This window comes from Microtus oregoni, unplaced genomic scaffold (genome assembly GCF_018167655.1).
Source record: "Microtus oregoni isolate MIOR12 unplaced genomic scaffold, Mior012 000014F_ref0000157, whole genome shotgun sequence".
NCBI classification, from domain to species: Eukaryota; Metazoa; Chordata; class Mammalia; order Rodentia; family Cricetidae; genus Microtus; species Microtus oregoni.
In genome coordinates this window covers 45,916,152-46,060,330 of record NW_024543073.1, presented here as the reverse complement: position 1 = coordinate 46,060,330, position 144,179 = coordinate 45,916,152, and the positions used below count along the sequence as shown (strand labels likewise).

At 45.0% G+C, this 144,179-nt stretch overlaps 1 protein-coding gene across 6 annotated transcripts; it reads left to right on the top strand.

Annotated features, from left to right (window-relative positions):
* The first annotated feature begins 52,653 nt into the window (after positions 1-52,653).
* Smad1 (SMAD family member 1) lies at positions 52,654-114,888 on the top strand. Of its 6 annotated transcripts, XM_041663541.1 has the most exons (8): positions 52,689-52,910; positions 73,007-73,083; positions 79,520-80,072; positions 95,409-95,666; positions 98,245-98,361; positions 101,731-101,952; positions 107,302-107,558; positions 113,524-114,888. In XM_041663541.1, the coding sequence occupies exons 3-8, from the start codon at positions 79,673-79,675 to the stop codon at positions 113,665-113,667; spliced, it is 1,398 nt and encodes a 465-aa protein (XP_041519475.1). In that variant the 5' UTR covers positions 52,689-52,910; positions 73,007-73,083; positions 79,520-79,672; the 3' UTR covers positions 113,668-114,888. The 6 variants fall into 6 exon arrangements, with proteins under 6 accessions (XP_041519477.1, XP_041519475.1, XP_041519474.1 ...); XM_041663543.1 differs by lacking the exons at positions 52,689-52,910; positions 73,007-73,083 and adding an exon at positions 52,654-52,674; XM_041663540.1 differs by lacking the exon at positions 73,007-73,083.
* The last annotated feature ends 29,291 nt before the right edge of the window (positions 114,889-144,179 follow it).

Sequence of the window (144,179 nt, the reverse complement as noted above, 5' to 3'; positions counted from 1 at the left end):
ATACAGGTAGACTTTTAAAATGACAGACAAATCAGCGGATGCGACCCTCTGTCCATCTGTAGTCACACAGTACATCCATTGAGAACACAGCACAGGCACCTTGATATTCAGTCCCTTTCTTGTGATGTAGAACTAAATGTATGAGTTATTCTTGTAATTACCTTTGAACTTATCAGCCCAGATTCTATAGTTGTATTACCGAGGATTGCTATTGAATGGTTGTGGGGAGCGACTGAAGTCCTGAGCAAATGTGCATTGTTAACGTGAACAGAGCCGTGCCGAGGACCCCACTCAGACTTCCGGGATGGCAAGGCTCAGGGGAATGGCAGGAACTTTGGCTGGTCCAAGAATGGATGTTAATGAACCATAGACCTGCAGAGAGCCGACCACAGCTTCCTCCTCCTGTGTGACTGCAGCTTGAGACTGCTCCCCCCAACAAAGACCACCTACTGAGACCAGCTAACCAACCTCCTCGCTTCTGCTGATGAGATAAATTTGCTGAGTTTCTCAACTGCTGCTGGCAGCCTCCATCTGAGCACATGGACCACCCAATCCCAGCTCTACATTACTTGTGGCTCTCATTTCTTCATTCCCCGTTGCCCCAGTCGGATCAAGTCCAAAGCTGGGCAGCAAAGAGTTATTTTCTCCTCCCCAGCAGACGGTTATATTAGTGAAAAGTGCATGGCAGCTAAACAAGCATAAACTTACAGAAAAGATTTCAAATTAGCATCGAAGACAAGTAGCCATAGGTAGCAGGGTTTTTCTTTTGAGTCAACCAGCTGCCAAATCATGACACCGAGGCTTCTTATTGGTTATGAATGCTCAGCCTTAGCTTAGGCTCCTTTCTGGCTAGGTTTTTTGTTTTTTTGTTTGTTTTCTTTAACTTAAACTAACCTGTTTCGCTTTGTCTACATTTTTGCCTCGGGCCTTTTTACCTTTTCTTTCTGTTTGTCCTACTCCATCTAGCTGGCTGGCCCCGGCAGTGTCCCTCTCTTTCTCCCTCGTTCTCTCCTTTCTTCTCTTCCCTCTGGACCCTAGATTTCTCCTCCTGTTTACTCTCTCTGCCCACCAGCCTCACCCACCTATCCTTCTGCCTAACTAACGGCCATTCGGCTCCTTATTAGACCAATCAGGTGCCTTGAGCAGGCAAGGTGAAACCAATGTAACACATCTTTGCATAATTAAACAAACACGGCAGAAACAAATGGAACACACCTCCACACAGTTAAAATAATATTCCACAACAGCCATATTTTAAGGTTGGTATCTTGAATGGACTCCCAAAACCCATAGGATTGTTCTCCAACTTCTGGTGCCACTGGGAAAGGAAGCAATCTTTAGGAGGGAGGGACTAGTGGAAGAAAGGTGTGTCGTTTGCCTCTGAGGACAGCACAGGGATCCTGGCCTCTTCCTTTCTTTGTCTTTGCTTCTAGCCATCTGAAAAGGAACAGCCCTCCCTGCATTCCCCCTCCACCCCGCCATGTTCTGCACAGCACGGCCCAAACGCAGTATAATCAACTGCCCACAGACTGAAACCACTATCTAAGATCATGAGCCAAACCAAGTCTTTCCTCTTAAGTTCCTTACATCAGGTTTAACAGTAGTTAATTAGTCCCCCAGTATTTTTAATATGCTAAAAACACTTTTTACCCTGGCGTTATTCTCTTATATCCAACTATTTGTGAAAGAAAGAAAATTAACTTTCACCTGTGCTGTGGCACTGGAGATGATAAAGAACATTCGAAACAAAGACAAACACAGTCTATCTCAAACCAGAGAAAACAAGGGGCACTTAGATGTCCAATTATGATTATTTCAGCCCGGTTTGGTGCCATAAATTGGATTTCTTCAGCCTTCGAAAATGGTGTCTTAAATACTTCAAGCCTGAATTTGGAGAATACACTCAGCAGTTAAGAGTACTTGCTGCTCTTGCAAAGGACCCTGATTTGGGTCCCTGTCCCCTCAAGGCCACTTACACCATTTTTAAGTCCAGTTCCAGGGAGCATAACACCTCTTTCGACCTCTGGTGCAGATACATACATGTAGGCAAAACACTTGTACAAGAAATCAGTCTTTAAAAAACTAAATAGTTTCAGCCTGACAAAGAAGGTGAGTGTTCTGGCTACTTTCATGTCAACACAGTCTATAGACATCCGAGAGGAGGAAACCTAAGTAGAGAAAATGCTTCCATAAGATCCGGTTGTAGTCAAACACATAGGGGATTGTCTTAATTAGTCATCATGGGAAGGGCCAAGCCATTGTGGGTGGGGCCATCCCTGGGCTGGTGGTCCTGGGTTCTATAAGAAAGTAGGCTGAGCAAGCCATGATGAGCAAGCCAGTAAGCAGCTCCCCTCCATGGCAGCATCAACTCCTGCCCTGTTTGAGTTCCTGTTCTGACTTCCTTGGATGATGAAGTGGGCATGTGAGCCAAATAAACCCTTTTCTCTAGTTGCTCTTGGTCCGGGTGGTGTTTCATCACTGCACTAGCAACCCTGACTAAGACAGTGAGTATCTCACACCTGGTGGTGCGTGGCACATTGGCATGACAAGGATAGTGCTCACTGATGGCCATGGGAACCGGGTCAAGTCACCTTTCTGGAATGAAGTCCCATTATCTGTAGAACGGAGGTGATGCTACCTTCCCTAGGGTGGGCTGCTCTGAGGTTGCAGTGAACTGATTCTAAGAGCTCCTGTCTCATGGCATTTCCTAGATGCCTTTGAGTAAATCATATCTGTTGATTTTCATGGCAACCTTGACTTCAAAGAAAGCAAGCCGAAAATATATCAAATAATGGAGCCATCATTTGAAATAAGCCTTTTGTTCAATCACTAACTTGAGCAAGATCTTACTGCTGGTGAATCAAACTTGTTATGCTGTACACACGGCTTATCTGGCCTTAATCCTTCCTGCATCTCAAGCAGCAATCCAGCAGTGGCATCCTTCAAGGTTCTCTGTGGGCAGTTTTGTCTGTGCCGATATTAGTTCACACTGCCTTGTGCCCTGAGACGTGCTCTTGACACAGCAGTGAGCAATTATAGCCTAAGTAATATGCAGACTTAATATTGTTTTTTTTTTTTAAAAAATAACTTTATCGTCAGGCATGGCGGTATACACCTATACACCTAGCACTTTGGATGCTAACACAGGAGAGTCATGAATTTGAAGCCAGTCTGAGCTGTGTATGAGACCCTGGGAGCAGAGGACCCGGCTGAGTGCAAGATCTTGCATGTGCGGGATCTTGGTTTTAGTCCCCAGGACTGTAAGAGAAACAAGCCACAGCTTTATGAAAATATAATTAACATACAATTACCCCACCTACTTAAAGTATAAAGTCTGATAAATTTAGACTTATTTCTATCTGTGGAGTCATTAGCACAATCAAGACAAGGCACACAGGGCTGTGAGAGGGCTCTGGGGAGTGTTTGGTGTGCAAATATGGCGACCTGACCACTGCCCAGTCAGGTCAGTCCCAGGGCTCTGTGGGCCATGGCAGGCAACCATCTTTTCATGTTTGCTTTTGATTTGTCATCTGTATACGTTTTTGGTCGTCTATCTCAAATTTGCTAAAATCTTCCTTCTCTTTTATTTGGTTGTGGTGGGGGGTTCCTACTTAATTTCGTAGCTTTCTACTCATCCTTTGTAAGTCCATCATCAGATGTCAGAGGCCTACAAAGATGTCTGTGACATATTCCCCAGGACCTGTGCCCATGTTCTCCGTCATGGCAAAGGGGGCTTTGTCTGTGCGCATGTCTGTATTTGGTCCTGGGAATGGAACTCAGAGTTTCACTGATGCTAAGCAAACTCACTATCGCGGAGCTATATCCTTCACACTCTGACAATTTTCAGTTTTAAAATCATGCTAAGATTTTGATTGGCATGGTTGGAGAAAGAGAGAGCTGGCATCTTTAAAATATTGAGTCTTTTGATTTCTGAACGCACCTTCTAGTCTGTAAGTGTTGTACGGTTTTATTTCTCAGCAGTTTTACAGCTTTTGACACAAGTTGTAGCCTTAGTTGTCCTGGAACCCACTGTGTAGACAATGCTGGCCTTGAGCTCCCAGAGATCCACAGCCTCTTCTGGGAATGCAGGCGCGTCCCCCACACATGGCACCTAACGTTCTATAGTGTACAGGACTTGGATGAGTTGTCCGAGATGTCACCCTATCATGAACAATTCTTTATAAATTTTAATATCTAACTGTTCCTTTCTAGTATGTGGAAAGAAAATAAGGTTATTTATATTGCTAGCACATCTTTCGAGCTTGCTAAATCACTTGTTAGTTCAATGTGAATATGTCTTCTTCAAATGAGGGACATCTCGGCTTCTTCCTTCATTGATTTATCAAATTGGTTTAATCACCCAATATAATGTTAATTGGTAAAAGCAGATATCCTTGACTTATTCATGATTTAAACGGGGAAAGTATTAAGAATTTTACCATTAAGAATTATAGTGGTTGTAGATTTCCTATAGACTCTCTTTATCAAACTGAGAAAATGTACTATCATTTTTGCTTGCTTAGGACTGTTTTGTAATCAGAAATTGATGTAGAATTCTTTTTTATTTATTTATTAAAAATTTCCACCTCCTCCCCTCCTCCCATTTCCCTCCCACTTCCCCCACTCACCCTCCCTGCCATGTAGAATTTTTAAAAATGTTTTTCTATGCAAAAAGAGATGAGTTTTGTTTGTTAATGCATTATGTTACACTGATTTTAAGATTCATTTTCTTTTATGTGCATGTGTGTGCATGCCTCTGTGTGTGTGTGTGTGCGCGCGCGCGTGCTACATGTGTGTTGGTATCTGTGGAGGCCCACAGAGGGCATTTGATCTCTGAGAACTGGAGTTTAAGGCCCTTGAAAGCCACCATGTGGGTGCTGGGAATTGAACCCTGTCCTTGAAGAGCAGCCAGTGCTCTTAACAGCTAAGCCATCTCTCCGATCCCTGACAATGGTGTCTGATATGTCCTTATATACTCAGCATTCATTAAAGGCTCTGGATGCAGCTCACAGTGGGTACTTAATTAACCTTTCAAATTAATCAGGAGCAAAACCACATGAAAAGGTGCCATGGAGACATAGCATTTGGGTGCTACATGGTAGAGCCCATGTGCATGTATGAGGGCGTGCAAGTGCGTGCGTGCATGCGTGTGTGTGTGCATGTGTGTGCGTGCATGTGTGTGTGCATGTGTGTGTGCATGTGTGTGCGTGCATGTGTGTGCGTGCTTGTGTGTGCATGTGTGTGCGTGCATGTGTGTGCGTGCATGTGTGTGTGCATGTGTGCGTGTGCATGTGTGTGCGTGCATGTGTGTGCATGTGTGCGTGCATGTGTGTGCATGTGTGTGCATGTGTGTGCATGTGTGTGCATGCATGTGTGTGTGCATGTGTGTGCATGTGTGTGCGTGCATGTGTGTGTGTGCATGTGTGCGTGCATGCGTGTGCGTGCATGTGTGTGTGCATTGTGTGTGTATGTGCGTGCGTGCATGTGTGCGTGCATGTGTGTGCGTGCATGTGTGCGTGCATGTGTGTGTGCATGTGTGTGTGCATGTGTTTGTGTGCATGTGTGCGTGCATGTGTGTGTGCATGTGTGTGCGTGCATGTGTGTGCGTGCATGTGTGTGTGCATGCGTGGTTGTTCATGTGTGCGTGCATGTGTGTGTGCATGTGTGTGCGTGCATGTGTGTATGCGCGCGCATGTGTGTGATGTGTGTATGCGCGCGCATGTGTGTGTGCATGTGTGTGTGCATGTGTGTGTTCGTGTGTGCGTGCATGTGTGTGTGCGTGTGTGTGTGCATGTGTGTGTGCAAGTGTGCATGCATGTGTGTGCATGTGTGTGGGTGCAAGTGTGTGCGTGCATGTGTGTGCGTGCATGTGTGTGTGTGCATGTGTGTGCGTGCATGTGTGTGTGCATGTGTGTGCTTGTGTGTGTGCATGTGTGTGTGCATGTGTGTGTGCATGTGTATGTGTGTGTGCATGTGTATGTGTGTGTGTGTGTGCATGTGTGGTCCAAGATTTCTCCATAGGCCAGGAGAGACTTTCCTAATCAACAGTACCTCACTTCTGCCTGGTAACTCCTGGATGCGGCTTTCACCCGAGGTCTAAGTGGAGACATTGTAGAGAAAAACTTTAATCAGCTCAGGTGAGAGCTAGGTCGGTAAGAGAGGGAACAGTGCATGCTATTTTCTTAGCAAAGGGTTTTTCTGTTAAGATGTGTCAAAATATGTATGTGTGTATGTATGTACGTATATGTATGTGGGTATTTTGCCTGCATATCAGTCTGTGCACCATGTGTGTGCCTGGTGTCTGTAGAGTCCAGAAAAGAACATTGGGTCCCCTGCAACTGGAGTTACAGACAGTTTTGAGCTTCCATGCAGGTGCTGGGAATCGAACCCAGATCCTCTGGGAAAGCAGTCAGATCTCTCCAGTCCTAAGATGTGTCAATTTTTTTTAATTTATTTATTTATTAAAGATTTCTGTCTCTTCCCCGCCACCGCCTCCCATTTCCCTACCTCTCCCCCAATCAAGTCCCCCTCCCTCCTCAATCTGAAGAGCGATCAGGGTTCCCTGCCCTGTGGGGAGTCCAAGGAACCCCCACCTCCATCCAGTTCTAGTAAGGTGAGCATCCAAACTGCCTAGGCTCCTACAAAGCCAGTACGTGCAGTAGGATCAGAAACCCCTTGCCATTGTTCTTGAGTTCTCAGTAGTCCTCATTGTCCGTTATGTTCAAAGAGTCCGGTTTTATCCCAGGCTTTTTCAGACCCAGGGCAGTTGGCCTTGGTGAGTTCCCAATAGAACATCCCCATTGTCTCAGTGTGTGGGTGCACCCCTTACGGTCCTGAGTTCCTTGCTCGTGCTCTCTCTCCTTCTGCTCCTGATTGGGACCTTGAGATTTCTGTCTGGTGCTCCAATGTGGGTCTCTATCTCTGTCTCCTTTCATCGCCTGATGAAGGTTAATATTCAGGAGGATGCCTATATGTTTTTCTTTGGGTTCTCCTTATTTAGCTTCTCTAGGATCACTAACTATAGGCTCAATGTCCTTTGTTTATGGCTAGAAACCAAATATGAGTGAGTACATCCCATGCTCCTCTTTTTGGGTCTGGCTTACCTCACTCAGGATAGTGTTTTCTATTTCCATCCATTTGCATGCAAAATTCAAGAAGTCATTGTTTTTTACTGCTGAGTAGTACTCTAATATGTATATATTCCATACTTTCTTCATCCATTCTTCTATTGAAGGGCATCTAGGTTGTTTCCAGGTTCTGGCTATTACAAACAATGCTGCTATGAACATTGTAGAGCATATATTTTTGTTGTATGATAAGGCCTCTCTTGGGTATATTCCCAAGAGTGGTATTGCTGGGTCCAGGGGTAAGTTGATCCCGAATTTCCTGATAAACCGCCACACTGCTTTCCAAAGTGGTTGCACAAGTTTGCATTCCCACCAGCAATGGATGAGTGTACCCCTTTCTCCACAACCTCTCCAGCAAAGGCTATCCTTGGTGTTTTTTATTTTAGCCATCCTGACAGGTGTAAGATGGTATCTTAAAGTTGTCTTGATTTGCATTTCCCTGATCACTACGGAAGTTGAGCATGACCTTAAGTGTCTTTTGGCCATTTGGACTTCTTCTGTTGAGAATTCTCTGTTCAGCTCCGTGCCCCATTTTATAATTGGGTTGATTAGCCTTGTACGGTCTAGTTTCTTGAGATCTTTATATATTTTGGAGATCAGACCTTTGTCAGTTGCGGGGTTGGTGAAGATCTTCTCCCAGTCAGTGGGTTGCCTTTGTGTCTTAGCGACAGTGTCCTTTGCTTTACAGAAGCTTCTCAGTCTCAGGAGGTCCCATTTATTCAATGAGGTCCTTAATGTCTGTGCTACTGGGGTTATACGTAGGAAGTGGTCTCCTGTGCCCATGTGTTGTAGAGTACTTCCCACTTTCTCTTCTATCAGGTTCAGTGTGTTCAGACTGATATTGAGGTCTTTAATCCATTTGGACTTGAGTTTTGTGCATGGTGATAGATATGGATCTATTTTCATCCTTCTACAGGTTGACATCCAGTTTTGCCAGCACAATTTGTTGAAGATGCTCTCTTTTTTCCATTGTATACTTTTAGCTCCTTTATCGAAAATCAGGTGTTCATAAGTTTGTGGGTTAATGTCAGGGTTGTCTATTTGATTCCATTGGTCGACTTCTCTGCTTTTATGCCAATTCCAAGCTGTTTTCAATACTGTAGCTCTGTAGTAGAGTTTGAAGTCAGGGATGGTAATGCCTCCAGAAGATCCTTTGTTGTATAAGATTGTTTTGGCTATCCTGGGTTTTTTGTTTTTCCATATAAAGTTGATTATTGTCTTCTCCAGATCTGAGAAGAATTTTGATGGGATTTTGATGGGGATTGCATTGAATCTATAGATTGCTTTTGGTAAAATTGCCATTTTTACTATGTTGATCATCCCAATCCAGGAGCAAGGGAGATCCTTCCATTTTCTGGTGTCCTCTTCAATTTCTTTCTTCAAAGACTTAAAGTTCTTGTCAAATAGATCTTTCACATCCTTGGTCAGAGTTACCCCAAGATATTTTATGCTATTTGTGGCAATCGTGAAAGGTGATGCTTCTCTAATTTCCCTCTCTGTTTCCTTATCCTTAGTGTATAGGAAGGCAACTGAGTTTTTGGAGTTGACTTGTATCCTGCCACAATACTAAAGGTGTTTATCAGCTGTAGAAGTTCTTTGGTAGAGTTTTTGGGGTCACTTATGTATACTATCAGATCATCTGCAAATAACGAGAGCTTAACTTCTTCTTTTCCGATACGAATCCCCTTGATCCCCTTATGTTGTCTTATTGATATTGCTAGAACTTCAAGCACTATATTGAAGAGGTATGGAGAGAGTGGACATCCTTGTCGTATTCCTGATTTTAGTGGGATGGCTTTGAGTTTTTCTCCTTTTAACTTAATGTTAGCTGTCGGCTTGCTGTATATAGCTTTTATTATGTTTAGGTATGACCCTTGTATCCCTAATCTCTCCAAGACTTTTATCATAAAGGGGTGTTGAATTTTGTCAAATGCTTTTTCAGCATCTGAAATGATCATATGGTTTTTTTCTTTCAGTTTATTTATATGATGGATTGCATTGATAGATTTTTGAATGTTGAACCAGCCCTGCATCTCTGGGATGAAGCCTACTTGATCATGATGGATAATTTTTCTAATGTGTTTTTGGATTCGGTTTGCCAGTATTTTATTGAGAATTTTTGCGTCAATATTCACACTGGACTGAGCTCCCAAGGTCCCAATGAGGAGCAGAAGGAGGGAGAACATGAGCAAAGAATTCGGGACCACGAGGCGTGCACCCACCCACTGAGACAGTGGAGCTGATCTACTGGGAGCTCACCAAGGCCAGCTGGACTGTGACCGAAAAAGCATGGGATAAAACCGGACTCTCTGAACATGGCGAACAATGAGGGCTAATGAGACGCCAAGGACAATGGCACGGGGTTTTGATCCTACTTAATGTGCTGGCTTTGTGGAAGCCTAGCCAGTTTGGATGTTCACCTTCCTAGATATGGACGGAGGGGGGAGGACCTAGGACTTACCACAGGGCAGGGAACCTGGACTGCTCTGTGGACTGGAGAGGGAGGGGGAGAGGGGTGGGGGGAGGGGTAGAAGGGTGGGAGGAGGGGGAGAAGGGTGGGAGGAGGGGGAGGGAAATGGGAGGCTGGGAGGAGGTGGAAACTTGTTTTTTGTTTATGTTTTTTTTCTTCTTTTCTTAATAAAAAAAATTATTAAAAAAAAATATTCATGAGTGAGATAGGCCTGTAATTCTCTTTCTTAGTTGGGTCTTTGTGTGGTTTTGGTATCAGGGTAACTGAAGCTTCATAAAAGGAATTAGGCAATGCCTCTTCTGTTTCTATATTGTGAAATACATTAAGGAGTATAGGTATTAGCTCTTCTTGGAAGTTCTGGTAGAATTCTGCATTGAAACCATCTGGTCCTGGGCTCTTTTTGGAAGGGAGATTTTTGATAACAGTTTCTAGTTCTTCGCGACTAACAGGTTTATTTAGATCGTTCACCTGGTCTTGGAGATGTGTCAATTTTTAAAAGTAAAAATGTTGCCAGATGGTGGTGGTACAAGCCTTGAATCCCAGCACTCAGGAGACAGATCTCCATGAGTCTGAGACCAGCCTGGTCTACAGAGCAAGTTGCAGGACAGCCAAGGCCACACAGAAAGAAACCCTGTCTCAAAAAAAAAAAAAAAACCAACCCCAAAGTAAAAATGTTACATAAATGGAAAAAAGAAAATAAATCTCTCTTAGCAATACAGTGTTGGTGCTTTTGAAACATCTCTGTTTAGGGGGGATTTCTCTAGGAAAGCAAGGAAAAGCCAGAGCTATCCCATGTCTGCATGACTTGTAGTCACCCTGAGCAAAGTTAGATGGCACAGAAAACAAGTGGCCCTATGATTTGCCCACAGACACAAAGCGTTGGCATTTTAGTTAAACAGTAGAAAATAAAGAAAGAGAACGGTTCACCTCTTGGCCTGTACCTATGAAGAAATACGGCCTCTCCTGAGAACCACAAACTGCTTGGCTCCCACCACCAGGCTTGCCTCACCTGTGTTAGGAAACACCTGTCTGCCTGCAGGGCAGTCTCTTTTTGAACACTTGATACAAACTAAAATTTGCCTCCAGGGACTCCAAAGGTTCTTCTGTGTCAAAAGCTAAGAGAGAGGCCAGAGCCTGTGATGAATGCCCAGTATTTAAAGGTGGATGAGGCATAATTGCTAAAGAGCTGCTGGGGAGGGGGTCGCTTTTCTCTGGGGTAGGCGACTGGCAGGGGAGGGGGTCGCTTTTCTCTGGGGTCGGCGACTGGCAGGTCCCCCAGGTCCCAGGGGACGGCCCCACGCTCGCACACATGCAGCTGGCACTAACTGGACTCAATGGGTCACTAAAAACGTAAGTTTAAGTTGGAGATGTGTTGGCGAGGAGCTGGAGGCGGGGACTGGAGAAAGGGAACAGGAAATGAATAAGATCAGGACGCATTGCATGCATGTGTGAAAATCTCAGAGAAATAAGTTCAACAAGCTGGTATGTGTCTCCCATCACCAAGAAAGTCACGGGATTGGTCACCGAGGCTTAAACGTAACAGCACAACTGTATCTGTACACAGAGCGCCCTAATGGAAGGGGACACCCACACTCCACACACAGAACGTCCCTAACAGGAAAGGGGACGCTCATGCTCTGCACACAGAGCGCCCCTAAAAGGGAAGGGAACTCCCAGACAAATCACTGGTCCTTTGCAAAGCTGCATTTCCTCTTGACTGACCAATTTTTAAAAGATGCCTTCTCTAGGCGAGGTAGTTAAATCCCCGGGTCAGACTAAAATTTTACTTTTACTTATGCCCAAGTAGAAGACCTGCATGCAGAATCTGAAGCTTGTTCTTGCCTCTGTCCTGCCATTTCTTGTGTTAGCCAATAGGATCTGGGGTGGGGGCAGACCCACAGAACGCTCCCGTGGAAGCGGGGTCCACTGGGGTCAAGCTGCCCCTGTGACTTTCTAACAAAACCTCTGACGTTTCTAGTTTCCACTGTTAGTGCCACACTCAGTATTTCAACACACACACACACACACACACACACACACACTCTCACACACGCGCGCGTGCAACGTCCCCACATATTATTAGCTAGATGGCAGAGGATCTGAGGGACTTGTCACAGGAAGCCCTGGGCAGCTGGAGACGTTTCTGCCAGTACCTGCAATTTCAGAGCTATGACTTATGGACAGAGACAAGAGGACAACAGTACCTTTGAGCAAAAACACAACCCTCCAGTGACCCCTCTGGCAGTACATCAGAGGTTCTGCAATCCACCTTCAGGCAACAACTTGAGGCCAGCCAGACATGACGGGAAGAGCCTGTGCCTGGCTCAGCTTCGAATACCTGCACTGCCGTGCACGGTCGCTGGCTTAACACATGCGCATCCAGCCCTAAACTGTGTCTGATTCACAGTCTGGCTGGACGGTCCCTGGGAACATGCTGGGGAGAGCCCACCTGTTGCAAAACTTTCTTTTGATCCAGGATTGTCTGTAGGGTGTTCCTGGGGGTGGTGCGAGCCTTTCACAAGCCTCGTTCTAAGTCAGCTGAGGTTTGTTCGGACAAATGCTGTGCTGTGCTGTCGCCATCCTCGAAGAAAACAGCTACACTGCTGCCTCTTCAGGGTCGTCACCAGCAACTGTTTGGACTTGGACAAGCACAGACTTGGGCCCTCTCTTGTCTGGCCTCACTCACCAAAATTTCACTGAATAAGTAACAATCTCAACAAATTAGAAAGATAATCTAGGTTCCTAGAAAAAAAAAATTATGTTAACCTGCCTGCCTGCCTCCCCTCCTTCCTTCCTTCTTTCTCTCTGAAGTACTTACTAGGGTAGGAAGCGGGGGTAAGCACAGACTCTCTTATTGATAGTGAATGCAGATCAAGGACTATTAGTCAGTAGATACAAGCAAAGGCTTAGAAACAAGGCCTAACTCAGTGGTAGGGTGTTTGCCTAGTCAAGGGCTCAGTCCCCAATCCTGCAGTCAAGAAACCAAGAAGGCAACGTAACTACACCCAAGGATCGGGGATCACTGTGGAAGAGGGAGCAGAAAGACTGTGAGAAAGAAAGGGCCCGGAAGATTCTGAGAGTATCTCTCAGAAATGCCAGAAACCATACCCGTGAAGTCTCGCCAACATAGGCACCAAAGCATAGCCTAAGCAGGACAGTACCAGTGCACATGGACATGATAGCCAAGCCCTCAGCCCTGCATAAAGAACTACAGGCAACCAAGAAGAGCTGAGAATGGGGGGAATAGCCTTCCCCAGCGAAGAGCACACCTATCAGATGTCCAGTCTCAATGTGAGTCCTGAAAGCATATATATGTAAGTAGAAGGACTAAGGGGGTGATACTTATATATTTAAGAATATATATACATACACACACATACTTTTAAAAAAGAGACCATAAATTTGAAAGAGAGCATGATGGTATGGAGATAATACATGGTAGAGCTTTGAGGGAAGAAAGGGAAAGGGGAAATGATATAATTTTATCATAATCTCAAAAAATAAAAGTTTTTTTTTTTTGGTTTTTGAGACAGGGTTTCTCTGTAGCTTTGGAGCCTGTCCTGGAACTCCCTTTGTAGACCAGGCTGGCCTCGAACTCACAGAGATCCGCCTGCCTCTGCCTCCCGAGTGCTGGGATTAAAGGCATGCGCCACCACCGCCCGGCCAAAATAAAAGTATTTTAAAAAGAAGGAAATGTGAAAAGAAACGGAGAAGAGAAGAAAAAGCTAGGTGAGCAGGGTGAGAGAATAGAGTGTGAGTGTGGACTTGCCTGAGGTACACTCCAGCCCAGCCACCACAAGATACTCACGCTGTACAAAGGCCAGTGCTTGGTCAGCGCCTGGTCAGTGCTTGGTCAGTGCCTGCTCCAGTGTCAACAGCAATGACAGTAACATGCTTCTGCCTTCTTTCCTCTGGCCTTCTAGGAACCTGTCTTTAACGGCCTGCTTTTAAGTCAGAAATGCTTAAGAAACATTGCTCTTAAGTCCAGATGAGCTACTACTCCCTGCACCAACTTCCTCTCAATCCACTTCAGAACAGTGACTGGGCTCTTGCTGGGTGGGAGCCTCTTGCAATAGGTCCAAATGGTGGTGGGAAGAGGGGGGCTAGAGAATGAACGTCTGGTCCCAGGCTTCACTGAGCTCAGACCAACATGCTGGGGGGGGGGGGGAGGGGAGTACTGAGCAGCAGGCAAGTAGAAAGAGGTTCATAGGAACAGCAGGGGTCTGGAGAAGGGAGATGGTGAGATACAGGAGAGCATGAGGGTGTGCAGTTTACTGTTCTGGGCGGGAATGGCAGGGTGAAGGGTTTCAGGGTGAAAGTGCTGAGATTCTAAAAGAGGGACAGCTGAGCCAAGTTTCAGAAGAAGAAATTGACATTTCAGGGCAGCAGAGATTAAGGTGGGGATTTGGCCTGAGAGTGTTTTGGACTGCCGTGAGAAATGTGGCAGAACAGTTAGGCTTTGGAAAAGATTCTGAAAGATTTTGAGGCCCAGATGAAAGGCTTCGACTTCGCCTAGAAGAACAGCACTCATCTTCCAATCTATCTTGTTTGCACCAAAATCCAACACGGCATCCGCTTCTCAGAGTTCCTGAAGCTCTAGATGAGAGCAACCCCAACACAAGGAAGTTGGGATGAAGACTGAGAAAAACTCTTCCTGCCCAATAGGTAAAGAAGACATCACAATGCCATCGTGATAGGGTTGGAGAGAGGATGGGTGTTCATCACACTTGCTGCTCTTCCTGAGGGCCCATTTGGTTCCCAGCACCCACATCAGATGACTCACAACTGTTGGGAATCTGATACCCCTCTGGACTCTACAAGTACCTGCGCAAATGTGACATAACACACACATATCCTACTAAAAACAGAATCCTTAAAAAAAAAAAAAAGACTTAGGTAATGTTCAACAAATGTGCTGGACAATGATTCCTTTAGGGAATCCCATGAAATACAGCATGGAATCAGGAGGCCTCCATCGCGAAGGAGAGGTGAGATTAGCCCCACGACACGGGCCATGTCATTGTGTGGAAGTACTAGGACACTGGAATAACTCTTTGTAAGAACATCAGTTCCAGTCATGAGGCATCCCTAGGGAGGAATTGGGGACTTCTTTCCAGATACAGAGAGCCCGCTCAGTCAGGGAGCTGTGGTATTCGCAGCAGGTGGCGCAAATGACCTGAGAGGTGAACCAGTGTTCTGATCTATCGCTATTCCCGTTGACAATGTGTCTCTCTCTTCTCTAGCTCTGGACTCCATAGACTCGGGGCCCACTCTCACCAGGGCACACAGCACAGTCACTTAGCGAATCCTAAGCTCTGACTGCTCCCATGGCTCTCCTGGTGACTTCTTGTGACTATGGACTGACAGCGGATATCAGTGTGAGGGCTAGGGTAATTGACCATGTGAGGGGGTAAAACCATGAGAGCCTAGCAGTTTGCTTCAAGCCTAGAAATGATATAATATTTTGTTTTGTTTGTAAACTCTTTCAATGAAATAGACAATAGTCATATCACACAATTTTTCTGGCTGAACATGATTTTGAGACTAACTCTACTTGAGGTCATTTAGGTTCGGGGGTGCAAAAAAAAACACATTCATGTGGATTGGATTGTGGGATATTATTAGTAGTTTAGAAATTAAATAAAATTAGACAACCACAGCACAGTCATAAGAACAACCTAAAGAAAAGCTAAAATTAACATAAAAACACAGAATTGATTATACTATCAAAGTTGTAGAATAAAACCCAGGTATGTTTCTGTACACTTGTAACCCCAGCACCCAGGAGATGAACACAGGAGGTCATTTTTGACTACATAGTCAGTTTGATCCTTGGCTATATGAAGCCCTGCTCAGAAAAACGAGACAGACACAATTTGGGGAATGAAGACAAAACGAGCATTTGGGGAATAGAACAGAAAAGGTACAGAGTGGAAACGGAACAGTGAATGTCCAGCTGATGTTTCAGGAGCACAGCGGTACAGAGTTGCAAGGAGAAAAGAACACAAGAGCAGAGGTCAAGCTAGACATCCCAAAAGGAAAGGGCCATAGAACCAACACTTCATCTGAATCTCGGAAAGTGGAGCTGGAAGGGGTGGTTTGGGAACAAGGTTGTTCTGGGAGGACGGAGTGACATAAACAGCATGATCGACAGGCTTGAAAACAGAAAGCATACATTTTTTAAATCCAAATTTAAAAAAATAACATATTATATGTAACTCAAAATTTATCTATCTATACGTGCACAGCCTTTACCAAATATTAGAAAATTAAAACTTGGAAATACCTCCTATGGGGCCATTCAGCTTTGGCACTGAACCAAAGAGAAAGGTACAAGAAGAGAGATCCTCAGAAGAAAAGGCGATCACATTTAGAAACATGACGTAAGTTTCCTAAATAAAATATTAGCAAACCAAATCTAATGTTTAAAAAATACATCATGACTAAGTCCTATGCATATCCCAAGAATGTGTGAATTATTATTAAAAAATACATAAATGTAAGTCACCCAAAACATATGAAGGAGGGGAACAATGTGGTCATTTCAACAGATGTATGATGTGGGAATGTCATATATCAATCTGTTGATTTCATTGGTGAAGTAATAAACAAACTGCTTGGGCTCATAGCTTAGAACATAGGTGGGTGGAGTAAACAGAACAGAATGCTGGGAGGAAGAGGAAATGAGGTAAGACGCCTCAGACAGAGACGCCATGCTCTCGGCTCCTGGGCAGACAGGCGATGAAGCTCCGACCCAGGATGGATGTAGGCTAGAATCTTCCCGGTAAGTGCACCTAGCTGTGCTACATAGAATATTAGACATGGGCTAGTCCAGGTGCGAGAGTTAGCCTAGAAGAGGCTAGATAGAAATGGGCCAAGCAGTGTTTAAATGAATACAGTTTGTGTGTTGTTATTTCGGGTAAAGCTAGCCGTGCGGGCGGCCGGGGTGCTGGGGACGCAGCCCTGCCGCTCCTAATTCTACAGATGTAGAATAAAAACTTACTAATAAGTTACTGAGGTCCTCAGGCTCGCACAACAAGCACCTTTCCCACTGAGTCATCTCACCAGGCTCCTTAAAATACCATTTAAATGAAGAAAATTGAAAATATTCCTTTTAAAATTAGGAACAATACAAAAATATCCCTTTCTAGTCAACATTCTATTAAACATTCAAATCCAGCACAATAAGCCAAGAGTAAATAGTAAAGAGGCAAGGGTTGAAAGGAACAATGTCATTTTTATAAATGACATACATACCAAAAAATTTTTAAATACTCAAATTATTGAAATTAATAGTTTGGCAAGGTGATAAAACACAAACTCTTACTTGTTTATATAGACCAACCACAAAGGGAAAATGACCACCCAATGTCCATTTATGGCTCTCTGGGCATGCAGGCCATATGACCAGACTTGGAAACGGTATGCTAACCCCTTGGCTTTGCCCTGTCTTCCCTTGGACCTTTTCCAGGTGCCTAACTCACTGCCACATCTTGAGACTTTCTTTGGGCAAGAGATCTGTTCACTTCATCTTTGTTCCCAATTCACCTGGCACCATACCCCACCTCAAGACTCCCCCACAGGGTCCTAGTAAGAGAACAATTCGCCTTGACTCAGAACCTTCAGGATTCCCTGAACACCAACCCCACTGCCCTGCCTTGGAACTCTGACCTTGTGGGTCAAGGACTCATAGCAAAATACACAATCAATGAACTAACTAAAGATGTCATGATTCTATCTCAAAAGCCACACACACACACACACACACACACACACACACACACACACAAATGAAAATGCTACATCTCCACCAAAATGGCTATTTCCATAGTAATGATCACTGATGGGAACAACTTGGGTGAAATTCAAGACACAGAATTCAAAAGAACAATTATAAAAGTAGTCAATAACTCAAAGAGAACATGAAAAAAACTTCTTTAAAAACACGAACAAAGAACTGGTTGAAGTCCAAGTAAACAAACACACAGCTGGATAAAATAAGAGAACTTCACTGAACATTTCAACTGAATGAAAAAATAGAGATACTGAAGGAAACTCAGACTAAAGGCAAGCTGTAAATAAAAAATTCATCAAGTCTAATAAAAATGTTCAGTGGAAGCCTCCCTAACAGGATGGATCACATAGAAAGCAGAGCATTAGGGCCTGCAGGTAAGGTAGAGAATTAGGTCACTCAATTGAAAAGTGATACATTTCTTAAAAACCTGCATATGGAATAAGCAAGAAATTTGGCACATTGGGAAAAGATCAAGTCTATGACTTATGAGCATAAAAGAAGGAGAAGGAGTCCAGATCAAAAGCATAGGAAATATTTCCAGTAAAATCATAGAAGAAACTTCCTAAGTCTAGAAAAAGATGCCCAGTCATATATAAGAAGCACACTGAACACCAAACAGACAGGTCTGGAAAGTAAGCGACCACATCATATTATAGTTAAGAGACTAAACATACAACATAAAGAAATGCTTTGACAACGCCAGCAGGGAAGACTCAAGTCCCATAAAAAGACAGCACCATCAGAACACGTCTGGTTTCTCAGGGAAAAGTTTAAGAACATGAAGAATCTGGAGCAACATGGTTCGAGTTCCGAAAGACCATAGATATGAGCCCCGATTACATCTCCCGGCAGAACTGTCCATCATAACTGAAGGACAAAGAAAAGTTTTCATGGGAGAAACAGGCTAAGAGAGCTGATGACTGACAAGCCGGCTCTGCCAAGAATCCTGGAAAGAACAGTTCACACTGAATAAAAGAATAAGCACTCTGAAGAGGCTGCAGAAAACAAACAAACTAACAAATAAATACAAAAAACAATAACTGATGGTAGAATAGCTGCCATACAAAGTAGGACTAAGAAAGCAAACACAACGAAACAACAATTAATAGACTCCTCTCAGTGAGAATGCTGACTATTCCTGGCCTCAATGTCCGAGTCAAAAGGCAAAACCTAGCTGATTGGATCAGAAAGCAGGATCTAGGGTTCGCAGGATGGCTCTGTAGTTAAGGCTAGTCCTCAAGCCTGAAGGAAGAGCTGACTCCCTACACACCCTACACATTCTTCCTTGACTTTCACAGATGAGCTGTGGCATGTGTGCACACACACATTCATATACACACATACATATGTATATGAACAAGTAAATAAATAAATGTCATTAATTTTTTTAAAAAGAAGCAGGCTCCATCTTTTTGTCATCTGCAGGAATCACACATCACTGTCAAAGATGCCCTCTGCCTTAGAACAAAAGGATGGAAAAAAGTATTCCAAATGGAGCCAGGAAACAAGCAGGCAGCATTATGATAACATCTGACAAATAGATAAAACTAATCAGAAGCAATTCAAAGGTCACTTTATTCCGATCAAGGGAACATTTCACCAAGAGAACATTACAATTCCAAACACATACTCACTAAACTCAAACGGTGACTTGAATATTCTACTTTTGTCCATGAATAGATCATCCAGAAAAAAATTAATAGAGAAAACATTGGAGCTAGATAAATGATAGACAATAGACCCAAAAGATACCTACAGAAATATTCTACCCAAACACTACAGAAGGTACATCTGAGAAACTCTTGGAAGTTTCTCTAAAGTGGACTACATATTGGGACACAAAGAAAGTTCCCCCAAATTAGAAAAAATGAAATGACTTCATGAATTCTATCTGATCACATTGTAACAAATCTTAAAATAAACAGAAAAAGAAACTCCATAAATACATAAATTTATGGAGACAAACATCATACTATTAACTGGAACATTGAAGAAATCGAGAAAGAAATTTTAAAGATGTACACAATATACAAACCTTTTAGATATAGTGAAAACAGTCTTAAAAAGGGGACTTGTACCTCTAAGTTTCTATATTTAAAAATATCAGGAAGAGCACAAGTAAAAACCTTAGTGATATACTTCAGGAGTGGAAAAACAAGAAGAATCCAAACCTAAAACAGTAAATGGAAACAAATAATAACAAGTGGAAATTAATAAAATAAAAGCAAATAAAATAATACAAAGAATTAATGAACTGAAGAATTAGCTCTTTGAAACTATTTACAAGACTATCAAACCCTTAATCAAATTAACCAGTGGATGTAAAGGAAGATTCAAGCAAATAAAATTAGAGATGAATAGGGAGACGTCACAACAGATACCAAGGGAATTCAGAAAGATCATAAGGACATGCTCTGAAAACCTATATTCCAATAAGCTGCTAAACCTGAAAGAAATAGATGAGTTTCTAGATACATCTGACTGACTCAGGAAAGTTAAATCAAGACGACTATCAACAATTTAAACAGACCTACAAGTGAGGGATTGAAGTGGTCATAAATAGAGTCTACTGGAGCTGGAGAGAGGGCTCAGTGATTTAGAGCACTCACTGCTCTTGCAGAGGGTCCGGGTTTGACCCAGCGCTCACACAGTGACTCACAACTGTCTGTTACTTCAGTTCCTAGGAATCCAACCCCCTTTTCTGGCCTCTGAGAGCACAAAGTTTACAAGTGATGCATACACAGGCATGCAGGCAATACATGCATACACATAAAATAAAGTTTCAAAATATTTTTTAAAAAAATCTACTAACTAAAAAAGCTCAGATACAGGTGGATTCACAGCAGAATTTTACCAGACCTTCAGAAAAAAGCTACAGCAGTGCTTCTAAGTGTTATACAAAAAGAAACACAGGGGCTGGAGAGATGACTCAGTGGTTAAGAGCACTTGTTGCTCTTCCAATGGTCCTGAGTTCAATTTCCAGCAATCACATGGTGGTTCACAACCATCTGTAATGAGATCTGGTCCCCTCATCTGGCCTGCAGGCATATATGCAGGCAGAACACTGTATACACAATAAATAAATAAATATTTTTTTTAAAAAAAAAAGAAACACAGGAGGCACTTCCGAACTCCTTTTGTGAAGCTATTGTTACTCCATCAGTAAACGCAGATAAAGACACAGCAAAACAAAAAAGAACTATAGACCGAAACCCCTCATAAACAAAAATGCAAAAATTCTCAACAAAATAATTGCAAGCTGAATATAGGAACACATTTTAAAAAATCATTGACCATAATCAAGTTAGCTTTTATTCCAGAGATACAGGAATAGTTCTGCCTAAAGTGGCTAAATATAACAAATAATATAGATGGAAATGATGACAAAAATCACATGACCATCTTAATAGATGCAAAATCAACCTTTGACAAAAATCCAACATCCTTTCATAATAAAAGCCCTAGAAAGATTAGTGTTGGAAGAAACATACTACAACACAATAAGGCTCCATACAAGCAACTCATGACAAACTGTCATGATAAATGGAGAAAAACTCAGTCATAACATTGTCCCCACTTCTTTTCCATATAAGACAAGAGAAGGAACTAACAGGGATACACATAGAAATATGTCAAACTAGCTTTGTTTGCCAATGATATGATCATAGGAAACCCTAAAGATTCCACCAGAAAACTCCTAGAACTTTTAGAAAACTGGCAAAATACAAAATTAACATAAAAATGTTGTTTTTCTGTTGGCTTAGTGGCAACACCTGAATCTACTAGGGGGTTTTGTTGTTGTTGTTGTTTGGTTTTTCGAGACAAGGTTTCTCTGTAGCTTTGGAGCCTGTCCTGGAACTAGCTCTTGTAGACCAGGCTGGCCTCGAACTCACTGAGATCTGCCTGCCTCTGCCTCCCGAGTGCTGGTATTAAAGGCGTGCACCACCACCACCTGCCTTACTGATGTTTTAACTACTGCTCTGCAGACAGATGTTGGGGTAAAAACCTGACAGCTCAGAAGGATCAAGAAGTAACCAGCTGAGCTTCCTTTGGCCGGAGACCCAGGTCTCTCCATTTGTTCCAAAACAAAAAGACCGAAAAATCTCCCACTCCTTCCTGTGCTTCTCGCTTTCCTTCTTCCAGTGTGCTTGGATTTGGTGTGTCTAATTCTTGTTGACTGGTTGCTGGCTTTGCCCCCGACCCAAGGCTGATTTTATTAACACAGTCTCCGGGTTTCACAGTGCAATCAAACATCCTGCAACAACAAAAAAACACAATGAGAAAGAAAATAGGAAACATCCCATTAACAATAGCATTAAAAAAATATATCTTGGAGTTAATCTAGCCAAGGAGGTGAAAGACCTCTATAAGGAAAACTTTAGAACTCTTAAGAAAGCAGTAGAAACAATCACACATATAGAAAAGCCTCCATGCTCATAGGCTGGTGGAATTAATATTGTAAAAATGACCATCCCCCAAAAGCAACCTACAGATTTAATATAGTCTAAATCAAAGTCCCTGTACCATCCTTCAAAGAAAAAAATCTTAAAATTCATATGGAAAGGTATTACTATACCTGGTCTCAAGTTATACTACAGAGCATAATATCAAAAACACCATAATAACTGACATAAAAACGGAAATGTAATGGACTGGAACAGAAAACCCAGATTTACATTCGTGCAATTACAGCTACATTTAACAAGAAAGTCAAAAATATACAGAGGACAAAAGACATCTTCGCCAAACAGTGTTGGGAAAACTGGATGTGAACATGTAGAAGAACAAAACTAGATCCTTATCTTCCAGCTTATCAAACAATCAGCTCCAAAGAACTCCACATAAACCTGAAACTCTACCACTAGAAGGGAAGTTAGAGAGTGTCCCAAGATATAGACATAGATAAGGACTTTCTAAATAAGACAGGTCACCCAGGAAGTAAGGCAAACAGTTGACAAATGGGACCTAATGGAACCGAAAAGCTGTACAGAGAGGAATCAGTCACTTAAGCAAAGAGACGGTCACAGAATGTGAGAAAATCTTTACCGGATATATATCCCACAGAGGGTGTATACCTAGAAAACACAAAACCTCAAACAACAACCTATCAAGAAAACAGTGCAGTCAAATAATGGGCTGTAGATCTGAACAGAGAATTCTCAAGCTGCTTTGTTAGTCTGTGTTCCTTGGGTACCACAGAACATCTGTTGACGAGCATGCACTGTAACAAGACCTTGGATTGAAAAGCATAACCTGTGTGTTGAAGGATATCACATATGATTATTTACTTTGATTGTTTCTTAATTTTACTGTATTATCTAATGAAAGCCTTAGAAAATAAAATCATAATGCTTGTTCTTTGTATTGATTTGGATAGAATAATATGAGAAGGCAACTTGATTAAATTTGATATTGAAAACTTTTTTTTAAATCAATTTATCACAACAGTTAAAATGTATTTAAGAATAAATCTTGCCGGGCGGTGGTGGCGCACGCCTTTAATCCCAGCACTCGGGAGGCAGAGGCAGGCGGATCTCTGTGAGTTCGAGACCAGCCTGGTCTACAAGAGCTAGTTCCAGGAGAGGCTCCAAAACCACAGAGAAACCCTGTCTCGAAAAACCAAAAAAAAAAAAAAAAAAAAAACAAACAAACAAAAAAAAACAAGAATAAATCTCACAAAGTGCAAGACTTTCATGGCTATCCTATAAAATTATATTCCAAAATGTTAAAGAAATTCTTGGTGTATTGAAACTGATCTTACATTCATGAAAAGGAAGTACAGTTTATCTTGATTGTCAACTGGATTAGATGAAAAAGGCCTGGGAGGTCAGGGCAGCATAGTATTGGGTGTGTCTGTGATGATGTGTTCAGGAATGGGGGGCTGCCCTGAATGTGGATGGCACTGCCCAGTAAGCGAGGAGGCCCGCTAGCACAGGGGTTCTTTCTCACCATGCTTGCTGACTGCCATGATGTGGACAGTGTTACATCGCTCTACTGCTTTGCCTCAAACAATAAAGCCAGAAATCCATAAGTAGCTCTCTGCAAACATGGTCTGAAATTAATCTTTCTTCCCTGAAACTCTTATTTCAGATGGGTTACAGAGACACAAAAAGTCTGGACAACACAAGACAAGACTGTTCTAAATATTTTAACACTCCCCAAATTGATTTACAGTTTCAACACAGCGTAATTAAAACCCCCATGATGCTTTTGGTGGTTCTTGACAACTGATTCTAATACCTGTTCAGAAGGATCAACAGTATGGTCTGTTCTCCTGTGTGGTGTGGTATAGTGAGTATGGTGTGTCTGTGTGTGTGTATTGTGTGTCTGTGTTGCATATGCATGTACAGGTATGCTGGGGAGGCATGAATGAGCACGTGTGTATGCACAGGAGTGGATAGCAGAGGTTGCCACTAAGTGTCTTCTTCTATTGTTGGCCATCATACATCGTGAGACAGGATCTCTCACTGAACCAAGAGATCACTGATTGGACCGGCTAAGTGAACCCTGGAGTCTACCTGTCTCTGCCTCCACAGTGCTGGGGTAGTAGACATGTATGGATGTACCTGGATTTTATATGGGTTCTGAGGATCTGATCTCAGATCCTAATGTTTGTGCAGCAAATACTTACCTACTGAGCTATCTTCCCATACCAAAAGTCACCAGTAGTCTTCATAAAGAACAAATCAGGTAAATTTCTCATTCTGATGTTAAAACCTTGACAGTTATGGCAATTAGGATAGTGTTGTTTTAGTGTAAGAGTCAACATGTTGATCAGCGGGTAGAATAGGCAGCTCAGAAACCAGAGAAGTGGGATATGGCAGAGGCTGTACTGCAGGTCTGTGAGAGAAAAATAAGACCATCAGTCCAGTTGGCCTAAGTGGCTGTGCCTGCCGTTAGTGCCAGCCTTCAGGAGCCAGAGGCAAGTGAAGCTCTATGAGCTGGAGGTTAGCCTGATCCCATAAAGTGAATTCTAGCCCAGCCAGAGCTATACATTCTGACCCTGTCTCAAAGCAAACCAAGACCAATTAGTATACTGGGTGTCTTCCAATAAGGTTGAAGTATTGCTGCATAAATATTCTAGAGCTGCAATAATACGGTATTATAAGTCAGATTTCTTAAATGTTATAAATTTATTTTCTCACAGTTCTGGAAGCTAGAAGTGCAAGATCCAGGTGCTGGCAGGGTCCATTTCCAGAGACCTGTCCATCTCAGCTTACAGACAGCCACTGCTTCCGGAGTCCTCACGGCACCTTCCTCTGCTCACACCCATTTGATGGTGTGTCACTTTCTTCTTAAAGACCTGCCCTGATGACCTCATTTCACCTTAGTTGCCTCCTTAGGCCCAGTCTCCAAATCCAGTCACACTGTGAGAGAAGATACAGTTCTGTTAATAACCCCTACTATGTGCAAATTGAAAGAAGAAATGCATTCTAGATCAACCAAGGACTCGGTGTTAAACACAACACTTTAATGATGTGAAATGTCCTTTCTGTATATGTGTAACGGCGTAAACGAATGCAGACAGATTGTAAATATATATATATATACATATATATGTATATATGTATATATATATATATATAGCTTTAATGTAGAAATAGACTTACAGAACCACCGTTCCTGCGGAGACCAGGAAAGTAGAAGCAGCAGCTAGGAGCAAGCTTGCCAAATTTATAGGCAAACCTTAGCCCGAGGCGAACACGCCCCCTAAGGGGCGGGACTTATCCCTACATCTCTCCTTTTTGTCTAAATAAGACAGAACTAAACCAAATACAACTATATACAATATAACAAATAATAAATATAACAAACAATATTGGGAACAAAACTTTTGCTAAACATTCTACCTCAAGGAGTCTAAATAATGTAGAGAGTAGCTACAATTATATAATCTTCAACTCCGTCAAAGATCTGAGAAGGGAATAAATATTACTTAACAAACGAGATATATCCAAAATGTGCAACAATTGACAGAGACAACTGACTACCTGGGCAATCACCCAAAGTCTCGTTTACAATGTTGAGTCAACCAACTTTGGCTAAGGCCTAACATGACTGACATACTATTATTAAAGGCAAGGAACTTTTCAAAACTATCTTACCCTGTCTTGGCAGGATATGACAGTCCTGTTTTATCCATTGAAGCACGCTCTGTATCTCTGTCAGTGGTTGAGGTATGGGCATTTCTTTGCCCAAAGGCCAGTTCTGCCAAAAAGAAAGGCTCCAGGTGGAGTGTCTTTGGTGCTCAACATTCTCTCGGGAATAGAGCGGTGTTGCCAGGAGCAATTGTGTCTCACTATCACGAAACTCTGAGTTAGATTAAAGGCCATTTTCTATAGCTCTTTGAAGAGGTTGAAGATTATCTATCTATACTGAGTATAATCTCTATATATCTAGAGAACCTGATTAGTCTAATTATAAATGACAAACTTAGATGACTATTTATCTATATAATTCTCAATATCTATCTAACTTAAAAACTAAGACAATAAACAACTGTGTAGCAAATGAGGATAATGACCTCCAAATATAAACACTGTACAAATATACATTGCAATATGGTAAATATATATCAATACACAAACATTATATAAGTATCTTAATCAGAGGTAGAAATGTACACTGCAATATGGTAAATATATACAATATATATATATATCAATACAATATATGTCAATACATAAAAAATGTTTTAAACAGAGATAGAAACATGCATGCATACAATAGTCAATATAATTTAACTTTGTATCAATATGCAAGAATCGATACCAATATATTTGTCTAAAAGCAGTAATTCACAATTATAAATCTATTATCCCATCATTCCCTTTTTTTTTTAAATGATCCCTGAGCTTATAAAATTCCTCCCCCAACCTCCCAACCCCTAAATGATGCCCCTAAACCCAGGGGCAAACTTTACTGGGAAAGGGGACGTCGTCCTCTAGAATTATTTCCAGCTGTCATGGGGGCGATGTTCTTTCTGGGGGATTCTGTGAAAGTAAAATGATGGTTAAATTTCAAGATCAATGTCTTTTAAAATTGCAAATAGTCTCTGAGTATTTTGTGGAGGTCTGGCCAGAATGTTGTACAAGATGTGCACCATTTCAGCTAACCAAGTTGGGATCATCTTGTGCAGCTGGTACCCAAAGCAGGTCTTGTAGTAGCGCTATCAGTATCATGACATCATATCAACCAGGTAGAGTTGTTGTTGTGGGGCCCCATCTTCTTCCTGGAAACTTCAAATGTCACTTCAGGAAAAACTCATTGTTCATTGTGAAAAACTTAAACATTAATCATACAGACATATAAATACATACATATATATATATATTCAATGAAAGGCATGACAGATATATTCAATGAAAAGTATGATAGATATGAAGAAAAGCAAAGATGTTTTCTAAACTTACATTTCTTTCTGTCCCATATCATGGCTCTTGACATGAGACAGAAACTCCAAAAACTCTGGGTTTTTCTCTTACTAACAGGCTTGGAATTGGAGAGAGACTGAGCCAGAGTCCAACTTCAAAATCAGCTCTACATATTTATAAAGAAATGTTTAATAAGACATATATATACATATATAAAATTAATACTTACAAAATGTGTCCATATATCAGTAATTAAATATTCAGGGTCCCTCAATTTCTTTGAAGATGAATATTTTCCTGTGGAGATAAGAAAAGAACCCTGCCTCCAACCTATCTGTATTTCTTACCATCAGTATGTTCGCCATCCTCATGAAAGAATTGTTATTTATGTTTTCCAAGTGGCTTCTCTTCTTCAAACCGAACCTTTATTAATTTTGACGGTATCCACAATTTTTCCACACCTGTGGAGATAAGAGCAAAACCCCTTCCCCAACGTAGCACATCTCCTGGCTTCCATTGTGAGGTCAGCACATCCTTGAAATAAACTGGTTGATTTAGTTCAGTAGACTTTTCCATTATCCAATGTCTTCTGCAGACGTTGTTCCCTTCTCATTTGCGTTGAGAAAATTCAAGGTTAACAAAGCATTATGTAACCTACTTCTGGGGGTGTTTTCTACCACTTTCTGTTTGTTCAACATATCCTTTATAGCTCGATTTGATCTTTCTATGACTGCTTGACCTGTAGGATTGTATGGTATACCTGTAACATGCTTGATATTGTAATAATCAAAAAACCATTTCATTTTCCTAGAGACATAAGCAGGACCATTATCCGTCTTTATTTGTGTAGGTATACCCATGATAGCCATGACTTCTAATAAATGAGTGATTACTGAATCAGCTTTTTCTGAACTTAAACCAGTTGCACACTGAAAGCCTGAATAAGTGTCAATGGTGTGATGAACATATTTTAATTTGCCAAATTCTGCAAAGTGGAACACATCCATCTGCCAGATTTCATTCCTTTCGGTGCCCTTTGGATTAGCCCCTGCAGGCAGTGGCGTTTGGTTATAGAAAGAGCAAAAAGGACATTTCTTTACAATCTCCTTAGCTTGTTGCCATGTAATTGAAAACTCTTTCTTCAAACTTTTGCTTTAACATGATGTTTTTTATGAAATTCAGAGGCTTGTAGCACATTATCAATCAATAATTGATCAATTTCTGCATTACCTTGTGCTAGAGGACATGGCAGACCCGTATCGGATCGAATGTGTCTTATGTACATAGGGCAAAGCCTGTTCCTGATCAAATCTTGAACCTGGAGAAACAATGAGGTTAGTTCAATATCATCAGGTATAAATTCAGCAGTTTCAATATGTAAAATAACTCTTTCTGTGTATTGTGAATCTGTAACTATATTAATAGGTTCTTTAAAATCCCTTAGCACCATAAGAATGGCATATAATTCCGCCTTCTGGACAGAATTATAAGGACTTTGTTCCACCTTACCCAAGTCTTCTGATTTGTAACCTGCCTTCCCTGATTTATTGGCATCAGTATAGAATGTACGGGCTCCAGTTATTGGAGCATCACGGACGATTCGAGGAAGAATCCAAGAAGTTCTCTTTATGAAGTTAAGCCTCTTGCTTTTTGGATAATTGTTATTAATGTCTCCCAAAAAATTACCACAAGCTCTTTGCCATGGTTCATTATCTTCCCATAATTTCTTTAGTTCATCAGTAGTGAAAGGTACTATAATTTCTGCTGGGTCTCTGCCTGCTAGTTGACGAAGTCTCAGCTTGCCTTTTATAATTAACTCAGACACTTTTTCCACATAAGTTTTCAGTTTCTTACTTGGTTTATGTGGTAAAAAGATCCATTCCAAAATAATATCATCTCTCTGCATTAAAATTCCCGTAGGAGAAATTTTTGATGGTAGTATAATGAGAATACAGTCGAGCTCTGGATTCACCCTGTCCACATGTGCCTGTTGTAAATTTTCCTCAATCATTGTCAGTTCCTTTTCTGCTTCAGCTGTTAATTCTCTGGGACTGTTTAAATCTTTATCACCATCCAAGGTTTTGTTCAAATGAATTATTAGATCAGGTGTTATTCCAATAGCTGGTCGTAGACTGGAAATGTCTCCTAACAGTCTTTGAAAGTCATTAAGAGTCCATAGGCGATCTCTCCTAATTTGTGCTTTTTGTGTCTTAATTTTTTGCAAACCTATTTTATAACCTAAATAATTAACAGAATCTCCCTTCTGAATCTTTTCAGGAGTGATTTGCAATCCCCAGTTAGGTAAAAGTATCTTTATTTCTTCAAACAGTCTGTTCAAGGTATCCATGTTTGAATCGGATAACAAAATGTCGTCCATGTAATGGTATACTATAGATTTGGGAAATTTCTTGCGTATTATTTGCAATGGTTGGTTCACAAAATATTGGCACAGAGAGGGGCTATTTAACATACCCTGGGGGAGGACGGCCCAATGATACCTCCTCAAAGGTTGAGAATTGTTATAAGTAGGCACTGTGAAGGCAAATTTTTCTCTATCTTCTTTTTGCAAAGGTATAGTGAAAAAACAATCAATAACAATCAATAACAAAACAATCAATAACCATGAGAGGCCATCCTTTTGGTAATAAAGAGGGCAAAGGAATTCCAGATTGCAGAGGGCCCATAGGTTGAATAACCTTGTTGATGGCCCTGAGATCTGTCACCATTCTCCATTTACCTGATTTTTTCTTAACCACAAATACAGGAGAATTCCAAGGGCTGGTAGATTCTTCTATATGTCCAGCATCTAATTGTTCTTGTACTAGCTGTTCTAAAGCCTGTAACTTTTCCTCAGCTAAAGGCCATTGCTTTGTCCATATTGGTTTCTCAGTCAACCATTTTAGAGGCAAGGCTGTTGGTATCTCTGAAGGGACCTCAATTGCTTGTTCTTGTACAGCCCGAATGGCCGGTTTTCTCCGTTTGTAATATATTTTAATATTATTCTCAGAAATATAGGCTCTAGAAGTAGCAGGAATGTTAATTTCGGTATTCCATTGTTGTAATAGGTCACGACCCCATAAATTCATTGAGATATTGGCTACATATGGCCTTAATTTTCCTATTTGTCCCTCTGGCCCTATACATTCAACCCATCTCATGCTCTGCCTTACTCGAGATAGGGTTCCAATTCCCAGGAGCTGAACATTTACATTCTGAAGAGGCCAATACGGATGCCAAGATTCTGGGGTAATGACACTTACATCAGCACCTGTGTCCAGCAGGCCAGTAATAAAAATGCCATTTACACACACTCTCAGTTTAGGTCTTTGATCATTTATAGAAGTTTGCCAAAACACATGTAACTTATCTTTCTGATCATTATTGCTTGTAACAGTAGGCATGGGGCTTCCTAATTGTCCTGACGAGGCACGTTCTCTGCAGAAACTGGAAATGACTGAACCATGTTTGCCATGGGGGCCTGTGAGCCCCCCCCCTTCACGTTTCCCGTCTGTATCAGGTTGCCTTGTCTATCTCTTGTAGACCTGCATTCATTCATCCAATGTCTGCCTTTACCACATCTTCTACATAAACCTGAAGGCTGAGTCCTCCTATTTCTGTTATTTCTAGAAGATGCATTATTATTATAATTTCTGAAAGATGCATTATTATTATTATTTCTGAAAATCCGTTGTCTACAATTCCTTTTCATATGACCCATTTTGCCACAATTAAAACATTTGGTATTTTGGTGTCTCCTTTTACCATTGGAAATTGCTTCTTCTACCCATGCTTCAGTGCCAAAATCAAATGTATCAACATTGAGTGTATGCAAGACCCATTCTTCCAAGGGTGCTGATCTGAGCTTTAAAGGGCCCAAAATCCTTTTGCATTCCACATTTGCATTTTCATAAGCCAAAGACTCAATCATTATACGTCTTGCTTCTGGGTCAGATATCCCTATTTGTACAGCCTTAGTTAATCTTTGTAAAAAGTCACTAAAGGGTTCTCTCTGACCCTGTTTAACTCTGACAAATGATTCCATTCTCTGTCCTGGGTCTTGTACCCTGTCCCAAGCCCTTAAGGCTGCTGTAGTACACATGGAGAGTGTGTTTTCATCCAAATTTCCTTGTTCCTGAGGGTCGGAAAAGAGCCCTTCACCTAGAATTTTATCTAGGGAAATGTCAATTCCCTTCGCTTTTTCCTGCTGTTCTAAGAGTCTAGCCTCTTGCCTGAATAAGCATTTCCATTTCAATTGCAGTCCACTCTCAAGTACCACAGAGCTCAGCGGGAGCCAGTCCGAGGGGGTTGCTCTGCTTGTCGTGGCCCAAGATCTTAGCATCTCTTTAACAAAGAGGCTTGCATCCCAAAAGTCATGACAGCCTGTTTTATTTCCTTGAGATCATTCATACAGACAGGCTCCCATGTATCCTCCTTGATGACCCTAGGGTTTCTGGAACCAATCACCTTCTCTGTTGTTATTACTGGAAAGGCAGGTAGAGCTGTAGGTAGAGCTTTGTAGAAATTGTCCCGGAGAGATTTACCCACAGATGTAGTTAAAATTTGCCTTTCTACCCTTTGCTCTTCTTCATCAGAATTTAGAAATTCCTCAATCTTTTCAATTCTATTCACCATTGCCTTATGCAATGTCTGAATCTCCTGTCCAGAATTATGTTCCAAAGCCTTCACTGAGGATTCTAAAGTATGAAGTTTGTCTGTTAGAGATAACATCTCATCTTTGGACATAATTTTTATGGCATAAACCATGCCTTCTTGTATTGACAATCTTTCTGTCAATCTGTCATAAGCTTTAGACAAAATCCAATTGTCACATTCAGCAGTTTTGATTCTCTCAGTTAATGTTTCATTTCCTACAGAAAGGGACTGAAGCTTACAATCCAAATCAGCTGTTCCCTCTTCCATAGTAATGAATTTCTCCTTAATATCAGTCACTAATATTTCAGTTCCTACAGAAAGGGACTGAAGCTTATGATCCAGATCAGCTGTTCCCTCTTCCATAGTAATGAATTTCTCCTTAACATCAGCCTGGAGAACTTCAAACTGATTCTCAATTGTTTTTAAGCGTTCAATCTCTGCCTTAAGAATCCTGGATTCGTCTTGTAAAGACTTTATCATATTTCTATTATCAAACCATTTAGTGCCAATGAAAACTCGAATCCCAGAAGGATCCATAGATGTGGGGTGATAGACACCTCTTGTAAAATCTCCCACATGGTACAATTAAAAAAAAACTGTTAAATTCTTGAATACTAACGTGTTCAGACATTTTATTTATTAAAGAAAAATTTTTTACCTGCAACGATTGGTTCCTGACAGTGGTGGTCTCTGTGTTTTTGGAGCCTGTCCTGGAACTAGCTCTTGTAGACCAGGCTGGCCTCGAACTCACAGAGATCCACCTGTCTCTGCCTCCCGAGTGCTGGGATTAAAGGTGTGCACCACCACCGCCTGGCTGCCCTGAACTCACAGAGATCGGCCTGCCTCTGCCTCCCAAGTGCTCGGATTAAAGGTGTGTGCCACCACCGCCCGGCCAAGTCACTTTGTATCAGACCAAATCTGCCGCTGTGGCGACTTTTGTTGCAAAACTGCAGGTACTTGAGTTTCTGCTAATTCAGACAGTGGGGGTCCGCTGCAAACTTAGCCAAGGCAGGCAGGGAGGAATTAATTGCTCTGGCAAGCAGGCAGGGCACAATGGGCCTGTGTGGTCGAGTGTGTCTCTGACTCGGCACTGGGGCCCGAGTCATGAACTAAAAAACAGCACCTGGGAGCGTGCTGTGTTAGTTAGCGGGCTACGTGCTTGAGTCGGGGGCAAAATAGCCCTACGTTGGGTGCCAAAATGTAATGGCGTAAACGTATGCAGACAGACTGTAAATATATATATATATATATATATATATATATATATATATATATAGCTTTAATATAGAAATAGACTTACAGAACCACCGTTCCTGCGGAGACCAGGAAAGCACAAGCAGTGGCTGGGAGCACGCGCCAAATTTATAGGCAAACCTTAGCCCGAGGCGAACACGCCCCCTAAGGGGCGGGACTTATCCCTACGTATATGTGTTGCTTTTATTGGCTAATGAATAAAACTGTTTTGGCCTATGGCAGGAAAAATATAACCAGGCTGGAAAAGATATAGATAGATAGATAGATAGATAGATAGATAGATAGATAGATAGATAGAAAGTAGGTGGAGTCAGAGAGATGCCATGTAGCTGCCAAAGGAGAAGGACACACCGGAACCTTACCAGTAGGCCACAGACTCATGGTGATACACAGAATAATAGAAATGGGTTAATTTAAGATGTAATAGTTAGTTAATAAGATGTCTTAGCTAATAGGCCAAAGAGTATGTAATTAATATTAAGCCTCAGAGTGGTTATTGTATAAGCAGCTGCAGGAGCTAGTGAGCGGGACCAGGTGGGTGGAGAGAAAGCAGTCCATGTTTATAGTAGAATATTTGTAGCTACACGTCAAGACGTCGAACATATGGTAACATGGGTCAGCAACCCCTGAGAGAGAAATTATCAAGGTAAGGCTCAGGAAGCCCCCAGTTTAGTGCTTGGAAAGTTGCCAGGTTGAGGTAGTTGAAGAGCAAATCATAGCCTGGTGCCTCCTGGAGTTGAAGAGACACAGATGGGTTTGTGGAGAGACCAAGGCAGCCGGAATCTGTAGGCTCAAGTGCCAGATGGATGTCACTCGGAGTTTGAGATATTCGCAGAGGGGATCCCAGGAGTTTTCAGTGAATTACTGATTTGTACGTGCTTATGCTGATGACCACAGAAAGGGCAACTGAAGGTCTGTGAAATGGTGAAAAGTTATGCTTCAGTAACACAGCCAAACTGGCCTAAAGTCTGCTTTGGTGTTCCCTAAGAAATCTTAACATTAAGTCCTGGAAATTGTCATTCTATCTCCTGGTGCTTAAATGAATCCTAGAACAATGTCTGAGAATATTCTAAGAAATACCCAGAGTGTAGCAGCAGTACATTTATAATGCTTGGTATGCCATCAACATTTCCCGAAGAAAATAGTTCAAAGATGAGGAGGAGGATTCGGGAGTGAGGATGTTAATGCAGCACACCAATATACTCCATATGTCCTAAACAGTAAAAAACAAAACAAAAAAAAAACATTTTTAGAATAGACATGAAACAGATTTTTTAAAGACCCAAACAGAGCAAAGATAAGAATTACAAGATTGAGATGAAAAATGCATTCATGAGATTGAAAGAAGAGTGGAAACTATAGAAAAAGACTAGTAAATTTGAAAACATAAGAGTTTATAAGAGTTTATTTATTCCAAATAAAACAGAAGTCAAGGAAAACAGTATGAGACTGAATAGGTAACAATGTACTGGAGTCTCTGGAAGAGGAGAAACAGGGAACACAGGAAAGTGCTGGAAATCGTGACTAGCTGGAAGCAACTCCAAGCAGGCAGAATACTGTTGCAAGTATCATAATACCTGATCTCAAGTTATGCTACAGAGCTATAGTGACAACACCTGCATAGCACTAGACTTCTCTCTTCCCCACTCCCCCCCCTCTCTCACACACAGAAAGAGAGAAAGAAACTAATACATAATTCACACAACTAGACTCTATTCAACAAAGTATCCCATCAAAACTGAGTATCTACTTACAAAAGAATTTGTAATCCTGCACAAAACCAATTCAGAGTGGACCAAAGACCTTGGATTAAAACAGAAACACGGAAATTGCTAGAGATGAGTATAGAACACACTCTTTCAGATAGATGAGCAGGAAAGACTTTTCTGAACAGGACTCCAGTGCCACAGGAAATACCTCAAAATTAGCAAATGGGACTCCATGATATTAAAAACTCTGTGCACAGCTAAAAGAGCTAAGAGTAAGGTGAACAGACACCCCACAGAATGGGGAAGAATCAGATAGGTGACTAATATTTGGAAAATTTATATAAAGAACTGAAAATTTAAACATTACTTTTCTACTAAAACTGACAATTAACAATGGGCTAATAAAATGAACAGTTTTCAAAAGAAGAAATACAAATGGCCAACAAGTGTTTTTGAAAGCATTCAACATCCCAAGTCATTAAGAAAATGCAGATTCGGAGACCTCAAACCGGACCAATGACTCTTTGCAAAGAACATTTGAAAGTAAAGAAAAATGGATAAAGGAGTTTACCCTGTGACTTACTGTGTCACACTGTAGCTTCCACGAAGAGATTTTTAATTTTTTCCTTTCTTCCTCTTAAATTGTGTTTTATTTTGGTGGGGTTGCAAGGGGTAGAGGGAAGATACAAAGGGACAGGAAAATGAATGAGATCAAAATGTGCGATGTCAAAGACACATTGAATAAATAAAAAGAAAGTTAAAATGCAAATTAAAAATCTTTGAGATTCCATCTATTGACAGTCAAATAGCTATCACCAAGAAATCTAAGAGTAGCCTGCTGAGTGTCAGTATTGGTGGGACTGTACACGAGTGCCCATTACAGAAACCAGTGCTGAGCTGGAGAGGTGGCTCAGTGGTTAAAAACACCTCCTGCTCTTCCAGAGGACCCATGTCCAGTTCCCGCCACACATATCAGGTGACTCACAAACACGTAACTACAGCTCTGGGGCATCTCCAGCTCTGCGGACACCTGCACACACATGAACACAAATCATTATGAAGATTCCACAGAAATTTAAACTAGAACAAGCAAATGACTCAGCTGTACCATTCCTGGCTGGACAGCTAAAGGTCTCTGTACTCTACCACAGAGGTACTTGCTCAGCCAGCCACATCTGTTGCTGCTCCACTTACAATATCAAGAAAATGGAATAGCCTAGATCATCAACAGATAAATAGATGTTGGAGGAGGCCTCTTATTCGTTCCCAGCTGTCCGGCTAGCTTAGACCCGAAACTTTATTAATTAAATCACTGCTTGGCCCATTAGCTCTAGCTTCTTGCTGGCTAAATATTATATTAATTTAACCAATTTCTATTAATCTGTATATTGCCACATGGCTGTGGCTTACCAGGTAAAGTTCCCAGCATCTGTCTCTGGTGGCTCCATGACTTCTCTCTAACTCCACCCCTCCTTCTCTCAGCATTCAGCTCAGTCCTCCCCACCCAACTATAGGTCTGCCCGGCTATAGGTCCAAAGCAGTTTCTTTATTCATTAATGGTAATCACAGCATATAGAGGGGAATCCCAGATCACCTCCCCTTTTCTGTTTAAATAAAAAGGAAGGTTTTAACCTTAACCATAGTAAAATTACATGGTAACCAAGGTAATTACAGGTATCAAAAAATAATTACAGTTACAATATTTATATCTACTTTATTTTTATCATAACTAAGGAAAACTATAACAACTATAAATTTTTTAACTCTATCAAAGACTCCAGAAGGATATAACATGACCTAAGTAAACACGAATACATTGTAAGCAACTTTCCAAAACTCTAGAAATAAAAGAGACATCTCGCTGCCTGGACAGTCACCCAAAGTTCTTTTGTACCATTGGGGCGCCCAGCTTCAGCCTACAGGCCCATAGTATCCAGCAGACTTTTCCATGAGAGAATGAAAATGTTGTATTTATTTAATTATAAAGAAAGATACAATTATGAAACTTGTAGGAAAATTGTATCTTATGCAAAGTTATTCAAACCCAGAAAGCTAAAACTTGAATGTTGTTTGTATATGTAGATCATGTGAGTTGAGGGTAAAGGCTGAGAAACGAAAAATGAAACAAACAAAACCCAAAAAAGCTAGAAAACGGTGATGAAGAAAAAAAAGGAAGTGCTGAGGAGGGAAGGGGAGGAAAGGACATATGATGTGAATGTGGGAAAAGATGAGAGCAAGAAAAAAAAACCTAAAAATGATCTGTTTGAAAGGCTATAGTGAAACCTAACTCTTTGTCTTTTGGCTTAACGCATAAATACTGCAGTCAAGAATTAAGAGATGAAGGAACTTAGAACAGAGAGGCAAGATAAGAGTGTAGATCTTTGAAGGAATCGACAGGGCACTGAAGGAAAAATGACCAGCCGTCACCTCTCTGGCTCCCAAAGTGCAGAAACGTGAATAGAATCGATGTAAAGAGAAGGCTGTGGTTGTGACATGCTAACACTGAAACAGAATCACAACTCTGATGAGCTAGCAGCCACTGCGAAACTCCACTCCAGAGGTGCGGTCATGTCAGACAGGTGAAGTCAACATGTTTATAGTCCTGGGAGCTGAAGACAATCTCCAGGGAGATCCCTGAGCAGATAGAAAGGGAGAACAGAAGCCTCCTGGGCAGTCCTGGGGATAAAGGAGACTCAAGAAGGCAGCGGAAGGCCCAGGATGTTGCGACAGACCGCTTCAGAGAGCAAGAATGTAAAAGAAAAGGTCATTGTACCCAGAAGGCTATAGAGTGAGAGGCTAAAAGAACCTCTGTGTGTAAGGTTTGCCTCAGGACTTCAGAGGGGATTCTAGCCTCTGGTGGATGAGTCAGGGTCGAGGGCTAAGGAATGAGTGTGGGCTTACCAACTCCAAGAGGACATTTAGCAGCAGGTGAGTACAATGGAAACTTGGCAACCAATTTAGAGAATGGAGAAACTCTCAGGATGAGAAGATTCCAAGAAAAAAACAGGAATTTCAGAGAAACTCAGGGTTTGGAATCAGAAAGAAACAGCTTGAAAAAGAGAAGAGGAATCTGCTGGTATCTAGAAAATGGCATTGGTGTGTTGTGTGTGTGTGTGTGTGTGTGTGTGTGTGTGTGTGTGTGTGTGTAAAATATAATGGATACCCTGGGGCACAGTGGGTAAGGTGCTTATGAGGCCTGAAGACCTCCATTTGATCCCAGGAAACCACATGGAGGGAGGAGAGAGCATATTCCAGTAAGCTGTCCTCTGACCTCCTCATACACGCTGCCCCCAACAAATATACATGCAGTAGATTTTTGGGCACAGGAGACTTGCAGAGATGCCAATATATATTCCTTTCATGCATGTGCACACACACACACATACATATGCACACACAAAACCCTAAAATAGTTTATGCTTATAAAATTTACGACAATTTTTTTTTAAATGTAAAGATGTACAAGTATTTTTTTCTGAAGAGCGGGATTTAGTGGCATTTTGGTTTTGTATGTATTATTCTCTATATTTAAAGGTTTAATTGATTTTGTTTTTGTGTTCCTTCTTCTGTTTTCTGAGAATCTTCTCAGAGTGCTTAGAGAGCCTTGATCTCTAAGGCTTGGACCACCCTTTCTCATCAGCCTCCTGGGTGGCCGGGCCTACAGATACACACCGTCATCTCATCAGCCTCCTGGGTAGCCGGGCCTACAGATACACACGTCAGAAGAAGACTGAGTGCTTTATGAATTTCATATCGTAATCTTACATGCCTTTTATAGTTAAATGCATTCATGAGTCTTAAAATATTATTTGTCAAGGACACATCTGTTCTTAAGGAATGAGATGAAAAAAAAGATGATAAAGTGTCTTTCATTTATTACTTTATCCAAAAAGAAAACAAACAAACAAAAGCCAGGTGGTGTGGCATAAACCTTTATTCCCAGCACTCCGGAGGCAGAGGCAGGTGGATTTCTGTGAGTTCCAGGACAGCCAGAGCTGTTATACAAGCCATACTTGAAAAACCAAACCAAACAAACAAACACCAAAAACAACAACACACACATTTATTACTTTATGTCTTTGTACTTTGGGGTTTTTATTGAAGACTTACTCTATTGTGAAGTGATCTGTAGCGTGTGGGAATGTGCACATGTGCGTGCCCCTGGAGGCAGGAGAGGTTTCAGATCCCCTAGTTGTGAGCCAACATGGCTGCTGGCAAGTCACCTTGAGTCCTCTGCGTTGACAGACCGCTCTCTTAGCCACTGACCTTTCTCTAGCTAACTAGAATTTCTTAACGTACATAAACTTCTTTCATGATCTCTCAATATGTAAAGCTTCCCGTGAACACCATGAGAGTGCCACCTGAAGAATGGGGTGAATCTGATCTAGTAATAAACACCATGAAAAATCTGTTCCGCTGGAAGAAGGGATGAAATCCTTTAGTGTGTGACACCTTGAATGGACCGGGGTGCTGTCTTAAGTGAAAGAAGTCAAATACAAAGGCACAAGCACTCCATGATTTCACCAATATGGAATCCTAGAACAATCTTGTCTAGAACTCAACAGTAGACCAGTTGTTAGCCGAGGCTTGGGAGGGAGAACAAGTTCTCTTAAGAATACTGACTCATTGAAGGGAATCAGTTAAGAGCCCTTGGTTCCCTGCAAACATAGGGCAGAGACAATCCTTCCCTGTCAACTCTCATGTGTAGGTGTCCATGTTCCCAAATGAGTGTGTTTGTTTGGTAAGTAATGTTGACCTTTCCCCTTTGCGTGCATGCATTTGTAGGACTCCTGGCAGGATATGCCTATGTGACCTGAGATGCTAACCCACATGAAACCAGTTTTTGTGGGAATGGTGTTTTCCAGCGTGACATACTGTGGCTGGTTCTTTCCTAGGCTTGGCCCAACTAGTAAAGTGCTAAGCATTATGGGGAATGGCTGAGCACGTACAATCTAAAATGGGTGTGGTCTCAGAGCTCAAGTGACGATGCTCAGGACATTGGGAGGAAACAACTGAGTCCAGTAGCCATGAGCAAATACCCTTAGCACTGGAATGTTTGCAGTTCACCTTTAACCTCTGTTTTCTCTCTCTTCTGGCTCTCTGTAGCAGGACTGGGATCCTTTGAACTCAGTAAGTTGTAGAGTGGTGGAAGAGTCTCAGGAAGTCAGGGTACTTCCTGACACTAAGAGCAGGTGGGTACTCAAACACATAAAAGTGAAGTACTGTGTTTGCATTGCAAGCTAATAAAGATCATTCCAAACACGTGGGTGACATGAATCTCTGTGGAGTGAGTCATCCCCTCATGGTCTCTGCTGAGTTTCCTTAGATGTCCTCACAGCACCTGCATGTGGTTCATTCTGCGCATATTTCCTGCACATGGGGAGGGTGATGAAAAGCAAGACAAATAGACCAGAGGAGAGGCGCAGGAGTCCTTGGAAGAGGCAGTCTTGTGCAATCTGTCTCTTCAAGGTGCCTTTTCCAACACCAGCAGATTGCCTCTTGGGAGCCAGCTCCTCGATGGTGGTATTCCCAGGGTCCACAGGACATCGCTTCCACGGAACCAAGAGTCCTTCACGGCTTGTTCGCCTATGGCAGGCCTCACAGATGCCCAGCAAGTATATATTAGATAAATAAATGATCTAGTGAGTCAATGGACTTGAAAATATCCGAGCAGGACAGAGGGGGATTGAAGCTGAATGCCACTTCATCTGTGCTAAGAATCTCCCTGGTGAGCGAGAAGCAGGAGCACACAGATACATATGCTCTGGGGAGAAAGCCTGTACCACAGAGGCTTCTGTCCAGGGCCCTGTGAGAATTCTGTGAGGAAGAGCATTCTCCCACGAAGGAGCGTCCCCATAGAGAGGAAGTGAAACTTGCTAAGGAGAGGGAGTCAATTTTGATCTGCTGGGCCTGATGCCAGATACCCTAGCCCGTTAACCATGGCATGGAACAGGAGAGGCATCCTAAGGCTCATTCCGAACCACATTGCCCTCCTTCTGTGGGTCAGTGGGTGTGACTAACATAAGTCCAGCTCTCTATAGCCCTAGGGCCACTTGAGTTAGCCTACCTGGGGGCAGGGACTAGGTGCTTCTGACCCCTGGGGGTTGCTGCACTGAAAATGCACTAGCATCTTTATTTCACCAAAGAGTAAGTGCAAGAGGCAGGGTCGCCGCTGCATACTGAGAAGAAAGAGCATCTATTAGAGATGGAAAGGAGGGCTCATGCTATAGCAAGCCTGTGGATGCCAGAGGGCAACCTTTAGGAGTCAGTTCTAGCCTTCCACGTGGTGGGTCTCGCCTGCAAGTTCAGTTCGGGTCTTCAGGTATAGAAGCCAGTGCCTCTTCTACCTGTTGAGTCATTTCCCCTAGTTTTTATTTTATTAAATAATAAAAAAAAAAGCTTGCTGTACTGTGGAAAATATAAACTGATGGGGGGCTTGGAGGCTCCTTATCACATTTTCTTCTTATTTTGGCATTCATCATCACAAAATAAACCTAAATAAGTAGAGTAGCCAGAAATGGTTCTGGCTATTTACCATGTGGGAAGAGTTTTAAAAGAATGGAATTCTGAAATCCACAGGGCCTCTCCTGGCTAAAATGTTTATACCTTAAGACGGTGCATACCTGTGCTCAGTACATTGGAACCCAAGGCAGGAGGATCACAAGCTTGAGGCTAGCCTGGGCTGCATAGGAGAACGTATATAAAAGACAAAAACATTTATATCTAATTCAGGAAAGGAAAAAAAAAAGCAAAGCCAAAACCAACTAGAGGCCTTTAAGTAGGGATTTTAAGGCATAGGCATTTGAGACGCTGAGAAAAATGATGTTTTGAATCCATTGCTGTACTCAGGTAGCTCACAGGGAGGAGATGGACATGCAAAGGCAGTTTAAAAAATGGCAAGGGGTATCTGGGAATTACACACGTGCTTAGCTTGGTGCTGGCTTCCAGTGTTACCCATCTGTATGAATTATCCAGTGTGTGCGGCTCCTCCCCGTGAGCTGCCGGAGGGTAGCAACGTGCTCAAAAGGCCGTGCACAGTGAGAGCTGTGCCGGTTTCCTTTCTGTCGCTGTGATAAGACACTCTGAGCAAAAGCAAGCAAGCAGAGGAAAGGGCTTGTTTGAGCGTACAGGTCACAGTCCGTCATTGCAGGAAGTCAGAAGCCACGGAGGAACAGAGCTAGCTGCTTCCCTTGCAGACTGGCTAGTGGTTAGCGTAAAGCAGCTCCCGCCCACCTGCCAAGGAATGGTGCTGCCCACAGTGGGCTACAATAACCTCCCCCGCCCCAGACCAATCAGATCTGGGTACTCCCCTAACTGAGTCTCCTCCTTAGGTGACCCTCGGCTGTGTCAAGCTGACAGTTAAAAGACAGTGCTCAGGAAACATTTGTGAATGAATCAATGTCTTCCTTGTTGACTTAAATTCAAATACATTCAAATGACTAGGATTCGAGTTTTTGTTGCAAACTATGTAACCTATTGTTAATGTAATATGCATGTGTAATATATACATATATTACACATACACAGATATGTTGAATATATATTATAATTTGATTGACTCTACCTTTCCTCAATGTTAACCATGCTGTTATAAAACAGTGTCCCTTCCTGCGTGTTCCTTAGGCTCTACAGAGCTTTTCAGCCATCCAAATGGTCCTTCACTCACAAGGCGATCCGTATAAACTGTAGACATCACTACCTGCTCAGTTTTGTCTCTACTCTTGCAGTCATGACAACCCAGCCGGGCACATGTAAATCTCCTAACTCCTCAGAAGCTTGTGACATGGGGGCCATTAATTCTTCAGCAGTTGAGCGAGGAGCACAAGTTTTTGTAGGAAACCCCCATGGCTCATCTGGCTCCAGAGTCTTGGAAAGGTCCCAATCGTGCTTTGTAACAATGTTAAAATAATTAGTTTTGTCTTATATTTTATTACAATTTAAAATTCAAAATGTCAAGTATTATTAATGACATGACTATGGGAAATAGTCTTTCTTGCTTTCTTTTTCAGTTCTCTGTGTCACTAGATTATGTCCTACTAAAGATTTAAACTAGGTGACTATATTTTTTGTTGTTTCTTGTTGTGTGAGACATGGTCTCATGACCTTGTCTGTCTTGGAGCTTTATGTGTAGATCAGGCTGGCCTCAGACTCACGGAGATCTTCCGGCTTCTGCCTCCCAAGTGGCGGGACTGAGAGTGTATGGCTCCATGTCTAGCAAGGAGACTGTATTTTTATGAGACACTTAACATAATCCCCCTCAGTGTCACAGGCTGCATTCACAGGTTGACTTGTTTCATTTTTCAATTTTTACTTCTTCAGAAGAATACTTTTGCTTTGTGATTATGTAAAACATGAATATGGTTCAGTGTTAAATTCGCAGAACATGTTATAGTCAGAAAAGGCCAGTTTCTGTTCTATTTCTCTCTTTTTCAAATCTATGCAACTTTTAAATATGTTTTGGTTTATCCTCTCACTAGCCTTTTAATTGGGAACAAACGTTTATATCCTCACAGGCCACAAGCTTTTTAAAAGACTTCTTTTATTTGTGTGCATATGTGTGCATGCATGTGTGTAACAACAGAGGTCAGAAGACAGAATCAGACTCTCTAGAGAGCTGGAGTTATAGACTGTTGTGAGCCGCCCAACTTGGGAGCTGAGAGCGGAACTTGGGGCCTGTGAAGGAACAGCCAGCACTCCACTCCTAGCCACTGAGCCCTCTTCAACTCCGACCCTCCGCTTCTAAAGACAACATCATAACACACACATTCTTTTTTCTACTTTACTTTCTTCACTTGATATGCCCTGTAGCATAAAGAAACTATTTTAATTGCTTTAGTATTCTATTTGTTAACTAGTCCTCTAGGGATGCACGGATTAGTTAGTTCCAGTGTTTTAAAAAAGCCAAACTTTCTGACTGCGAAAGAAAGACTAATGCATAGTGAATCTGGGCCATTCAACAAAAGGAGGACTGAAAAGTATGTGTTCAACTTTGGCGATATGAAGACCTGGGACATTTTAGCCAAGGGCAAACTGTACACAGAGTCTGCCCAGCAGGCTGCAGCACCTGGCCCAGCAAGACAGGTGCGGTGACATGGCACGGACAGATGCTCGGTGAAGGACGGTGGTCAGGAAACAGGACGCTGTCCTTTGGAGGAAGGAAAGGTCTGTCTGGACTCGCAGTGTAAGAGGGATGCAGTTCGTTATGGGAGGACACGTGGCATGTGCGGAGTGGCTGTACACTTGCATGTGTGATATGGAAGTGTCCTCAGAGATTGAAACATTCCATCCTGCAGGCAGCTTCTTAAGCAGGAAGGCAAACAACTCAAAACAGCTTCAGAAAGTCCCAGGAACCGAGCAGATTCACTAGGTCCCTCCCTGCCAGAGTAAGCAATAAAAGCCTACTGTTACTCTCAGACAGAGATGCCAAGAAGACTCTGAGACTAGACCAGCTGCCTGGAAGATGCAGAAACCAGGCCAGCTACCTGGAAGAGGTTTAGACCAACTGAGGAGCTGGAGAGAATGCTCCCCGAGCTGCAGAGGTGCCTGCAGGCTGTGCAGTGTGCTCCAGGTTCCCAGCTCTGTGAGTCACCGTCCATGCTGGGGTAGGCTGTTGTCATACAGCTGTCAGTGAACTATTTCCTCATGTAAGTAACCCTATCAAAACTCACTGGCTCACCAAGTCGGACTTTGGTGATATCTGTACTTGGTTTGTAGTGGGATCCCTGACTGGGATGAATAGATGCTTGTATGTTGTGTCTCCCCAGGAAAAGCCTTGTCACACAATAGTGTGCAGGTGGGAAACGGAGAGCAGAAAGTAAATGGGAGTCTCAAGGCACACGGTTATTTTACTATAATGTTTTATGTTTGTATATTTATTATGGAAGATATTGGAGTCACATTTGTTTATTCTCCATTTTTATTTTAGATGTGGGAAGAATGGTTGGGAATGTGAGATGAGCAAACTCTCAAAAGTTACCTTTCCCAGGGCGGTGAGATGGCTCAGTGGATAAAAGTGTTTACCGCAGCGTTTAATGACCTGACTTTGACCTTGGGAAGAACCCATGTGATGGAGAGAACAGACTCCAGTGCCTTGATCTCTGACCTTCACACACTTGCCAGAGCACGGGAGCACCTTAAATAATAATAAAAATAATAAAAATGGTCTTTCCTGAAATTCGCAGGGTACCATGAGAAGACTTCCACTCGTCTAACTCCAGTCCAGCTGAAGTTCTCATTAATTCACCCACAGTGTCCGACTGTTTTGATCCTGCTGTTTGAATCCACCGGTCTCACCAGCCCCCACCAAAAGCGTTTGCTGTTTGTAATCACCAAGCACTGGCTTACCTGAGTGGGATGGCTAACACTGATTGTGGACGTGGGAGATAACTTCCAGTGTTCCTGGATTGGGTTAGCTGAGGAGAGCACCTTGAGTGTGGGTGGCACCATCCCACGGCAGGTGTCAGTGACCGAGTGAGCAGGAGAGTGGGAGCTGAGCATCACCATCATATCTCTGGGCTTCCCCATTGCAGATGTCACGTGACCAGCTGTCTCACACTCTGGCTGCCAGACCTTCCTCACCTTCATGGACGGCACCATCAAATGGTGAACAGCACCAACCTTCCCTCCCTTACGTACGTACGTAAGTCTGTCAGTATTTGACCGTCCTTATGACAGAAGGAACTAGGAAGTGCGGCTGCTGCTCTCTGTGGTAGCCTGCCCATCTATGGTCTCTCTTGTGGCTTTATATAAGAAATTCAACTTTAACAGCCATGGATTTTGGGGGGGCAATCCAATGTTTTGGTAGTTCTTAGTTTTCTATTAAGGATCCCGGAGCAGTAACTCCAGTCCTTCCTTCCATGCTGTAATAACGTTCATCACCCTTAGAATAAGTCTGAAGTCCTGGTGAGGGCTCAGACAGGCTCCATAGCTTGTTCAGGAGCTGCATTGTCGGTACCTCAGCTCAGAGGCCTCAGGGAAGCCTTTCTCACCACCTGCTAAAACAGACCCATCTAGCCCCTGACATCCCTATTACTCACAGTGATTTTTCTCTACACTTAAATGACCATGTCTTAAGCTATGTCCTTTGGTCATGTGTCCCCAGTGATGACATGTCTGGTAGTCCAAACAAAAGCGTCTGTATATCACAAACAGTCCGCGGCCACGAGCTGTGCTCAGCATGCAGCAGGGAACCAGCAAATAACCACTAGAGAAACCTTTTTCTCTCTCTTGTATAATAACTTCCCCATCTATTCTTTCTCTAATTTAATATTGATGGCTATTGTGGTGATACAACTATAATAAATTTAAAATTTGAGCTTCTAACATTCATCCCTTGGCTCACGTGGGAAAAACACAACTTAACTAACCTGCTAAGTTTGCCTCAGATGGAAAAGTGCAGTGTGAGCTTGTGCTAGCCGGTGCTAGCCTGTGCTAGTCTTCATCTAGGGAGATGAGGCACTCAGTGGGAAATCCTGGAGGAAGCCAAGAGAAGGAAAGTGTCCTGTGAGGGAGGTCCTGCTGGTCCAACCACACAGGATGTGATCTGTCTGTCTGCCTCTACACTATGGCCAGGGAGCTAGCTGCCTGCTGGTGATGGAGCTCCGCTGATTGGAGGGGCACGGAGGGCGGGTCAGGGGGTGTGTCAGAGAGCGGACCAAACTGGCCACAGGGCTAAGACAGTGTCTTCCAGGATACCACGTAGATGATGGTCTCACTTAGACTTTTGCCTTTGCTTTCCAATTTGACTTCATACTTAGGAAAGCAAATGAATGTATGAATGCTTGCTTTTTAAAAATATATTTTATTATAAAAACATTGTGAATAATAATACCGTGTACCAAGATTAACAGTTAGAATTGGCATTTGGAATGGAAGCTGTGAAGCCTCTCGTTAAACTTTGCATTTTCAACCTGGAGTAACTCTGGAAACCAGGAAGGTAAACATGGGCCACTTTGGGGGTTAGGAGGGCAGTTGGGGGAACATCGCAGGGGCTAGGGGGCAACAGGAGTAGCAGGGCACACATAACCTGAAGTGGAAAGCAGGAGCACCAGAGTGGAGCTCTAACTAGAGTCGGGGCGGAGGTAGGGTAAAATGACAGTAAGGATGCCTGAAAAAGTCGTGAGGAACCAAACCATTAACTATCTACCTAAAAATACTGATACTACGTGTAAGCCAGTGTATAGACACACATGTACAGTTTAAATGAAATTTTACCATCTGTGCTGAAACTGTTCCCACCAAGAGCTATTAGACCATCTATCAAATACCCCAACATCAGGCGCTGGAAGTCCCCTTTTGAATTTTTGGTCAGGATTGTCCAACAGACTCCCCAGACATGGTAGGCTATTGCTATTGCCCTTGGTTACCCCCAGAGGTGGAGACACCATGTATGTACAAAATGGGGCCCAGAGGCCCTGAGCAGGAACTCCCTGAATGCCTTAGCCCTGAAGAGTAACTTGCCTGGTACCAGAAAGCAAAGTCCCCCCCAAGCAGCAACAGCAAGCCAATCCGTTTTTCTTATTACCAAGATGAAACAACAACACTTTACAACTTTTCAGATTGCTTTGTGACAGGGTCTCACTATGTAGCTCTGGTTGGTCTTGAACTTGATATATAGACAATGCTGGCCTAGAGCTTACAGAGCTCTGCCTGCCCTGCCTCCCGAGTGCTAGGGTGAAGGTGTACACCACCATGCCAGTGCATAGAACAGGAATTATTTTGAAGCGCGTGATCATCCTTCCCTTAGAAAAGCAAGCTGTCTTAGTGATGGCCACAATATAAAACCAAAGTCATTGCTGAACATGTCTGAATTTTACTAGACTAATATTTCAGGATATTTAAAAAAAAAAAAAACCTTTAAAGGATTTGAACATAAACACCAACAGCCTTATGGCACTTCCAGCCTGCTAGCAAAGAACGCTGCACTCTCCCAGGGAAGAACAGGAGCCATTATAAATGGATGGGCCTAGAACCACTATGTAAGGAAGAAGTGGAGTTATTATGGTGAACGCTTCAAAGTTTACCTGCTTAATCATTAATAAATTTGACTCGTGAGTCAGAAATAACTGATGAAGGCAAGGAAGGGGAAAGGCCTCTTGCAGCAGGAAGTTCTGGTTGCTTGTCGACTCTGGCGTGCTGGTAAATGTTTAACAGCTGACTTTCCACAGGGAGAGGGAAGGCCTTGGCTCTTGGTGTTTGCCCAGTTTTGTTGCGGTTGTTGCCGACACTCCCACCACGAGCAACTTCCACACTCACGCGTTAAATACTTTTGCAAAGAACTCGAAAACCGGGCCTAGGGATACGCACTGGTGGGTAAGGGTGCTTACTGAACAAGAGGACGCGAGTTTGAAGTCCAGCATCTGTTTAAAGAAGGACATGGCTGGACATGCAAGTAACCACAGCACTCGGGTGGGGGTGGGGTGCAGAGCCAGGTGGATCCCGAGAGCTCGCGGCCAGCCCACCCAGCTGAAATGCTGAGCTCCAGGCTCAGTGAGATACCTGTCTCAAAGCACAAGGCCAAGAGTGACAAAGCCATCCAGCAGCGGGTTTCCAGGAACCGCGTATGGACACGCATGCGCGTCACACGCACCATCACACGCACCATCCCTTCCCCGTAGTCCTTCAGGGCCCATGAGCCTGTGCTGGCCATCCGGGCTTGCTGCCTTCACCCTTTACCTTTTCCTCACAGGGACAATGTAGACAGATTAGAAAGGACATTCTCCAGCCTTGCGTGCAGATAGGGGACCTGTCGTCAGTGAGTGCTAGCAGAACTTGTAGGAGTGGTGACAGTCACTAAGGGTTAGCAGTGTCTTGCTTAAAGCAGTTGTAGGCTAGGTCACCTCATTTTCAGAGCCATTTTGTAACTAGCCATGAAGGAAAAGCCACACAAAAATGGCAGAGGACTGTAATGCCCCTGAATTCCTCCCTGGGGTCTTCTTTAAGCCAGGGCTTATTTAGCTTTTGTGTTAAAGCAAACACAGTCATTCTTCGGGTGGCTCAATGGATACAAACAAACCAAAAGGAGATTGCTACTGAAAGCAAAACTACTGGAAATTAAAAAAAAAAAAATTCATACTGTTACTTTCAAAAATTCATGGTTCCTTTGATGTGAGTTTGCCTAAAACTCTTGGCTTAAAGACAGAAACTGTTCTTAGCACAGCACTGTGAATATTTGGGGAAAAGAACATGGCCTCCCTGTATCTGCTACAGGTAGAGGCCACGGTGAGTACCAGAGAGACATCAACACGCTTGTTTGACCAGCAGCAAGTCACTTAGCAGTTGGCACCTTAGTTCCTCATCTGCAAAACAGAAATAATGTCATCCATACTAAAAAAGATTTCTTTTTATTGTTAAGTAAGTATATGTAGGTGGGAGAGGACGTCCACTTGCATGTAGCTGCCTGCGGAGGCCAGAAGGTGACATCAGATCCCCTAGAGCTGGAGTTACAGGAAGCTATAAGCTACTCAGGTGGGTGCTGGGAGCCAAACTCAGGTCCTTTGCAAGGGTACTCTGTACTCTTAACTGCCGAGCCAACTCTCCCACTCCCTACTGTGTTGTTTTGAGGGACTAAGGAGTCGATAACTGTGTAAAGGGCCCAGAACAATAGAAGGCAACCAGCATGCTCCAAGTCAGTAGCTGTCTCCATCACCCTCGTCACAAACCCTAGTCAAATAGATTCTGGGGTCATCTAAAGATGCAGAAGTGGCTGCCTTCATGGGGGATGCTTTGAGACTGAGACCAAGCCTTTCAGGGTTCAGTCCTGTGCCCCCATGCTTAGAAAGCTCTATCTGCTGTGAGTCTCAAGCACCCCTTTTTCAAACTGCTCTCCAGCTTTGGAACTACCCCTCAAATCTGGAAATTCATGAGCCCACTGGACACTGCCAATTCACTGATCCTACCGTCTTCTCCATATCTCATGATCTCTCCAGTTCCTGTGGTCACTCCCTGGTCTATGCCTCCTAGTGCCTGGCTCTTTTATTCTCTCCATCATACAGCCAAGCCCCAGCTGTAGCGAAGCCCAGCTCAGCCTCCTTTGGTCAAGTGAACCTGGCTGATTGAGTTTGCTTCAAAGTTTTGATTGCTAACCTCAAATGGGTACTTAGCAGTGTGGCCTGGCATCCCCTCCACACTGCTGTACGGCCTATGCCTCCTGACTCTCATTTAGAACACTTCTCTCTTCTACCCTCTAGCGTCCTGGCTATGCATCCTCAGGATGGAGTCCTGAGGTAGTTCATAGAGAACAGAAAGCAGCAAGAGACCTCTCTGGGGTTCACATCCCTGCAGCTACCAGTTTGGGTGCATCGGAGCCTCTCTGCCTCCCTCCTGGCCTTGTTTCTCCCTGTGCATTCGTGGCTGGATCCCTCAGTCGTCTCAGTGTGCTGCTGAAGACCTACCTGGAAAGCAAGGTTTTCAGTCCACATTGGGAGGCCAAAGAAGCTAGGTTCTGATGACATCGAGTAATGGAAGCTAGCACAACAAACAAGCAAACCAAACTGTGAGCCCAAGTCACGTCTCTGGTTAGCTAAGACATTTATTGTAGCAACAGAAGATTGGCAGATGGAGACCATGATAACAGAAAGAGAACCTGTGAGTGTGGAGTTGAGGGGAAGCAGGAGAGCCAGGCACTGAGCAAGGGGTCTCATGAGACATACATGCTGTGAGTGTGATGCAGACAGCTTCGTGTCGCTCTCGGGAGGGCCTTCTAGGGAGGTAATGACAATTCCTTAAAGCTTAGGTGGAGTCGTGTCCATCTGGAGATGGAGGTGGCCAGGATGACAGGAGGGAGAGAGCGAAAGATACAAACTAGTTTGGAGTAAAAAGGATGGTGGGGAAGGCAGACCACACATGGCCTCTGCGCATGGTATGAACTTTTTTCTGAGTGAAATGGGAATTCAAGTTTTGTTCAAAAGACTTTAATATGAGGTTAGCCAGAATTTACAACTCTCTCAAAAATGCCCTTTTTGAAAGCGTATCCAAATTTTTATTACCACTTAAAAATAACTTGTACGGGGTCAAATAAAAATTTATAGTGCATATAATATTAATAATTATCATTTAGGGATACCAGGACTACACTAAGAAAGGCTATCTGTAGTTTTATAAATTACTTTAACAAACAGTTATATTATGCCACTGTATATCTCCCTTTTAGGATATTTTAAATTTCTTTTTATTATATGTGTATGGCATGTGTATCTGTGTGTCATGCGCATGTCTGGTACACTTGGAGGCTGAAAGAGGGTGCTGGATCTCCTGGAACTGGAGTTACAGTTTTGAGCTGCCATGTGGGTGCTAGGAATTGAACCCAGGTCCTCTGGAAGAGCAGTCAGTGCTCTTAAATGCAGAGCCATCTCTCCAGACCTCCCCTTATGATTTAATCAAGAACATGCACTGCCTTTAGTTGCCTTCCTTTTTTTTTAAAAAACAGTTTTATCAGGATAAAATTCATGGTCATATAACACAGTCATTCAAAATATAAACTTCTATGGCCTATACAATTGCATAACTATCAGATTTTATTATTTTAGAATCCTTTTACCACCCTGTAACTTTTAGTGATCACCTCAGGTCCTTCAATCCTGCACCCCAACATCCAATCCCAGGCAACTTCCTGTCCCTATGGATTTGTCTACTATGAACAGCTCACATGAATAAAGCAAATAAAATATGGTCTTTCCTTATTCATTTGTTAGAATGCCTTGTTTTTTGGTTGCTTTTATTTTGTTTTTGGGATGGTCTCAAGCAGACCCAGGTGGCCTTGAAGTTACTATCCAGGCAAGGGCAACCTTGGGCTGTTGGTCACCTTGCTGCGAGATCAGGGAGCACTGTCTGAGCTGTTGATCACCTTGTTGTGAGATCAGAGAGCACTGTGACACCTGGATCATGTGGTGCTCGGGTTCCAACCCAGGCTTGTGGTCCGTCTGCAGAGGAAATAGCAGTACGCCATTCATTTTCCGGGTCTAAATGATGTTCCTGTGTATGGATAGTTTCGTCAAAAGAACTTCAGTAGAAGGCAGGGGAATAGCTCTGAGTGGCATTTAACCAGGCTCACTCCAGCTGTTTTGCACAAGGGACCAGAGAACAACCAACTATGTCCAATGCTGCTTTTAAGGAAAATAAGATGAGATCCAAGAATTGACCAGTAAGTGCTCAAATAGTTTAATGAAGAAAGAAATTTAATTAGCAGAAATATTCTTATGTATAATTTATAAATGGCATTTTATGGGTTTATGGGATTTGTTGCATTTCCTTTGAATAATTAAATATGGAATACAGATATAATACTTAAATAATTAATAAGAATTTTAAGTGGAATACAAGGCATGTAAAGGTACAGGAATGATTGGAGAGAATCATTAATTTGTAGTGGCCTTTAGTATTTTCTTTATATTGCTGGTAATGATTTTTTTTCTTTTTTTGGTTTGTGGGGCATTTACTCCTAGAATAGTTCTCTGAACATAACTCGACATTATGATAATTGTCCAAGATTTCATGCCAGCTTCCAGAAACTGACCAAGAGAAAAGTTGATTATTTGAGGAAAGTCTTTTTGGTGCCTGCACAGATCAGGAAGATGTGAGCTCATTTGTGTTATTGCTCTTTGGGGGGAGCAGGGGCAAGACTCTATGTCATCTACAAAACTGACCAAAAATTTACAGCATTGAAAGGCTATTTCCCAGTTCAAGGCCAGCCTGGGCTCTACAGAGAAACCCTATGGCAAAGCAGACCAGCAGGCAAGCAAGAAACAAAAGGGCTGGGGTGAGGCTCAGCTGTGAAGTGCTTGCTTAGCCTGCACGAGGCCATGGGTCCGATTCCCAGACCTTATAAATAAAAACATGTGGTAACACAGCACTAAGGATGAGGCGCAGAAGTTCAAGGTCTTTTCCCCCAACAAAACGAGTTCGAGGTCATTCTGGGTTACAAGAGACCTTGTATGGAACAGACAAATGGCTTCTGTCATTTGGCCAGCTAGAGTACATACTAGAAACAAATGCATCTACCTATGCGATGTTGGTGTAAACCATAGCAGTAGTCAACAGGTCAATTTGGGGCACATGCTACTTGGAGGGCATGTAAATCAATGGGCCAGTGATTGTAGGGCAATTTAAAGCCGTTTCTAGGACGATTGGGTGGGCTCGGTGGTCGTGTTCGAGAACATTTCCGAAAACAAACTCAGGTTTTGGAACTTGACTGGCAACTAGGCAGGGACCGCAGAGTCGGAAGCATGCGCGGGCCGGGAATTTGGAGAGGATCCCTAGGCGGCAGCGGGCGCGCGCGGTGCGCGTGTGAGCGAGGGTGAGCGGCGGGCGGGTTGTGAGCCGGGTATTGGCAGGCGGGCTGTGGAGGCTGGGCGGTTCCGACTGCCTGACGCCAGCGCGACCAGATCAATCCAGGCTCTGGGAGCGAGCGGGCGCACCACGGCGAGGCCAGGGCCAAGGCTCGGGGACGGCGGCCGGGAGCAGAGCGGAGCGGACCGCGGGACCCGGCGCCCGGTCTCGTGCGTCCCCGCTGATGGGCGCGCCGCCGAGCCGGTAAAGCCGAGTGTACCCGAGCTGACTCGAGAGGGACTTGTCCTGCGTCGCGCGGGGTGCACCGGAACAGGGACCGGCTCCAGGGGGATCCGGGACCGGCTCCAGGGGGCGATCGGGGACGGGTTCCGGGGAGGATCCGGGACGGACTCGGGGACCCGCGCTGGGGGAATCTGGGACGAGCTCCGGGACGTGGTCCCCCCCCCCCCATGATGGCGCCTTGCAGCCGCGAACCTGCCACCAGACCTCCTCTCCTGTCTCCCCGCGTCTTTGTCGGGCGTGCCCAGCTCTCCGGGGACCCCGTTCCGCCACGGGCCGCAGCCCCATTGTGTCCCCGCCCTGGCCTGCAGACCCTCGCCTGGACAGCGCTGCGCTCCGCTCGGGTCTCCCTGCATGGGTGCGCGCGCCCCCCCTCCGGGGTCCCCAAGCAGCCTGTTTTGGGGGTCGAGGTTAAAGAAAGTTCGCGGCACAGTTCCCTCTTATTCAAAGGTCTGGCGGCCTCGCGTCTTTCCCCCCTCCCTCCTTCCGCCTACACCCCCTGCGTCGCCCAGTGTCGCCTCATTCCTTTCCCTTTACCGGATTCGATTGCTTCACTGCGTTCCGAGAGCCGGGAACAACTGTTCTCGTCCCGACCGTCTTTGTTAGTGTTTCTGTCGCGGGGTGGGGGCGGTGGGCGTGAGAGCGCGGGCCTGGGCGGCCGCTCTGCGGACTGCCTGCAAAGGCTGCGGGGGACAGCGTCTCCCCGAGGTGCTTTGGGGAGCTAGGAGGTCCATCACGGACCACATCTCCATACTATGGTAGTCGCGGCTTTTGTTTATTCGGAGGCGCATGCAGTTTTTTTAAATGCACGGTGCAGGATAATCCAGCTAAGAGCTTTCCATCTGAAAACCTCAGCCCGGGCCACAACCATCTAAGAGCATCGTGATAGAGTGTGTGTTGTCATCCCCGGCCTGTCTCTTCCCCTTCTCTTGGATTCCTGGGTGACATCTGAAGTTTTTAGAGCACGGACTGAAGGGAGTTTCTTGGTTTGTGTAATGTCTTCCTGTTGCTGGAGCGAAATCACAGCCTGCCCTTCACATCTCTCACTCTAAGGGCCTGTGGTGGATAACGTGCCCACACCTCAGCACAATGAGAAAACTGTTCCCTGACAGGTTCATTTTTCATCTTGTTTATAATTACCACTTTAAGTTGTACCGGAAGCAGATGAGCTGTGCTGGAACAGTTCACAAGGCAGAGGCAGTGTTCACTGCCTTGGTGTTTTCAATTGGTGCAAATAATTTTTTTTTATTTTTGCGCCGGTATTACTATAATGTAGGTGCCAGGCCTAAAGAGGTTGTACTGATTTAATGGGTTTGGCCTCCCCTTCCCCACTTTTCTCATTTTCAGTTGTACGATATTTCTGTGAAGGTGATATTTCTGTGAAGGTGGTGTGCCGTTTGAGTAATTTAGCATTTCTTAGGAAGCTGTAAACCTGAGTCTTGAGAGATGATTATTTGGGGGTGGGATTCGAGAGGCTCCCGAGGAAGATCAGGTTTCTTCAGAGGCTAGGATTTGTCCTTGGTTTAGTTTTGACCCTTGCAACCATAGGTAGTAACTAAATCCATTCTTCCTTTACAGTATCTCTAGCTTTGTGCCCTCGGGGAGATGATGGCTTTACATTTTGGAGGAATGACAGCTTTTTTATAGGCAATTAAAAATGCTAACCTCTTGTTCATCTTGGAATTTATATTCTTTTTTCCGGTGAGTTCATGTGAACGTTAAGAGGAAGTAAATCTTGGTTCCCAGCTAGACATACTAGTTGAAAACAAAATTTCGGTTTTTAATCTTGATTTACAACGATATTGGCCTCAAGATAAAATGCAGCAGTGTGGGAGATTGGAAGAAGAAGAAACCCTGTTGTAATTAGATGAGCGTATTTAAGCTGCAGTAGCCTACATAATCAAGGCCAAGTTGTGTGTGTATAAAAGATCTCATTTGTGTGGTCTTACAAGGCTAATGGAGGCATCGCGGAGACTTTATAAATAATGTAAGTTGTGTATAATGCGGAGTCTCCAGAGGGCCGGAGAGAGCGTCATTACCAGCCTTTTCAACCTGCTTGAGATCTTAAATTGATTTACAGCACTGAACTGGTGCAAAATGATACATCAGGATGACATGGGGTCAGCCTGTAAAAGTCTATGATGTCAGCCTGTTAGTTCAGCCATCATAATTAAACCATATTACAGGGGCAGCTAAGCAGGAGTCTGGCGTTCTACTTCAGATATGGGTGGTACATAGATTTTGTTTATAATGGAGAGGGGAGGTGGTCAAGGACCCCAGTGTTTCTAAAAGCGGAAGAAGCATTCTGAACGGCGATTTCTGAGGGAGAGAAATGGCAGAGATGTTGCGTCTTGTCGAAGACGCAGCTGCTTTGCAGTTGATGCTTTTTGGGTGGTGGAGCGACCTTTGCAGTTCTGATCTGGGTGTCAGAGCTTGCTTACGTCAGTGTGAATTTAACTTGGCCTTCAGAGGATCACTTACTTTGTTTCTGATCATTTCTTAGCTCTGAGCTTGCACTGCATCGGTATGTGAGTCAACACGTTATTGCCTTAACAGGTCAGAGTTACCAGGTTCGCACCGAAAACATAACAGCAACTCTGGAGAGGATTCTTGATTCTGCTTAAGTTTTTATAAAACATGTTAAATTTAGACGTGCTGTCTGATAAGATAGAAATAGAAATAATAATCATAATTTAAGATACCACGTTGTGTGCACCACCCACATTTCCAGTAGGCTTATGTGACTGCCACGTTGAATGTGTATGGGACAGTTTTATCATCACAGAAAGTTCTAGACTCTAGAATCTAAAGAGTGAACCTAGGGTCTTCCTCTGTTCTTCAGACAAGTCGTTGGGAAGTGACAGGGGAAGAAACCAGGTGAGATGAGGTTGGCTTTTCAGTAGATCATATTTGCCGTTCGTGTTCATGATTGAGAGTACTAGGTACATAGAAATTATTTTCGGTTTTTTTTTTTTTTCTGATCCTTTTACTGTGTGCCAGCGGTTTTAAATTATTTAAGCCTGGGACTTCCCTCCACCCCCATCTTACAGGTAAAGAAACTGAGGCAGAAGTGATCATGTTGCTTCAGGCTGCACAACTCACATGCTGTGATTTACAGTCTAAGCAGGAATATGAACCAAGCGACCTGACTCCGCCCTGAGCCTCATTCGTAACTCTTTTTTGTTTGTTTTCTATTTAGAACAGAGCCTCCTAATCTCTGTTTTCGCGAACTCCCTTCTTGCCCAAGGAATGTATCTGTGACCCTGAGTATACGAGTATATGAACTAGGTCTACAAGTCACATACTTTACTGCTACCAAGTCCTAAAGAGATGCGCACTACCAGACACCGCAGGATGGTTCAACATGTCAGTCAGGCCGGTGACCCCAGTGTGAGTCTAGAACCTACATGGTAGAAGGAGAGAACTGACTCTCCTAGGTTTCCCCAGGCCTGACCTCCACCCTCCTTAAATAAATTAAATATTAAAAAGATTAAATTTATTTAAAGATAATTATTTGGTATACATATACTTTTTTTTTACCACTTATTAAAGAGGAAACTAAATTTTCTAACTAATCAGATGAATGTGCTTGTTTATTTTACATTAAAATTGGTTGGGTATTTGGTAGCATGGGACATGGAGCCTCTTTAGAATTTTTCAGAGTAGATCCATACTTTCATAATCGTCAGTGCTGTGAACGCCACTCAGCCTAAATACGTGGCGTAGAGTGTCGGAAGTGTGCTTAGGGCTGTTATAGAAGTTATTAGAAATTCTAGCCTAATCCCAAGTCAGATTCATTGAGTGTTTTGCCACACTCAAGTCAGCCTCTTGATCATCAGTTTCTAGAATCAAACGTTCTCACACCACACGTTCCAGGGATACTAATTTAATACATGCTGAGGAGTGGCCCTGTAGGAAGACATCGAAAGTCTTTGTTTTCGATAATCAAACTGTTACGTTCAAAAAAACATTTATTTGTGTGTGTAGGTGGTGGGTGCCCAACCTCTGAAGGATAGGGGCAACCCTCTGGAGTATCCCCTTCACTTCATGGGTTCCGGGACCCAAACAGGCCATCGGGCTTGGCAGTGGCACCCTTACCCACTGAGTCTTCTTGTTGTGCCAAGGCGTTGCAGTTCTGTAAGAGCTGAAAATTTGGTGTCTATAGCAAGAAACAAAACCCATGGCAATCCATAGCAAATGATAGTGTCAAATCCAAGCAGAAGTGTGGCCCTCAGTGTTACTGTGTGGCAGGGGGGTAGGGGCAGGGTGAAGCTGCAGTGTGTTCCAGTCCGACGTCGATGAGCCTGCCAGAAACACCTTGGATTCACATTACGCCTTTGATTTTGAGTTAATGTTTGGCTACGACTTGAGTTAAGCTGGGATTTGGAATACCCGGTAGGCCTTGCTTTGTCCGTGTGGACATGGCTCTGCTTTTACATTTTAGGCCTTTAGACAAACTCATTCTGCGTCAAGCTTTTTTTTTGGGGGGGGGGGCAGGAGGATACTTCCTCCTGTCACCCCAGGTTAAAAGAGAAAAACTGAATTTCATCCTTACCTAAGCAGCACATGACTTGAAGATGAGTTTGACCCTCCAACATTTACAAGTCCAGTCAGTTGTGACCCTGCTTTTCTGCGTAGTTCCCACTGCTTGCCCCTGCTGTATCTGTGATCAGTTCCCAGCTGATGGGGTGGTGAAAGGTGAGGCTGTCTGGTCTACCTGTCTCGACGACAGAACCGCTCTGCTTCCCTGAGCGGTCCAGCCCAGCAGCTGAGTGAAGGACAGTTCATTGCCAATTCTTTGGGGACTTTTTTTTTTTTAAGGATGGGTGTCAGCTTTTGTAGAAAGCCTCACAACTTACTTGCTTCTAGCTTTTTTGGAGGAAGGGTCTGAGCTGTTTGCAGATCTGATGGGAGCATGGTTCTGACATCTTTCACTCACGTCTTCCTATCCAGGAATGGCTATGTGTAGTGGTGAGTTGGTGAGCATCAGGCTGTGTGCTCAGGCGAAGTCCACTCTTGAGACTGTCTTGTCAAGGGCGTCAGAGAGAATGAAGATGTTCGGTGTTAAACATTGCTTTAAAAGGTTCCTGATCCAATCGGTTCCTACCAGGTTGGGCAATCTGAGGCCCAGAGAAGTTACTTGGCTTGTGTTTTATTTCCTATCTAACTGATTGAAACAGAAAGCCAGACCCGGATCCTCTGAGTATTGAGGGTTCATTTGTTTGTTTTTTCCTGGTACATTCAGTGTTCCTGAGGCATTGGGCTCAGCACATCCTGCATCATTTGGGGAGGGGAAGAAAGAAAAATTTGTGTGTGGGGGGCATGATATTGCTGTTTTTATACCTAATAATTTTTTGAGCTAGGAAGCAATTAAATCTGACAACCATAGAGAAATGTTTGCTTTTTAGGGATTAAAATTGATATTTTTTTCATTCAAGAAATTGAAAAGAAAAACCCCATGTCTGATTTAATCAATGAGATTGTATTAGAAATGGGTGGCCAAAATTCAAATTAAATCAGACATCTATGACATACTAAGAAATCCTAAACTCTCTAGGCTGGAACACCCCCTCACCAAAAGCTGAAGTTGGAGTCTTTATGGAGTTAGGTGGGTAGCAAGGAGAGAGTTGGAAAGGTCTGGGAAGAGAAGGGTAATTTAGCTGTAAAAGGATGGAGGAAATTTAATTCAAAAGAATCCTGAGATTGGCGAAATGTCTTGGTATTTCTATGTGTGGTCTTGTAATTTTGGCACCAAGATTGTAGGATACGTGTTTTGGTAATGGGTAGGGACATCTCTCCTGAAGTGTGGTCTTCTCACTGTGTTCCTTTTTGGCTATTATCTGGCAGTGGAAATACTCCAATCTGATCGTCAGTGATCTGATTTGTCGCAAAAATCCATAAATTATTTTCAGCACTTCACTCTGCAATTGCTTCTCTTAGGGGAAGTGGTGGAGCTAAGAGGCCGATATGTAACTACTTCAGATCCGAACCATTCATTTATTGATACTGTGGCCACTTCAGATCCAACATTCATGGAGGTGTGTGCCTACAGCTAGTCCACAAACAGCATGGGAGGCCCTCGCTGGAGTGTGCAGAGAGGCGCAGGATGTCTTGGGTGTCCGTGTTCATTTGCATAAGGGATACTATCCTCCCTTGGGAAGCGCAGTTCAACCTCAGCGACGACATCATTTTGGAGGAGGCACTGGGAGCTGCCATATTTGGACAGTGTAGCAGCTCAGCTCTGCAATTTTTATTATAAACTGGAAGCAGAATTTGAGAATGGATTCCCTCCTGAGAAGAAAGCACCAGCCGTCTCAGGCTCCGGAGCCCTTGCCCGTTGATTCTCCTGCATCTATCGCTGCATGGTTCCAAGTGTCTGAAAAGAAGCCTGTATTTCTCTTTGAAGTGCACACATCTGTGGTGGCTTCTTCTTCCTCCTCTTCCTCATTCTCTTCTCATTTTTGTTATTAGAGACACGCCTGCATTGAAGGAAAGAACACATAACACACGTAACCATTAATTAAACATCTAGACGTTTCTTAGCTCCGAGGTGTTAAAGAATGTTGATGGTCATGCTTGGTAGAGAAAGAAAAGGGCTACTTGTTGATTTAGAAACATGTACTTAGACCGAATTTTTGAATGTTTTATTTACAGTTTTTCTTAATTTTGGAGCTCCCATGCTATATTTTTCCTTACAATTTCAAATAGTTTTATGATATAGTTTGTCTAACTATTCACTTTTTGTCTGCTTATCTGTGGTTTCTTTATGCCTGTACTGAGTAGAAACACTTCAGACCTGCACAGCTATTTTATTTTTCAGTTTCAAACATCACAAGAAAAAACGGGCAGCTAATTATCTACCGACTGCTATAATTAGGCATTAAATTAAGTTATTTATTTAGTTAAATGAAAGGTCTTTTATTTCTTTAGATTGAAAGAAAACTTTTTTAATGGAAGAGGGATATTTAAATAAGGCCCTTATTTGATGATTTTTGGTGTGGTATTGTAGTTAGTGTATGCTTCATTCATCCATGATTTTTTTTTTTAGTTATGGTAATTCATGAGAAGACTCATAAAAGTGAAAGAAAAAAATTGAACAACACTGCAAGAATTGTTCCTGAGCGGTCTGGGATTTAGTCTTACAACTCTGGAGGACTCCTGTGGGATAGAGGAAATACATGGGGCTTGTATTGGTCAGAGCACAGTGGATGAGCAAGGCTGAGCGATCCTGTGGCAGCCCAATCTGGTGGAAATCCTGCTGTGGTGCGGGTGTGCTTTCTCCAGCCCCCAGAGCCATAGCCCCAGGTGGCTGTCCAGGACTAAATGTGACGATGCGATTGAGGAACGGCCTTTATTCATGTCAGATAACTTGTGTGGCTATCAAATTGGGCAGCACAGACTTGCCCGCTAGTGAGCCGACTTGCCTGACTTGAGCGGGCATTACCACTGCGGGATGGGATGGAGATGTGCAGACGTTGAAATGAACATTCTGGGGGCTTGTCCTGTGCCAGAATGCAGAAGCAGCAGGTTGTCACTGAATAAACTTGGACATAGGTTTGGAATTGGGGTCAGTAGTGCTGGATGCAGCATTTTTTAAGCTTTCTTTTATATGGTGATTAATCTTTGATAAAATGGATAAGGAACAGCAATGACAAACTAACAAAGACTTGGCCATTACTTGGCTGTGGAATTACAAGAAAGATGCCAGGCATGACCTTAGGCTCTGAACCTCTGGCTGGGAACTGGCGCAACCTTGACATGGTCATGAGGGATAAAGCTTGTGCAGGTGGCAAATTAGGAGTGGTTTTGTAGGTAAGTTAGAGATGCAGAGCTCAGAATTTGTGTGGGATCCTTTTATGTAGGATGAGGGGAGGGGTGGCGTCTCTCTAGCTGCCTGCTGTGCACTCAGAGAGAGCCAGGACAAGGAGACACAGCACGTAGGTCCACTTTTCCACCCAAGCTCATACCTAGGAATGCCGACGCAGCATGTCAGAAGTCAGAAGAAGCAGCTGTAAGAGAGATGTAGCACTGGAGGAGTGGAGAGACCAGGACCCCGTGAGCAGAGTCCAAAGGAGGGCCAGCGAGGGTGTGCCTGTCACTTGGGCTAAATGGAAAAAGCCATACTTAAGTGAATGCAGTTGTGGAGAGAATGAGTATATCAAGAAATGAGAAATAGATTCTTATATTCCTGCTAGTCCCTTATTTTTTTTTTAATATGAGACTTTATATGGAAAGGTTGAAGAGATGAAGGGGCAGCAATTAAAGACAGTGTGCTTATGACCTGAAGCCCAGATGACAAAGTACCGACCCCTGTAATGTCTGAGTGGTTGTAGAGGAAAGCGAGCGCCGTGGCAGAGGGCACACCAGCCTGTGCCGACCCTCCCCGTGTTCCAGGGAGCTGGCTACCTGTGTTTAAGATCATGCCCCAAACTTGCTCACACCGTAAATTTTGGCAAACTACCATGACCTCGTGGTTCTTCCTCACTAGGAGGAAAATGGCGCTGATAGCACAGCCAAGGATTGCTGTGGGCATGAAAGAGGCATGGTTTTGTATTTCATCTAGTTTAAGGTGTTACTTCATGTTCTGCTGAAGGAAAAACACCTGTCCAGTTAAACACGGCGGCCTAGGAATCACACTCTGTGTGGCTCTAGAGATATTAAACTAGTGTTAAAATGTAGGAGTTGAATCTTTCGGCCGTTCTGTGTGGGACCAGCCGTCCAGTGAGCATTATTCAGCTGATTGTTCACACAAATCAGTGTGGCTTACAGGAGAGAATGTTAATCAGGGCAGTGTTGCATCTCGTCCAGATAAAGGGATGCCGCTGGGATGAGGGGGCTAAAGGACTGAGTGGTTGCAGAATAGCGAGCAGAGGAATCTTGAAGAAAGAAGCCGTGAGACCTCCAAGTCTGGGAATTTGTACCTAAAGCACTCCCTGGGCAGTTGTTATAGCAGTGTTTAGAAAGTATGGTCACTGAACTCGGGCGAATCCCTTTAAAGACCTAGGCATGTTTTTTAATTGTTCAAAGCCTTTAAATTCAGTATTCTGAATTTATCCTTGCCCTTTCCCGTTGACCTCCACCCCAGTCCAGGGATTAATACCCGCATCTTCGGTCTTTTGCATCATTCATTAGGGTTAATTTCTGTCCCACTCTGACAACACGGACTGGCTAACAAGGGTTCTTACCACGTTTAGATGGAAAGGTTAGTGTATGACAGTCCGGGGGAACTGGAGAGCCTCCGGATGTGGCTCCAAAAAGAAAAGCTTCATAGATATGACAAACACCATGTCCATAGTGTGCACAAATATGCAGGCAGCCTGACAGCAGGTCTCGGCAGGGTTACTGTGGCCTGCAGGAACCTTCCCAGTGCAGCAGGAAGCAATACCCCCTCCCCAGAGAAGAACTGAGTGAGCACCACACAAACAGATGGAATACAGGCCAATGAAGGGGTCCTGCACCTGCTCGTCCCTGGGAGGGAAGGGAACAGTGTCTTGTCTTGGACCTTAGTGAGTTTCTCACTGAGATCGGAATGCATCTGTCTGGCAACACTGGGAACGAAGGAAAGGGGTTCAGTATTTCAGAGCAACCCGTGGGAACCAGGAGTTGCAGGGGGTGTGAGATAAATACATGTAAACTCAGTTGTTTCCTCCACAGTAGCCTGCTTCCCTCCATGACAGGTCTCGGGGTCAGGGGTCACAGAAGTAGAATTTAGCATTTCTAGCCCTGTTAGGGCTCTGGCACATGCACATTGCCGGCAGCTGCCAGGACTAATGAGCCTTGAAGATGCTGGTCTTCCGTGGGACACTGTGAAATCCCCCTCCCCCATCTCCTACCTGTACTGTATTAGATTCACAGTGGCTTTTGCTCATGTATATGAGGTGCAGTGATGACTTGGAATATGCCTTTGATTATCGAGACAAACAGGCTTACGGAGAACCAAAGTGAGAAAAGTTGCCCTGTGCAGTAAAACCTCTTTTAACGTTAAAAAGGCATTCAGAGTTAATCCCCTGATTTTCTGTTACGGATGGTAGTTAGTGGTCAGGGGTTTTAAAAGACTTCGCATACCCTGCGCAGAGGTTTGCTGATGATGGGTGAGATTCTGACCCAGCTGAATCAAATTCCGTCTTGCTCAGCATTCGGTGCAAGTCTATCCAAAAGCTGCTGGGCAGACTTGTCTGTTTTCTCACCCTCGCCTGGCCTCTGAGTTGCCTGAAAATACTTTCGAGGTGGAGGGGAATCGCATGTCTCACCTGTAGTCTCTGTGGTGGGGGAGGGCACATCTCACCTGTAGTCTCTGGTGGGGAGGGCACATCTCACCTGTAGTCTCTGGTGGGGAGGGCACATCTCACCTGTAGTCTCTGTGGTGAGGGAGGGCACATCTCACCTGTAGTCTCTGGTGGGGAGGGCACATCTCACCTGTAGTCTCTGTGGTGGGGGAGGGCACATCTCACCTGTAGTCTCTGGTGGGGAGGGCACATCTCACCTGTAGTCTCTGTGGTGAGGGAGGGCACATCTCACCTGTAGTCTCTGTGGTGGGGGAGGGCACATCTCACCTGTAGTCTCTGTGGTGGGGGAGGGCACATCTCACCTGTAGTCTCTGTGGTGAGGGAGGGCACATCTCACCTGTAGTCTCTGGTGGGGAGGGCACATCTCACCTGTAGGCTCCGTGGTGGCCTGCAGTCATCCCTTGGCATCCTTTAGGTGTCCTCTGAATGGTGAGTAACCAGGAGGACCCTGAATGGGCATGCACCTGGTCACATGTGCCACTCAGACACTCTGAGCTAAGTTGGACAGGAAGAATGAATGTTGAGATGTTAATTTTATTAAATGTAGTGGCTTTTTAAAGTGTGTGTGTGTCCGGGAGAGTTGGGGGAGGGTCTGTGGACAGCTTTTGGGAATCAGCCCTCACCTCCACCTTCTTTGAGGCATTGATGTTTCTGTTTTTGCACTGCTTACTCTAATATAGTCTGAGCCTCCAGGCAGTTCTGTCTCCGCTCTCAGCTGTCTCTCTCCGCTCTCTGAGTGCTGGGATTATAGGCGCACGCTGCCATATCTGACTTTTTACTTGGTTCTGAGCAATCAGACTCAAATCATCAAGCCTGCAGGCAAGCACTTTTCCCCACTGAGCCATCTCCCTGGCCCAGTGACTTTTCTTGATGGGAAATAAAATAGCTCTGTAGATATTAGGCATGACCTCTTTTAAAAGCTCAGGACAGTTGGTGTGTGCTTGCCCTCTTGTGTATTAGAGCTTCCTGTTTTGTTGATGGTTCTTGCTGGCTCTGCAGTCCCGAGTGATTAACAACAACCTCGTTGTTTTTCCTGTTGTGTTTAGTTTCTGTTTAGTTTGTTCAAGCTTGAGAGAACGTTTGATAGGTTTTTAATGTCTTTTGCTACCTGAAAAAAATGAGCTTATCATCTAGATGATTGGCACAAAAACTTGATGGCATTTATTTGTGCTTAAACAGGGAGTCGTCAGATTGTAGGAGGCGAGATGTTTGTGTTCCAGGAAAGCCTCCTCCTCACAGGGCACATCTGCTGTTGGGATTTGGGGATTGAAGTCAGTATTAGCCAACTCAACAAACACTCTGGGCATCCTGCACAGGACTGTGTGGTTTGAGAGGGAAGGAAGTGTGTCATTTGTACCTGAGCAGGCAATCTAGTTGGCACGATAGTAGTACGGAAGGTTGGCTAAGTTTAAAGGAGGCTGAGTTTAAAGGCAGCTCAGGCATGCTTGGGGTGATCTCTCAAAATTAAGGGATTGGGACGAAAGTTTGATGCAATTAGTAAGGCGTTCTAGATTTATTATTCATTTAGTGTATGTGTGTGTGTATTTTCGTGCATGTGTGCATACCATGCTGTGACTATGTCAGAGGACAACACGGTCTCTCCTTTGACTGTCTGGCTCCCGTCTTCCGGTGCAGAGGCAAGCACCTAACCCGTTCAAGCTCTCTTGCCTGTATGGGAAAGTGGTTCCTGCCAGCCGACTTTTCTCCCTTAGCTGATTCTCCAGCAAGTTTCTGAATGCCCCCAAATGTATATTTATACTTAGTGCATATCTTATACAGTTTGATAAAGTTGGGATAAAGGATCATAAATATAGGACTTGGACTAAGGAGCTCGTAACCCTGCAGAACAGCGCAAACCTGCTTGTCTGGTCTGGCTTCTGTTGTAATGCCTTTTATTTCAGTTATCATGTTAACTGAGTTCCTTGAGGGTGTACGGGGTGTCTTCATGATCTCTGTGTGAAAGCACACTGGTTCCCACCTGGCCTGTTCCTCAGAGTCCCATCCACATCAAGAGCACAGAAAACCTGGCCGTCCAGGGAACGCTATGACAATCAGGGTCGGCCTGGCACACTGCACGTGTGCTGAGTGCATTTTTCTGTGTTGATGTTTTTGAAAACATGTTAGGAAATCGGCCATGTTATGTTGTAAGTGCCTTGTGGGTAATCGGCCATGTTATGTTGTAAGTGCCTTGTGGGTATGGACCATGAGCGGCTTTCATGCTTGGGGGTCTGTGGTAGGATGTGGGACCATTTTGTGTTGAAGCACACCAGTGAAACACGTAGGACCATTGCTCTGTTTTTCTTTGAGGAGAGAAGAGCTGGGTGTGGGCTGGAGAGATGGTTCAGCTGTTAAGAGCACTTACTGCTCTTGCAGAGGATTTACATTTGGTTCCTAGCACCTGCAATCAGGTAATTTAGTCCCATATAACTTGTACCCCAGGGGATCCAGTGCCCCGCCCTCTACTGGCCTGTTCAGGGAGTGCACTCATTGTACACACACACACACACACACACAAAGAGAAAGGGTAGTGTTTTGGACATCATTTCTTCTATCCTGGCAGTAACCAGAGACTCCTCACATTGAAAAGTTAGCTATGCAGCAAAACAAAGCCGCTGAGACCTGAGGTGCTGATTGCCGAGAGAAAAGGAGGGGAGGTGCAGTAGAACAGTGTGGTCGCCTGGCAGTGTCCTTAGTTGTCACAGTCTGGAGACCAAGCATGGGGACAACAGGCAGCTTATGGGAGCTAGAGACCGGGGTGCATCTGTGCTGCTGTCGGGCTGAGGCGGGGAAGGGAGGATCAGGAAGCCGCAGGATAACGGAAGTGTATGTCTGCCGCACCTGCTTTGCCTTTCCCGCCACGCTGCCCCCCACCACTTCTTCAGAGTCCAGACAGCACCAGCACTTGCAGCTGTGTGCTAGGCCATACAGTGACTGTTGTGGTATTTTTATCTTTACTAAAATAAGATGTCTGAAAAGTTCTTGGCTAAATTTTCTTTCCCTCTATGCTTGCTCAGTTGGGAAAGTATTATCCCAAGAATGGGAAATGAGCCTCATAGTTTGTTTTTGCACTGTTTTATATTTTTAATAAAAATGTTGAAAATAAAAAATCTTTAATCACATTTATCCATTTATGTATGCATATGTGTGTCAGTGGGTAGGCGCACTGTGCCATGGTGCACATTTGGAAGTCAGAGGCCAGCTTTCAGGAGCCTGTTTTCTCCTTCTACCCTGTAGGGCCTAGGGGGTGGGACTCAGGTCCTCGTGATTGGCCGCAAGCGCCTCTACCTGCCGACTCATACTGTCAGTCCGGAAAATGAATTGCTAAAGGGGACGTTAGTATTCCACAGACAGCTAAGAAAGGGGCACCAAGCGTGGAGCCTCTGTGTGGGCTGTTGGTGTGACGTCCCGCTCCACTTTATTCAAAGCTTTGTAGGGTCAAGTGAACCAAATTTTGTTCCGGCCATCCTGATAAAACTTGTGATTTGCCCATGTTCTAAGATGGGGACATACCAAGAAGGAAAACAATAGTAACAGAAGTAAATTAGGAAAGGAAAGAGCTGGAGGAATCAAAATGCTAAACAAATCCGTATGCTTTTTGCCTCAAACAAAAAGGGGGTATCGTTGAGGAAGCAGGGGGTGGCTGGGTAGCCTCAGTGAGTTCTGTTGGCCCAACTGGCCATTTGGGTCTTGGTTTTACAGCTTCTAAAGTAAGGCAGACCTTACAAGATTCCCACTGGGGTGAAGGGCGTGGTGCCTGTGGCTGGTTCAGGGTTCCTTGACTTCCTGTGGCTTTCCATTGTAAGGGAGCCACATAGCTGCAGCGAAGAAGACAGTGTCGGCCATTCCACCCGCATGTGTGTGTTCCTTAGTAGGTAGATAGGCAATGCCCGGTGCCGTCTCTAGTCTCCTACCGTGTGGCTCACACTTCCTTCCCTCCGCACATTCTTGCAAGCACGGCAAAGGTGGGAACTCTCGTTCGTACTTTTCCTTTCTTTTGGGGTGCTGGTGAGACCTTCAGGAATTTGTTCTGGAATAGTGGGCACTAAAGCTGACCAGTAATTGAGCAGGTACTAGAGGGGAAATGGGTTCTCCAGCCTTCTGAGAGCATTGCCTTGAGTCTTGTCTTTCTGATGGGTAAGTTTTACAGGGGGTTACTGGGTAGGACCGGGTATGATCCGAGGCAGAAGGTTTTTGGTTATGGGACAGGCAGACCTTTTGGTTTATGCTTGCCTTTATCTACAGCTTAGTTTTTCTAAATATAGTGGAAAACGGTTTCTTTCAGCTCTCAGGTAGAGGGAACTCTTACTAACGGGACAAAGGCTACCACTCTGATTTCTTCGAAGCGGCTATGTGTGCGGTGGCCAGTCCATCCGTGGTCAGAGGGTTGCCGGTGGGCTGCCATTGGTTCTGTGGGAGAAGGTTCTGTCTGGCTCGCTCAGCACCGGTTTCGGGGGTTCTCCAAAGTTCATCTCCACAAATTGGTTCTCTCAACTCACCTTTAGTCCAGAAAAGAGGCAGAGACAGTTTGCTGTTGGAGATGTTCAGGTAATAGAGAGCATTTCCCCCTTCCCTTGGTAATATTGCATATGTTGAAATACTGGTGTTGATGAGCGGCTGATGGAAAGAGGACTTAACAGGAAACAAACGCATTTTTCATAATAGGATACCATTTCGTAAAATTGAATTTTTGATCATTTAGCCGAATGGCTTAAAAAAAAAATTCATTTGCGCCCGTGTTCTGTTTCTCCAGGCAAGTCATTGTTTCTAAACTGGGCACAGGGATGCAATGTGCTCCCCTGAAGATGCCCGTTAGTGGTACCGTCTGCACAAATGCTCCCTTAGCTGTTTTCCCCTTTATATATGTAAAATGTCAATTGTAATACCTGTTGGTCACAAATGCTGCCTTTTGAAGCTATGCAGAATGAACCTTGCACCTACTTTCAGCTTTTATTGTTGGGATTTTAGACCCAAAAACAAGAATCTGTTTTTTTTTTTTTTTTTTTAAAAAAAAGTGGTTGGCTCTGGCATCCCCAGCTCCCAGCTCATTCCTGAAGGTGACGGCCACCAACTTTCAGTTTTATTTGGTTCTGACGAGGTTTGCAAAACACCTGGTAAAGAACACTATTGTGCAAATAGAGAACTCTGATAGTTAAACAGAGGGTAGAGAAACCTGCCTCTGCACAGAGACAGGCTTTTGTTTCTTTCAGAGGTTTGAAGAGGGCTCATGGGAGAGACACTGGTTTGTAGCAAATTTTAATCGAAGATCGAAGGTTTATTTCATGTGAGTCTTGAATGTATCTATTCTGGTTGCATTTTTAGTAATAGCCGCGTTACCTGCGGGTTTGTATGTGGTACTGTTAGATGTGTGTTCTCTAGAGTGGGATAGAGGCAGATATCCTCTGCTGTCTATGTGGGGATGCTGCTGCCCTCCAGCTCTCTCTACTCCCGCTTGCTGCCTCGCTCGCTCTCTGCACCCTCTCGTTCTTCGCTGACCCAAGCCAAGTCTCCTGGGAAACACTGGTTTTGAGGGCTGTATTCCTACTCCCTCCCTCCCCTGCCAGTCTCCTGTGGTCTCACTGCACACTGGTCACCTCCCTCCTGTCTGAGATCTGAGACTACCCCTCCAATACGCAGTCTCGGTCACCATAACACTGAGTTTCATCCTTCTGAAAATGAAGTAGGTTTCTCGATCCTGTATATAACCGTTTTCTCTGTTTGTACAAGTAGAGCTACCTACTCATGGCTTTCTTGTCGGGATACAGCTGGAATCTGAGCACCTCTGCCATACCATGCTGGCCCCGGCCTTTAACACCTATGTCTTAGTGTCTGCCACCTTCCCCCCTTGAGCCTCTCCCACTCAGAATCCCTCCTCGGGCCCCTTCAGTCTGTCACAGCCCCGCAGGCTGCAGTAATCCTGTTAGCTGCAGTCAGATGTGTTTCCATTGAGGTCCGGTCTTCAGCAGTTTCCACCTCAGCCTGGTTCCCTGCTCGCCTCTGTCCCCTTGCCCAGGCTCCACTCCAGCCAAACTGGACTCCCGCCTTCCCCGGAACATGCGGGCTCTTCTGGACAGTAGCCTTTGCCCTTGCTCCTCTGTTTACCGTGCTTCCTGGGTCTCTGTTCAGGGCGTGTTCTTGGTGAGGTTTCCTGCACACCAGAATGCAGGTCCATAGGTGTCAGGGCACTGCCTTTGTCTCAGTACTTACGACAGCTCTTGGCACGTCCTCCATGTTTGTTGAGTGAATTAAATAACTGTGATAGTTACCTTCTTTTTTTTTTTTTTTTAAAAAAATAATGTTAGAAGTTAATTAAACAAAAATAAAATGAACAAGTTTCATTTTACATATATAAGCAGTATCCCAAGAGCATCTATCAGTTGGCAAACTGCTCTGTTAACGGAATATGTTCAAATGTTTCAGCGTGTACTGTTTCCAGACCTATCTTACTATAAATGCACATTTAATCCTTGTAACAACCCAGTCAGGGTGGTGGTGGCATCAGCTGTGGTAAAGTCGCTGAGGAACAGAAGTCACAGCAGCTATGCAGTGGGGAACAGCAGCTGAAGCCTTTTCAATGAAGGGCTCTTGTTTTTTATTTAAAAGCTATCATAAAATGGCAAAAAAAAAGATTTTATTTAAAAGCCTGAAAAAACAGGCTCTGACTAATTTTGGTTTTAGTCCGCCTTTTGTTTCCATTCTGAAAGCATAAAGTAAATGGTTAATGTTAAAAACCCCTGACAATGTCAAAGCGACAAGTTTTATTTCTCTCACCTGTGGAGGAAGTGGCCTCCACCCAGCTTGAATGAATTAGGAGGGAAGTGATTTTTTCAAGTGATAAAAAGAACTAGAATTCCATGCTCTTCCCACAGGAGGGGCTCAACAATCGGGAGAGAGGCGTGAGACCATATGTTGGTTTGCAAAAGGATATAACTTGTAAAGATGTTTCCTTTGATGCCCGTGATGGACATGGATGTGTTTCCCTTCTAGAGGGTCCTGATTAAATTAAGCAATTAAGACCGGGGCTAAAGGATCTAAATATAGAGAGCGAGTTCACGTTGTCCTGCTCCGGGTACACGCCCCACAGATGTAGCCGCTCTTACAAACAGCACCTGCACATTCAGAGAAACAGACAAGCACATTCTGAAAGATGCTAGGCAGCGGGAGCTGGCAGGGAAGGGAGGCTTTTCCTCCTGTGCTCAAATCCCTTTGCATCTGTGGGCTTGCTGTTTGAATGACCTTGTTTTTAAAACCCGATTCTAAACTTTTTTTTTCTTGCTTGCTCTCTCTCTCTCTCTCTCTCTCTCTCTCTCTTTTTATTGAGACAGTGTATCCCCTGGTTGGCTTGGAACTGGCCAGGGAGATCAGGCTGGCCTTGAACTCAAAGAAATTCTGCCTCTGTCTGCTTCCACACATTGGCACATTGGGATTAAAGCTGTGCACCACCAACCCGCCTGCTAACTGAACTTTCGTATCAATTAGTGCAGGCTGAGGTGTAGGTCAAACTGTTAGTAAAATTAAGACAGTCGTAGATGTGAGGGGGTCTGTGAGATGCAGCCACTGTCCCCCAGGCTCAGCTAACGGCACTGCTTCTGTTAGTGACCGGCAGGCATTGCTGGGCACCAGCGGGAATTGTTCCCTTTAGCCTTGTCTGCAGACTCTGTAAAGCTGCTGTTCAAGACAAGGATTCACAGAGAACAGCAGCTTGGTCTGTTTGTTGTTGTTGCTGAGATGACTGAGGGCCTTGCTCTCCTGCACTTCAGGAGCAAGGACCCTGGTGAGCTTCTTCAGGGGAGGTTGTGGGGACCTGGATCTGCCCAAGGTCCCTTCAAGCTGAGTCAAGAACAAGCACCCAGTAAGGTTTAGGGGAAATGTCGAGGAGAAGGAAAACCAAGTGTGGAGGTTGACGTTGGGGGCAGTAAGGAAACCGAAAAGGTATCAATTTCCTCATTCTAAGGAGGTTAAAAAAAATGAAAATAAAAATCCTGAAACTTGCTGCTGCTGAATCAGAGTGAAACGGGCCACGATGTGTTGGAAAGGATTTGTGCCTGCAGAGCGGGAGGCGGAGAGTGCATACCTGTTCATCTGAATGTATAAACTGCAGTTGTATCCCAAGAAGGCCTATTGTGACATCCATAGATTCTTGGATTCTTCTTCATCCAGGGGGCACTGCTTTTGAAGTTATTTGCAGGGTCACAGCCCTTGGTAGGTTTGTAAGTGGTAATCTGAGGTTCACACGCTTGCTGATTTCTAGGTCTTCCTCCTAATCAACAGTGTTCAGAGGCCATATGGCATCTCTGGCCCCTAGCCTGTGCCGAGACTGGAAAGGGCTGTTAATGCTGACCCCCTCAGGCACTTGGTCCAGCTGAGCTCTGCCTCTGGGGGCCCGCCTTTCTTTCACTGCCTACCACCCCTACCCCACTGGGGAAACGCCAACTCTGGAAAGATACATTGTTTTTTAATGAACACTAAGTAAACTAGATACTCTACCTGGTCAGTCCCTTGAGTGCCTAGCACCAGTGATCTCTGAGCGTCTTCATACTGTTTTCTTACATAGGAATTTTGTAAAAATATTTTTTCCTGGTACTTCATTTTAGCCTAACTTTCTGGCAATGAAATAAAGTCTTTAAAACATATGTGGGGGCGGGGGCAGAGAAGGGGCTCAGTAGGTAAAGGTGCTCACCCCCAAGCCTGAGAGCCGGAGCCCCAACCCATGGCCGAAGGACGGAGCCAACTCCTAGCTAAAAGTTGTTCTCTGACCTCTGCACGAGCAAAGTGGTGCGTGTGTGTGTGCACACACCATAAATAAATCGAACTTTGACAAATAGAAGAAATATTGAGAGGTTGTATAACCTCCAATGTCCTCTTTTTAAGATTTTATTGTTGTTTTTCTTTGTGTGTGTGTTTTGTTTTTCTGAGACAGGGTTTCTCTGTGTAACTTTGCAGCCTTTCCTGGATCTTGCTCTGTAGGCCAGGCTAACTTTGAATGCACAGAGATCCATCTGCTTCTGCCTCCAATGTGCTGGGATTAAACGCATGCACTACCACTGCCCGGCCCAATTTTCTCCTGTTACTGGGATTTTTCTTTCTTTTTTTGGTTGGCGGAAAGTCTTACCTACCTGTGTTTGGCCCTCGCTCTGACGGGGATGCTGAGGGCTTAAGTTGGAGAGGTGAGCTGGTAGCGCGCCTGCGCACAGAGTGGACCCCTCCGGTCACGTGCAGCCAGATCACAGCGTTTCAGTTAAGTTCTTTTCTGAGACGAGTGAGGCCTGCCTTCATTTTTATGTTCGTGTAATGACATTGAATTGTGTGGCAATTTTAGCTTGTCTTTTCTGCTGCCTGCCTTACTTATGAAACCTTCCCCACCTGACTTTCTTCTGCTTGTTGGAGGAGGGGGATAAATATGCCAGACTTCGCCAGACTTGAATATTCTTCACCCCTTTTTTGAGATACCATGTAGCCTTATTTCAAACTCAGTGTATAGACTGGCTGGGTTTGCCCTCAGAGATCCACATACTTCGGCCTGCCAGGGTGCTGAGATGAAAGGGGTGCATCCCTCTGCCCCAGCATTGCTTTCGCCCCTTTAATCCCTCTGGGGCCCCAGCTCCAACCTGAAGGGCCGCCCACAGTCAGGGCGGGGCTTCTGCCACCCTCCCTTTATCTCCTCTGGAAAACTCCCTGACAGGCCCAGAGGTGTGGATAGCTAATTTAGGTACTTCTTAACACAATCAAGTTGATAATCAAGATTGATTTACCAAAGCCAGTGTCTCTCTTTGTCAGGCGATGGGGGTGTGGCCATTCCTGGGAAGTCCTTGTGTGTGACCATTCCATGGGAATTCTGCTGCCTGGCTTCTAAAGTAAGAAACTTGACATTATTGAAAGTTTTGAGCTCTTTGGTCTTCTGAATTCTGGTTACTCCAATAGCTTCATTTCATGTAGGCCTAATGATTATAACCATATTTTTTTTTACTTCCCCATCTTATTACCAAAAAACCTCACTGTACTTTACTGAATTATAGGTTTTTTTTAATGTTTTATAATATATTACTGTCTGTAAGCTTGTGAAAAGGAAAATATTCTTACAGCCTTTGTCTTCTGACCCTGCAGCATTTAGTCTTTTGTTAGCATGTTGTTTCTGCGAGTGTGAGGAATTAAATATTTTTAAATCCATTTTAGAATAACGAAAGTTTCTTTATAGGTCCTGGTGTGCTCGTCTTTGTCCCCTCATTCTAGTTCCGTATTTCAGAGGAAGCAAGAATTCCCCTTCTCGGGCAATGGATTGGCTACTAGGGTAGGTTAGTTGCACCTGTCTCTGATGACTGGTCCCCCTCCCTCCCAGGACTTTAGACGGGTGGTTCTCAACCTGTGCTTCTAACCCCTGAGAGAATGACCCTTTCTCAGGACATTGTCAGAAAACACAGATACTCACCTTACAGATACAACTCATAATGGTAGCAAAATTACAGTTATGACATAGCAGTGTAATAGCTTTATGGCTGGGGTCACCACAACATGAGGGACTGTCTTAAAGGGTCACAGCATTAGGAAGGTTGAGAGCCACCGGTCTACACAGTGGATCTCTCAGGCCTGTTTGCTGCTGTGGTGTCCAGAGTCTAGAAAAAGATGATTTTCTATATTAAAATGACAAATGACACAGGCCTATAAGCCTCTCCGCAGGTCTTGTTATTCTGTGTGTCCACGGGTTCAGTCCATCTGTGTAAAATGGTGGCCATGATGTAATCTGGAAATAGACCCCAGTTGATTTATTTATGGAGTTACTAGAAAATGCTTTCCTTAAAAATGTAGATCAAACAAAATCTTTTTAAAGGTTTTTTTTTTTCTTGAATAATCTACCCAGCTGTTAGGCGGTTTCAAAGTAAAGTTAATTAGTACCCTGTGCTTTTGTTTGGCTCAGTCCTCTTGATCCTTAGGCCCTGATACTGTGCCATTAGTTTTGAGCGAAGGAATGAATGGAGCAGAGGGTGAGAAGTGGGGGAGGAGTGGGTGGCCTCCTGCATAGCTGAGCACATACTGGTCAGTAACTTTTGGAAGGTAGTGTGAGCCTTCGATTTTATTTTTCTCAGTCCCTCTCTGGCTCTGTCTTACTAGGATATTTAATTACTCCCTCAGGACATACGGAATCGTGCTTTTGTCTGGTTCCCACACCAGGGTCAGGCCTGCGGACCAGTCCTTACTTGTCTCATTTCTTTCCTCTTGGAAGGCCCACCAGGCTTTCCTACTTGTGGAGGTGGACTCCAGGGCTCGGCGGAAACCCCGAAATCCGCGTAAACTGCACATCTTCCTGTGCCGCTCACACCTTAGGTTACGTACAGCACCTCACTCAGTAGGGTCTCTGGGTTAAGGGTTCTGCTCTGTTGTTTAAGGAGAGTGGAAATGTTACATGCCCGTGCAGTTCAAGAATGAATGTGTGCATATATGCATGATGTGTGTGTACGTGGACACACGTGCCATAGTGCGTGCATGGAAGTCAGAGGACATCTGTGTGGAGTCAGCTTTCTTCTGCCTTTACATGAGTTCCAGGGACTAAACTCGGTTGCCAGGACTGGGGGCCAGGACTTTTACCCAGAGAGCCATCTTGCCTGCCCAAGGTCCATTTTCTGAAAATATCAGCTGTTAGTTGAAGCCACAGATACAGAAGTCAGAGTTGTGGAGGGTCAACTCTGTCTCCAGGTACAAGCTAGTGTGACTTAGAACTTTCTGGCCGAGTTCAAGGCATTGAACGCAGAGACTGCGGTTGGCCGATATTTACACAGTTGGGTAATTACATGTTTCTTTACTGGATGAGGTGGAGATAAGGAAACTGCATTGAACAATTGGCTGATTCTATTTCCTCTAATACAAAGCAAATTATGCAGCAATCAAGAGTAGTTTAAATTTCACCCCTTTAATGATAAAGAATATCCCATACATTTCAAAGTTAGCCATCGAAAAAATGAATATTCTAATGTTTGACTTGGCTACCAGTCAGTGGTACTAGTTGAAATCCTTCTTGTGACGGAGAGTTTATTAGAGAAGTTGTGAATTGAGAACGTTGGTAAGTTATCCTTTTGTTATTTCTGGAGCTGGGTCACACTAACAACCCAGTTGTGTGTGTGTGTGTGGGGGGGATATGCATGTGAGTGCTGAAACCCACAGAGGCTTGAGGCCAGAGACACGGATCCCCTGGAGCTGGAGTTGTCAGTTGTGAGCCATTGGCTGGGGGTGTTGGGAACCAAACTCTGGGTTGTGCAAAAATAATGCCAGCTCTTAACTGCTGAGCCTTGTCTCCTTCTCCTCACCTCATCCGACTTCTGAGTGAGTGCATAACAGCAGGCAGCTTCAGCTCCTGAAGAGTGTGTGTGTGTTGTTGTTTAATTAGCAAACATTTGCATAATGAAGTTTCAGAATCTTTTGTTTTATAATTTTTCAGTAAAGACTGCTTGGAAAGTTTGGGGAGTGGGGGACGTTTGGCCGCCGCCACTGCTGCCTGGGGTACTGGCACAGTGTACTCAGCATTTGCTCTTCCAGTGAGTGCTGTCTGTTTTTCACAGGGGCTGTGAACAGAGCGGATACAGTCCACACAGTGGATATGTGTAAAGTTAATAATTTTCTGGTTATAAATAATTCCCATGAAAATCTTGGTGTGAAATTTTTTCCCCCTTTCCAGTTTGGAATAGTCTCTGCTAGTAAATGCAAACTTCTGATGAAGTAGCTGAGCCGCTGGCGGCAGCGGGGGCGGGAGGGGGTGTGGAGGGGTGCTCCTCACTGAATGATTTTGGGTTTTTAGTTTTGTTTTCTTGGTCAGTGTGAAATGTTTGTGTTTGCTCAGGAGGGAAGGAAACCTCTGTATGCTGACTCATGTTTTTATGTTACCCTTTAAATTGATAAGCCACTTAGCTTCAGACATAAACCAAGGCAGGAAGTACAAAAAGGGACAGAAAAGATCTGGTCGTGTGGCTGCATCTGTAGAACTCATTTTTGACTTCTTCATGTGAGCTGAATTCCCTGTTGGACATGGACCTGGAAAAGCCTTAACTCTCAGAAGCCTGAGTTGTCAGTATGTATTTTTTTATGGCTATCACACGCATTTCCAGGGCTTGTAATCTTTTTAGTTTAATTATTGTAAGTGTCATCCAGACCTTGACTGCCAGGTGACCACTGCCTTGCTCCCTTTGTGCTGGGTGCAGAGACCCTGTGAATCTGAGTCACCTCCCGCCGTCCACAGGCTAAGACACAGAAGATGTAGGCTGTCACCTCTGTATGGGTTGACCCCTTAGGGTTCCTATCCCACATCTGAGTATGGAGATTTAGGACCAGAGTTTAACAAACCTGTGCAGTAGGGGTTCAGACCTCTGTTTTGTCTCTCACAGATAGACATGGAGTATGGAACAAAACATTTAACTTTTCACAATTTTACTTCTTGATGTCTAAAATGAAGAAAATGGAAGCCGTTCAGAGTTTGTTGTAAGATTAGAGTGGGTGAGCGGAAGCACTCAGGACATCCCTTGTACTTTGCAGAGGTCTACATATTGTTCCTGGACTGACTGTCTGAGGCTTCCTCTTTGGAAGAACTTCCTGGAGTTAATTCTTCACTCACTCCTTTTCGTCTTTTCTATTCTGTAGTGGATTTTGGCTTCATTTATTCAAGCCTCTGCACCAGGCAGTACCGTAGCCAGTGACACCCCAGACCAAGACTGACAGTTGGAGGACTTCCTCCTATGCGGCGTCTTGTTGCCGCACCCTCCAGAGGGAAGATGATTGGAAACTGTCTGGGAGAGTTCTGAGGCTTTGTTCCTGTGATCCAACCCCTCCCAGAGGCCGTGCCCAGTACTATAAGGAGTTAGGACACACAGGCAAGTATCAGACTTGCCTGTGTGCTTGACAACTGTTACCACATGGTGCTGTTATCTTAGGTCAGCATTCCTTCTGGGTGAGGCCTGGAGTGGCCGGAGAGGGCAGTGCAGTCCCGTGGGGCTGGCCCTGGATCAGCCATCTGCTCTGTGGAGTTACTTAGATGTTTGTTTGCGTTCTGGTTCTTCCCTTGAACGTCCATCCGAGTTCTTCAGGGTGTTGGTCACCACCCATCCCCACTGCCCTAGTTCCAGGCACTTGGGATAACTGTTTTGGGGAATAAAGATCCAGAATGGGGGTTCTTAGGCAGTCCCCCTGAACCCAAACACATATATGGTAAACACTCATCAGAAAACAACCCTCAAGTGATTTTGAGATAAATAAGCCCTCCTGTTTGAAAGTCAGTGATTAAAATATTAAAAATCTTTTTGGGGAGTAAAAGAGCTGGTAAAAAATCAGGGTCTCTCTAACTTGCTTCTGGAGGTCTTTCCAGTTCTGGGGGCGGGGTGCCCCCCACGCTTTACTGAAGACTGAATTACCATATCAATAGGTGTGTGCTAACTGCCTGTGACTTCTGCTAAGGGCCTAACTTTGTTTTCTCTTTCATTTCCTGTTAAAAGAAAACCTCAAAATAACTAGTAAATTAGGGCTGAGCTCTGGTGAGAGGACCAGCAGCTCTCTGCTGGGTGAGGTTGAGCCCTTACCCTTGGAGAGCTAAGGGAACGTGCAATCTCTTCATCTTAGTGTAAGTTCTGGAGCCCGGTCGGTCGTCCAACGTGTGCCAGATACTCTGTGCCAGGTATCACGCTGTGCTCATTAGGAGACGGAGTGGCCAGGTCATTTCCTGTAGTGAGGAGACGGTGTGTACACCATCCCAGTTCTCTGCAGTTACCGTTCATGAAGAGGATCAGAAAGATTGTCCCTGATTTATTCCTGCTATTGGTCATTTATGATTTTTTTCTAAGAGATTATACAATTTTTATTAGTGTTTTGGTTTTATAGGTTTTCTTTACTATGCTTTAAAAAATAATTTCTCAATTCCTTGTATTTTCTTTGGGCTTAAATCACTGCCTACATTCCCAGACTTTTTTTTCCCTCCCCAGTAAATGCATTTTAGCTATAAATTCCCATACGATTACAGCTTGTCACATCTTTTTTTTTTTTAAGGCAAGGTTCCTCTGTATAGACCTAGCTATCCTCTGTAGACTAGGTTATCCTCTGTAGACCAGGCTCCAGGCTGGCCTCAAAGTCAGAGAGTTGCCTACTTCTGCCCAGGATTGAAGGCATGTGCCACTACCGCCCAGCTACATCTTATTATTTTTGATGTCATATTTTTATAATCATTCAATTAAAATATTTCATCTCCACTGTAATCTCTTCCTGACTCACGGTTAATATGTGGTTATTTTCAGTAGTGATATTATTGTTGATTTCCTAGTTATACTGAGATGGAGAGGAGAGGTCTTATTCATTATTGTTTGTTGCGTGTGGTGGTGTGCACATATTGCGGTTGTCAGGAGTTTTCCCTTGTGTTGTTTGTTCATTTTCAAGACCAGGAGCTTGCCCCCTGGTCTAAGCAGGGCAGCCAGCAAGTTCAGAGACCCCCCCCCGCCCCCTCCCCCTTCCCCATCCCCTGTCCTGTCCAGTCCCCTTCTGGGGCTGGGGTTTAATGCTTGCATCACCACTCCTGGCTGTCAGCGTGGGCTGAGTACCTGTGTGAGACCTGTTTGAGGCCAGCACTTGAGGCACGCAGATAGCTCTTGGCCCAAATATTTTATTTTCCACGTGGCTTTATTCCTTGGCATGTTGGTTTTCATATAAATTGGGCCACACGTTTACACTTGACTCTTCTATCAGTTCTTCCTCATCAGTTAATATGTAGGGCTCCCACAGGACTGTGGGTTGGGATAGCTGTTCTGATTCTTTGCAGTCTTCTGCTTGGTGTCTGCTGAGGCTTGTCACTTGCCTGTACATTTGAGGTGGTGATATGCAAATCTCCTGAGTGGCTAGCTGTGCCGGAAACACTCCCATGACCTTTGTCCTGGGCCTGGTGTGGCTGTGAGCTGTCTGTTCTCTTCCTCTTGTAAGACCGCCAATCCTATTGCTTTAAGGTCCCACCCTTATAATCTGATTTAACCCTAGTGAGTTCCTCAGCAGCTCCAGGCCCAAGTACTGTCGGTCACGGTGGGCACTGGGCTTTGATGTATGAATTTTAGGAGAACACAGTTCAGCTCCTGGCAGCATAGAATACAAAACCTCAGGAGCTTAGCGTGGGGTCGCATCTCTGACAAAGCCACCAAATGGGGAAGCTGAACGGTAGAAGCCGGGGCCACCTGTACAGGGAAAGACTTAAGGAATTAGTACCTGGCATTTAATAATTAGTTAAATCGATGTGTCTCGAGCTAATAGATTAAAGCCAGTTTCCTCTCCTGTCTTTCGCAGGTGCTAACTTTGGGTCCCTTCTTGGAACAGAGGAACTGAGTGAGTAGCTAAAGAGAATCTATGTGAAGAGACTGAAATCTCTTCTGACTGTGCCCTCTGGAGACCTCCCCACTTCACCCGGTGTGAGGAGCGTGAAGAGCTAGACCAGTCGCTATGAACGTGACCAGCTTGTTTTCCTTCACGAGTCCGGCTGTGAAGAGACTTCTAGGGTGGAAACAGGGTGACGAGGAAGAAAAATGGGCAGAGAAAGCCGTGGATGCTTTGGTGAAAAAACTGAAGAAAAAGAAAGGGGCCATGGAAGAGTTGGAGAAGGCCCTGAGCTGCCCGGGGCAGCCGAGCGGCTGCGTCACCATTCCCCGCTCCCTGGACGGCAGGCTGCAGGTGTCCCACCGCAAGGGACTGCCTCACGTCATTTATTGCCGCGTGTGGCGCTGGCCTGACCTCCAGAGCCACCATGAACTGAAGCCTCTGGAGTGTTGTGAGTTTCCTTTCGGTTCCAAGCAGAAGGAAGTCTGCATCAACCCCTACCACTACAAGCGAGTGGAGAGCCCTGGTGAGTGGGGATGCACTTCGTGTGTCCCGTGAGTTCTGCCGAGAGCAGAGCAACAACAGCTTTCTGTTGTGGGGTGTAAATCCAAAATATTGGGGGTGGGGATGTTGTGTGGACTCGTACATGTGTGTGCAAAAGAGAAAGAGCGCAGGAACACTTGCACGCTACTCAGCCTTCGCTCACTGTAACGGTCCCTTTAGAAAGAGGCAGGTTTGGTCCCATTGGCTCCAGGCCTCTGTCCTGCTGCACTGTAGCATCCTGGGGTGGAACGGTGGTGGAGCAGAGCTCATGTCGAAAGAGCAAAGAGCTGGAGCCTCACTGTCCCCTTTGGTGACTAGGAGACTTCCCACTAGGCTCTGGGGACAAGCCTTGAGTGTCTGAACATATGGGGGTGCATTGCGGTCCAAAATTCAGCAACCCTGGAGTATTTTATCCATGCTAACAGCCTCCTTCTCTCTATGTGACTTCATTTCTTGGAATCGGGCTCTGAAAATTGAGGTTTGTGTCTGAATCTGCTTTGTATGGTTCACATTGTTCTGTGTGTCTTTCTAGCGAGTTCGGCTGTGCGGTACGTCAGCCGTCAGCTGAAGCACAGGCTCTTGCTGTGTGCTGCGAAGGAAGGGCAGTGTGGGGCACTCCATGTTTCCCGGCAGCGCTTTTTGTCATCTGTGTTGAGGTGTGCTGTCGTGTGTTCCGCTGTGTGAGGATCTGACGTGTTTCTTTATGCTATCTGTCTACTCGTGTGGTGCTGGGCTGTGGGAAAGGCTGCAGTTGGCCCCTCACATCTTTGGATGCTGCATCCATCCGTAGTCAGCTGCAGATGCAAATACTTAGAAAAGGAACTCTTTCTCTGTGGAGCAGGCCGACTCTCCCTTCCAGGTACTTTCTCTTTTGGTTTTGGTGGTTGAAAAAGTGGACTCCATTCTTTCTGGGGCTCAGGGTTCGGGAGCTCTTGGTGGGTGAGTCTGCTTCCTCTTCAACACCCCAGGCCTCTAACTAGCCACCACGTGGAGATCAGGGCGGGGCTTGGGTTACCAGGGCTGGAGGTCCTCATAGGTTGACTTCCATTGGCCTAGTCTCAGCTTTGGGACTGGCACGGCTCTGCCTTGGCAGTGGCTCCACTCCTATAGTCTCCGTGAATCCGCCCATTGTGCTGGAAGGAGTCCACGGCCTTGAGAGGTGACTGGGCTAGGCGCTATATGACCGCTTATTCCTCTTGACCAGGAACCTGGAGCAGGGCAGCCCGCGTGACTGACCATTGCAGATGCTTACGCACAGCGACAGCAGCTAGGGAAGGACAGAAGCCCCTCTGACTCTCTTCACAGCATTTATATCATGTTAGGCATCCTAAGTGGCTCAGAGCTGGGTTAACGTGTAGGGCGGACAGGTGCACGCTCCTCGCAAATTCGGTGCCGTGTTATAGAAGGGCTTGAGCGGCTGCAGGTGAGGGCGTCCGGAGGAGCTCTGGGCTGCTGGCCCATAGATACAGACCACTATATTTTGAATTTATGTAGTTTTGCTCTTGTGTTTGTTTCTCCATCCGGACAGGTGGATCAGTGCTTCTGTAGGGAAGCATTGAAACGCCACATTGTCATTGTGGGTGATTTTGTTGATGGACTGGTTCACTTAGCTGGTGTTTTCTGAGGATCCGTAAACGTGGATGGTGGTGGTGTTAGATTTGTGCGGCTTCCCTCCCTGTCCCTGCTCCTGGGATGGCCAGATGACCTTTCTCACAGGAACTTCAGACCCCAGGGTAGAGGTGTCGCTTCAGTGACTGCAAACTTCCAGCTCGGTCGTGCGATCATCTGTTTGTCTCCAAAGGCATTCTGAGTTTTTTTGCAGAACATTTAAGTCATGTAAAAAGACTAGAGGAAGATTTACAAAGGCTTTTGTGTGCACTGCCTATTTTAGGAAAGAGAGCATATAAACTAAAATTATGTGTTTCCTTCCGTTATATTTCTGTGAGGAACCACCATTCTGAATTTGACATTTGTCACCATGTATATTTCATACTAATACATTTGTCCATAGGAACACGTTGTTTTGTATATTTTAAAATATTCTTTAGTGACATTAGGTTTTCCTGGAACTGATTGTCGTGTTCTTCCCATATTACGCTGTGTGATTCTAGAACGTACATTTTTACGATGACCTTGTCCAGTGCTATGAGGGACCCTCTCTTCTGCTGGAATTTCATTTGGGAACGACTGCTAGAATTAGGCCGTCACACATAATATTATTTAGTATTCATAAGTTTTCACTCTACTCTTCTTACACAGCTTCTAGCTTCCTTTCAGGGTGACTTTTTATAGGGCCCTTTGAAAACGACACTGTTACAAGTTGCTCCGGGCTAAGACTCTGTGTCCCCTTTCCCTAGCAACCTTACTGGTTCTCATTGCTTTAGTATTAATACTCTTTACTGTTTGTCAAACCAGATAGGATGTAGGTTTTGTTGTTACTTGTTTTTAGGAACAGCTCATATAAAGACACATGGTTTTCTTCAGGTAGAAACTGAAACGGAGGTGGGAGTCTCAGAGAACGAGAAGGACTGTGCAAGCTGGGTCCCTGGGTTTCGGTTCACAGGGTCCACAGGGAAAATTTTAATGTAACTCAAGTAATGAAAGCGACTCCACCAAGTCAAGGGGCTTGGGTGCCAGACCCCTGGAAAGCAGAGGGTTCTGAACACAGAAAGTGCTCTCCCACCTGAGTTACTGATGAGAACACTGGGGGGGGGGTGTCCTTGCCCTGCCCTGCTGCAGCCCCACCTGGTCAACTCCGTCCCCTCTATAGCTCGTGAGCTATGAAGATGTGGCCCTGACAGAAGGGTCCTCTTTCCCAGGGCTCTTTAGCCGAGCCCTGCCGCCTTTCCTACTTCTTTCTCGGTTTTCTACTGGCTCTGAGCTTGAGTTCTCTGCGGGCACTCAAGGCCTTTTCCTCTGTAACTCCCTTCTCTCTCAGGGTCCCGCTCACTTCCCTTCCTCCTTCAGATCTGAAGGGAGTAGAGATCTGTGTAGCTGGGACTTGGTCCCACCGTTTTCCTGCCCCAGAGAGAATGTGCCTTCCCATTCCAACCCCAGCTTCTTCAGAACATACCATACGGCCCAGCCATTGCTGGTCAGCTACTCTCTGAGTAAAGAAAGCGTAGGGTGGGGTCCTGCATGCTAACTTCTCTGTCTCAGCAGCTTCCACAGCAGCAGGGATTGTGGATCCCTTAAAATGCCGTGACTAGTGTATTCATACAGCCGTCTGTCTTTCTAGAATGAGTTTTCAACTTGTCTGAAGCCTTTGGAAACCGTCTTCCTCTCTTTGGTCATTTCCTTGCTGATGTAAGATGAAAAGGAAGCCATTCCTGGTGCAGTTCTGTTACTTAGTAACTTGCTGAGGTGGGGCAAGTAAGTGGGACTCTGAGCTTCCTATTCTTTCTCCTCTTCAGCCACGAGTCTCAGGAGCCGCCTACAGGACAGCCCTAGAGGTCCTTTGAGGGCAAGGCTGAGAAGTATTTGGTGTAAATATACCAGGCTCTTGACTTGGGTCTTTCGTGCTGCTTGGGTCTTTTGTGTCCTCTTAGAGTCCGTGTGTGTGATCACATGACAGCCACTCACTGCCCCACTCTCCTGGAGAGTTTGTCCATTCATAAGGTGCCCGTGAATTGGTCTTTAAAGTCGTTCAGCATTCGCGAGTTTTCTGTTCTGATGCAGATAGGAAATTGGCTGGCTCATTCTAGACTTTTCCTTCAGGTAGTCCTCAAGGTTGAGACTGAGAGAAAGACAATCGACTGTTTTCGTTTGTCTCGTGCAGATTTTGTCATTGTTCCTTTGAGTATCCTTGCTTTCTATTTCTTTGCCGCAAAATAATTTCATCAATTTAAGTAACTACAATTTCTTCTTAACCCGTGGCTTGTATTTTGTTACAAATAAAATAGTGTAAAAACGATGGTTGGGAAACGGCCGCACTTTCAGAGACACTGCCTCTCCTGTTCACTCTAGCTTCTGCGGGGTGTGTGTGTGTGTGTGTGTGTGTGTGTGTGTGTGTGTATGTAGGGTGGAGGGGTGGGCAGCACAGGCGCAAAGCGGAGACCCTTCCTCCGTGAAGAGGCTGTCCTCTGGCCATCATTGAAAGATACATCTCTCAAGGACATGTTTGGATTGTTCTCTCGCTCACAGGAAACAGAGTCCCCAGACTTCTGAGACTGGCCCTGCCGCTGCTGTGGCCGTCCACTGTCTGCCGGACTTTTACTAGCCTTCCGAGTGGAGGCTGCTTATTAGTGGTCGGATTAAATAGTGCTTCTCTTTTTCTTTTCCCAAAGTATCTGCTGACCAAGGCTGAGTAAGTCACCTAATTGTGGTACTGAGACGACCCTGCGGCTCCTGTCCGCTGCTCTCAAAGTGCTGCCTGAATGGGGGTTTCCTGGCTGCTGGCCTCTTCTTTTTCCTCATGTGGTTCTTTAAAATTATTATGATTTTTTTTTTTTTTTTGCACTTTGAACTTCACTGGGAAAGTCCTTATCAAACCTGAGCCTTCAATCCTGAGGTTATTGTCAGGTGTGCCAGTACATACCCATATTCCTAGCCCTCGAGAGGCTGAGGCAAGAAGTTGTGAGTTTGGGACTCCAAAGTAAGAGCCTGTCTCATAAGACACCATCCCCCTAAATAAATGCAGTCTGAGATTTCTGTTTTAATTGTTGGAGAATGCTGCTGGCTGCTGAAAATGGAAATACACTGAAAATCCTCCTCACCTGTCGGCTAAATATGGGCTTCAGCTCCAGCTGTCCGTTCATCCTGTAATTTGTGGCTTGGTAAATTTTACCTGGAAGAATGTTTTAAATGTTACAGAACTGGAGAAAGATCCGTTATTGCCAAGCAGGAATGGGGCAGAGGAAATCGACGCCAAGGAAGGAAGCAAACTAAGTGGTCCTGAGGATGCCACAGACTGTTTTAATTTGACAGTATCCCTTCAGACGCTGGGGGCTGCATAGGGCTGAATTCGTAATGGTCTCAAAAAGTATTCTGTGAGCCGGGTGGTGGTAGTGGGGCATGACTTTAATCCTAGCACTCGGGAACCAGAAACAAGCAGATCTCTGTGAATTCGAGGCTAGCCTGGTCTACAGAACTAGTTCCAGGACAGTCAGGGCTACGCAGAGAAGCCCTGTCTTGAAAAAAAAAAATAATAACAACTCAGAGCGCCTGTGTGGTACGTTTGCTGCAGTGGGAGTGGGGAGCAGTATTGACCTTGCTTGAAGGTTAAGTTATAAGTCAGATACCAAGATGTGTTCATTACAAAGATTATAAAAATTGGAGGTAAATTAACTATACTAACTATAAAAATTAAAACAAGACAGCATGCACTGCCTTCCAGTACACCCAAATTTCTGTTCCTTCTGACATTTTAATAAACACAAGGCTCTACAGGAACTGTGCCCCCAAAAAGGACGGGCACGGAATTTTAGTAGCGTATGCTGAATTGAATGGCAGGTGTGGATGGAGGATGAACTTGACCGCTAAACTTCAGACTAGCACTGACAAGACTTCCTCAGTTGTGACACAACTGGACACCGTGTTCCAACTAACGCTGGCCCATGGTACAATGCAGACAAGTTCACGTGTCTGTCATCCCAGGGATTTTTTTATGTGTGTGTGTGCGCATTTGAAGGCCAGAGCACAACCTTGACTGTCATTCTCAGGAACACATTCTACTTCCTTTGCAACAGTCCCTTAGCAATACCACAAACATAACTTAAAATTTAGTATTCGCCAAAAAAAAATATAAAATTCTCAATACCGGTTGGTAATCACCAGGCTTGATTCTCTGTGAGCTCAGGCCTGTGAGCTTCAGGGGTCCTCCCGTCTTGGCCTCCCCAGCGTGTGGGAGAGAGTTAGGAGTCATCGTGCCCGGTGTTCTGTGGATTCTCTGGATGGAATCAGGTCTTCAGGCTCCCAGACCATCCCACAGCCCTGTACAAAGGACTGGAACCAGTTTTTAGGTAGAGAAAGAATAAAGTAAATGAATATTGTTAATGAAACAGCCAAGAAAAATAGATGAATGGCTAAGACCAAGGAAAACTAGCAAATATGGCAGTGCCATCACACAGAAGCAGGACTGGGTCAGTCTGGTGGTGCCTCGTGGAAGGTAGGTCACTGAGGATGCAGCTTTGGTCCACTGGGTGCTCCAGCTGTAATGTGCTGTGTCACCACAGGTCCATAGAACCCAGCCAGCCGCTGAGAAACTGCTGGAACCCCATGAGTCAAATAAATGAACGAATGATTTTCGGTTAAGTTTGTGTTAGCAAAAGAATCCCAACAAACCATTCGATGACACAGAGACCTCCCGCTCCATCCCACCTCTGAAAGCTTCAGTCAGAACAAGGCATCTCCTCTGTTTTGTGGGAGGAGCACAGGGTTGGCCCAGGTTACGGCGTCTATGCAGAGGTCAGAGGATGACATCTCTCCAGTCGCCGTTCTCCTTCCACCTTGCTTCTGAGGTAGGGGCTTCCTTACTGTTTCTGCAACTGGAACCAACAGGATGTTTTGTTTTGTTTCTTCTTTAAAGGCAAATTCTTTCAAGAAGCCCCTAAAAAGCCCACGCCTGTAATCCTAGGAGTACTACGACCAGATAGGAGGGCAGATAGGAGAGTCGGTCAGAAGCTTACGTACACGGTAGCAAGAGAGACGGCCACTTGATCAAGAAGTCCTTAAAACAGAACTAGATTGTAAACCATTGGTGGTGATGGCTCAGAAATCCCGAAACCTCACATGTAACAACAGTGAGAGGACATCAGCCCACGTAGACCGATAGCGTGGAATCCCTTAGGAGTTAGGACAGAGAAAGGCCCTGTAAAGACGATACCAATTGCCTGTAGTAATGATGTAAAGACACGATAGGGGATGAGCCGGCTTAGGTGTCCACTCAGCCTGGGCAGTTTGACCTTAGGCGTCCACTCAGCCTGGGCAGTTTGACCATGGGCCACTCACTTGTCTTCTGGGGGCCACTCATGTGTCTTTGAGGGCTGCTCACATTTCTTCCGAGGGCTGCTCATGTGTCTTCCTTGAGGGTCTCTGGCTACTGACCTGTTGGAGAAGGCGAGGGTTGAGACTGACCATCTCTTCAGGGCTGGTGTGAAGTTCTTTTAATCACAGTGAGTGATGAGGCCCCTCTGCATAGGACATTCTTGAGGACGGTGCAGAAATCTCTACACCGTGCATAGAGTAAAATGAAATTTGTGATGTGAACAGGTCTCTGTGAGGAAGTCCTCCGAAGACTAGCGGTAATGGGCACAATGGTGACAGCGAGTCTCGTTGCTCACATCCCGCCCTACCGTGTTCACCACCACACATATATTTTTGTGTATTTCTGGCCTAGGGAGCAGGTGCCAAGGACTGCTGAGATGTAGAGGCGGAGTAATGAACAACTTGAAGCTGCAGAGCTAGAACCCAAGTTCAAATCCACGCCATTTAGCCCCGCGTGGGACTGCTTCACAAGAGCCAGGAAGCGGTTGGCTTCTCTTTAGCAAAGGAGCCAGACACCCAGAGTTATAAGTGTTGGAGAATGTGCCTAAAATGCCTGTGGTAGCCAGCCTGCAGACTGGCCGAACACAGGCAGTAGGGAGCATCGGCGCCTAAGGCTTGGGTGCTGAGGAAGTTGTGTTTACGTTTATTTCCTGTTCAGCAGTAATCATCATTAGAAAACCAGTGTCCCGGCTTCACAGAGCATATTTGCTGGGATCCAATTTGAACTCAGAATAAGCGAGTTAATTAATTGAACTGTGATTGTTCATCAAGCAAAGCTGCTTGGGGGTCATTGTGAAGCTGTCAGTGGATTGTTAGGTAGCTGAACCAACTGTTCAGAAACTTCCTTAAGACCAAGGTGGTCCAGAGCCTCACTGTGGAGCCAGACTGCCCAGGCTTGAACCCTGATCCACTGGATACTAGCTGTAAGACTATAGGTAACCCAACCCCATTGGCTGTTGGTTCTGTATTCTTAGGTAAGTTACTTACTCCCCCTATACCTCCATTTCCACTTTCATTTAAGAGCTATTTTTATCCTTTTTAATTACCTGTATGATGTATGTCTGCATGTGCACGTGTGCATAGGAGTGCAGTTGCCCATGGAGACCAAATGTATTGGATCCCTGCTAGGTGAGCCACCAGATCAGAGTGTTGGGGCCAATCTCCACAGTCCTCTGCAAGGACAGTTCATGTTCTTAACTGCAGAGCCAGGTCTCCAGACTCTCGGGTTTTCTTTTCTATGCGGCATGGGTTAACACGGGAATATGTGAGAGCAGGGTTGTTGGGGGTTTGGTGAGTTAACACATGATACAGCAGTTAGCATGTAAATGCTGTGTGTTGGAAAGAAGTGCCCTTGTTCCAGTTATGCTATAGCTGTAATCCCAGTGCTGGCGGCGGGGGGGCGGGGGGGTGACACATGCAGTCATGGGGGCTCGTTGGCCCAGCCAGTCTAGACAAAACAGTGAACTCCAGGTTGTGAAAGAGCCTGTCTTCGAAAAGTAGAGAAACCGTTGAGGAAAACAACCCAGTCTCTCTCTTTCTCCCTTCCTTTCACATACACACACACACACACACACACACATACACACACACACACACACACACACACACACACACACCCTAATCAGAAACTGGAAAGAGAATTTTTGAAGCAGCTTTTCAACTCCCTCTCAGTTTTGAAGGACTAAGGAGTAAGGCCTGGTTGTGAACAGACTTGGATCAGGCCCTAGATCCGAATGAGTTCCTTAGCTAGGTTGAGCCTGCTTCCCTAGATCCGAATGAATTCCTTAGCTAGGCTGAGCCTGCTTCCCTAGATCCGAATGAGTTCCTTAGCTAGGCTGAGCCTGCTTCCCTGCACACCCCAGACTGCAGTTGTGAAGTCAGTGTGAAGCACTCTGATACAGCCTTATTCTCCTGTTGGCTTTTATTGCCACAGCTCAGGGGACCTTATCAGATATTTCAACCCTGTCCACCCTCAGCTCACCACCAGTGAACACACAGACAGATAAAGGGTTTTTCCGCTGTTGTTTATTGCTATTAAAATTTAACCTTGATTAAGATTCAGAGAACCATTTCTTCAGTTCCCAAGATGTATCTTGAAGTAAGGAATTTTATTTTATAAATAAACATACTATTAATTTGAAAACCATCTTTCACACCTACCTCTTTACATGGAAGGTCTCTGCCCACAATGTCATCCAGTATACTCTATCAGGGATGTCTGTCATAGGCAGCTACTCAGGCAACTCACCCTTTTGATAAGAACTGCTGCAGGGTGGGACGGGCCACCTCTCTGCTCTTAGACAACCCCAGTGCTATGTCCTGAGATGTTACTTGTGCGGAGCTTTGTGTGGCATACTGATAGAATTAGGTGTCCACGAGCCATGGCCAAGACATACAAATCTAGAATGGGGGTGCCTGAGTAAAGCGATGTTCTTTTTGGGGAGGTAAGGAGTGTGAAAGCCCAGAAGTCAGGTGAGTTGCTCCCGGTCCCGAAGGTAGTCACCCTGCTCAGGTCACCTAGCTAAACACCTCCTCCACTCCTGCAGAACCAGGCGGGAAGCATTTCGGTAGCTTGATTGCCATTCTGTCTCCGTGGACAAGCATAGGGAACAGGCTGGCAATCTCATCAGAACTCTCTTGTGTTAAAGCGGAAGCCAGCTGCCTTTTGGAGAACATTTGGAGGGTCCCGGCACAGCTGAAGACCAGTCAGGTTGGACTAGCACATGTTGCCAGTGACCATTCGGTGTAGAGTTTCAAGCCATGCTTGAATCCCTGGACAAAGCTCCAATCTGGGGTGTACAGGAATGCTGTTGAGCTCGGCTGTATAATTTTAGCTGTTCTTGGTCGTTCCTTTCCCGTGTGTCTTGGCAACACAGAAAAGCAGAAGCCAACAGCAGAATCACAAATGCCTCCCCAGACTTGGGCATCCTGCAGTTTTATTCTCCGTTTGATTTTCTGTTGGCGGGAAAAGGGATTTTGATTTTCATTTTTCATGGGATGAGATACAGAGTTTGAGCAGCAGCGAGGAAGGGAAGACTCTGACTTCGTCTTTCCAGAGGTCCAGAGGAGAGCACATCCTCAGACTTGAGCCAGAGGGCTAAAGAGATGGCTCAGGGGCTAAGAGCACACACTGTTCTTACAGAGAATCCACCCACACTGGGCAGCTTACAACTGCTTGTAACTCCAGCTTCAGGGGATCTGATGCCTCTGGCCTTAGAGGGCATTGGCACTAACATACATGTACAGATGTTCACAGATACACACATAGACATATACATAATTAAATCATTAAAGTTTGTTTTTAAAATAGACTTGGCAGAGAGATGGTGTCTCCCCTTCCTTAGTTGGCAAAGTGCTCCCTGCACCAGCCTGCAGACCTGTGTTTAGATCTCCAGCACCCCACACAAAGCAGACTTCCCAGGCAGCATACCTGGAATCCCAGCGCCAGGGAGCTCGAGGGAGGAGGACCCTATAGCTTGAGGTCCAGCCAGTCCAGCCAGATGGGTGAGTCCATGTTGAGCAAGAGATCTTGTCTCAAAAGGCAAAACGGAAAAGCAATTCAGGAAGACAGTGGATATCAACTTCTGGCCTCCACATGCATGTGTCCCTGAACCTACACACACACACACACACACACACACACACGAGACAGAGACAGACAGACTCCAGGCAGTTGTTAGCTAGGTGGGAAGGTGGGGAGAAAGGCCCCACTCATCCAAGCAGGCAGGGTTCTCTGAACATATGACCCGATCAGCTCAGAGATGAAGCTTAGTAAAACCATTAGGCTCCACATCCAAGGATAAGCCTCAGGGCTGAGGCAGAAAGCACAGGTTGCTGACAATGTTTAGGAAGCAGGTTTGGGATCTGGCTTCTCAAAGGTGTCTTACATCAAGAAGCGTTTCCAGAAATGCAAGGGTTGCAGTTCCAAACCACGCATGCTGCCCTTCAGTGGAGTTTGAGGTATGAGAAGTTGGAAGATGCCGTGTGCACCTGTACGGACTGGGTTGCGTGTGTCCCTAAATTCATGTTGAAGCTCTAACCCCAAGGACCACGGAATGTGGGTTTTAGAGACAGGGCCTTTAAGGAAAAGATAAATGGAGATAAAGGCATTGTGAGGAGCTAACATCCTTACAAGACAGTGTTAGGCTGTGCAGAGAAACACTGGGCTGGAATGCCATTGGGAGCCGAGGACAGAGGTCTCAGCTGAAGCCAGCCACCGGTATCTTCATCTCAGGCGTTTGCCCTCCAGGGCCACAGTACATTCTGTTATTCTAGTCACTACTCTCTGGTGTTTATTCCCGCTGCTCTAGGAAACTAATGCAGACAGTGTCTACAAATCACAGAGCCACAGTAGACGTCAACAGACCTTCGTAGTGCTTTTGTTTCCCCAGTCCTGGGGATGAAGCTGGGCCCTCATGTATGCTAAGCTATATACCCTTGGCTTTCTCTAACTGTGCACATGTGTGCAGGAGACCACTGAGTCCAGGAGAGGAGCCCTTGGAGATGGAGTTATCCATGTCCAATGTCCATGCTAAGAACTGGAAGAGCAGCAGTGTACACTCTTAACCACTGGGCCGGTTTGTTTGTTTGTTTGTGTTTGAGCAGAGTTTCACTCACTTGTCCACACTGGCCTAGCACTCATTCTGTAGTCTGGACTAACTTTGCACCCTCATCCCCCTGCTTCTACCTCTTGTCTGGACTAGCTTTGCACCCTCATCCCCCTGCCTCCACCTCTTGTCTGGATTAGCTTTGCATTCCTATCCCCCTGCCTCCACCTCTTGTCCGGCTCTTCTTATTCTAAAGAGGGCATTTCTGCACCAAGGTACTGCTCTTTACGTTGACCTGTCAGTGTGGTGGCATCTCAGTAAGGACTCAGGAACTTCGTTGTTTCCAAAGGCATACAGGGTGGTGGCTAAAGCTGTTAGGGAAGAGAAACGTGCAGCTGAACTCTGAGGAGCTGGGCCTGCCAGACATGGAAACCCCTTTCATTAACACAGTGGTGTGGCCAGGAGGTGGTGGTGCGTGCCTTAAATTCCAGCACTCAGCAGGCAGAGGCAGACGACCCCTTTGAGTTCAAGGCCAGCCTGGTCTACAGAATGAGTTCTAGGACAGCCAGGGTTACACAGAGAAACCCTGTCTTGAAAAACCAAACATAAACACACACAGTTACCAAAATGTAATTAAAAAACAGTAACAACAGCAAAAAACAGTGGCATGGACACAGACTAGAGCAGAAGAAACTGTCTGAGAACATACAGCATAGACAGGAGACTATAGAAAAGGTAGCAGCTCAGTCTGCAGGACAGAGACGGGCTCTTAATCAGTGGCATTTAAGGTGGCTTGCTAACCAACCATTCAGAAAAAGATGAAGTTAGATACATTCCTCATACCACAAATAAAACTAGTGCCTCAGAAACGTAAATAAATTGGGAAACTCTGCAGCATGGGCATACAAGACTTTCTAACCTCAAATTCATAACAGTGAGAAGAGTGAAGAAACAAGAACCCCATCGCTGTCCTGTGTGGAGGTTAGAATGAGGGAAATGAACAGAAGGGATGGAAGAGGAATTGTTCTGACCTTCAGAACCGCTTAGTGTTTTCTAGATTTACAAACAATTGGGGAAGTCTGTGAGCACCACCAACAGACTATGCAGATAAGCTCAACGCTGAAGGTGGGAGTCTGACCCAGATAAATTTTGAGCAAATGGAAATGAGTCCAAGTATTTTACACATAAAAATAAATTTAGAAAGAAAATAAATCCCTAGGTGTAGTTCATAAGATGATATGACTATAGTAGTTTTGAAAAAAATTAGTGAATTTAAGGGATTCATGCATATATGGGGACTGGGATAGGCAGGTTGACTCATATCTATAATAATCCCTGTGTATAAGAAGTGGAGGCAGGGGAACCAGGAGTTCAGAGTCATCTTCAGCTACAAATTTGAGGCTAACCTTAACCTGTCTACATGAGATCCTGTTTTAAAACTTCCAAAAGATTAATACAGATAAATCTGTAATAATAAATATATAATAGGAAGGCAAATAAAAAGTTGGTGGACATGGGTTGGGCTTAGGGAGAGCACTGCAAAGCTTTCTGCTCACGTCCCCGTGTGCACACACACAACTTAGAACCAGGGCCCCGGGGATGAGGAGGGAGAAGTGAGGCAGAAGCCAGGACGCTTTGAAAAGCTGGAGAGAGAAATGCCTCAAGTTGGCAGCGTGCTTGAAAAGACGTAAAGAGCAAGCAGTGGCCCGTGGTGGGACACGGTGAACCACAAGAATAGACAAGAGCAGGAATGTGTCAGCCCATTTCTCAGGACAGACCCATGTCAGTGGCTGTCATAGACGAGCAGGAGGCGGGAGATGGGGAACCCATCCTCATGGGAGAATTCTGACGGAAAAGTAAGGACAATAGAAGGAAAGAACCATCCCATCTGAGCAAACGCTGATTCAAGCAAAATCTACATTCAGAGTTGGTGAAGTCTGATGAGAAGTGGAAGGTTTACTCAGTTGGAGGATTAGCTGTGGATGGTGGGTGAACTGGGCAATAGTCTAACCAAACAGTCGAAAGGAAGCAGGCATATGTCGTTGGCCTCTGGGTTTGTACCCAGAGAAGGGCATAATGTCAGCTGCATAGTATGGTAGCCAAGAATCGCAGGGTTTAATTATAAAGAACTGTCAGGGGAACCCATGTTGAGAGGCAGTCTGTAAAATCACCAATATGTGATTGCATCAAGGGTTACCGTGTCAGTGATGGTCGCATGTATGTGTGGAAGTTAGGCCTGCAGTGTAGCAGTTACTCTTGACCACTGTGGAGTTCAGGGGCACACAGCATCCATCACCTGCTCTCAGAGAACCCCGGGGTGGGGTGGGAAGGGTTTGGAGCAGGAGAAGGGAAGAGGATGAGGAATTTTAATACTTCCCAATCTGTTTTACCAACAGTTCGCAGCTAAGTCAGTGATAATCCATGTGTTCCGAATGCCTTCCAGTAGAAGCACTCACCGTCAGGCAGGAAGAGGGTTCCTGGAAAGGCCCGAAGTCAACTCCATTTCCAATGTCACTGGGCGTTTCTTTAGGGAAATGCACGGGGTCCTGGTCACTGTTCACAGTAGCCAGTTTAAATCACCTTCCTCCTCTTGCTCAGTTTTAATACATGCCGCTTTTCTCTCATTTCGAGACCACAAAGACAGGAGGGCTTCGAAGGTCTTTGCCACTAAGGGGAGCCACCTGGTGACCTTGGAGGCGATCTGGGGCCTAAGGGCACTCTCCTGGGTAGGGTTCTATAATCAGCAGTAGGCAGCCCGTTCCTCCTGGGTTGCCATATGGTGGTGGCTCTGCCAGGGTTTTCTGGAGTTAGCTGTGCTGATTTTTCATCACCTCAGGCTCTTGGCTTTCAGCGGGCAACTCTTTTTGTCTGGGTACCGACTCTTAGACCCCCGTCTTGGCGTTTTTAGTTGGCAAATGTAACTAGCTTCTGTGTCCTCCTTGGCCCTCTTGTGTGGTGTCGAGGACCATGGAGAAGTGAGTCCATGCATCCAGGTCCTTGCAGAAAGGATGCTTCTAAGTATGGCTGCCAGGACATCCCCGAACATCAGAGGCCACGTCACTAACCTCCTTCTCTGGCCTTTGGATGTCACGTGATCACAGTTTACTGCTTTTTATTTTAAAGAAATTAATGTGTTGATTCAAACACTTAATGGTAATAATATCATTTAATACACATTAACTCAGATTTTAGCAGACCTTTAAGCGAGAGTATCGGTGGCAATATGTACATATGTAAACGGAGTGGCCCAGGCTGGACTCAAAGCTCCGATCCCTTTGCCTTAGCCGCCCTCCTGAATACTGGAATTGTGGGTGTATGCCACAGTGCCCGTGTGTGTGTGTGGGGGGGGCTTGGAGGGGTGCACATGTAGAGGTCAGACCAGCTTTGTGGAATCTACTCTGACCTTCCACCTTTACCTCAATCCCAGGGATCAAACTCAGGTCTTCCAGCTGTATGACAAACCCTTTTAACCATGAAGCCATCTGGCTAGCTGGTGATGTATAGTGTGAAATATGCTTTAGGGTTTTTGTGAGTAGAAAAATTAAAAATGGAATAAAGCAATTAACTTTAATCTGAAACTGTGTCTTGAGGCTTCCCTGGGTCAGCAGGCCAGCAGGCCAGCAGGCCAGCGGGGCTGCCTGGAGGCTGGGGTCCTGTGATCTAGGCTGTACTCTGGAGCAGAGAGTCACTATCCTTCTGATAGCAGGATGGACTTCAGGTCATCTGACCTCGCTTACTGTGAAGTAATTATCGATTTTCACCTTTCTCGTTTGTCTCTCTGTTCCCAGTCCTGCCTCCCGTACTGGTTCCCAGGCACAGTGAGTATAACCCTCAGCACAGCCTCCTGGCGCAGTTCCGCAACCTGGGACAAAACGAGCCGCACATGCCGCTGAACGCTACGTTTCCAGACTCCTTCCAGCAGCCCAGCAGTCACCCGTTCCCTCACTCGCCCACCAGCAGCTACCCCAACTCTCCAGGCAGCAGCAGCAGCACCTACCCTCACTCGCCCACCAGCTCAGACCCGGGCAGCCCTTTCCAGATGCCAGGTAAGAAGGGGTGTTCTGGGACCCTGCCTTGGGGAGATGGTGGGCGTGGCCTGCGGTGTGTGGCGGGGAACCCTGTGAACCAGTGCTTCAGAATATCCGTGTAGCAAGAGGAGCCTCACAGCCGCAGAAGAGGATGGCCTGTTTGAGTCCTGCTGTCCCTTCCCGAGACAGCTGCATCCTCCTGAGTGAGTGGCAGGATTGTTCCAGTCCCTGCTCTCCATAAAGAGAGGGGGAAATGTGCTACGCCCAGTGCTGCTCCGGGAAGCGGCTTCAGCGAGCGTTTCAGACGCTGAAGAACGCTTGCTGTCAGTGCAGCCGCAGAAGCGCTATTTCCCAAAGGATCACACCCCCTATTTAATTAGATTCATTTAGCCGGTGATGTCATCCCAAGAAACATGTACTTTTAACAACAAGGAATTGCAACAGAAGTGCTAGAGACCATCTGCTTGTTTAACTTAGCAAAGACAAAAACCAGTTATTTTCCTGTTTTAGTCATAACGGATGGTGTAATAGTTATCAAAACAAGTGATTAATTAGAAGATTGTATTTTTCAAATTACAGGTCAGTAAACAAGCATCTCAAATATTAGTCCCAGATTAAATTTTACTTCAACATCCATGTTTAACCTTCAGAAGTTGGCAAGTGACCCATACTTTATTGCTTCTTTTTTTTTCTTTTGAAAGGGTTATTTTTCAGCCTGTTTATTATGTTTTTCTGTTTGGGATGAAGATGGGAGGAAGATTATTTTAATAACCAAACTTCTAACATCCGGTCTTCCTATCCACCCATTCCCTGGCAAGCCCATTGGGTCTGGTGGACCAGTTAGTAGTGAAAAGGTCCGTTTCAGAGGACTTTGGAGCAGGGGCAACCCCAAGTGAGCTCTAGTGAAAGAGTCCAAGTCCATCACTAGAATTTCTTTTTGTCCTTGACTGCCAGGGATTAGTGTACAGCCACCGAGAGGGAAGAGGAAGGGGCTGTGTTCTGGCAGGGACGGTAGAACACCTCAGCAGTAATCTGGCCCCGTCAGCCCTGGTGGTGCCAAAGACCGCTAGTGAGGTTTCACGAGGCCTGTTGGTGTATATTCAGTGGGTTCTGCTGAGAAGAGGCTCTGCCTACGCCCCTGGCTTGAGGGATGCAGAATCAACCTCACTGCTGCAGCAAGAGGCTGGAGTGAGAGGAGAGACAATCTGAGAAGGCCCCAGGAGACTGGCTGGCTCGCTTTTCAGCACCTGGGTCAGATGTGGGAGGAGTTGCCAGGGAGCCCTGAAGGAGCAGAGTTTGTTATTTGGGTTCTACAGTTGCCCCTAAGAATTTATTCAAGCATTCATGGATCCCTCCAGTAAATTTTGTTCTCAAGGCTCTGCTGTGCATGCTGGGTAGACTTACAAACCAATGAGGAACTTGGTTTTCGAGTGCAGGAAAATGAATGCCCTGGGTTTCACAGTGAGAAAATGCCCGGCTTGCATTCATGCGTGTGGTTTCAGTAATCATATTTGCTGGAAATTCTTCAGAAGAGTCCAATGTAAATTCTGAAACAGAAGACAGCTGAGATAAGCTGATTTATTGCCTCATATTCTGTTATTGGGGATTTTTAAGCTTGTCATTGCTTAAATGATTGGAGCAAAGGTAGTCCAAGGAGATTGCTTAAAGTCATGGATAATCAAATCTCAATTAGTGGGTTCTAGCAAGTCCAGAGAGCAGATTCCCTGCCTGTAGGTTTACTGTCGGGCCTGGGAGAGCTCCTTACCAGACCCTATCCGTCATTTTTACACCAGTGAACCCAAACTTGAGGGTTCTCAGAGTCTGCTGCGTGACTGTCTTCGCCAGTGCTCTTCTTAGCGGAGTTAAAGTGACTGATCCTAGGTAGGCAGGGAACTCCTAGGACTGACTTCGTTTCTTTCTTCTCACTGAAATATCACTGTAAACAAAGTTTGGGGGTCTGATTGTTTTCAGAAACTCTGCTTTAAGTCCAGTGTCTTTAGCATCTAAGCTTTCTGGGGAGTTGGGGAGAAGGATAAGGCAGGGCCTGATATAACCAAGGTCGGCCTTGACCTCTCCATCTCCTCCTCCATGTCCTAACTACTAGGACACCAGGCATGTACCACCATGGAGGCCCGTCTTTCGGTAAGGAGATTGACTCAGTCTGAGTGATTAGTGATCTCAGCACAGGGAGACCAGTAGATCCCAGGGCCGCACTGACCGAGCAGCCTAGCCAGCCTGAAGAGCTCGAGGTCACGAGAGACCTTGCTTCCCCACCACATGCCCCAAAAAGTGAGGGCCGGCCAAATGGCTCAGTGGGCAAAGGTACTTGCTGCCATTGTGAAAACCTGAATTCAGTCTCTGGAACCCACAGGATGGAAAGACCTGACTCCCCAAGTTATGCTCTGACCCCCCGACATGTTCCTTTCTTCACAATAAGTAAAAGAAGATTTTTTTTTTTACCTAAGCTATCATCCTCTGACCGCTACTACATGTGCACACACATGAACAGGCAGACACATGAAAGGGTACACACACACAGTCTGTCTGAGATGAGAATATATGGCTGAAGCGTGTACTTTTCTTTCCCTCTTTGTAGCTGACACCCCTCCGCCTGCCTACCTGCCTCCTGAAGACCCCATGGCCCAGGATGGCTCTCAGCCAATGGACACGAATATGATGGCACCTTCGCTGCCCTCAGAAGTCAGCAGAGGAGGTAACAGGAGTTGCTGCTTACTCCCTTTTTAGAGTTCCTTGTCTGGATGGCTCAATGTTACTTTCACTCATGTAGACCTGAAAATGGCAGCTATTTGAGAGACATGGAAAACAGGTTTGCTGTTGTTGTTTGGAGCCCAGTGGAAAAAATTCTCTAGAACCCATGGAGATCTCGGGATTGAATGCGGTGGTCTCCAATGTCACTGGTCTCTGAAATGGCCTCAGGCAGTATCCTGCCATTTTGTACATTTTGTACAGTTAGGTGAAGTGAGTTTTCAGCATTAGTGATCAGAAACCCGGTCAGTCAGCTCTGAAGACAACTGAAGATATCTGTATATCCGCCAATGTTGAATATGCAGCCAAGATTCGGTGTTTATGTAAAAAAAAAAAAAAAGAAAGAAAGAAAGCATATCTATGTCCTTAGCATGCTAATTTGTTCCCACCTTCAGTAAATGGTTAAGCGATATAGGGAGATATATAGATATGTATGTGATATATAATCATATATATTTATATATATATACATATATCAAATGACTATTTAAAACTGTATTTATCTATGATTACCAATAAATATGGTTTTGTGTAGCTGTTTCACATACCTATATACACATGAGGTTGTTAGAGATCTCTTGGGCATGCAGAGATAGTGGGGAGGAAGAGGTTGAGTCCTGTTTTACATAACAAATGTCTGTTATTTAGATAGTCATGTGTTCAGGTCTTAGGTAGTTAATAAGGAGATGCGTGCTGCCAGAAGTGTCTGTAATGGGCCAAGAGGAACAGGTCGTCCACAGTAGCACAAAGCAGCCTGCCATGGGTGATCACAGCAGAAATTCATACAGCTGTCTGTGCATCCGAATAGACACGCGTAGCCTCGTCTCTTTTATGGCCCTTAACTGCCACTGAAACAAGTGATGACATTTGTTTCCTTCTTTCTGTACTTGTGCCTAACTTCATTACAAAAAATAAAAAAACAGATGAATGAATAAATGAATGAATGAATGAATGACAAGATTTTACCCTTCTCCCTCAAAGCACTTACAAGCAGAACCAAAGTTCATGGTCCCTCTCTGGGAGGAGGGACCGATCTTTACGGTCAGGCCCATTTCAGCCCGGGAATGACATGGTGGACGGCCCAACCTGCTTCCCTGGTTGAGTAGGCTTCAGGGAGCAAAGAATGAGATCCTAGAATCCCTGTCGGCTCCCAGTCAGTAACCTCTGAAGGAGTCCTCTACATACTGTGTGGAGCACATTGAAGTTACAAGGCAGTGTTCCTGCTGAATTTGTCTGTTTTTTTCTTAACCCCATTTCTCGTGAATGAGAGGTGGCTCAGGCATTACCAGGCTGCTAATGCTTGTTAAGGATTTAAACACTATGCTGCCTGCATGCCAGTGTAGTAATGATGGCAGCATGCCCTGCGCATGTGTGTCCGGAGCACCGAGCGCAAGCCCTGCTGCCGACTCTGTTAGTCATCTCGGTCCTTGGGTGATACTGAATGCGTCACTCTGATGGCGGATCTTGTGGGAAGTCCTGTGTGACCCCAACTGCTCCAAAGATAAGTTTGAAAAATGACGGTAATCTCAAGGAAACTTAGTTGTGATTTTGTTTGGAGTTTCTTTACAGGCGCTCTGTATTTTATGGGTCTTGCTCATCATTAGATGTGGGCAGTCGACATAAAGGAATCTGACTGAGAAGAGCCCCTCTCTGGCCCTCTTTTGGAACTTTTATTTGAGGAGTGAGATACTCTGTAACGGTACCGATGAGATGAGTTCTGTGGCCCCAGATAGAGACTTACTTTTAAGATCTTTTTCCTTTTGAAAAGCTTTAAAAATGTTCCCCCATTTAAATCACCAGTTAAATGAAGCTAATTTAAAAATCACCTGGTATTTTCAAAGGAAAAAACGTTGACTTTTCTGCTGTTGTTACCTGTGATGGTTTTCCCGGTCAGCAAATTACAGCCCATAGACAGACCGATCAGCCCACTGTCTGATTTATTGATTGATTTATTTATAAATAAAGCTTTATTAGAACACAGCTGTGCCCATTTGTTACATATTATCCATGGCTAGGCTTTCTTTTCTTTTTTCTTGTTGTTGTTACAAGGGCAGAATGGAATAGTTGTGATAAAGACCACAAAATCCTTCTGACCTTTTGTAGGAAAAATAATGTGTCCACATGTACACTAGGTGAGTAGCATTTTTGACAATGCCTATAGCTGACAACAGGTCTTCTCTGTGATCGGTGGCACAACCTTCTGGGGTTCAGCACTTGTGAATCACTAAAGCTTTGCTCCTTGAAGGACAACAGAGTGACAGGGAAGAACTGTGTAGAAGAGAAGGGGATAGGATATTTTCAGCTAACCCACTTAAGTATATAAAGCCAATAACGAGCCGGTTATGTTAAGAATGTGAGAGCCCTCCTTTTCCCACGCGTGGTGGACTTTCTTTCCATGTATTACATGTGTACACCGAGGCCCCGTGAGGCTCAGCTCAGTAATAATGAAGTTGGCAATGGTGTGCTCTGTGTCCCTGGGCTCTCAAAGGCGTGCACAGGAGGCTCGCTGCAGAAAGGCCTCGTTTCCGAGCCTTTTGGTGGAAAGCGTTTAGAAGCGTTTTCTGTTTGGAGATTCATCAGGCTTAAGAGATTGGGCCTAACAAGCTGCATCCTGTCCGTAAAGCTGGGTAGTTTCCATTGTTGGCCCATTCTGGGAAGGGAGAGACAAACACACCTGCTCGGCATGACTTGAAGCAAATAGAAGGAAGTTAGCATGGAGTCTGGATGAGCGAGATATGATTCATTTGGAGGGAATGGCCAGCTGGCACGGTTTCTTCCTGAGCTGTAGTAAAACTGGAGCTGCGGCCATCACTGGCTCATGTGAAGCCAGGCAGCTTCTTCGGGATAGGGAGATGTTAATTTTCAGTGCTTCGGGAAAGCAGAGATCTCCCGAGGCTTTGCGAAAGGCAGTTCCTTTCTTCCCCAGCCCCGTTGGCACATCTCCATGCCCCTCCTGTTCTGGTGCCACTTGCTTTATCACTGGTCACTTGTATTCTCGTAGGTAGTGTGCCAGCAGGGGCAATTTCTATTATTTCTGTATGCTAATGAGCAAATAATGGGTCGTTAGTATTCTGCAAATGCTGTTACCGGGCTTGCTTAGCTGGTATTTCGGATTTCTGCCAGTCACTGGAGAAGACTGCTCCCCAATTAAAGGGGAATGCCACCCTTACTCAGAAGTTCCTCGGCTCTCATAGAAAATGACCCTTGTGAGCATCATCGCTGCCCCTCCCTGTCTTCATTCCACAGTGCGGTTTCAGGTTGGGGGTGCTCCAGGCACGACCCGTGAGCAACAGAGCCTTTTCTTTCCTTCCCGCAGACGTTCAAGCTGTTGCTTATGAAGAACCAAAACACTGGTGCTCTATTGTGTACTATGAGCTCAACAACCGCGTGGGCGAAGCGTTCCACGCGTCCTCCACAAGTGTGCTGGTTGACGGTTTCACCGATCCTTCCAACAATAAGAACCGCTTCTGCCTTGGGCTGCTCTCCAACGTTAACCGGAACTCCACCATTGAGAACACCAGGCGACACATCGGGAAAGGTGAGCCTCGCTTTACCCCCTTGCGCATGTCCATCACTGCTTCCTCTAGAAGCGACTGTCATTCCTGTGGCAAAGGCCAAATGTCCAGATGCTGCTGTTTGAAGTATTTTCCAAATTCATATTATCTGAAAGGAGTTCCAGTCATCGGAGGTTTTCCAGTTCTCATGATATTGATACATATCAGCTGACACTGACTTGTTATTGTGGGGCACTATGCTATCTTACATTTTGTTATAAGTGAAATATCTTTTATGACAATTTTCACATTGATTGCATGCACATGCATGTGTGCATCTGTGTGTAAGTGCCATGATCAGAGGACAGCTGTGGGAATCAGTTCTCTCCATCCACCGTGTGGATACTCAGAGTCAAACCCAAGCCAACAGGCTTGGTGGCAAGCACCTCTATCCATCTTGCCATCTCACCATCCCAAATACCTTTTTTGATAGACTTAACTATGTATCAGTGGCAGATTGAAACAATTCTGTAACGTTTACATGTATTTTTTATATGATCAAGTCAGTGACTGAGTGTGAGGGAAGTACTCAGGGGTTAAGCTTTCCATGCGGAGAGGGAACATACAATCAAGAAGGGGTGTGGCATTCCTTGGAAGTGTCCATGTAAAATCATAATTTATTGACATGGCGTGTGTTTATATGCTCTTGTGCATATGTCTGCATGCAACCCTATCTATATACCCTCTGAATATGCATATAGTTTCTACCCTGTCTACTGAGAAAGCAAAGATACAAAGCAGCAGTAGCATCTGGGGTTCAGATCATTGCTGCTGATATTTCTCCCCACTGAGGGAAACTGCGGCTGCCTCCAAGGCTGGGACAGGTGAGCCTGGCACATCTCACGTGACAGAAAGTGAAGAAAGGCTTCTAAAAATGGTGGTGCCTCTCGGGATTCAACTCCCACCACACAGCTTTGGACGGTTTAAATACCAAAATACAGCTGTCCGTGGCGGGTTTGTTCTGGGGCCCTGAGAAATAAAATCCATGGATGTTCAGCTTCCTCATATAAAACCGTGTAGTGTGTCCTGTCACGTGCACACCCCTCCTTACATAAACCGTGTAGTGTGTGCTGTCACGTGCACACCCCTCCTTTTATAAACCGTGTAGTGTGTCCTGTCCCGTGCACACCCCTCCTTATATAAACCGTGTAGTGTGTGCTGTCACGTGCACACCCCCTCCTTATATAAACCGTGTAGTGTGTCCCGTCACGTGCACACCCCCTCCTTATATAAACCGTGTAGTGTGTCCCGTCACGTGCACACCTCCCCTTTCAAAGGCCCTGAGTCCCAGCTACTGCAGAGTTTGTGTCACTGGTGAGTGACTCCCGAGAGGGCAGAGCCAGCACGTGTTAATGGTGGTGCTATTAAAAAGTAAGTTTTGATCTGTGCATAGTTGAAACTGGACTCCAGACCCAGAGATAGTCAGGAGCGACTGTAATCAACTGAGTAGTGAATCTTAAGACACTGCTGGGGGTGGGCGTGAGCTGAACTCCTGAATCCCATCGCTTAGAAGGCCCGAGGCAGCAGAAAATCAGGAGTTCAAAGCCAGGTTGGACCATATACATTGTGAGGTTCTGTCCAGTAAGTAAATTCTAATTGATACAGCCATGCTAATCGGGAAATTAATAATAACTAAATAGACAGTGAGTGCTAGAATACAAATATCATTTTGTAACTACTACAGTAAGGCTCACGTAAGAGTCATCTGTGCAAGCTGGGGAGGTGGCTCCGTGGGGAAAGGGGCTTGCACCAACCATGCCTGACAAACTTAGTTCAATCCCTAGGACCACATGGTAGGAGAAACACACACACACACACATGATACCCATAGCATATGCCTCACACAATCATACACACACATAGAACAAGCAAGTGTTATAAAAACGAAAGATCACTGGTGTGTGCAAAATACGAAGAAAAATTTTATGAGACTCGAGGTCTTTACATGTTTTAAAGTGTTTCGCCACAAACTGTTTTAGGCAAATAAAAACAATTGCAGAGCAAAAATTAATTCTACAGTGGATAAATCTATAGTCAGTAAACGGATCGATCCCCCTTCTTGACATCACTACTGAGAGCTGTATGGGTAGCTGATGCAGGGGAAGCAGAGGCTGGCAGATCTCTCGATTCCAGGCCAGCCAGAGTGACATAGTGAGACCCTGTCTCTAAATAAATAAATACAGTGAAAACTGAAAGAATCAACATCTACATCAATGGATGAGGTAAAACAGTTATTTTAATAGGTGCTTAAGAGACGCTTGAGAAGATTTTTAAGATTTATTCTTAGATCCAAAGAGGAAACCTAACAACTGTTGAACTCGGTGAACATTTCCTTGGTATGACCAAAGGGAGCGGAGACAGAAATGACAACCCAAGGTGAAGTGGTAGAACTTAGGTTCGTAGTGCAGATGTCTGGACACTGCTGACGTTTCTGTCAATGCGTTTAGAATGGAAGAGTGTATATTTCATTAAATTTTAATGTGACTATTCCCCCCAAAGTAGTAAAAAGCCAAATGGTAGAATTTCCTCTTTAAGAGGTTGGGAGGAAGTAAGGGTTCTGGGAATGCACTTAACGTCGCTCCAGATGCCCGACTGGTGGACTCTGTCCACTCGAGATGACAAAGAAGCCGAGGTTATTGTTAAGGAAGCTGAAACATTATGTGGACATCGTGACCAATGATAATATTCTTGGGATGGATTCTCAGAAGGAACCAGCAACTGTTGGTTACATACTTTGAGAAAGTTCTTACTAATTTGTACCTCCCATTAGACATAGACATGTGCTGTTTCCTTTCACGCTGGACAGGGCATGAGAGGATGTCACTATCTGTCCTTGTCATTCTGTTTATCTGGACAGTTGTATGACCATGTTCCCTGACCTGTTGCTGGTCACCAGCACAAGGCAACTTAAAGAAGAAAGGCTCATTTCTGCTCATGGTTCCATCCTGGCAGGGAAGCATGGTGACAGGAGGCACGGTGGCTAGGGCAGAAGCAGAGGACGTATATTTGAACCACAAGTACAAAGCCGAGAGAGTGAACTACAGATGGCTCAAGACTTTAACCCTCAAAGCTCTCCCACGGGGCTCTACAAGAGAGAGCAACTGCATATACAGACAGCCTTTGTTCATTAAAGGGGTGGCTTAGTACTGTGCAAACATTTCAGGCAGATAGTAATTCTTTCTGTGTTACTTTGTGACTTAAATTAGGTTATAGTGTGATTTTTTTTGTGCAGGCTGCATGATGTGGTGCCAGTATTACTTGAAAGGGAAAATAAGAATAGTTAAAAATTGTAATGGACAGCAACAAAAGAATGGGACATTAGGGCTAAAATAACACTGTAAAACTTCAAGTAAACCAATCAGTGTGTAGACAAGACAGTGAAGTATAGTTGGACTCATATTGACATGTGAGGGTAAGGTTCGGTGACAACAGAGGCCGGTAGCCTCTCCGTGGTCCTGCGTACATACACACGTGTGAGGGTAAGGTTCGGTGACAACAGGGGCCGGTAGCCTCTCCGTGATCCTGCGTACATACACACGTGAGAGTGATAACGGCAAGCAGTTCCAAAGCTTGACGAAAATATATTTATATGAAAGGTAGTTTTCTACCTCAGCAAAAATCATAAATTCAACTAAGGGATTTTAAACTTTTCTACGTTGAAACATATATCTAAATCTATTTATATGTCTGTCTACCTGTCTATCTATGTATCTATCTACACATGTACACACATACATAAAATGTTTAAAGTTTAAAGACAAAGGAAGAACAGGAAAATACAAAATAAATTATTTATATCTAGCCCTGAAGATGATTAAAACCCACAACCCCAGTGTGCTTAATAGGTGAGTCGTCAAGACAGTGAGTTCACAAGAGACACCCAGATGGCCACTAAACGGAGAGTTTGCCCAGCCCCATGTGCAAATTAAAATAATTGTATTATTTTCCAGCGAGGAACACTTTGCTTTTGTTTAAGCTCAGGATCAGGAAGAGCTGGCATGGGCCAGATGATCACACACTACTGGTATCGTCGTAAACCAACCCAAGCATTCTGGAAAGTCGTTTGGCAAAGTGATTCAAAGGCCTTCCATCCAGGCTTTTAACTTAGGAATCTCTGTTATGGATATTGGTAAAAACCGTTCAGTGACATCAGTCATGACTGCCATAACAGAAAATGAGTGTCGCCACTGGTCTGCTGAGGGAGCCTGGTAGCAGTTCCGGCAACAAAGCCGCACAGAAATGTGAACGTTTACACCAGAAGCTTCAGTGACTGCAGAGCCGGACACAGTGCTGCAGACTATTAATTAACAAACATTTTCCCTGCCACTGAAGGAATCTTAATATCTTCCACATCTTTGTATTTTCATATATTGTCTTAATTTTCTAAAATGAAAGTCATCTTTATTATGGGGAGAGGTGGGGTTTTTTTTCTTAAGTAGTTTTCTCTCTATTTTTTTCTCTTAAATACATTTCTCTGTATCGCTAAACAAAATGGATTTCTGCCACAGTGGGTAGAGCTGATTCTGCAGTCTTAGCCCTGCGTGTCTGTAGAAATGCCACGTGGTGTTCCACAGACCATCACAGTGCCTTTGCTACTACGCCATTCCAGGGTCACCTGCAGCTTAGCCAGAGGGTCCTTCTTCCTTCTAAAGATTTGTCTTTGTTTATTTCGCATGTGTGTATGTAACGGGCACATAGCAGTCAGAGGACAGCCTTGAAGAGTTTGTTCTCTCCCCTGCCAGCTTCACTAGAGGGGATCCAGGTCTCTGCCCCTTCTCTTGTGAGGGCAGGGTGTCGCCTAGACTCCAAGCATTCTAAGTTGTAAGAAGTTTTCAATTATTATTTTTAGTAGTTTGGTGAGCTCTTACTTTGCACAATACATTTTTTTTTCTATTTAAAAGGCTTTTGTTTTTAACTAGACCTCAAGTCTTACAGCTCCCAGTGGTAATTCTTCACCCTGGGTTTCATTCCTCCACGTTTATTAATCATCCCTTCTCTCTCTGAAGTTTAATGAACAATTTAGCCCTGTCCTAAACGCAGAAGATTTTAAACGTGCAGGATACCCCAGTCAGCTGCAGGTTTTATTGCGCTCTATTTCTAGAGTGCAAATATACTTTCAACTCCGGCCAAGTGGGACATTAAATACTTACAAAATGAAAGTGTTATGCTTTATTATTTTTGAGAGACGTTGTTATTTCGTGAACACACTGGCCGACACAAGGGTAACATAGTTCCCCGTGTGTGTGTGTGTGTGTGTGTGTGTGTGTGTGTGTGTCAGAATGCCTGTGTGCAGAGCTACGTTGCCTTGGCTGACACGCTTTGTCCTGTTGCAGGGGTCCACCTGTACTACGTTGGCGGAGAGGTGTATGCCGAATGCCTCAGCGACAGCAGCATCTTCGTGCAGAGTCGGAACTGCAACTACCATCATGGCTTTCATCCCACTACTGTCTGCAAGATCCCCAGTGGGTGTAGCTTGAAAATTTTCAACAATCAAGAGTTTGCTCAGCTGCTGGCACAGTCTGTGAACCATGGTTTCGAGACAGTGTATGAACTCACCAAAATGTGCACTATTCGAATGAGCTTCGTGAAGGTAAGCGGTGCCCACCCATCTCACAGTACACAAACCTGTGCCTGCCTGGTATATATTCCTAACACATCTAACAAGAGTGTCAGTGCCTAAGAGGTTGTCATGGAAACAGATAGTCCTCTCCTCCCACCATGCAACTCCCAGAGATAGAACTCCGGTCTCCTGGCTTGGTGGCAGGCACCTTTATCCTCCCCTAAACCATCTTGCTATTCTTGGGCAAACTGAGAGTCTAATGTAGTCCAGGTAGGCTTTAGTTGGCTGGGGCTGTGGATGGGTTTGAGACCCTGATCTGTCAGCTCCACATCGGGGGTAGCTAGGATTCTAGGACTGTGTTCCTCACTACCCCATCGCAGGGTCTCTGATGTGCTAGGCCAGCCTCACACCTGCTGTGCTAGGTCCCTGGCCCCATAGCTATTATAGAAATACATACATACATAGAAAATGGTGTGTATTTAACACGGGCCTTAAGTACATGATCATCCTGTGAGGCCAACTGAATAAATGCATCTCCATTCTCCTCCTTTGCTGCTGGTGCTGCCAGGATGCCAGCACTAAGTGGTCGTAGTTCAGCAGTCAGCGTATGATCATTTAGGGCCTCGGGGGGAGGGGGACTGTGGCACTTTGATTCCTGGACCCATGTGATACAGAGACAGAAGCAACTCCCTTGAGTTGTTCTCTGGCCTCCGCGTGTACACACACAGACACACACACACACACAGAGACATACACACACAGACACACACACACAGGGCCGGGAGGGGAACAAATGTAACTAAGTAAGTAGAAAAGTTCATCACACTGGAAATTAGTTGGCATTCACTCTGAGTGTTCTGCAGTCTCAAAGAAAGGAGACCATTCAAGCAAGACATTGCTAATCTCTGTCCTCTTCTGCCACTAAGAAATGGAAGTTTTTAAGGTGCCATTGGAAAAGAATCTAAATGTGTATCTGGTGCCAGCATTTGTCTCTGGAGTCTGAAAGATGCATTTTTAGCCCGCTTCACCTTGAGGAAGAGCGCTAATTACAACCCGGGGTGAGGCAGCCATCTCCCATGCGCTGTCTTCAAAAGCTCCTGGACTTCTTGTTGGGCCTGTTTAGTGATGTGCTCATCGCTGGGGGTGATTCCAGATCAAAGGTTCCTTCCCTCCTTCTGGTCGAGCATGGCACCTCTTTAACACTGAAGGAGGCCTTTCTTTACCCCGTAAAGAAGTTGGCCTCTATGTTGTACGCAGACGTGACCACAGAGTTCTCCTTGTTCGTTATTCACAAGCGCCATTTAATTTTTGACTTAGCTTTTTGGCTCAGACAATTTTCAAAATGAGGCCAGCAACTTGCCAAAGTGCTTTTTATTTGGAAGGAAGAACAACCCCTGAACGATTGTTTTAACTGGTTGAGGTGCAGGGCCTTTCTCAGCCCTGCTCTTGATCTGTAAGATAGGGCCGGGTGGAATCGGGACCTTGGTAATTATTCACGAGATCACTTGATGGGGCTTTGATTATAGAATTTTTGAGGACGCTTTGGCTCCTGTGCTCCAGTAAGCTTTCTCCTGCATCCATTTCCTACTGATTATATAACTAACAGGTAGTGTTTCTTTATATAGCTAAAAACAACCTTTAGTATAAAGTATTTAACGATTTATTCTTTTATCAGTGTGTGTGTGTGTGTGTATACCCATGGAGACCAGAAGAGGGTGTCACATCTCTTGTGTGTGTGTGGGGGGGGGGGGGGTCTACGTACCCATGGAGACCAGAAGAAGGTGTCACATCTCTTGTGTGTGTGTGGGGGGGGGGGGGCTACGTACCCATGGAGACCAGAAGAGGGTGTCACATCTCTTGTAGAAGGAGTGACAACAGTTGTGAGCACTTGTGGGTTCCTGGAACCGAACTCAGGTCATTTGGAACAGCAGCAAGTACCCTTAACTGACAAACCATCTCTTCAGCCCAAAGCTACAAATTCAAAGTCTGTTGACATTGTTCTTTCAGCAAGTACTTTACCACTATTCCAGAAAGACAATACAAAGTGGGAAAAAGACGCATCTAAAGTCTCTAGCTCCAAGATGCATGTGAACAGGTCTCAATGAGTTTAATAATAGCACAGCGTTGAAAGAATTTAGTATGTGTTAGCATGGAGGACTGTCCAAGTTGTGATGGACATGGCTGGGGGTTTAGGATGGACAAATCCTTCTAAAAACGTGGCAGTGGACTAGAGAAATGGCTCAGCAGTTAAGAGCATTTGCTGGTCTTACAGAGGACCGGAGTCCTGTTTTCAGCACCCACATCAGGCAGCTCATACTTGCCTCTAACTCCACTTCAAAAATCCTGACACCTTCTGTCCTCCATAGGTACCTGCATACACATACGCATAGTAAATAATAAATGTTTTTAAGCTCGGTAACTGTAACACAACCGTCATCACACAGCAGGAAATTTTGTGTTGGCAGCAGAGCTTTACAGACTTTCTGTAGCTCTGCACTGCCGTGAGGGAGCCTGGCTCTGCCTGGCCTCCCAGTCTCCTGGAGAAACGAAGCGTAGAAACTCACGTCAATAGGCCACCTCGTCTTGTTTTCGAGATGACTTTGAGTGTTAATAAAAAATTAAACTTTATGAATGTTAAAAGCCAATTCCTCCCTATCTGAAAAACCCCAATCAGTTTGGCAAAGAGAACGTAGAGCTTCTGCCTCATGTTGGCCGTCCTGGATGTCAGAGGTCAGATGGTAAGCACCTGCCTTCAGAGAACCCAGTGTCTGCAAGGCAGACCTGTATGGTAACTGTTGCCGTTGACTCTCCAAGCCCAGGGAGCTACGTGCACATACATATATGGGTGGAATTCATGTGCCCCGGTTTTGTCTTCACAGTTCTCATATTCAGACGTAATCTTTAAAACTGCTGAAGAAGGTTTATAGCAGAGGTCAGGAGACCCTGGTAGCTACTGTTCTTTACAAACAAGAATCAAGTGGAAATCTTTGAGTTTCTTATCACTTACACCAACACCACTGTTTGTTTTTCAACGTAAGACAGAGTCTCCCTGTGTAATCCAGTTAGCCTCAAGCTCAGTGCAGCCCAGACTGACCCTGAAGTCGCCATCCTCCTGCCTCCACCTCCCACTAGTGCTAAGATTACGGGCTTACGGTACATCCTGTCACCTGGTTTCCATGGTGACATCTGTGGAGCGTTCCTGTCCTAACGAGTCATTCTGCAGCTGTGGAGCAAGCCACCTTCCTGGCTAGAAGAATGACAGAATCTGCTGCTTCAAGGCAGCGACCAGGGCTCGGAAGAACTTTGGGGGTATGCAAACTGTTCTCCTGTCAGTTTCACTTGAGACTGGAGGATCAAGAGGTCTGTGCTGTTGACAGGTAGAGTTTCATCTGCCAGAGTGGGGAAGAAACATCAGTCTGTCTGACGTAGCTTACCATATTTGTAAAGGGAGAATTTAATGATAGCTTTAACAGGGCTGGGGATGTCTGTGGTGATGTGTGTTGCTTAGCTTGAGACAGGCCTTGGGTTTCATTCCCAGTGTCACAGAAATGGTTGTTAGAAGGGAACCAAGCATGGAAGCCCATACCTGTAATCCCAGCAAATGGGAGGCTGAGGCCCAAGGAGCCACAGATTTGCAGGCAGCTGGAACTATGTAGTGAATTTCAGGCTGGGCTGTAGAGTAAAACTCTGTCTGAAAGAAAAATAGATGGGGGCCAAGGAGATTGTTGAGTCGATGAAATGCTTCCCTTGTATCTGTGAGGACCTGAGTTTGGATCCCCAGCATCCATTTCAAAAATTAAAAAATGCCAAGGTGAGATGACTTGGTGGGTAGAGCCACTCACTGCACAGCTTGGCCCCCTGAGTTCAGTCTCCAGGAAACATGCTGTATGACGTTGTTCTTCAGGAGACGTGAACAAACATCTGCTCACCCCAGACAGGGGACCAATACAGACCAAAGTATGGATGGATACCTCTAAAGTCTAGCTTGTGAGCCATTGAGTTTTATTGGAGTTACTTAGAGAAATAGAAATGACTCAAAGACAGCTAATTCACTATGTAATATGCAGACAGCTCAGCAGACTGGAGTGTGTCTTTTCCCAACTCAGCTGGTCTGCACCTCTTCTAGACAGTTTGCCTAGCCTGTCTCCCAGGCAGCACAGCTGGTCTGAGTGTCTCAGCAGTCCTTACTGCTCATATCAGCTTGGGGAGGAAGGGGACTCGTGAATCTGGTCAGTTCCGGGGACTTCCTCAAGCTTTTTTTTTTTTTTCATAAAGGAAAAAAACATTTAATTGGGGAGGCTTACATTTCAGAGGTTTAGTCAGTTATCATCATGGTGCCACATGGTGGTATGCAGGCAGACATGTTGCTAGAGAAGTAGTCGAGTATCTTTGATAGACAGTTATAAAAAGAAGTAAATGTTATTTTTAAAGGTAATGTATTTAAAGAGACAGAGTACAGACAGTCATAGATTAAAAGGAATAGAGAAAAATAAGCCATGCAAAGATGGAATATACTCAGAGAGTTTGAATTATGTATATTATTATGTTTTCTTTGAATTTTTTGATTGTGAAAAAGCTAAGTAATCAACATTTATACTTTAAAGGTATCTTGACTTCAGAATTTGAGTCTAACAATAGGTTGCTTTGGAAAAGAGGTTCTTTTTTTGTTTCCACAGAAAATGAGAACCTGTGGATTGCTTCCATACTAATGTGTTTTGATGAACCAAGGCCCCCTGAAAGGCTGCCTTGAACACCCCTCAAAAAATTACTTTGCCCAATAAACAGCAGGAAGCAGTATGGAGTGAACTAACACCCATATTCCGTTGTTTGCTTCCTGAGTTTTAAGGAGTTTGCCTAAGTAGGGTGGAATGTTTCACTTTGCCTTAGAACATTGGTCATTTATGGAGCTTCCCTCTAAGACAGAAGGTTGGATCCTTGAAGAAATTGCTACATAACATGTATAAAGGGAGGAAGAGAAACCCAGCTTCCCAGAGCGGTTCTCTGAGCTCCAGAAGCACACACATACATGCAACAACTACAAAAGCTGGGTGCAGTCCTGTGTGGAATCCCATGTAGGAGTCAGGTCTAGCCTGATTGGAAAAAGCCCTAGGTTCAGCAAGAGACCTCATCTCAGAAAATACAGTGGAGTGTGATTGAAAAACAGCCGGTGTTGATCTGTGTCCTCTGCAGGCATGACAGACAGATAAAGGGGCAAGAGATTGCTCAGTTAAGGGTGTAGCACTCTTACAGGGGTTCTGGGTTCAGTTCCCAGCATCCAGCTGAGGTGGTTTACAGCAGCCTATAACTTCAGCTCTAGGGGATCCAACTCCTTTCTAGACTCCACAAGTATCACATCCATACATAAAGCCATACTCAAGTACATACATATATACACAAATTTTAAAATATTAGGAAAAATAAAGCCAGGTTTGATAGCACATGCCTTTAATTCCAGTGCCTGGGAATCAGACAGGTAAGCTCTGAGTTTGAGGCCAGCCTGGGCTACATAGGGAGTTCAGGCCGGCCAGGGCTACATAGCAAGAACATGTTTTAAAAGTATAAGTAAATAAAGTATTAACAATGTAGTGGGAAATATTTAAAATATCTTTATACAAACAACTATTGAATATATTTAAATTTTTTGATTACCCAAGACTAGTGGGTATTTATTTATTTATTTGAAACAAGGCTCATTCTGGCCTGGAACTCACAGAAATCTGCCTGATTCTGCCTCCCAAGTGCTGGATTAAAGATGTGTGCCACCCCACTAGACAGAATGGGTGGTCTGGGGTCCTTGGATAGACTTTGAATGGTCAGTGTCCATGGCCAAAAATTACCCACCAAATTACCCATTCATTTGTGGTGTGTTTGTTTTCCTTGTGGGCCATAGCCACTAGTCCAGACAGAATTCCATGAACTGACTGTGATCTTTTTACTTAGGAGGCTGAGTCACCCAGATAAGGGCGTTAATGACTCTGTGTTTTCCTTTTCCTAGGGTTGGGGAGCTGAATACCACAGGCAGGATGTTACTAGCACCCCCTGCTGGATTGAGATACACCTGCATGGCCCTCTCCAGTGGCTGGATAAAGTTCTTACCCAAATGGGTTCGCCCCACAATCCTATTTCATCGGTGTCTTAAAGGGCCCCTGGCTCTGTGTCTTGCAAACTGTTGAGCCGTGCATGTACTTGAAGGATGGGATATGTCAGATGGGATGAAGACCTGACAAGAAGCCTTGATCATACTTGACCTCTGTGACCAACTGTTGGCTTGAGAAGGTGACAGACCTGGGTAACGTGCTGTTGACATCAAGAACCTGTTCGGTTTACATCGTGACACCCTGTTGTGTAATCAACTGAAATGCTGACTTTTAGCAGGACTTTATCTATAGTTAAAAAAAGGGATGGCCAAGCCAGGGACAGATTATCTATTAGAAGAAGAAGAAAAAGAACGCTCCTACGCAGTCCTTTCATCTGGAGTGCCTGGCAGAACGTTACGTGAAGAGTCAGCCTTTCCGAAGTGTGCTTTTCATCAGGTCCCGAGCCCACACCGAATCATCTTCCCGTGGGCTCTCATCATATTTTAAAACTATTTGTTTAGAAATGAATGGGGTTGTGTTTGTTTGTAAAGTAACGGTTAATCTATGACGTACACAGTAGTCTTTCTAAAACTGTATGCTCACTACTGCTGCCAGGATGTCGCCGGGTGTGTGCTCTTTGCTAAACGTGTGTACAGAGTATTTGGAGGTTATGAATAGTCCACATGGCTAGCGGATCTAGAAAGCATTTGAGGGGCGGGGTGGGGGGAGGAAATGACAGTCGCAAACAGAGACTGCACCATAGAGTCCAGTTCGTCGCCTTCAGTGAGCAAACTGGTGTCTGAATTTGCTGTGTTTTCTTTTAGAGTTTTATCTGACTTTTTTCTTTCCTTCTGTCTCCTCTGCTCCACAAGGCAGTTAAGCAGCTGGTTGATCCCTGGAACTGTGAGAGCAAGCGAATAATTCCTTTTATTTGCAGATCTGCAGGCTGTGTGTTTCAGCACCCAGGACATGGAAAGCTTGAACTTACTGAGCAGTTTTTACGGAGTTTACAATACAGACATAGGCTTTAATTTCCAGATAAATTGTTTGCCAAACCTAGTAGCGCTCTTCACCCTGCACAGGTTTAAAGAAGGTCCCTATTGGAATCCATTTCAAACGCTTTTGTTTTGTTTTGTTTTGTACTGTTTGGTTTTGTTTTCTTCTGCTAAATTTTCTATTCTCTGCTCTTCCCCATTGAGTACCCTTTTATTCCAGCTCTAGCGGGTTTTCTCTACTGGAAAATTTTAAATAAACCTGTCATTATTGCTTACTTTGATTAAAAATGTGTGTCATTTTCTTTTCCTTGCATGTTAAAATTTTGGATCAGTAAGACCAGGTGATCTTTTGAGTACTCTCTGCCAGATACAAAAAGCTCAATTAGTACCGTGAAGACATGGAACCTGACTTTCTAAAAACACAGAGTGATTTAAAATCAGAAGAGAAAGGGACCATAACACTGGTGTGTGTGTCGATTATGATAAAACAATAAAATCTAAATGTGTAAACTTGAACATTTTTTTTGAGGGAGGGGTATGTACCATGGTGTGACCATTCAGGTTAGAAGGTAGCTGGTGGGGCTGGTTCCTCCTCCATGATGGGAATTTCAAAGGTCAAACAGGTTCCTGGGCTGGGCAGCAAACACCATTACCCACTGAGCCATCTCACCAGCCCACAGATGGGTAAGCTGTTTATTGTAAGGAACTTCGGCAGCACAGTTACTGATGGATGCCCTTAGTTAACCGGAAGTGTAGATTCCTGAACCGAAGGCACACGTGTAGGGTGACCGTGGGAGAATATAGCCAGTGTGGGCCAAGAACCAAAACTGCACAGGAGCACAGGATGGCCTTTGTGCCGTTTTATTGAGATAAGGTGCTAATCTCTCTCCTACCAAGGGAATTTTTAAAAATGTGTTTGAAAAAGCAACAGTTTGAGGTTGTTAAGTTTTCTAACAACATAACTGCCACTGTTTCACCTCACGTTCTCTCCTGGACTTGGTACACAACCCCAAAATTTTAGGATCTGTTGCCTGTCACCACTTGAAGTCCACTTTAGAATGTCTTACTCCCCACCTACTGAAACTACAAAACATATCCCCATAAACAATGACCGGGCCCAAATTTCTGCTTCTTGTCGTTGCCTCTAACGCCATCAATGTCACGCAGAGAAAGCCTGGGCCCAGAGGCCTACACTGTGACCGTGACCTTTCTGTCTTTGCTGGGCCACTTAGCTTCCATGGGCCTCTCCATGTTTGTTGATTAAGTCACACTCTTGAGCCAGGGATCACTCAGCTAAAGTTATGAATACCCACACATACAGGAGCCGCCTTTTCTTGAACCTTCTGTAGTCTGTGTTTTCCATTGGCCTGTATCCTTCCTTGTGCCAGTGACCAGGATTAGTGGGTGACAAGATATATTTTTGGTTATTATTATTATTATTATTATTATTATTATTATTATTATTATTAAGCTGGACTGGGGAGAGGGCCCAGCAGGTAGAGACCAGATGTGAGGATCAGAGTTTACACCCCTAACACCCAAGCCCACCTGAGAAGGCAGAGACAGGCTTCCTTGAGCAAGTTGACATGGACATTAGCCATATTCGTGAGCTCTAGGTTTGGCTGAGAGACCCTGCCTCAAAGAATAAGGTAAAAGATCCATCAGAAATGATCCGACCATCAGTCTTGGGCCTCCACATGAATGCATGCACGCACACACATACCACATCCACACACCATATACCCATGAAAAAAGCAAATGAGAATTAAATAAAGTTTCCACTAAGAATGATTTATAACTGGAGATTGTCTGATAATATAGAGCTCAGTTCAAGAGTTCTCCCCTTTCCTGGTGGAAGGCCGCTTTCACTGTTCTCGAGTTCCTTTGGTGGTTGTTGGGCAGTTGTGAGTTGGTGTTACACCATTGGTGCCTTGAAAATGTGCTGGATAAAACACAAAGATCATCCCGTCCATTGAGACCTACTAGATGAAGACCCTGGGGTGTGCCATGTGGTGTGAAAAAAGGCCGTTCTTGATTAAAGGAAATGATATGGAATTCTAGTAAAATCTTAATGAAAAAACATTCTCAATCTGCCATAGGAGGTTAATGAGCAAGGCTGCGAATATTTTGTTAAAGGAATGAGAAAAATCAAAGCAACTGTTTGTCTAGATAACAGGAAAACAGATGAAGCTCAAGAAAATGACAAAGGGGATGTGAAGTGTTTCTGACACTCGGTAGCCGAGCTGAGGAGCAGTGAGAGCTCTGGCCCGGCCACCTCCGGCATGTGACAGAATTGGAGCTCCAGCCCTGGCCTCACCAGCTGAGTCCCTGCCCTTCGTGCACATGCTCCCTTGTCTGTAAGATGGAGATGGTAACACTCACCTCACTGGGTCATCCAGAGATTAATTGAACATATGCAAAGCTCTTAGAATTCAGTAAATGATTAAATCTGCCTGGGAAAGGCCTTTGATTCAGCTGCATTGCCTTTGATGGAGTAAGAGTCAGATCCTGTCCACAGGAGCCTATGGACTACCAGGAGGATGCTGGCAGGTTACATATACCCAGGTCTCTGCCGTAGGCACCAGGCCAGGAGCATCCCGACCTCAGTTCTCTTCCTCACAACATAGGAGATAACTGCCCCACCCCAGCTCTTGCTGTCCCTTGCTGAAATAAATGATTACGATGGCCAGTGTGTAGAGAGAAGCAGTTTATTCTTAGCTCACTGTGTGGAGGTGATTCATGACTTGATGAGGCAGACTCCTTGCCTTCAGACCTCTGTCAGGGACAGAGAGGGAGCAGTGTGTCATGACAGGAGCATGGGGCAAAAATGAACTAACTGCTCACCTCGTGGCTGAGCAGCAAGGGAGATGGGGGATTGGTGTCGCCCACTCTCCCTTTGAGAGCACGCCCAATGGCCTGAAGACCTCCCAACTAATTCCCACCTCTCAAAGTCTTCCCCATCTCCTGATAGCCCAATTCTGCAAGCTAAGCCTTTGACACAATAGACCACTGAGTGGCTGTTCTGAAATGCTGTCCTCTGAGCGTAACAGCCATTACCACCTTAAACAGAACAGCTCGGACTGCCTGCAAGAAACTCCCAAAGTCAGGTCTGTGATGTTCTCTTCTAGGGAGTGAAGAGTCCTTAGACCTTCTCCTGAGATTTTAGCCACTCCTTCCTGACCCTCCATCCCAGCTTTAGGTAATTCTGCCCAAGTTGTATGTGGTCTTGGTTGCTGCTTCAGTAGGGATAGAGTGTGGAAGGCTACTGAAGTCAAGCGACCCCATCTACGCAGCCGTGAGAGTCATCCACCATGGGGTGAGGCTTCAGGAATGTGGCTGTTTACTGGTTACCCATGCTCCTCTAAGTAACCTCCCATGGCGTTCTGTAAATAAGGACAGTGGACTCACTGCTTCCCCAAAGTTGATGTGACTGGAGTCATTCTGCCTGTCGCTGGTTCCATCGCTGAGGCAAGGAGACATGTGTGCACACCTCCCCGGGAAAAGGTCATACGACGATGACGTTTAAGATCAAAACTACACATCATTTTTTAAAATATAAATAGACAAGCTCAGCTATTTTGTCCAAAGTCGCCTGGTGTAAACATAAACTTAATGCAAAATAAGAAGATAACAAGAGAAGAAATCAGGTTGAATTTTGCTGAAGGGAGATAGATAAAGGTTTTACAGAGGAAGTGGTATTTAAGATTGAACATTTGGATAATTGGAGAAACACTTAGGTAGAAGAGTCAGATCAGAAGTGCCTGTGGTGCGCTTATTGTTTGGTTTGACCCCCTAAAAATGCACTCTAGTCCTTGGGGAAGCTGCTGCAATGTCTGCATGCTAGCTAGAGATTATACAGGCAAAAGATTGGTGAGGGAAAACGTGGATACAAGGCCAACGATGGCCAAGTACAAGTAGGAGATGGAGGTGCATTTGGGGCCAGTAAATGTAGCGTAGACAGACAGGAGCCGTGCCATTAATGATCTTGGGTACATTAGACTGAAGGATGGGAAAATTTTACCTCTGATGAGTCTAGCCCTAAGATTGACGAGACACTTGAGGATCAGACATGCACCCATTATGCAGCTCCACAGAAGGACCCCAGAAAGGAACAGAGAAGAACCACAGAAAGCAGGTTTTCTGTGAACACGGTTTGATTTACAGAAGGGCAAGTCCTGAGAATAAACAGGAATTGCAAAGCCATTGCTGACCTGTGAGTTTTTGGGCGTCTGTTTGCTTCTTTTCCAATCACTGTGATAAAATATAGAGATGAAATAACCTATGGAAGAAAGGTCTTATTTTAACTCACAGTCAAGAGTTACGAGAAAATCAAGGCAGTAGCTTGTAGCCACAGGTTACATGGCACCCACAACCAGGAACAGAGGCCATGCAGGCAATGCTGTATACAGCTCAGCTCCCTTTCTCCATTCACATAATCCAGGCTCCCAGCCAGGGAATGAAACCGCCCACAGTGAGTGTCCCTTGCCTCCTACTACCACAGAGTCAGGCGAGAGGCAGAGCAGACTCGGCAGTTATTGCAGGCATTAGGAGATCTTCATATGCCCTCCCAGGACCAGGGAGATGCAATCATCTGGAACACTGCGCTGTCTCTCCTTCATTGGCGCTGGTCATCTGATGTCATGGCACCATCAGTCTCCGGGTTCCAAGGCAGGCTCCCGATTGGCTCAAGGGGAAGTTACCGAGGGGGTTCCTCCCAGGCAGTCACAACTGTTTTTAGCTGGTTGTTGGCCTCCTCTTACAAGTGGGCATGTCTTTCCACCTCAATGAACACAATCCCCCACAGACATGTTCATGTGCCCACCTCCTGTGAGGTTGACAATTAACAAAGCATTGGGGACAGAGCAGCTGTGGTACATAACCAACGTGTAAAGATTTGGAGTCTGAGCTGAAAGGAGTGGAAACCGTATATTTGAGTCCAAGGTTTTGGTGATGAGGAGACAAAGATGGGGAAGAGAATGGCAGCTGGAAGATGAGTAGACAGAAGAAGGGTTGTGCTGGGACAGGTGCTGTGAGCACAGCTGTGGGCTATCCGTCTCCCTGGCAAGCCAGCCACATGTTGAAGGAGCTGCGGGCTGCATTCCTGCCCGGCTCCCAGGCGCCTGGCTAGCTTATGCCCCTAAATAACAACGCACAAATTGTGTTCATTTAAACACTGTTTGGCCCATTAGCTCTAGCCTCTTACTGGCTAACTCTCACATCTTGATTAATCCATTTCTATTAATGTGTGTAGCACCACGAGGTGGTGACTTACCAGGAAGATTCTAGCCTACGTCCATCTTGGGTCGGAGCTTCATTGCATCTGACCCAGAGAGGAGAGGCATGGCGATTGCCTCACTTCCTCCCAGCATTCTGTTCTGTCTACTCCACCCACCTAAGGGCTGGCCTGTCAAATGGGCCAAGGCAGTTTCTTTATTAACCAATGAAAGTAACTCCTCCATCATCCACAGGAGTGGGTGAAGGTTGAGCTGAAGGCAGGCAAGTCAGAGAAGCTGCTGCAGGGAGAAGGCACCCACTAGTGAGCAAACAACACAGTCTCAGGAAGTGTTGTGTGCATTGCTGAGGTGGGTACTTGGCCTACTGCTGATCCATTTCCACAGCTGAAGCCGAGCATCAGAGGATAAGAATATGGTCAAGTGCCTAGAGCTGTAACGTGAGGGCCTGCTTGTTGGGGTTTCTGTCCTGCCCAGTTCCTACAGCCATTAAGCCCCAAAGAAAATCCACACAGAGAGTCTATATTAATGACAAACTGATTGGCCCATTAGCTCAGGCATCATATTAGCTCTTATAACTTATATTAACCCATTATTCTTGTCTATATTAGCCACATGGCTCCGTACCTTTTTCAGCAGGGTAGGTCACATCTTCCTTCTTCCATGTCTGGGCAGGACTAGGGAGAAATGGGATTCCTCCTTCCCAGAATTCTCCTGTTCTCATTGCCCCACCTCTACTTCCTGTCTGGTTGTCCCGCCTATACTTCCTGCCTGGCTACTGGCCAATCAGCATTTATTTAAAACATAATTGATTGACAGAACACAGAATTGTCCTGCACCATAGAGTTGAGGTTGACAAAGCAGTCCTGGGGAAATTCGAGCAAATGACAATCCTTACCCTCATAGGGAGGATGCCTGGGTAGCTGTATTGCTTGTCTTCATCATACTGTGACCATGCCTGACTTAATCTCATTGCTATGGTCAAAGACCTGCTGAAAGGAGCTTGAGAAAAGAGGGCTTGTGGCTCATAGCTCCAAGTCATAGTCCACCACAGTGGGTAAGGCCTGGTGACAGGTGCCCCAGGCAGCTGGTCACACACCCTGCATCTGCAGGCAGAAAGTAGAGAGCAATGAATTCTGATGCTCAGCTCACTTTCTCGTTTTTATTCAGTCGAGGACCCAGGGATGCTGCTGTCCACATTTAGGGTGGGTCTCCCAATTAACCTAATAGGATAACCTTCACAGGCATGCCCAGAGATTCGTTGCCACAGTGCTTCTAAATCCCATTAAGTTGAAAGTGAAGACTAAGTATTAACAACTCCCAAAATAATTTTTTTTAAAGAACAGTGAGTTATATATTGCAGAAGACTGTCCACAAACTCTCTGTGTGGCTAAGGATGACCTTGAACTTCTGATCCTCCTGTCTCCACCTTCCGAATGCTGGGGTTACAGGTGTGGGCCACCATACCCTGGTTACGTGATTTAGGGGATGCCTGGATCAATCCTGAGCAGAGACACTCCACTACACCCTTTGCTCACAACTGCCACCATTGGCTTCAGAGTCAGCCAGCCGAACTTCCAGAACTGCAGTCTCTTGGGCTCTGCTCATCTCTCCCCTCACTGAATTTGCAGTCCTCAGCCTGTGTGTGTCGCCGTCACCATCCCTTAAGCCATTCACCCCTCTGCAGTTCTAAGTCCCAAATTCTCCCTCTCCCTTTGTAGGCAAGGATTTATTTTGGTTGTGTAATCTGACCTCCTCTGGTCAGGACATGGAAGTCTTCTATTCTGCTTCTGGAAGTGTAGGATCCGTAACTAGGTGATCTAGCAGCTGCCTTGCCATGGGTGACTGCCTAAACCCACACCACATTCTACTGTCACCAGTCATCACATATAAATAACCCACTTGTATCTAGTAAGATCTATTAACTTGTCCCTACCAATGTTCTTATCCCGTCCTGGACTTGGCTCTTGCCTAAATAGAGTTAGAAGCTTAAGTCAATGTAGGACCTGCTTTCCTGGAGGAAGGAGACAATGTAAGTGGATTTAACATTTATAGGCTGTGTAATTCTGCTTTAGTGTAAGCATTAAGTGTAACATTACTCAGGCATTTCTTTAAAGCTAATTCATGTATGACAGTAAAGTGCTTTACAGTTCAAACCAGCGCGACTGCAGTATCAATGAATTATGGCATTAATCTGTCTTCAAAGTGGGGGAAGGGTTCTATATTTATTCCAGACTCCAGCTTCTGTCTCTTAGGAGACTGTACTGAGTGTGGAAGAGGAGGAGAAAAGGTTCTGAGTCCTGCATCAGATCCCGGCTCCTGCACTTCCTCCTGGGTGCTTTCTGGAAAGTTCTCCAGATCTATTACACTATTGCAGCTATGTTTTCTATATGAAAAAAAGACCCCTCTTTCGTGAATGTTGTGAAGATTAGGAATAATCAAATCCTGTTGGCCATACCTATTACCTGCTCAATAGCTTTTAAATAATTGCTACATTATTATACCTGGATCGATCTCTCTCTCTCTCTCTCTCTCTCTCTCTCTCTCTCTCTCTCTCTCTCTGTGTGTGTGTGTGTGTGTGTCTGTCTCTCTCTCTGTCTCTGTCTCTGTCTGTCTCTTTCTCTGAAAATTTCCTGTAGTCACTTTCGAGTTCAGATATTAAGGTTGTGCGTACAGCATGGCAGTTATACCTAGGTTTAAGTTTGTGAATTTTCTTTGACTTAGAAAATGGTATTCATTAAATTCCTTAGAAAATATGAAAGTGTCTTTTAAACTGAGAAACCCCAGTCCTGTGCTGGAAGTGACCAATAAATATTGACTAGTGAACCTCACCTGCCACTTTTCATGAGAACACAAGCCCAGACCTTCTGTCTGAGGCTGCCCTTAATGCAAACATTAATTACTACTTTATAGCACGTTATTATTATTATATCCATACTCTGCATTGGGAAATAGTTTGTAATACATAAAGGAATGCATCCTCATGCTTTGATAAATGAGTATAATTAGTACCAAAATTTTTACCCATAAGCCAAAACTAGTGTCATCAATCATTAAATATTCCTATTAAAATTAATGTGTGAAATGCCAGTGCTCCTCTTAATGGAATAATTAATAGAGAAGTGCTTTGTTTAATAGTATGGGGTCCCCACGGCTCTGTCCTGCCTGCCCTTCTCCTCTCCATCCTCTCACTCTTCCAATGTGACCTGCAATCTTCAATCCCAGGGCTCAAAATGCCTTCTGTGCACTGCTGGTCCCTGGATGAGTCTCCAGCCTCACCTTTCACGAACCTGGAGATCCGCATCCACATTTCTCTCCTGTGTCATCTCAACCTTACCATGGGTCTCACCCACGCGTGATCTTCCCTTTCCTGGTCACTACAAGTCAGTGTCTTTTACCAGTTGACAAAGAAACTCATCCCATGTTGGGGGCTGTGGACCCCCAGACCCTGAATTTCCTGTAAACAACTTGCTTGCAGCGGCTCCGGGCAAAACAAATTGTTTTCCTGTGTTTGCAGCTGCTCTGAGCACGAGACAGGAGCAGAAAGATCCCGAGAGCTGGGGCATGGCCAGAGCACTAGATAAGTTGCCCCCTGAGCACAATAAAGAGGGCATTCTTGTTTCAAGGATGACCTGTGTCCCCGTGTCTCTGTCTGTGTGTGTGTTTAAATCTCCAGGCCCCTTTCCAGGCTCACGGACTGTACCATCGCACATAGAGCAGATGCTGTACTTTACAATCCCACATCAAAACCATTGACAGTCCCTCTGCCTCCACCCTTCACCATCCTCACCAGTACATCTTTTTCTTTTTAGATCTACTTCTCTCACCTTAGCTGAGGTGGCATCATCTCTTGCCCCCACCATGGCTTCTTAAATTGTAGGTATTGACCATATATAGGTGGTCATACAACGAATGTGCGGGTTACAAGAAATTGGCATCAGTAAAGGGTTTGTAAATGTGCAGTGACCAAAAATTAATTCAAAGTCGAATGCTTAATGAATCGAGGCATCACGTGACTTCACTTCACTGCAGCCTTGGTTCAGACCACAAAACATTCACACCTTATGTAGCATATGCCACCATGCTGCTACCAACAAATACTACCCGCAACACCTAAGATTGTGTTCAAAGCGACTGTATGGTATTATTAATCGCCTTGTTTTAACTCTACAGTTTTCTGCTCTTATAGAAACATAATAGTTTAATTACAGAGAACAAACATTAAATATTTTCATTCTTTCATTAAATCTAAGTAGGGATGTATTGTATAAGAATGTTTGATTTTAAAATTGCTGTTTGAGATGCTAAGTCTCATAGAAATAATTGTTTAATAAAGTTTGGCCTGAGATTATGATGGGATGTACAACTTCCAGATGCTCTAAATATATTCCTCCATCTTGTACTATGTATTTATACAAAATGGTTCTCAGACTTTCCTATTATAAAAACAAACTTTTGATCAACTCTGAAAATCTTTGGAGATATCCCACATCCAACAATATCAAATATTCTGCCACATTTAAATTTTTATGTAAAAATAACCAAATTTCTCATTAGTATGCAAATTTGTTTTGTCATTAATAAACAGTAAAAATATCACAGTAAAGAGTGGCTTTAACATGAATTTCTTTTATCAGTGACTATTTGATTTGTCGGCCTTATTTCATATATCTGCTTACCTAGGGGCCCATGAAATTTCTCTGGTACAAAGGCTGTGAGGAGAAAAGCTGAAACCCTGGCCTGAACCCTCACTGGGATCTGGGCTGCTTCCCTGTGTGCTTCCCTCAACTACACTTAAATCTTCACGTGAAGTCACTGTGTGGCGCACACCTTTAATTCAGCACTTGGGAGGCAGAGGCGGGCAGATCTCTGACTTCAAGGCCAGCCTGGACTACAGAGTGAGTTCCTGGACAGCCAGAGCTACACAGTAAGACCCTGCCAAAAAAACAAAATCAAAAAACAAAACAAGCAAACATACAAGCAATCCACATGGTCTTCAGGGCGTTGAAGAAACTATCTAGTACAAACGCATGGTCCTAACTTAAGTCTGGTCTTTTACCTTTTAGAGGCTGACCATGGCTAGAGAGATGGCTCAGTGGCTAAGGGTGTTTCACTGCTCTTCCAGAGGAACCAAGTTTAGTCCCAGCACCAGCGAAGGCCAGGAAGCTCGTTAGCACTTGCATGTCCAGCTCCCAGGGATCTGGAGCCTTCTTCTGGTCTGTTTTACAGACAAACCTTACTTCCTCTTCCACAGGAAGGGCCCATGCAGCTTGAACATACAGCTTTAGCGTCCCCTTGGATTGACGGACTCCACCTCTTCAGAGTGCTGTTTGATAAAACCATGGCGGTGTGAAGGCAGGTGAAGGGTATGCACCTTAGAGACAGGAAAACGTGGTTGAAGACAACTGTGAACATACCATTGTAATGGGGTTTCCAAAAGGGCGGAGAACGGAGCCCCACCTGGATCACTATTAAATGGAGACAGCCCAGCTTTGGACACAGGGGGCCAAGGGACCAGGCAGGTTTGCACCCCATCAGCTCTTGGGCGGTCTATGGACAGGGTTAGACTCCAAGAATGATGTGGGTTATACAATGCTTCCTGTAAGTACCAATGTGTGTTTTCCCAGAAAATGTGGGGCAGATAGGCCCATTGCTTTCATAGGATCCTCAAAACCATCTGTGGCTGACAAAAGCTCACACTCATTCTCACAATGTCCTCACCAATCAGGGTGTTTGCCGAGCCCCACAGCGCCTCAGCAACTCAGGTGAGTTGGTTAGCTTCAGCCACAGGCACTTTGAGAGCAGCGTTTTCTCGGCAGCTCATGCTACTCCTGCTCCTGGCCTTTCCAACCACATGTTTATCTTCTTGTGCCATTTCTCTGCTCCACTTGCTCCACTTTGTACTTGGAGTCCATATGTAAAACCAGCTAAAGGCTGTGAAGAATAACCACGCCATAGCCTGCTTGCTGTGCTGTCTGGACATTTACTCTGCTAAACAAATTGGTCCGTTGCTGTTGATTCAACCTCACTAGAATTCAGGACAATAGTGAGATGTGACTGGGAGGTAACAAAATGGCTAGTTTAATGTCTACTCCGGAGCCTCATGCGTTCCCTGCTTACTATCCGCATTTCCGTAGGCAGTCTGGTTTGTCACATTCCCACTGTTTGACGGTTCAGGTCTGCATGCAGCATGCTAGGACTTCTTTAGACAACACCTCTGACTGTTCCACATTCCTCCCAGAGACCAACATGGTGAGTATATCATAGAAACAGCTCTGTTTCTCAGTACCAATATTCTGTGTTTGCTACTTTCCTATCATTGCAACCAAGCACCCAGCATGAAGTTAGCCAGGTGGTGGTGGAGCACACCTTTAATCCCAACACTCAGGAGGCAGTGGCAGGTGGATTTCCGTGAGTTCGAGGCCAGCTTGGTCTACAAGAGCCAAATCCAGGAAAGACTCCAAAGCTACAGAAAAACCCTGTCTCGAAAAAAGACAAACAAAAATAAAAAAAAAAACAAGAAGTGCTTCCAGTAGAAAGGGTTCCATTGGTTCTTGCTCTGAGCATGCGTTTATCATGGAGGGGAAAAGTGCCGTGGTGGCAGAAGCAGCTTGCATGAGATGGCAGGAGCTTGGCTGCATTTATTTATCTCAACAGAGAGAGCAGGGCTATAAATCTTAAAAACCCCATCCCCAGAGACTCACTTCCTCCAGCCAGGTCCCTGCCTCCCAACGATTCCACAACTTCTAAAAACAGTGCCGCTAGCTGGAGAGAAGTCATTAAATACATGAACCTGTGGAGGACAGTTCACATCCAGAGCAAAAGTACTTTGTAAACTGTTGGCAGTGTTCTATGTATCCTAAATTAAATATAATATTTAAAACAGGGTGAACAATATGCTTATTACATTTGGATGTCCATTTCACACCAGATAATGTAAGTATGCTATAAGACTTTGATTTTTCTCCCCTTCCCCCCATGCTGTGGGTATTTTTCCTAATTCCACTTACATTGTCAAAATGCAAAATGTGTAATGAAATTACTGGGCTGTGTTTGAGCTTTTAAAATCATAGTTGCATAGGCTCTTAGTTTCTGAAATAAATATGACTTGTTTTATTTATGCGCCAGCCAAGCTATTTTAACTCCTAACAGGTCTGTTGCATTTTATTATTGGTTTGCTCTGTAGGAAGCAACAATCCAAAGTTCTTGGGATTCTTCTCTCAGTTCCAGCTGTTTATGTTTGGGAATAGAAGTGTCCTGTGTTTTAATCTGATATAGAAAAAGAGGAAACTGTGTGTTTCTGTGGCTGGTGACTGAGGCCTCTTTAGGGCCATGACTTAGTACACTTGCTGTCTTCGTGGAATTTATTTATGTGTCTATGTGCTGGTGTGCACATGCATGTGTGTGTGGAGGTGTGGAGGTATGAGTGTGTGAAGGTGTGCATGCATGAGTGTGTGAAGGTGTGCATGTATGAGTGTGTGGAAGTGTGCATGCATGTGTGTGTGGAGGTGTGCATGCATGAGTGTGTGAAGGAGCGCATGCATGTGTGTGTGAAGGTGTGCATGCATGAGTGTGTGAAGGTGTGCATGCATGAGTGTGTGAAGGTGTGCATGCATGTGTGTGTGGAGGTGTGCATGCATGTGTGTGAAGGTGTGCATGTATGAGTGTGTGAAGGTGTGCATGCATGAGTGTGTGAAGGAGTGCATGCATGAGTGTGTGAAGGGAGTGCATGCATGTGTGTGTGGAGGTGTGCATGCATGTGTGTGTGAAGGTGTGCATGCATGAGCATGTGAAGGAGTGCATGCATGAGTGTGTGAAGGGAGTGCATGCATGTGTGTTTGGAGGTGTGCATGCATGTGTGTGTGAAGGTGTACATGCATGTGTGTGTGAAGGAGTGCATGCATGAGTGTGTGAAGATGTGCATGTATGAGTGTGTGAAGGAGTGCATGCATGAGTATGTGAAGGGAGTGCATGCATGTGTGTTTGGAGGTGTGCATGCATGTGTGTGTGAAGGTGTACATGTATGAGTGTGTGAAGGAGTGCATGCATGAGTGTGTGAAGATGTGCATGTATGAGTGTGTGAAGGGAGTGCATGCATGTGTGTGTGGATGTGTGCATGCATGTGTGTGTGAAGGAGTGCATGCATGAGTGTTGAAGGAGTGCATGCATGAGTGTGTGAAGGGAGGGCATGCATGTGTGTGTGAAGGAGTGTATGCATGTGTGTGGAGCCTAGAGGTTGACACTGCGTGCCTTTCTCAGTTACTCCTTGACTGACTTTTGGAGTCCTCCCCGCACTGCAGATTGCAGATTTTCTCACTCAACCTGCACTCATTGATTATTGATTCGGTGGAACTAGCTGGCCACTGAGTCCCACAGGGCTTCCTTCCTCATCTCTTCAGGGCTGGGACTGAAATCAAGCACTGTGGCACCTGACTTCTTACATGGATCTAGGGATCTGAACTCAGGTCCTCCGGCTATGCCGCAAGCACTCTCCTGACTGAACCATCCCCCAGTACTACTTTCTTGGCTTTTGAATAATACTGTAGGGTAACAGGAAGCTCTTCCCAGGTTATGCACCTCTACAGGGACGCTGTGGCCTGTTTTGAAAGCTGGGGAGAAAATATGCAGAGTGGGGTGTTCAGATTAAGATTTCTGCCTAGCGTTTTAGGCTCTTGCCAAAGAAAGAATTCAGAGACAAAGTAGGAAACTGGGAGGAAGTTTTATTCCAGAATGGAAGTGCAGCAGGGATGCTAGGCAGCAGGGAAGAGCACAAGAATGGCTATTTGCAGGCAGCTGTTTCCCAGTACCACTTGGGGCACATGAGTATCTACGTCAGCTCCCTCTGGTACAAACAGCATGGACCACGGTTATTAACATCCTTCCTGATGTAGGCAGCAGGTGCCTCCCATAGTGGGGCCCCTTGGGGACCGTGGAATATCAACATCCTCTTGCCTGAATAGCCTAGTGGATGATCAGAAAACCCCTTTCCAAATGGCTTGGTTAGTGACCCGAGAATACCCTTTTGATGTGGGCAGCAGGTGCTTCCCTTGGCCAGACCTTTGGTGAGAAACAAATCCTGTTTTACAACCTATGACCAGCTTAAGGCCAGAATTTGGAAAGAAACATGACGCACCTGCGTACATGACAAGAAAACAGGATGCGTTAACTCACCCCTTAAGTAAGATATGGGCTTGCACACTCCAGAAGCGCCCCCCTCCCCCTTCCCTTGCTGTTGCATGCAAATTGGCTGGAAAACTTCAAATTCTGAGTTCTAGCTTAGAAAGTGTTTCTCCTCCTCTTTGTTCCCTACTCCTCACACTAGCCAACATCCTGTGCCTGCCTGCCTGACTGGCTTCCTGGCACGCTGGGCATTCTCACGCTCCCCGAAAGCTCTCTCATCATGCAATGGCATGCACAGACGTGCCTTAACGTAGCTGCCAGCTTTATTGACCTCTAGCTCAGAGAGAGAGCTTTCTTTTTCTCTTCTTGCCATCTCTCTTATCCAGACAGCTGTGGGATCTCTAGCTGGCTTGTGCTGCTGTTTTCTCTCCCCAGCCCCCCAAGGAAGTCCCACAATTCCTCTCAGAGTCCGTTCTTTAATTCTTTCTTCTCTGAGACCATGGAACCATCTGTCTGATGACGGCAAAAGCTGGCATCCTCACCAGGAAATGGACCATCTATCTCACGGACAATCTTAATGACAGGAGCATTATTTATGAGCTAAGTTGGGGGAGGGGGAGGAAATCTGGGAAGAGTCAAATGTATCCAGAACTCTTTCTGTCCTTGTGTGGGGTTTTTGGACCTTCACGGCCCCAGAGCATGAGGGAGACGGCCAGTTCTGTGAGCATGGAGATGCCATGACGGTGAAGCAGAGAACATCTCACTGTGAGTCATCCTGGTGGCGCATGCTGGTCCCCGCTGGCTGAGGTCTCTGACTTTCAGCGTTTGAGTGGTCATGTGATTCTGGCCAGCCTGCCTCAGTTCTTCCCACAGTGGCTTTACTGCTGAAAACTTGCTCGGATGGGGCAAGGAAAGAGAAAGCGCCCAACTTCTGAAGAGTTCTGTTATTATGAAAAGACGGTCGGGGCAGGGGGAAGAGGCATTCATTCCTCTTCACCAAGAATTCTTTACGCGGAAGATTATGAGGAAGCAAAGCCAGAAGGAAGATGGATCTGAGCATTCTGCAGATGTGGGAAAGGAGAGCATCAGCGTCAGACGTGCTCATTCATGTACACGAGGGACAAATGCATGTACATTGCAAATGCAGAAGGGGGCAGAAGACAGGCAAGGGGTGGCCAGGCAAAACCCCAATCCGGAAGGAATGAGGGAGGAAGAAGATGGAGGTGGGGGAGGGAGGATGCGGGATGCCTGGACAAATGAGGAGGAGAAGAGGCCATTTCTCGTTATCACTTGGATGTAGAAGTGTGGAGCAGCCTTTCAGAGACCCTCTGCCAAGAGGAAAGATTTCGTTTAACGTTAGAGCAGGGCTGCTGGGAAATTGCGAGGAGGAAGTGAAGCCTGGAAGCAGTCCAGCAAGAGCCTTGCTCACCTGCAGCGTGCAGCCATATTCAGATAGAGCCGGGGTTCCTCACACATCTGTCCCACTGTAGGGTGGTGGTCAAAGGCACAACGGGCCCTGATGAGGGGTCAAATGCTTTTGCTCTCACCGGATCCCTGGAAAGCTAGCTAGTGTCCTTCCCCGGGCCAGACCTGCTGTGTCATGTCTGACTGCCTGAGGACTGACCTGCTCCTCTGGTCTCCAAGCAGGACCCTTGGGACTCACTGCAGACGTAGCAAGGTGGCAGGAAACCGATCACTGTGGACTCCGTTGTTAATCAGATAACCATTCCATGTGTGCTTAGGACTCATTTCATCTTCTGTGTGTCTTGTATGACTCGGGTTTTGTTTAGTACTTTTTAGTTTTTAAAATACATTTGTTTAAAATTTTATTGGGGTGACATTTATTTGATGAATTAGAAACTAAATATTACAGAAAGACATTATTCTGTACAACCCCGTCCCGTTGTCCCCTCCCCATCCCGCAAGTCATGTCGTCCACCCCACCCCCACCCCCCCACCCCCGCTTTAAATTTTGCTTCCCTGGGGCAAGCCATGGCCAGCAGTTGTTATTGTTTTCCTCTGGGTTGCCAGTTGCTCGGCCCTAGATAATAAGCTTCTCCATCTATTTCTGGTTTATTAACTCCAGACCTTACTTACTGATTTCCGCCTGTGGCAGAGGACTTAGCTGACTTCCACTGCCCCCACATCCTCTTCCTGCCTCTCCTAGCATAGCAATGTCATGGTTCTTCCTTCCTTCCTGGCCTGCGTGTCTTCAAAATGTACTGCACCCTTTCCCCTGCCACCCACTATATGTGACTCCTTTTACCCGGCCCCACTGTGAGACAAAGATGAAGAGTGCCCCCTGGCCTGGGTACCAGCGCTTCCTCCCTAAGCAGCATCAAGGCTGATAGCATTCTTTTTCCCACCTTCCTTTAATTAAGCCAAGTCTCAGTTATTTGTCCACAGGTGGATGCTAAGATCCCAAGGCAATACACGGCATTTTGTTACCCTAGCTACGTCAAATGCCCGTCTAGGGCCAAGCAGGGAGCATCTGTAACTCCTGCTTCTCCTCTCTGGTCTGCTGATCCACCCACTGAACCCTTCAATGGAAAATGTTTCCAAAGCCAAGTTCAAATGCATTTTCGAGTATTGTATTTCAGTTTAGTTTGTATTCAGACCACAATGGACAGGGACACACCTGTAACCCCAACACTTCAGAAGTGGAGGCAAGAAGAGCAAGAGTTTAAAAGCAGTTTTGGCTGTGCAGTGAGCTGGAAGATGGCCTGGGCTCCGGAAGACCCTGCCTCAAACACAACCTGCTGGCCAGAGGGTTCGGTAAGAGTGCTTGCTACCAAGCCTGACAACCTGATTCTAATTCCTAAAGACCCACAAAGTGGGAGGGGGGGACTGAGCCCTGTGACCTTCACATGTATACCATACCTTCACATGACCTTCACTGACCTTCACACGTATACTGTAGCATGCATTGTGCACATATGCACATGCTTGCACACACAGACACAAATAAATGTAGTAAAATTAATAAAATAATTAAACTGTAACTTAGTGATGATGGGATCCCCCATGCAGTTCTAGATTCCTTTTTAAGTTCATTCCTTTGTTTGCTTCACACAATCTTACGAGGTAATCCAGGCTGACCTCACACTCACAATCCTCCTGCTTCGGTTTCTGCAATGCTGGCATTATAAGGGAATACCACTATTCCCAGTTTCTCATTCCCTTTCTTTCTGTCTCATATGATGGCTCTTTTGATTCGTCAACTTGGCTAATGTAGAGTCCTCAGGTGTTCAGACATGAAGGGTGTAAAGTCATAAAGGAAGTTGACAATCTTTTTTTAAAGAGTAAAAGCTTCTCTAAGAGACAGAGGACATTGCATCTGTGAACAACTCTGACTTGTGCCATTATTTCTCGTTGGCCATGAGTTTCCACTCTTGAAAATCAGCCTGAGGGTGGCAGAACAGCACATTAGTGGCTTCCTTGCCTTAAACCTGTCTGTCTGTCTGTCTGTCTGTCTACTACCTCTCAGTCACTGGTCTGCTTCCTAACCTTGTGTGTCTATCCTCCATCATCCATCTGTCTGTCTGTCATCTCTCTACTTATCTTCTGTCATCTCAGTCTTTCATCATCTCCCGTTGGTTCCTTTCTTTCTCTGTGGACCATGACTGATACATTTTCCTTCTACCCCCACAGAGCACCTTTGGTTTCTCTGGCCTCCTGATGCTTTCGGGCCTTCTAGACACATTCTCTGGAGCCCACTTATGCTATTTTCTAAAGCAAACAGACAACAACAAACATGAAGGTAAGAGTTTAAACAATGTTTTATTATGTTTTGCTGGCTCCTTGATTGACAGCTGCAGAATTCTGGAAATAATCTTCCCTCTGAGGGTTCCAGAGGCATTGGCAGAGCTTTCCCTTATTATCCAGGGTTGCTGAAGAGATACTAGTTCTAGTCTTGTGACAGGTCTTTTATATGTGATCTTTTTTTTTTTTTCTGTGTGAGTCATGGTCTCCCCAGGCAGCCATGGCTGACCCGGAACTCCATATGTCCTAGATCTGCTTGCCTCTGCCTCCCAAACACTGGGATTACAGGTGTGTGGCACCAAACTTAGCAGATGACCTATTTTTAAAGATTCATTTATTTGTGGGGCCAAAGGGTATGTGCATGTGGGAGGCCAGAGGCATCTGATGTCCCTGGAGCTGTGAGCCATCTTATGTGAGTTCTGGGAGCTGAACTCCAGTCCTCTGGAAGAGCAGGACCCGCTCTTGAGCACTGAGCCATCTGTCCTTCCAGCCCCTGTGGCACAGTTTCACACAGAAAGCTTAATGGCTCCGTTTGTTAGGTCTCACACGCTGGAATCACAACTACGGTGGTTCTGGGAATCCCCAGCTCCTTATCAGCAAAAGGAGACCTGCATCGCTTGCACAGTGACTAAGCTGAAGACCTGAAGACAGAGAGAGCTTCCAGAGGTGTCCCAGGTAGCCACAAGGTCTTCAAAGGGAACAGAAGAAAGCAGAGCTGGTGTCAGAATCGAAGCAGAGAGGAGAGAGAAAAGCAAGATGGGAGGGAGTTAGGCTGTTGACTTTGAAACTGGAGGGTGGGGCAACAAGCCGAAGGATGCAAGTGACCCCCAAATAAGGCAAAATCATGGACAGTGATGCGATGAGAGGAAGGTTCTCTGCTTCACTTCTCATTCCTTTGGCGTGATACCAGTCTTTGCTGGGAGGAGTTTATTGCTCTAGATTATGATATTAGTGGGCTCCTCACTCTCTATACAGATTACCCATGGCCCTTGTCTACTATCTTGTGGGAAAGCTTGTAGAAGGAGCTGCCGGCCGCGTTCCTGACGCCTGGCTCCTGGCCGCCAGCTAGCTTATGCCCTGAAATAATTACATGGAAACTGTATTCTTTTAAACACTGCCTGGCCCATTAGTTCCAGCCTCTTATTGGCTAGCTCTTACATATTGATCTAACCTATTTCTAATATCCGTATTGCCACTTGAGTGTGGCTTACCGGGATGAGTCTAACGGGCATCCATCTCGGAGGGGAGAATCATGGCGACTGACTGACTGGGCTTCTTTCTCCCAGCATTCTGTCTGTCTACTCCACCTACCTAATTTTCTGTCCTATCAGGGCCAAGGCAGTCTCTTTATTTAACCAATGAAATTAACACAAATCAAAAGCTCCCGTGGACTTCAATGCACCAGACACCAGGCGATGATGTGGGCAACAGGAAATCCACAAAGTCCAACACGATTGCGCCTTGAAGGACAGGGCACGCTGTCACAGGCAAAGCGTGAAGTACTGGGCACAGCCACTACAAGCAAAACATGAAACCCTTATAATCAGATATAGAATAATTGTTAGTTCCGTTTAGGACGGGGAGTGGCTCAGTAAATAGAACATGAGCTCAGCAATTCTGAGGACCCTGCTTCAAACTCAGCACCAAAGAGAGAGACACCCACACAGAGGGAATTTGAATAGTTTCTAGTCAGCTATTGGAAGCACCCCCCAGTACGAGGGTGTACCCCATAGCCAGCACACAGCAAGTTGCCCACATTTCCAAAAATATGGGGAAAGGATGTTTTTTCTTAAATGATGAGAATTCATAAGGAAACATGAATTCTTTCGACTGCTCATAACAATGATTATCATTCATTCAATACTCAGTTAAATATCTGCTTTGTACCAGCTATTGCCTGGTGCTGAAGAAACAGAGGTGAGCAAAAGTGAGACAAATTCCCTGTACTCGCTCTTGCAATCCCAGGAACCCCTGGGAAATAGGGTCACTGGTCAGTGCTGGCCCAGACTCCAGGGAAGAAGAAGGTATCTGTGTGACTGAACTTAAGAAGAGCATAGTATCAATTATAGCTATTATATGTTGTATGTGTTTGTATGTGTCATTATTGTATCGGTCAACCTGACCAAGAGCACACCAGAGGTACAATCAGCAAGCGGGAAGGTTGATGGTCTCTTCAGTCAGCTCTGAACAGCAGGCTCATGTGACCGCAGGCAGCTCCACTCAACTTCTTGGAGGGGAGGGGTGTATTTTATTTTATTTTATTCTGTAAAACAAAGAAGCTGGGTGAATGATCTATTAGGTAATTTCTAGATTTAAAGCTACCTCTTGAAATATTTATGTGTGCATTAAAAGTCAAATATGCATTATATATATATTTATGTATCCATATACACTGTTCTAAAATAACTTCTTTGAAAAGCATCCTGACCATTATTTAATCATAGGTATGTGCATTTCCTTATGCACACATGGGAAGAGAACAGTTAAGCACGTCCATATAAAATAAAAACGATTGCCCTTCTCACGTAGAACAACTTGACATGAGCAAACACGTGTTCCATTCTTCCTGGGAGCCATGTTGACTAAAGAAAGGCCTTTTGATGCATTTTTAGGCATGAAATAGGCCTGGAGGACTTTGGCTCCGGGGTTTACTCTGAACTTGAAAGCTTGTGAGGTAACAGCACAGGCTGATGCTGTGGCAACACTGTCGACGGGAGCAGGGAAGGAGGGTGTTTGCACGTGCTGCTTGTGGAACAAGAGACTCGACTTGGGGAATTGTGAGCTGATGTTCTGTTCAGGCCTCAGGAATGGTAACTGTTCACATGATCTGATAAACTGAAGAAAGAAACTTGCATATGATCAATAGGCTGCCACAAGGACTCGGGGAGAACCCTTGCCTAGAGTGCACCAGACCCTGGGTTCGAACCCTAGGGCTGCAAAATTAACGTGTAAAATCCGCTCTTAGAGTTGGGTCAGCTGTGCTTCTTGATCAGCGTGATCTTTAGTCCTTTGCTCTTCAGAGAGTTTTCCTCATCTTCCTTAGCAATTTCCGCAGGTTGGAGACAAAGCTCTGAATGGATTAATTGTCCGTGTATTTTTGAGTGGAGATATACGCTTTTGTCTTCAAAGCTGTTCTCAAGATATCTTTAGTTATATCCATGCTTTTCGTTCCTTTTTTAATATTTTATTTGAGGTACTAGGATCAAGCCCGGGGCTCTTGCATGGTAGGCCAGCACTCTGCCACAGCGCTGTGCTCCTAGCCCTTCAGAATTGTAATTCCTCACTGGGACCCTCTGTCTTCAGGAGTTTCAAGTTAGTGACTCACTTGGCTCTGAATTTTAAGTGAGTCCCTTGTTTCACTGGCAGGGAGGCCAACTGACCTGTGAGTCCTCTGTTTAAGGTGGCGAAGACTGACCTGTCACAATCCAGCTGTGATTCAGCTAACGTCACAGAAGATGTGACTCTGCTGGCTCCTTTGAGCAGCTTCGAAGCAGAGAGCAAAGATGAACCGCCACTGAGGGGTGGCAGGGACAAGCTGTGGAACAAAAGCAAAGTCCGGGTGCTCCTTCTCTTATGACCCACATTCCTTCCTGCCCAGGAAGCAAGGGCCTCCTCAGTAGTGGGAGGTTCTCTATCTCTTTGGCTCTCCCAGGGTCTTTTGCCGTGTGAACAGAATTGCAAATGGAGTTTGAAGTGTCCGTGGAAGTATTTAGACCACACAGTTCTCAGAACACAATGTTCTCTGCAGGTCTCAGTCTAGAGACCCAGTTCCTTGGTGTGTGTCTCAGTTACTTTGCTGCTGTGACCAGCACCATGACCAAACAGCCACAGAAGGGATGAACCCATCACCACAGGCAAGCAAGGCTCGGAGTGGTGGCAGCAGCAGGAACCTGGAGTCTACAACCCTCAACCACAAGCACTGGACAGAGCACAAACCGGAAGTGCCTCCAGGCTTTTCATCTCAAAGTCCATCCTGTGATGTACTTCCTCCAGCAAGGCATCACTGAAGCCTCCCCAAACAGCACCACCAATTGGATACCAAGTGTTCAAACATCTGAGCCTATGGGAGGCAGTTTTATTCCGACCACTGTACTGTGAGTCTTTGGGGGTTTTCCCATTTCTTGTCTTGAATTCTGAACAGCAGCTGATACAGTAGTTTGGGTATAATTAGTCCCCATAATCTCAGGGAGTGACACAGTTAGGAGGTGTGGCTTTGCTGGAGTGGGTGTGGCCTTGTTGGAGGAATGTGCCACTGTAGGGGTAGGCTTAGAGACTTCCTATGCTAAGGATACTACCCAGTGTCTCAGTTGACTTCCTGTTGCCTGCAAGATGTAGGGCTCTCAGCTACTCCTCCAACACCACGTCTGACTGCCCGCTGCTATGCTCCCTGCCATGATATTAATGGACAGAACCTCTGAAACTGTAAGTGATGTCATGGAGTCTCTCCTTAGCAATGGAAACCCCGACGAAGGCAGCTGCTGATTCTCATCGACAGCTCAGTGTGCAATGAGGCAACTGTCTGCTTGAATGGAGTCATTAACTTCTAGGAGGTGTCTCATACGTGAGTCTTTTCCAAGTATTTCTCAAAGAGTGGTTTTGTAAAGCCAAGTTGTGGCACTAGAGAGATGATTTCTGGAGGACCTGGTTTCAGTTCCCAGGGCCCACATGATGGCTCACAAACACATGCAATTCCATTTCCAGGGGATCTGATGCCCTACTCTGGCCTCTGAGGTTATTGCATATATGGGCAAAGTTCCCATACACATAAAATAAAAATAAATAAATCTTACTGAAAAATCAAGCCAATGTGTTCTCATCCCATATAGCATCCATTAACTACGGCCACATCTAATCAGCTAAGATACAGCCGTGAAGGGATTGGAACGGCCGATGAGATTCTCGCATGAAACATGCATGCAGGAGCAACATGGGTAAAGGTGGATAGACATTCCTGCATTTCCTGAGCCTGTGAATATGAGCAGACAATTAGACTTGCATGTTAACATTATGCTTTCTTAGAAAGATACAGACGGTAACACTAGAAATACTCCGTCTAGGCGTGGTGTCACAGACCTACAAACCTAGCTCTTGGGAGGTAGAGGTAATGGGGATTGCTGCAAGTTCAAAGCTAGTCTGGGCTACACAGCAGGTTCTAGACCACACAGCCAGGGCTACCCAGCAAGACTTTGGCTTAAAGGAAACCAAGAAATTGCACTGTTAACGTCGGGAGAAGTTTATGGAGACAGATCAGGCTGGCACAACGTGCGCTGAGTGATGATGCTGGTCATACAGGTGTATTAGCGAAAGGAGAGATGAATTGGTAGCAATGGTGGCTAATGGCGGCTGCCTCTAGGCAGGGAGTGAGTCATGGGTGGATTATTTTGCTCTTCGCTGATCTTCCTCTCCTGTGTTCTTCCAGGTCTCATTGCTTTCAGAATAATACAAAAAGTCTCAGTCTCACTGCGGTAGATCACCTGACTGTAGCAGAGCCAGCAGCATTTGCAGAGGTCATGCAGAGGTCACAGGAAAGCTAGCCAGTGAGACACTAGTGATTAACAATATAACTGGTCACTTTTTACAAGTCAATCTTTTTCAAAATGTGTTCCCCCAAAACAAGCCCATAGTGAAAACTACACAGTTCACACTTATGGAAGTGACCTGGGTGGAGGTCTTACTGTACAGGGCCCTGGTGGCCTGGGTGGCCTGGATAGAGGTCTTACTGTCATGTCCAGAGCCCTGATGGCCTGAGCGGAGTCTTACTGTCATGTCCAGGGCCCTAGTGGCCTGGGCAGAAGTCTTACTGTCATGGACAAAGGTCTGGTTTTGATCCCTAGTATCCTCCTTCCAGACACATTGATAGAAAGGATTCTAAACCCCTTGGCCAATCTAAAATGTATTCTGGAAAGTTCCATAGTGGAGAATTGTGTTGCAGCAGTTACTTAACCATAGACTCCATTTTCATGAAACTTTAGGGAATGCAATCTTCATGTAAGGCCCACGAAGACCCTCCACCTTGGCAATCAGTTGCAAAGGCGTCTTTTTGGCTACCTTCCCTAAACAAGGAACTCTGCAACCAGATTCTCACATCAAGTTACTCACTGAGGTACAGCGCAACATAAATGCAATGCCCCAAAGAGCAGTAACAAATGTGCTTCTCTCCCTAGCCACATCTGTCCCAGGACTCTCTTCAGTGAGGAGGGACCTAGCCCTGTGTTTGGCACTGTCACTGGCTTTGCAGACATAAGCAGCGTGCAGCAAGGCCACGCATAAGCAAGCACATGCGGAGGCTAACAGATATCTCAGGAGCATCCCGGCCAGCACGGAGGAGCTTCAGTCTCAGCATCTACCTCAGGGTCGTCAGCCCCTCCCTCCTTTCCCATCTCCCACTTCCTCCATTCTGCAGAAATAATGCTTTTTAGAGCAGAGACTGCCCAGAGCTGTCCCAGGCCTCTACAGACCAAACCCTGGTGGTGTGGAGGAACAATTTAGAGCATTAGTAAATGCAGTTGTGTTATACTTTTAAACTAGCAATAAGACAGTTCTACTGTGCTAAAATATGCATAATGAAGGTTATGATTTTAGCCACTTCTAGCAATCTGCTTTGGTGGTGTGTAGGCTCGTATTGTCACCACCAGCATCCACATCAGTAACTTTCACCGTATTCCAAAAGATACTGTGGAGCCACTAACTCTAGGAGCTTCTGTTTTCGTTCTTTCTCCATGAATGCACTGTTTAAGCACCTCAGATAAAATGGGTCAGGCCCCGTGTGCTTGTCCTTTTGTTCCTGGCTTAATTCATTTGCCATAGTTTCCCCAGCGTTCATTTAAAATGTGACACTTTTATTCACAATAATTGTAATAAATATGACCACAGTCCTAAGTTATAAGATTTCTCTCAGGGGAAGCATGATCCTACGTGTAACCTTTCACCAGCATTTTTGTAACAATGTTAAAGATGAAGTGGCTGAGGCACAGCCTGGCTCTCTCATGGGTCCTTTCTTTTGCATAACTTCAGGGTACATGGTGAGATTTTTTTCTGTAGTGTTACGGCCTAGCTGGAAAGATGGTGCAACAGTTAAGAGCACTTGTTGCACTATTATGAGAACCCCGGTCTGGCTCCTGTATACACTTGCACCCCCAGCGTCAAGAGACAGGAAGTTTGTTGGGGCTTACTGGCTGACAGCCTAACCAAGAACACAGGAGCCTCAGGTTAACAAACACTGACTCCAGGGAATAAGACAGAGAGTGATAGAGTGGGACACGCAATGCTTTCTTCTGGCCTCTGTGAATGGACAGGTGTGCACACCTGCACACACGCATTAGATAGATAGGTGGATAGATAGATAGATAGATAGATGCTAAATAATTAGATAGATAGATAAATAGATATATGCTAAATAATTAGATAGATAGATAGATAGATAGATAGATGATAGATAGATAATAGCTAGATGGATGGATAGATAATAGATAGATGCTAGATAGATAAATAGATAGATAAATGGATGGATAGAAAGAGATGATAGATGGATGGATAGATAATAGATGCTAGAAAGATAGATAGGTAGGTAGATAGCTAGATGGATAGATAGGTGATAGATAGATAGATACTAGATAGATGATAGGTAAATAGATAGATGAATAAATGATAGATAGGTAGATATAGATAGATAGATAGATAGATAGATAGATAGATAGACAGACAGGCAGACAGATAGATGGAAAGACATGGGATGCTATGTGTTTTCCTCAGAGATGGTGGCCAGCAGAGTCCTGCTCCCCCCAGTCTCGACGTGGCTTTGGAAAGTGTCTCTCTAGTGTGAGCAAGCATCGTCTGGATTTCCTTTCACTGCTGTGCTCTTTTATACTGTGAATACGCCTGTGTCTCATCTGTCATTGATTTCTCTGGTGAATGAAAAAAGTAAACAAACAAATCAAACTTAAGATAATTAAACCACGCTTTTGTTGTCATAAGGAGTTCCAATAACTACAGTCAGAAAATTGACAAAGCTAGCACTTCGACCTGAGAGACCAAGGCAAGTGATGTGCTGCTTGATAAAGGAGGGAGGGAGGGAGGGAGGGAGGGAGGGAGGGAGGAAGGAAGGAAGGAAAAAGGGCTTGCTACCACTCTCTTCAGCAAACACTTAGAAGAGACACATCCTTGTCCATGGCAGTTTGAGAGCACAGAGCTCTTTCTCAAGCTATTCCCTGGGGATAAAAACATGGATGAAGGGGAAATTGGTTCTGCTCAGCATAAGGCAGCTGCTCGTTCCCCCATTACCGCTGCTGCGGTGCCTTGCGTTCATGCGAGCCCCGTCGTGGCTGTCTATGTGGAAAGCTCCTCTGTGTGGAGCTGGGGTAGCACACTGGTCAGAAAGTCCCAGAACACTTCTCTTTTACACATTTCTTAGCCTTTTGTGGGGAACGTGTATGTGAAAATTTCAGTTTCTCTAAGGATGAGACCTTTGATGAGAAAGATCATGATGAGAGGAGAAATTGCTCCCCTGGGCCAGCATTCTCTTTCATGGGCTGGGGTGAAGTGTGAAGAGAGAGGAGGCAGGAGAGGAGTTTGGAAGGGACAACTGGCGTTGACCATCTTTCTGCATAGGGTTGATGGAGAATGCACGTCTCTGACTCTTTCCCGTGCACAGTCCTGCACACTGTGCTCCATGCTATCAGTACTGCCTAAGGGACACACAGCAAGCAGTCTGTCTAGATCAAGGAGCACCCGGGATCTAATTAGTGTCTCTCCTCAGCATCATTGGGCACACGTGACTTCTGCATTCGTTTCGGGGTGCCCCATTTTGAATCGTCTTGCTTTCGTTTCTGTGTCCTTTTCTTCCTTTAAATGACACAACTTATTAATTTCCTGTGTAAAGCCTTATCTTGTGATTGTTCAGGAAAAATTCCATTGGCTTGTCAGAAAAGCCCAGGTGCCCTGGAAATAACAAGAACGTCCGTGGCTTTAACTAAGTTTCACCAATGCCTTTTGATGGCCTGGTATCTGGTACAATTCAATGTTCACATATTTTTTCCAGTGAACGCAGCCAGGTTTTCCAAAGCAGCTCAGGATTTTGTCCTCTGCTCGCGTTCACTCTGTTTTCTCATTTCCACCAGTCACTCATATATTGGGGTGATTTGGCTGTCATAACACACAATGCAAAACATAAGATTAGATGTCAATAGCATTTAAATACATAGGATTTAATAGTTAAGGCGAAGTATACCATTAGCTAGTTGAACATCTTTTGGGAACATGGTAATTATTAAGTAGGTGACTGTGTTCTTACAAAGCAGAAGTTTATTGTAACTCTCAAATGTACAGAGCATGGAGGTACGGAATCGCAGCCGTCCCCTTCATCCCACTCTAGCCTGGAGCAACAGCGATGCACACCTACCCTCCAGGGAAGCGCTTGGGGCGTCAGAGTGGCTGCCTGTCTTCTGAAGTACTCCATCCCCCACAGGCCTAAGCTAATGTTTGCTATGAAGGTCACAACAAGGAGGGTGCTGTCGATACAGAGTCGATACAAACCAGATATAGCTCCTGCCTTCTAGGGGCATAAGATGGAGCTTCAGAAGCACCGATAGGTCACCAACTGTTAACACCAACTGAGTAAGAGCTAAGAAAGAAGTGCCATGGAAGTGTGCTTAAACCAACAGGTCAAAGGCGTGCAGGCAAATGGTATGGTCTGTCCTGGAACTACTGGGCCAACTCTCCGCTTGGGCTTACCACCTACTTTTTCCTGACGACAGGCAGACAGTGTCCCAAGACCTTGGCATAGCTCTTCTTCTTCTTCTTCTTCTTCTTCTTCTTCTTCTTCTTCTTCTTCTTCTTCTTCTTCTTCTTCCTCCTCCTCCTCCTCCTCTTCCTCCTCTTCCTCCTCCTCCTCCTCCTCCTCCTCCCCCCCTCCTCCTCCTCTTTCCCCTTCTCCTTCTTCTTCTTCTTCATCTCTGAAAGTTTGTATGTATTTTGTTCCTACTCTGTTACGGACAAAGTTCTAGGCCCTGGGCATGCAGTGGTGAGTCAAGCACACAGGAATTTTGTTCCCATGTTGCTTTTATTCTGGAGGTGAGATTTCTTTCCCAGAACACAAAAGAGGAAAATATAACTAGACCCTGGACCATTAAACATCGCTTCTAAAGAACTTCATTGTGCCACGTGGGGGCAGGTGGATCTCAGTAAGTTCAAGACCAGCCTGGTCTACAGAGTGAGTTCCAGGACAGCCAGGGCTACCCTGTCCTGAACAAACAAACAAACAAAAAAGAGTCCCTGTTGGCTTTCTAGATGACTCAAGTTTGAATCCTAGGACTACATTGGGAGGCTCACAAGGCACTCACACACATGTGGCAAATACACACACACACACACACACACACACGTGGCAAATACACACACACATAATAACATGCATCTTTATAAAAACAACCATACCCTTACCTAATATCACTTGGTTGTTTAATCACATACTTAAAGGGTTATAGTCATGAGAACTTTCATTGGCAATGTAGAATAGGCTGGTCAGTGGGTGTCACAGATGGAAACTCTGGCCACTCATGTCTCCTTGCTCTTCTCCTGACGTTTGGCCTCCAACCAATGCACCTGGAGAATGACCGCCAAGGCTGTGCACGGGCTTCCTGATCACACTTACTAGTCTCTCATTGGGCCTGGTAGGACTCTTTACTGGAGGTTGTATATCCTGAGCTGGGCCTATGAGCAGGAACTGAGTGTGCCCACAGAGGGTGCATTTATCCAAGGTAGTAGCTCCAGCACCCCCTGGTGGAGGACAGCCAGCATTCCCCAGGAGACTGCTGGCCTCTTCCCAGACAGGTATTTGAGTAAAGGGAAAAAAGAAGGAGATATTTTGGAGCTAGCTCACCAGTTCTCCCTGGGGAGAAAATAATGATTTACAGGACCAGGTAGAAACTGGTTATTGCAAGGCTTACAATAAACCATTTTTAAGAAATTGGCTCAGATTCTCAAAAGCTGTCAAGATAGACTAGAAAAATCTGGGACAATGGGACGTGCAGCGTTTGATCTCTTTACAAATGCTCTTGCTTGGGCATCAGAAGGAGGGAAGACAAGTACAGCCAATGGGGTTCTTTTTAATTAAACCAACAGGCATTTCTCACTTATTCCATAAGTTGAAACAGTGCCTAAGATCAATCAAGAAACGGCCAGCACTCCACTCCTGTCCCCTTTTCTCGTGAAATTGAAAAGAAACAAAACAAGACAAAGGGCACAAGAAATATTTATCACAGGACACTGAGTGACAGTTACCTGACACCAAAGCTCCTCTTTCCAAGTTCAGCAAAGATGCACGAAGAATTGGATAAATATTGAATTATTCTTCAAGGTAACAGTGCAGACTATTCCTGTGATCTTTAACAAATGTATTGCCTTCTTTGAAGTTAAAGCCCACCACTAGATGTGATTTTAAAAATATATCACATCGCTCTTTGCCTCAGC

Bases quoted from the DNA above. Each gene is read 5' to 3' on its own strand.
- Smad1 (XM_041663543.1), top strand. From the start codon at position 79,673: ATGAACGTGACCAGCTTGTTTTCCTTCACGAGTCCGGCTGTGAAGAGA. The intron at 95,667-98,244 runs GTAAGAAGGGGT...CCCTCTTTGTAG, and splicing joins CAGCCCTTTCCAGATGCCAG to CTGACACCCCTCCGCCTGCC. The intron at 98,362-101,730 runs GTAACAGGAGTT...TCCTTCCCGCAG, and splicing joins CTCAGAAGTCAGCAGAGGAG to ACGTTCAAGCTGTTGCTTAT.